The sequence below is a fragment of the Rhineura floridana genome, chromosome 13, assembly GCF_030035675.1.
Source record: "Rhineura floridana isolate rRhiFlo1 chromosome 13, rRhiFlo1.hap2, whole genome shotgun sequence".
In the NCBI taxonomy this organism is placed as follows: domain Eukaryota; kingdom Metazoa; phylum Chordata; class Lepidosauria; order Squamata; family Rhineuridae; genus Rhineura; species Rhineura floridana.
This window is the reverse complement of record NC_084492.1, coordinates 22,700,894-22,816,354: the sequence shown is the minus strand read 5'-3', so window position 1 is coordinate 22,816,354 and position 115,461 is coordinate 22,700,894. Positions and strand designations below refer to the sequence as shown.

Genomic DNA, 115,461 nt, shown 5'->3' with positions numbered 1-115,461 from the left:
CCACCCGCCAAAAACCCTGGCATCAAGAATTGTGGAATAAATCTAAGCAGCAACATGCATAATGAAGAACACATGCAATACAGATTACAACACCTGTAGTCACAATCCATGCAAGAAACGACATTTTGGGTTCCTATATGTCATAATTCAAGGTGATGACTGGGGCACAATCTTCAAAGAAAGCTTGGTGGACTCTTGGCAAATAAGGACAAGTTTTTGGAGGGAGCCAAACCCTAGGAAGCTGAACTCATAATTTTGCAGGCATTTGCACTTTTTCTCAGCATGAAGAAGTAACCTTGCACAGCAAACTGCTGGAGCTGGGTGGCCAACCTTTACTGGCCCAAGGTTCACATTTACCAACCCTTGGCTAACCCTTTGGGGGCTGCATGCCAGAGGTGAGTGTGGCCAAAACCAGGTGTGTCCACCCTACACAGTCATATGCACAAATAGGCACATAGCCCACCCACCTCAGTTGATCCATAAAGATCAGCAGAGGAGGAGGAGCTACTCAGCAAATGACCTAACGACAGGGAAATGGATGATTTGTATCTCCAACAGCGTGCTGGGCTCTGCCTACCGTGGTGCTGTGTCTAATTTTTTTTCCTTTTGCTGCCATGTGCTGCCATCAAAATTGGAGAAGGGGGTGGATTTGTTTGGAGGGGCCAGATCAAGCCCTGTTAGCCACCCTTGTGCATACAGCATAGGAGAGAACTGTAGGAAGGAGGCAGTGCTGTAGAATTCATAAACTGCCAAAGATTGTAGTCTAGCTGCAAGTTATTCCAGCGATACAACTATTTCCCATTCTAGGAATAAAGACTGGGGTGTTTCTATCTACTTCAGATCAGTTTTTCTTTAGTATTGCACTCCCCTATTTCAGGCGTTCACAGCTTGTGACTTACCCAGCCAGATGCAGCCCACCAGACAGGCACAGTGGTCCACAAGATGATCAACAAACCTCCTGTTGCTTTGCTTGTCTTTGTCTGCAAAATTGGGAGGGAGGAGGGGCAATAGTACATGGCTGGTGGCTTGCATTTGGCCTGGTTGCTCACAGGTTGTGTGGACCTGCCTTTATAGCAGGTGGAATAGGAAACCTGTGGCCCTCCATATGTTGTCAAAATCAACTCTCATCAGCCCCGGCCAGGATGACCAGTATTTGGGGATGATGATGTAAGCTTTGGTACAACATCTGGAGGGCCACAGGTTCCCCATCCATTTTTCATTGTGCCATCTGCTACATTCCACTATCAAATGATTACCAAAAAGTTGTTTCATTTACTATTAAACCTGATCCTCTTCCCACTTGTAAGAAAAGTTATTGCATAAATGTGCAAGCTAGCTGCAGTGTAATCCTAACCGTGTTTACACAGAAGTAGGTCCAATGGATACTGAGTGAATCTACTTCCAAGTGCACAAACAAGTACTGCAGCCTTACTCTCCTACTTTGTCCCTTCGTGCAGAAGAGAGTTTTCTCATACATTTATGCAGAAGAGAAGTTTGCTGTACATTTATGGTCAAAAAGAAATTGTCAGTCAGTGGAGCTAAACTGTCACAAGACATTAGGAACTGCACGTCTTCAGGGCTGACAAGTTCTTTGCTCTTTCTAGTTTCAGTACTTTTGCTGGTTAACACTTCACCATACAGGCATTTTGTAAGACACTGTAACAAGACGCATGATTGTCTTCGAAATAAAGTTTGTTCTGAAAATCATATTTGTCACTGTTTTGTCCTTTTAAGGCAGCCATTAAAAAAATCCTGTCTCTCGTTGCTCATGTCCTCTGTCAAACGCAGCTCATTCTTCTGCCAAAAGAAGCTTTTGGACTTTGTCTTAAGCACCTTAACGTGCTGAAAAGGAGTTAATATTTATTTAAACCATCTTTAAGCTTTGACAACTTGAAAAAGTTTTTATTGAATTTTCAGGTTCAGTGATTTAGCAGTAGCAGGCTTTTTTCCTGCTGATGCTACCTTGTGCACTTAGCTTTAGTAAGGTCAGCAGCTTGTCTGATGAAGTTATTTGGATAGCGTTAAATAGAAGTTGCTTTCTGATCCACAGGAATCAGCTGCTGCTTTCTCATTTCCTCCTAATGGTGAATTTCTCAATAGTTTTAAAAATTTGTATGATAGAACGGAGCATGTTTCTGTCAGGAAAGTCCAGCCAAAAGTAATTGCATGTGGCATTTGCCTTGTTTGAATTCTGAAAGATTGGTCTAGGACAAGGGTTTAAAGATACAGCTGAGATCTCATGGATAAGCATGAACAGTCTTCAGTCAAATCCACTTGATTAAAACGTTCAGGTGTAAAACAAATGTAAACTAGGAGCCCAAACTCGTGTGTAATGATGATTATGAGGTATAATTGCTTCAGGAAACCTATTCTAGACTGAGCAGCTGTATATCAGCACATTGCTCCTAGAATAGTAGACCATTTGCTAGCATCGCAGAGCAGTATCACTCTAAAGCATTTTTGCTATGCTGCCTGGGAAGCTGGCAATGTTCTAAAGCCTACATTAGCCTCTAGTAGGAGATTCCAGAGGGAGAGGGGAGGGGAGAGTTGCCTGGAAGGTAAAGGGAACACACTGGCTCTGGGTCAATGAGGTGGCAATTAGCTGTTGCAATAGCCATGGGCTGCTGTAGCTACAACTGCTGCCATAGGATCAGGTGGTGTGTCTGGTTACCAATATCCTCATATTAAATAACATGCAGATCCATGCAGCTTAGCTAGCTGACATAGGCAGAACAAATTCCATTTCATCCTCCATGTCCTGGAGGTGATAGACAGCCACTGCCTTCGGGATGTGTAGCATAGAGCAACTGTTGACATGCACTGGGAACAGATCTTTGGTAGTATCTGTTAAGAGGCTGCGCAGTGGCTAGTCTTTCCTCTGCTAGAAATGTGGGAACATAGGAAACTGGCTAATAGCAAGTCAGATCATTGGTCCATCTGACTCAGTATTGTCCATACAAATTGGTAATGGCTCTCTAGAGTTTCAGACAGGGTCTTTCCCAGACCTACCTGTAGTTGAACCCAGGATCTTTCGAAAGCAAAGATGTGCTCTACTTTTGAGCTACAGCCCGTCACAAGTGGTAGAGAGAAACCATGTGTCTTCATCCTTGTATTTTCTGGAATCCTGACCTATTAGTTGCACTCCACCAGCAGAGCTCTTTTCCTAGTGCTTGTATTTGTTTTAAATACTAGCAGAAGTTACTTCAAACTCCTCCTAGATGTTCAGGAAGATACTGGCTTTTGGGAAAGCGGGTGATTCCATCACTGAGGCCACCAGGCTCAGAAGTCGCAACTTATTTTTAGTTGGTGCAGTATCTCCTCTTAAGACATGTTCAAGAGTACATCCGCTTCCTGGGATGATACTCTGAGGGTTGCCTCAGTGTCACATAACTGGACTGTTGGTTTTGTAAAAAGAGTGGGGTGGGTGGGAAATGTATGAAAATCAATAGAGCTGACAGGGTGACAGATTAAATACTTATATTACAAGATTATTTAAATTGCAGACCTATACACAATTTGTATAGGAAACAGAATTGTTATTATATGTTAGCCCAGCCTTTCCCAACCAGTGTGCCTTGGACCACAACTCCCATCAGCCTCAGCCAGTATTGCCAATGGTCAGGAAAGATAGGAGTTGTGGTCCAACAACATCTGGAGGCACACTGGTTGGGAAAGGCTGTAGCCTGTAAAGAGCTTGGCAGGAGCTTAGTTAGGTACCAGATTACTGAAAATCCAACTATCATTCTAGGGACATAGTAATTTCTTTCCTCTTCCCTCTCCCACCAGCAGCAGGACTTCTAATAATGAAGCCTCCTGGCTTCATTCTTGGCAATGCATTAACTCTCTTGCACAGGCTTTTTAGCAAAGGAATAGGCATGTCTTAAAATGGGAAAAGGGACTGACCCATAAAGCAAGTATTTTTGACTAATGTATGGAACAAGCAACATAGCAGTAAAATGTACTGCCTTTAAGTCGATTCCGACTTATGGCGACCCTGTGAATAGGGTTTTCATGAGGCTGAGAGGCAGTGACTGGCCCAAGGTCACCCAGTGAGCTTCATGGCTATGTGCGGAACCCTGGTCTCCCAGGTCCTAGTCCAACACCTTAACCACTACACCACACTGGCTCTGATACGATAAACACATGGGAGGAATGAGCATCTCCATTAATAGGAAGATGAAAACCCTTCCATTGTCCAGACGTTGTTTTGACATGTGGAATAGCCAGGAATGTTTTTCACATCTTCATTTAGTTAAATAAATTTAAAAAAAAGGTTATTCATCCAGTGCTCCAAACGGGGTGGGATGCCATCCCATTTCTTTTCAGATGGATGTATAACTATACCACTTCTGTTCAGGAACACATAACTGAATCTGGCCTAAACCTTCCACTTCCTTTCCCTCCCACTTTGAGCACTGTATCCATTACACTTGGACCACACATAGGAAGCTGCCTTGTATCAGGTAAGATTGGTTGTCTATCTAGCCCAATATTGCCTCCTCTGGCTGGCAGTGGCTCTCTGGGGTCTCTGGCAGAGGTCTTTCCAATCTCTTGTGACCTGATACTTCTTTTAACTGGAGAGGCCAAGAACTGAACCTAGGGTCTTCTGCATGTGGAGCATGAGCCCTGTCACTAGGCTGTGATACTCCTAACAACCATGTGTGCTTTGGTAACCTCAAGGCTACATTGTTATACTACAATCAATACAGACCTCTTCAATATGAGGTTTGCGTCTCTGTGAAGACAGGATAGCACAGGGATGGGAGGCCTGTAACCCTCCCAATAGTCTACACTGGCCATCATCCCTGACCATTGGCCATACTGGCTGACATTGATGGGAGCTGGGAGTCAAAATGTGTGGAGAGCCACAAGCACCTGATCTCTAGCGTAGAACACGTCAGCTCTTCTGCAGAGCAGTGTGAGCCTCTGGGAGGACTTTATGTCTGTTTCTTCTGGTCTGAACCAGTATCATCCAGGGTACATCCCACAGGTTCTCTTCTTCCCTTCGTCCTAATCTGCAAATAGACACTTGAGTCAATGAGAAAATCTGCCTCCCCAAAGACTTAATCAAACTTTCAGCTTCAGACACCAGAATCTGGCCTGAAATAAACAAGAATTTATGACTGGGAGGAGTGAAATACTTTTGAGCCAGGCTGTATGTTGAGAAGAGCATTTTTATTCTGAACAGCACACCAAGGGAGTAAATAGCATGTTACAGGCAAAGGAAATAGTCTAAATTGACCTGAAAAATGCCAGTGAGTGGATGGGATTTAGATGAATGGATAAGAAGCAATAATTAACACTGAGCAACATCTTGATGCATTTAGAACAGCAGGAGATTTTAGGGATGTTTGTTACTGCCTTTACCTATGGCCTATTTGCCACACTCACAAAGCTCAGCAGTACAATGACATTCTCCCAGCCCATGGCACAATATAAACTTTGGGGGGAAAACCTTTTGGCTTTCTGGAAGTGTATTATTATGTTTAGACAAGCTTTGTTGCCTGTGTGAATGAAAAATATTCACAACATCTATGAGCTGTGGTAGATAAAATCACATGCATTTGTAAGTGGGTGGTCCATCATTTAGGGATGGCCACAAGCCTTTCCTCATACGGTAAGTTCCAAGATTGACACATGATGCTCAGGAAAGTAGTTGTGCTCCAGCAAGGACTATCCCACTTCAGGCATGCACATATGAATTGGCACGAAACATTGCAAGAATATTTCCAGTTAACCAACTGTTCCAGACCTGTTATCAAAATTTACTCTTAAAAAAAAACTTCCACATTTTAAAAGCTGTGGTAAGAGCTAAGAATGTGTATTTGCCCTAAACCTTTATTAATTTCAGGCTTGCTTTGCAAGGTCCATGAAAACAAGTATTCTGAAGTGGCTATTTCCTCATACTCTCTCTGACACAGATTGTCATTTTTTAAACTTTTTAAAAAATGATTTATCATTCTGTGAGATAAGGTCCACATCAACAAACAGGATAGAAAAAGGAATCTCCAAACACTAAAAATGCATTTCAAGATGATAAATTGTCGCCCTTTAATTATATGAATAGTAAATACATCTGCTACTGTCATGTGAACAGCTACCACTCTCCAGTCTGTAGAAGACCACTTTCAGAATTGTGGAGGTAAGAATAATTTTGCAGGAATCACTGACAGATGGCTAAACAATTTCTAGTATCCTCTCTCACAATCAAAGAAAGAAAGTGGGAGAAAGCCCTTGACCTTTTCATCATTAACTATGGAAAATACCTGGTTTAATGTAAAGAGCACCTTAAACTCTGTCCTTGTGTTTCTTTTGAAGCTAATATTGAAAAAACATGGGATCTAGCTTCTAGGGCTGGCTGGTCTGTCCATTTTGGTCTCTCAGTTTCTCATTTTTCCAATCTTATGTTCAGTTCTCCACATTTCCACACCAGTTTATGATATTTATTTTAGAAGTTCTCATGAAAATTCAACATTTTAATGCTAATTTCTCCAGACACACATTTTTGTGTGTAATTTTGCCCAATGTACACAGTTTTGCAAAGCAATTTTCCTAATATAATGAATTTCTGCATGGTTTTTTCACCAATACACACATTTATATGCAGAATTTATCCTAGTATGTCCATTACTATATACATGACTTGGCTGAAGAACTGCATTGCCAAATTTGGGTAAGTGATTTTTCAGATGATGGCTGTCTTGGTTCACGTATTGTTTCAGATCGTGTCAATTAGGTAAGTTCGCCTTTAAATATGAACTGTAACTTCTCCTCCATCGCTACTGCTCTCTGAAGAAAATGTTGGTCTCTTTGTTGTAGCTTAATACGTGCTTGAAAAACCAGAACTTGCGAACTTTTCAAAATGTTACTTGGTGTGCTGCCATGGACTTTTCAGTCTGCATTAACCATCTCTAAGTTCACTTGTGCATAGACGATTTTCCATTTCCTGATCCCCCCATTGCCCTGACTTTCTCATAATGTTGTATCTCATTCTTCTATGCTTCATTTGCTGGCAGGGAAGGAAAATACATGAATAATCCAAGGAGCACGTGGAGACCTCCTTTTTGCAAACCAGGATAAGTTATTCTGGACTGCAAATGTTGACAGAATGATATATAACTTTAGATTTTGAAGTCCACAGTCCCTTCTCACCCACTGCATAGCATTTACTTGGAGTGGTTAAGCAGAAATGCAGACCCAAGATAAGATTGAAATGTATTGCAGAGGCAGCCGCCTTTGCTTCAGATATCAGTGGTTGGGGGGGGGGGGAACACGAGCAAGTCAAAAGAAAAAAAATTTTTAAAGGAGTGATCAACATACAGCAAATCATGCCACAACACTATCACTCCTAATAGAAAGGTTTGTCCCACATGGCTTTCAAAGGCATTTATCTCCCAACAGACAATTCAGATTTTCGCAAAAGCCATGCCAAACGCTGAGGTGTTCTTCTCTGTGATTTCTTGTCAGGCAGCAGAATCTGGGATCTGTTATCCTGCTACTCAATTTAGCTTATCTTTGAAATAACTTGTTGACAAATTTGTGGCTACTACATGATTTCAAGCCTTACAAGCAGCTTATTTTTGGAATACAAATTTAGGCAACTGGGAAAGGGTTTTTCAAAAAAAAGCAATTGAAAGCTATTGCAAAGATGGAGGTAGGGTGGTGTTCTGAATAGTTGTAAGCGAAGAGCTGACCCAAACATGCAGTGTAATAGTGTAATGAGCTGGCAGAATGGATAGTCCAACTACAAACAGCAAGAAGGGGATATCATTTCTGAATGTTCCTCATGTAAAATCTCCAAGCAGTGTGGAAGAGTTGTAGCTCAGTGGTAGGGCATCTGTTTTGCATTCAGGATGTCCCACATTCAACCCCAGCATTTCCAGATAGGGCTGAGAATACATCCTTTCTGAAACCCTGGACAGCTTCTGCCAGTCACTGTGGATCAGCCTTTCCTAACCTTGGGTCCCCAGATGTTGCTGGACCACAAATCCCATCATTCCTGCCCGTTGGCCATACTGGTTTTACAGTCAGTCCTTCCCAGGGAACTTTGGGAATTGTAGCTCTGTGATGGAAATTGGGCTCTCCTAACTCTCAGCACCTTAAACTACAGTACCCAGGATTCTTTGGGGGAACTCATGACTATTTAATGTGGTATCATTCCACTTTAGATGTATAGTGCAGATGGGGCCTAAGCAAGATGGACGAATGATTTGACTTGGTATAAGGCAGGTTGCTATGTTCCTGTTGAAGAAAACTAGCATAGCAGAAAGGAAGGTTCTAGCCAACTATTTATGCTGCACATTTTTACCCTGTATGGTGTTGGGGAAGGAGGTTACACAGGAGCAAATCCAAATATATCTTCCATCTGAAGTGGTATAGACCATTTTACCACCTCACTATGTGGCACAAGTAGGACCTGCAACAAAATGTTGCAGCATACCCTCTCCACTGTTCAGAATTCCAGCCTGTCATTCCCTCCAAGCAGGACATTCCATTTTCCCTGCCCTTTTTCTGTTTAACCCCCAAGCAGCCAACATTCTGCAGCCACCAAGCATGTCCCTTCCTCATGGTGCTGATTTACAGTGTGTGTTTTAACTCCTTATATATTTTTCCTTCCCTCAAAAATGTGGTGGTGGTGGTTCTACAAACCTGGGGGTGTTTATGAAGCTGGAAGAAAATGTCCCATTGCAAGGGAATAGATAATGGGCCAGGCAACTAGCACAAGCCCACAACTGGTTTGGGGGTTCTTCAGTCTTGGATCTGTCAAATATGCCATTTCCTGCCCAAAAATGGATCCATGCATATCCTTGATTGCGAATGGCTGTCCTTACTTGGAAGTCTTTGGAATGGTACATGGAATGACAAATCTGGGGAATAAATTCTAGTCTGGAGTGTTTCAATGGCAAAAGCAATGTCGTATTAAGGTAAATACTGCAAGAAGCTGATTTCAACAAGTTGTGCCCAGATGCAAGTTGGTGCTCCTAATCTGGGGAAGGGCACACAGAAATTTAACCAAGCAATAGCCATGTGTTTCTAGGAGTATTAAAAACACATGTACACACCCCACAAGTCAAAGTGCTGATATCAAATTCATAGTGTGGGCCTTCTAGTAAGTTCAAGAGGAAGCTTTGCTCCAATTCACTGAGTGATAAAAATCCTAAAATACAGGTTTTTCACCTTATTGCAGGAGCAGCACAGGAGGTACATAGGTCAGAGTTATGGCCCCTGCAAAGTGTCAAGATGATAGTCTCCTTCTGCTTCCAACTGTGAAGACAGAAAAAAAAACATGAACAAGGCATCCATTCTTACAACTGATACAAATGTTGGTTCTTTACATTTTTCCCTTCTTGCAAGTTATTAGGTTGCCTTCGACTCTAGTTTACTTCTGCCCATTCTTTCATAGATTTCAAAAGACAATGCACATGTCTACATCCTTTCCTTGTAGGTCCAGAGAAGCAGCCAATCCTTTATTGGCTACCTGGTCTCCATCACTGCCTTTAAAATATCTCAGTAGGCGATAAAGTTGACTTTATCAAAATTACCTTCAGAAAACAAAAAAATAAGGGACCTTCTAGCATTATGTGAAGACAAGTCCAGTAACCTAAACATCATTGGCCTCTGCATGCAAATAGAGTTCACTGAGTTTCTCAAACTTTGGGCCCCACTCTTTCATATCCCCATACGTTGTATCTTCGTCCCATCCACTGGACCCAAGGGAACTTAGGCTGCTGGCTTCTGAACATTCCCCTTCGGTGTAAAAGACTTGCAAGGAATCGCAGGGTAGAGCATGGTGCTGTTGGTCCATGTGTCTCACCACCCCTGAAAGGTAACATTCAAAATCAATGCTTGAGAAGGAGGAGCCCAGTCCTGCCGAAAGGGCTTCCAGACGCTCCTTTGGACTGAACTCGCAGCTCAAAGGATTATGCAGCTCTACCCGTTTCCCTTTCTTCTGATAGAGGGAGTAGGCTGGGCTGGTTTGAAGGGACATCTGGAGCTCGGCCATGTTGTATGCATCCTGGAGGAGGAAGAAAGCATTGTTGCAGATTAATTTGGATCCCAGCCACAAAATAGGGTTTCATTTTCTGTTCTGCTAAGTGGCTTCATGCATCAAGCAGAGTTGACTGCTCATCTGGGGATGAGCTGCTGGACCCAACTCCGTCATCTCTTGCCCCTAGGCAGTGAAAAGACCTGCACTCCCATGGGGAAGGGGGTAAGAAGCAAACAGCCAAGCCACAGAATGTCCAACTGCCACAACTCGGGAAGTTGGACTAGATGGCTTTTTTGAGTTTCCTTGCAACTCCATCATTCCTCCAAGGAAAGACCTGCCATTTGGGGTTCTGTTAGATTGTACAGTGCCACATGCATGAATGGTGTGCTCTGTCTCTCCCTCTCCCTCATGAACTAATGTAATTGAGTTCCCTGCACTTGTAGAAGTTTTGTCATGGGCAGCAACACACTATGGATGTGTAGATCCTTTGGTTTCAGTGCTATCCTGTGCCACGGGAGACAACCTAATATTTGAGCTCATTTTGCTGCTTTCTAGGGCACGATACCAAGTGCCTGACACGTCAGATAAACAATGCATATTTTCTCAAGACATATCCCCTGCCTGAGTAAACCTGTTTTTTCCTCTTGCAATTAAGTCATTCTTATTAAACACTGATAGGATTTGTGTACTTGGCTCTCTGTGTGCCACCTTGAAGATAAATATCCATTTAAGTGTGTAAAATAGGTTCATGGAAATTCATCAGAACCTTCAGTTTTTTTACAAGAGGGAGGAAATTTGCAGATAGCTTGTAAGAAACACTAAGTGCAAAATTCAAACTAAACGCATCCAGTTTCATAGAGCAAAATCCCACTCTGGGTGCACTGTTCGTTACAGAATTTACACAGAAGTAGAGAGCCAATGTGGTGTAGTGGTTAAGGTGTTGGACTACAACCTGGGAGACCAGGGTTCGAATCCCCACACAGCCATGAAGCTCACTGGGTGACCTTGGGCCAGTCACTGCCTCTCAGCCTCAGAGGAAGGCAATGGTAAACTACCTCTGAATACCGCTTACCATGAAAACCCTATTCATTGGGTCGCCCATAAGTCGGAATCGACGTGAAGGCAGTCCATTTCATTTCAGCCTAGGATGCAGTCCTAGGCAGCAGTGGGAAACCCTTTTCAGCCCAAGGGCCACATTTTCTTCTGGGCAACCTTTTGAGGGCCATATGCCAGTGGGGAATGGGGCTGGAGGTAAGAGTGGGTGGGGCAATAAACGTAATTTTTTTTCTGTGCATAGCAGGCTAGTTTCTACACACACTCCTCTCTATGGATCCAGACAAGCAAGAAGCATTATCAGAGTTCAAGGATGTACTCCAGCCAAGCAAAAATATTTGGGAATGAAGGCAGGTCAGTAAGGGGAGTGGCCTGGGGCGCGGAGGTGTGGTGTGCAGAGAGTTCCAAGGTCAGACAGAGGCTGCATCAGGTCAAAGGCTTGGCACCACGATACCTGATGGAACCCCCCTCCCGACACGAACCCAGCTGTACACTACGCTCAACATCCAAGGCCCTCCTCCGGGTGCCTACTCCGAGGGAAGCTCGGAGGATGACAACAAGGGAGAGGGCCTTCTCAGTGGTGGCCCCCAAATTATTGAATGATCATTTAGATGAGATGCGCCTGGCGCCAACACTGTTATCTTTTCAGTGCCACGTCAAGACTTCCCTCTTCTCCCAGGCATTTTAGCATGTGTTTTTAAATTGTTTTTTTAATTGTTTTTAAATTTGTATATTTGTTTTTAATGTTTTTAATTGTTGTAAAACACCCAGAGAGCTTTGTCTATGGGGCAGTATACAAATGTAATAAATAAATAAAGGGCCATCTAGTCCAGCATCCTGTTCTCACTGTGGCCAACCAGATGCCTTTAAGAAGCCTGCAAGCCGAAACGGCAAGCTTTATCCTTTTTACACCCACTACAGTTCCAAAGGAAATTGGGGGGGGGTGTCCCTACTATGAGCACCATTGGCAGGGGTTTAGAGCCGTCACCTCTACATCATTGTCCCAATCTGACTCCCCCACTAGCAACTGATTTAAAGAAAACTGAACTGCATAGAACCAAACTACGTAAGTGGCAAATCTCAGTTAGTTTGGTCCTGAGGAGGCCAAATTTCCTTCCTGTGTGAGAGAGGTGTGGAGTTATGTCTTCTAAGATGGTGTTTACCATCAGCAGTTTTTATAAGTCCATGTATTAAAAAAAAATTATTTGGCTTCCAAAGACTACCCCATGATTCACTTGGGCAACTTTCTGTCAAGTGATTCAAGGTTGATAAAATTTGCATGTGTATGTTTGGGCAAACATGAATTTTTATAGCCTACTAACTTTTTATATTGCATTTTCTCCGAAACGGTTTGAATGAACTGTCTTTGGTTTAAGTGATTTGCAGACCACTGCTTTAATCCATTTGCAGTGCAGTTCTATATGTGCCTGCTCAAAAGTAAGTCTTGTAATGTAATGTAATGTAATGTATTTTAAGATCTGTTTTTATGATGTTTTAAAGTGTTTTAGTGCTTTGTTTGCCGCCCTGGGCTCCTGCTGGGAGGAAGGGCGGGATACAAATTGAATAAATAAATAAATAAGTCTCCTTGAATTCTATGGGGCTTACTCCAAGGCGAATGGGTATAGGATTGTTGTCTTAACTGAGGCAATACTAAAATTGCCACATGTAGTTTTCATTTCCACTAAACATTGCAATTGCTGGTGAACAGGATATAATAAACGTCAAGTCTAATAGATCCTTTTAAACAATTTGGGGCATAATCCCAAGGTCCCTGGGAGGGCAGCCGGGGGCCATAGCACAGGAGTGGATTTCTCCTTCTGCCTGCAGAGAGGGAGATCTCCCTTTCAAGGCTTCCTCATTATGGCTACTATTACTTCCCCAGCCACCCCACTGAGCCATCAGTGCTCTGATGGTGCAAGGGAGAGGATAGGGGCACGTGGAGAACAGATTGAGGAAAACCTTTTGTTCACAGGATCCAAAGCCCCCTCATTTCTCTGGCACACCCCCAGAACAGCAAGAGAAATTCACTAGTCTAGAGCTGGCATAGTGAGTTCCCTTCCCATAGGAAACAATGGGAGGGAAATCGAGTAAGAAAAAAAACATGAAAGAGCACCAAAATCCCCCCCCCTCATTTCTGCCCTGGCCAGTATGAACCTGGTATATGGTGGCTCCCCTGCCATGGACTCTCCTCTCTCTGCTCTGTCAGAGATGCTGTAACATTCCAGATCCTGCTTTAAAAAGGGTTGGACTACATGACCATGAAGGTCCTTTCAAAGTCTGCAATTTTTTTAAAAAAATACGGTAGTAAGATCAAAAAGATAGCAATGGATGTTTATCTGATCTAAGAGTCCTCACACCCTTCAGATCAGCAAATGGGGAGAGCCTTACTTGATCCTGCTCCCCTCCCCCTTCCTCGTTATAGTTGAGAATGTTCTCTCGGATGTCCTCCAAGTCATCATGACAGGTAGTGGCGTGGTAGATTCCTCCGTTCACACTTTTGTGACTCTTCCACCGAGTCCACAGGAGAACACCACTGAGCAGAACTGAGTGAAGAAGCAGAGAGTGATATTTAGAAACCAAGGCCAAACACCACAATTCCAAAGCAACAGAACCTCAAGAATTGCCACATCTGAAACATCCTTGTCGTCCCTGTGCCATGTCACCTTTGAAAAACATGAGCACATGAGGGGTGCAACATTTGAATTGGCCGTTTCAATAATTTTCTGAAGGTACTTTTTCACACACTAATATGCCCCATCTCTGCTCTCAAACCAGCCCTACCTTAGTAATTCTACTAAAGCTAATGGGATTCTGCTGATTTACGTGTGCACAGAGTCTGACCTTTAAGTAGACGATCCAGCAAGTGCTGCCGGTTTTAGCAGGAACTTAACCTCTTTGCTGTTACTTTTGATTTATTGCTATTAATAGCAGTAAATCAGTTAGACGGTGAGTTAACAGCCAGAGAAGGGATGCAGCAGTTAAGCACTCATATTTGGCCTGCAATCTAAGAATGCTAATTTGGAAGAAAATCCCTTGAAGTCGGTGCCCTTAAAACTAAATATATGCAGGGCTGTATTATTTAAGGCCAGCATGAAATCAAGAGTAATTGGGTTTAAAAATTAGCCAGCTGCATATAGACTTTACTAGACATGTCTGGGCACATTAACTCACACTTCTCAATCCCTCCTGGGTAGAATGGGAATAATCATGGCCTACCTTGTAGGTTTGTCACAGAGGATGCATGACATGAAGATGGCAAAGCACTTTACTGTCTAAAAGTGCTACAGATGACACACAATGCAAATGGGGGGGGAACTGATAGCAACTTCATGAAAGCCATCTCATGTCAAGACATGATGGCAATAGCTGTAGCCCATCTGATATTATATTGTTCTTGTGGCAGAGTCTTGCTCCAAACAACAAGAATGCATCAGAGAGGAGAGAGTAAAGAATGGATATCAATTAAGTGAATAAGAGAGTAAATCCTAGCAATACTGTCTGCCCTCCACCTTCGCCTCCAAGGTTGTGTGAGCCTCCAGAACAATGCCTATTCATGCAGAAGACCCGTTCAATGTGATTTTTCTCCCTCATAGGAGAAATCAAAAGAATGAGACCTCTGTGTGATTTGGTGTCTTTGTGGAGTGCCCAGCCAATTTGTTATTTGAGGTGTATTGGAAAGACCCTATGAACCTGGAACAAAGGTTGCTTCATACCTCATGAGACCGTAGATCCACCTAGCTCAGTATTATCTACAATGGCCTAGTTTGCACATAATATTAAACCGTGGTTTGTTACACTATGGTTTATTAAACCATGTGTGAGCCCTGCCCAGCAGCTTAACTATGGTTTTACTGTCAGCAAACCACAATATGAAACCATGGTTTGTTGGCTAACAAACCTTGGTTTGTTCTAACTATGGCTTGGAGTTGCGTGTGATCCCAACATCTTTTCTTAACCCTCCCAGACACTCATCACACTACACAGGCATGAGGCAAGAGCAGCTGGAAAGCAAAGCAAACTGTATAACTTTGTTTGATAATCTGTGGGACAACTCAAGGATAACCCATAGTTTGTTTAACCATGACTTAAAACAGACCATAGCCTAGCGTTATGTGCAAACCAGGCCACAAACTTTCAGGCAAAAGTCGTTTTCCAGGCCTGCCTGGAGATGCCAGGGCCTGAACCTGGAACCTTTTGTATGCAAAACATATGCTTGACCACTTAGCTACACCACTTCCTCTGGACAGAGATGGACAAAGAACAGTGGGAAGGAGAAAACAAGATAGACAGTATGCCTCAGAGACAAGAGTGTTGAGATTCTCCCAAAGAAAGATGGAGATGGTTGTGTGCACCAAAATCTACCAGCTAAAACCTTTGCTGCATACTTTGGAAGGCCTGTATTTTGTATCACTCTTTTAGGAACCAATCTCATCTTGCTCCAGGTATAAACACCTACCAAGAGCAGCCCTCCATTTGTCATATTTGCTGCTGCCACATAATTAACATCATAATTAACCATCAACTGCCAGCAGGAGAGGCTGAGGCCAGCTCATCTGTAGTCATCAGATGTCACCAAACCACCCACAGCAGATGCAGGAGCAACCTGCCCATTATCCCATGATGATGACTGTTGTCAAAATTAGGTCCTTTCATTATATTAATTTTGTGTTGATTTGATGTCATGGCTTTTCACAGCATTGATTTTAATAACTGTCTGGGGTGTGCCAATAGAAAGGCAGGATATAAAAGTAATCTAGATTTAAAACACATTTCTTTTACTTGAGTCTGAAAACCACTAAATGGTGAATCCTTTCACATATTCCAGTTTACTGTAGCATAGGGGGAACATTATATGGAACAAACTACTATGGAAAAGAAGATGAACATGACATTAAACAAAGGAGAAGAGGTGCACTACACATTTTATTAGAAAAATAATTCAGGCACAGGGTCTGTTTTTTCTTAACAGTGATTTCTGTCATATACTGCAACTGGAATTTACATAATAACAATCCAATGTACACTATAATAAATATGATTGAAGGTGCAAGCTTGTCACAGTGTGTTCCCTCGGGACCAAAAGAGATGAGATGTCGTTCACACAACTGGAAATTAAAAGTAGATAGCAGGTAAGGGTAGTCCAAATCCCAATTGAGCCCCTGGTGGAGGGTGTAGAAGGCTTTGACCTTTTGCCTCCCACTGCAGTCCTGATCTGGACTGAGGCCCCCACACCTGCCTTTTGCATTGAAAGAATAGCTACCATTCATGCCATTCTGCAAATGGCAGATAATGGGGCCCACAATCCAGCTCAGGACCACAGGAAGGGGCAAAAGTTTAAAGTCCCTACCCTGGCTGCCAGTGTCCCAAACTGCATTGGGTCCCATATTCTGTTTCTTGGAAATAGCCATTCACGCAATGGTCTCACCTTGTGTGGCATTCACTGGTTATTTTAAAAAAACAAAAACCACCCCTTAGTTAACAGTACATTATGGCAGTCTTATCATTATCAGATTGAGAGACTGAAATAACTGATTGAAAATATACAGTACCCAAAGCTGCAACACACTGCTATAACCATATGGATCTTTCCGATTCTGAGATACACACATTTGCAAAAGAAACAGCCTGAAAAACATGTTCTTTACTGATACAGTATAGCCAACAAGATATCATTTTTACCACCCATAGCAGAAATCAAGAATACTAAAACCAGTAGACACAGGTGGTCTGTAGGCAGGCTCACATAGCCACAAAAAGTGCTGGCACCGTTTGAAAGACATTTGAATGACCCAACCATGTCTCCAAAGGATACAGCTGGCTTCACGTTCAGTGTTTCTAGCACAAAAGGAGATCTTTTCAGATTATAAAGAAATAAATCTCTTCTGTGAAAAAAATATATATATCATGCAAGTTGTAGCTTTGCTTCTTCCAAGATGCTTTCATTCTTGCATTCTGCAGACATAATTCTCAGAGGAACTGCTCCTCTGATGCTACCTGTCAGAAAGCACCACTGGATGCAAGTGCTACATCTAGAAGTCAACTTCAATCTGCATCAAAGTCAACAGAAATGCACACTGATCCACCATAAACAAGCTGTCCCAGAGAAGAGCCTTTCAGCACTCAAATCCTTCAGCAGCTGTGAACAATATTTAATACTGTTCCAAGTACACCTTTTCTACCCCTTGCTGCAAAGCATACAGCTAGCTCTCCCTAAACCCAGCTATAACACCTAGAGCACAATATGGCCTCAAGAAAGCATCATGCTTAAAACTTAGAGCAGAAACAGTTTATAAACTGCTTACCAACTCTGTTTTCCTAAACAGCAGAGGTTCCCACAGTTCTGAAAAATAATTCTGACCTAGTTATCCCCGTTATCCCATGTTTGCACGGCAAACATATTTAATGCAAAGGAAACTCAAAAATGCTAAGATACCACTAAGAGTGACTGCATACCAAAAAAGGAGGAAGCAATTAATTTTCCAAGTCGCTGCAAGTTCACAACAATGACGGCTTTAAAAGAGCCCTGTGCAAAGCCAATCAGATTAGAGATGAGCTTTTGCTGCAAAAAGAGACCAATTTAACACATCCTTCTCAAGTCGAGATGTGGGACTCAGTGAGGGATTAACCAAAACTGTAGATGTGGAATAAAATCCTAAAAATGTGGGACTAGGCTAGCTGGGAGACTACCTCTCCCCTTACACCCCTGCCTGGCTATTATGTTCCATGGTGGAGGACTTTCTGGCAATACCAAAAGCTTCTACTATTTGCCTTGTGCCCACTAGTAGTAAGGCTTTCAGTGTGGTGGCCCCTTTAACAAGAAATTTATTGCCATCTTGAGATAAGGCATGCTCCAATATGCATGCTTAAGACTTTTTATTTACCCTTTTCTTATTGACATTTTTAATTATTGTCTGCTGATCATCTTTTGGTGACTGTTATTTTAACTCACTTCTCTGTGTATCATTTGGATTTATGTCTTTTGGGGGGGGATGTACCCTATCTGATCTTTTATAATGCAAGTGGTTCATAAATAAAATAAATAAATGTAAAATGCTGATTTCAACCCAAGAGTCTTTACTGGCGCTTTTAAGACAAAATTCTTCTAACGGGTTCATAATTTTATCGACAACAGGGCTGCCATACTCTTTTCCAGCAGTTGTCCTGGCTGGTGAAGTGAAGTGCAGCAATCCAATGGACAGAGAGCTAGTTTTGGAGCCAGAGATCCCAGATTTGATTATCACTTCTGCATAGCCTAACGTCCATCACTGAAAAATAGGAACAGCAGCAGTAAATCTTACAGGCTTCTTGTGAGGATAAAGAAGATGGTAAAGCACTTTGCAAAATAAAAAGTGCTATGTTGTAACAAATAATAATAAGGGACATTATAAATAATGAAATAATACCAATGCACTTGTACATTGACTGGGGAGGGTACATCTTTGTTTGAATTGTTGGGACTTTAGCTGGAAAATCTGTCTCATGTTGATGCCCTGCACCCTGGAAAACACATCTCTCTGAGCCACTTAGCTCAGATAGCTCTAAACTGGAATTAGACAAATCCACCAACGACTGATCTATAAGCAGGTATTAACTATAATAGCTAAATAGTATCTCCAGATACAGAGGTACTATGCCATTGATTACCAGTTGCTCAGAGGCATGGAAACATAGGGCTGCCTTATACTCTTGGTCCATCTAGCACAGTATTGTCTGCACTGACAAGCAGCAGCAGCCCTCCAGTGTTTCAGACAGAGGTCTCTCCCAGCTCTAACTGAAAGTGCTCCACCAGTGAACTATTACCCTTCTTCCTCTTTCCTTCAAGCCCTGCTTGTGAACGTTTGGAAGCATATCGTTAGCAACTCTGAGAACCAGGATGCTAGCCAAGGTGGATCTTTGGATGGATCCAGCTGGGCTTTTTCTCAGAGTAGCAACATCTAAGGCAGATGGGGGGAACCTTTGGCCCTCCAGATGTTTCTGAACTACATCTCTCATAGCTCCTATCCACCAGGGAGTGGACTTTTCCCATCGTCGTGCCCCCAGAGCCTTCACAAGGCTCCCTCTATCATCAGGAAGAGCCAGGGGCTGAAAAACTGTCCAGTTGCTCATGTGAGGAGATGCACCATTCTCCCAGGGGCTAAAACATCTGGTACTGCCTGGACTGGGTTGCTAAGTTTTGCACATTTGGGGGCAGCTATTCACCCCTATGCTCTCCATAGAACCTATGAAGTGCAGCAGTTGAAAAAGCCATATTAACAGCAGTGGCGCACCTAACACCAGAAGGAAGGGCATTTGCCTTCTTCGCTGCCACCACCATCCCAAATCTTCATAAGCCACCACCACTAACTTTTAAAAGAATCTTATTATTGTGTTATTATGTATCAGTTTTCACTTAATTGTCATCCACTTCGGAGGCCTATTCTAAGACAGAAAGGCACGATATAAAGAAAATAATGTTCATTTCTCCCTTTTTGCACTGCACTCATCTTGTCCCTTCTGAGCTAATTCTCAGCAATGGAATTTGACATGGCAGCAAAAAAGAGAAGCAAAGCATGAGGAGGATTTTTCCCAGGATGAATCAAATGCAAATACGAATCTCTTAGATAATAAAACAGTGAATGAAAGACAAAACAGCGAAGGCATCATCTGGCAGGAGTCTGCATGACAAACTGGCATGGTGAGTATCCAGGACAGGACAGAAGACAGTTTATGGCTTGTCACCAAAGATAGTATAATATGTAGTTGCCATAACTACCTAGAAGGGCCAAAAAGCAAATGCAGATGGCAAACATGGAGCTAAAACTCAGCCCAGCATCTTTGTGGAAGATCGCCAGCGTGATTTCACAGTTATGGCCAGAGTAGCCATCGGGGCAGTGGCATCGGAACTTGCTTGCAGACTGGGAGATGCATGTGCCAAAGTTACAGGGCCTTTGAGCACATGCAGTGTAAATGCAGTGCTGGCCGGTGACATTCTCCACCAACATGTGTCCTGAAGGGCAACTGGAAAGACACAAAGGCAAATCTAACAATTCAGCATTAACCTCACTCTCAGCCCAACCAAAGCTCCAGGGCACCACAAACCAAATTAATTTCACGCCCCCAGTTAGCTTCATCAGGAGACAGCTCCAAAGTAATGACATTTGCTCACAAATGATCCCCACAAGCTAAGGCTGGATTCCTGGAACAGATCCAGTTCACAGGATTGTGTTCCAGCAATGTTTAATGCAAAAAAAAAAATGCAATGAGTCTTGTGACAACCTAAAACTAAAACATTTATTGTGGCATGCACTTTCATAAGCAAGAGACTCCTTCATCAGATGTCTCAAGTGGAAAATGTATTACACGCACACACACTTCACGTCAGTGGGGACAACCCATTTTAAAAGTGAAATACAAATGAAGGCTTCCTAAAAGTATGAAAAATGTGAAGCTCATTCGCTAGGGCAAGCCTGCACAACTGTGAGCTACCAAGCCAAATGCAGTTCACCAGCCACATGCTTGAACACCTCCCCTCTTAGTTTTGCCATCACAGGCAGGTAGGGCAGGAGCAACAGGAGTTTGAGTGCCCCCCAATTCTCCCCTCAGATTGGGGGCTCCTCAGGAGCAGCACATCACAAGGTGTTGCCACTCAAAGAATATTTAGCCACTTTCGGCTCCTGCATCGGAGGGACGGGTTGATCCTGCCCTGTGATTTTATTGGGGGCAGGGGATTTGTTACCTGCATTCATGCATCATCCACAAATCGATACAAATGAATTGCTGGCTGCAGGGATTGCTCTTGCAAGCTTCAGAAAGGCAGCCTTTTTTCACTCCTTGGGTGCTCAATACAAGCTCCTTAGGATAAGAATCTAGAGGTAGCCTGTAGTTATTGAATCTGACATCCTTCATGCATCCTAAGGCAAAATACAAAACAGACGTGATGTGGAAGGCTCTTGATCAAGAACTATCTTTGAAAAAGAGGTCACAGCACTGTACGGCTGAATATGTGTTATGTTTCACAATGGACTGAAGCCAGAGAAACTGAGGCACAGGTTAGAACCCTCTCTCCGGCCCCAGAATTTGTGGGCAGAAGTGCTGAAACTCTAGAAAAAAAGTATTTCAAGCTAGTTTGAATCCTTGCAGTTAATAGGCAAAACATCCTCAAATTTAGTAAAGACAGACAATGGAACAAAGGAAGCTGTCTCATGCAAAGTCAGACCATTGGTCCATCTATATGGACTGGCAGCCGATCTGCATAGTTTCAGACACAGGTCTCTTCCATCCTTTTCTGGAAGAGATGCCAGGGATTGAACCTTGGACCTTTTGATTGTAATGCACATGTTCTACCACTGAGCTATGGGCCTTCCCTTGGGGTAAAGAAAGACGCATGAGTTTAAGAGCAATCGTAATGGGTTCTTCGCCCGTAATATGAATCCAGATTTGGAGCTTACAGACATGCATGTCAGCGAGTGAAGCATTGAATAATGCCTCAGTCTTGCCTCTCTTTGCATGCATTAGCTAAGCTGCCTTAGGGATGGATTCACCTGTTACAGTTTCTCATTTTTCCAATCTTAACATTTCTGCATCAGTTTGCAATATTTTTAAAAAGGCCCTCATGAAAAATTGTCAGCATTTTAGTGAACATTTCTCCTAATATACACATTACTGTATGAAATGTTGCCCAATATACACGTTTTTGCAAGCAGCTTCCCCTAATATTTCCCATTTGGGCCTGTAATTTTCACTAATACATGGACACATTCTTCTAATGTACACATTTTGGGGTTGCAGAACTGCATTACAAATTTGGAGAAGTGCAAATTTCGAGGGATAGCTGCATTTCAGTTTACATACTGGTTTGGGATGTGCAAATTAGGTAGATTCACATTGAACTGCAAATGTGTTGTAGTTTAATTTCTCCATCCATATACTTGGGGAAAGCTGTTGGGAATCTCACGGGGACTAACCAGCAGACAACCATTCTCATCAGGCTCTTCATTCTCCAAGCTGAACGATTCTGAAAACCTGCAGAACTGGTTTTCTAGCATTCCCTACCAATAGGGATGGGCAATAAATTCGATTCAGTTCACATTTCAAGCCAAATCTATCAGACTGGCACTTTCCGAAACAATATGAGAATGGAAACACAGCCATCCTTCAAACTTTGTACTTATCTGAATTTTGCAGTGCATTTCGCCACCACACAATGCTTACAAAAATGCATGTATTAGGGTAAAATATCCATGGAAATGAATACATGAGTGAAAATAACATAGAAAAGTACATTCTGTTAGAAGGAATTGCTTCCAAAAATGTGTACACGAGTCAAGACTACGTACAAAAATGTATTTACGAAGAGAAATCCACACCTAAAATGCTGGACAATTTTCATGAGGATTTTTTAAAAAATCTACAAATTGCCACAGAAATGTGGAGAACTGAATTTGAGATTGGAAAAATGAGAAACTGAGAAAACCACAATGAACAGATCTTTCCATCTCTACTCACCAACCCTCCCCCAGAAAAAATAGTTTTGTTCAGAGAGAGAAGTGCTATCAAACTTCCTCCACCACTCTTAATATGTTACATCTATCTTTGCCACCCTCACCCCCATTTACCCCATGTCATAACCAGCTAATATTTTAGAAATAAAAAGTTAAAATAATCAGAAGCAAAGAGGGAAACTGTCACTATATGTCTCCTCAGTGCTCTTTATTATTATGTCAAGCTCGAGTTGTGGAGGAATAACAAAGCAAGAGCAACAAATGCAAAATGCTAATACAAGAAAGCATTGTGAATGGTGCTCAGTTGATAACGCTTTTAATAGCTAAGTCTCTGTGATGGACAGTTATCCAAAATAAAAGGCAGAATTTTCTTTACCTTGGAAACTGTGGCTTTGATTGACAGGGTACGTGTTGCCAACCACCAAGCTGTTGGGATCAATGATGATCTCTTTATAGACGCCTGCTGCCCTCAGGATTTCTCTCTTCCCACCTCCTCCATCCAGGCGAAGAATGAACTCATTTTCATTTCTCTCCAGGAAAACGTGATGCCACTCTCCATTATCAACTTGGTAGGAGGGAAGGCTAACAGCAACTGCTCCATCTCCCAGGTTGTAAGACACTGCTAAAAACCCCTGGACCACCTTGCGGAAATCCAGGAATCGGTGTCAATCATTTTTGCATGCAATATGGTAAGGCTCTGGGTAATTCTGAAGAAGACAGCAAGGACAGGGGGACAACTCTGCAAATTGAACTACAAGCACCAAACTGCTTGTGTATGTGTGCATGTGCGCACACACAAACACACACATGCAAACATAGGATCAGGCTTCAGAGCTGTAGTTCCTGTCACATGAATAGTCTAATGTGATGATCTTCCCATGGGGGATGACATTGTATTATATTATCACATTATAATACAATGTAAGCTGACTGGGAAACATGCCCAAAACACTCATGGTTCTATTTCTCACAGGGATGGGGAACCCATGGTCCACCAGATGTTGCTGGACTGCAACTACTCTAATCTCTGTCCCTTGGCTATGCTGACTGGGACTGAAGAGAGATGGAATTCATCAACATCTGGAAGGCTACAGGTTCCCAATCTCTTGAGAAGGCTACAGGTTCCCAATTTATTGTTTGGATTTATGCCCTGTCACATGGACCAATAGCTTTCAACAAAAATAACACCAATAGCAACAATGACAGCAAGAACAACAGTTTTCCAGTCAGTTGAAAGCATGCTGATGGCATCAATGGAATTTTGCACACCACCCAGTCAACATGAATAGCTGCCAACAAATGTCTGAGAATGTGAACTACTCAGATATTTTGTGAACTGCTCTGTTAAAATATATATCCTTTTGAAAATTTCATTAGTTTCCTAGACAATATACAATGACTGGCATATGTCTACACATATTGCACATTGACCAACCACTACTTGATTAACAATTTCCAGAGAGGCAGCTGTGCTCATCTGTTGCAGCAAAAGCAACAAAGAGTCTTGTAGTATCTTAAACGCAAACAAAACTTAGTGCTGTAACAAATGGATTAGCCTTTAAGGTGCTACAAGACCCTTCCTTGGCTTTTTTACCTGATTGAAACTGTTCATTTGTGCACATTCTCCAACATCATTTGGAGACTATGTAATATGTAATTTGACTGTTCGTGCTATCCATTTGTACATATGCCCCATGTCTTCATAGGAATGGGTACATTCAACGGTGTTTATGCATACTCTCCACTGAATATATATTAATCACTGTGAAATTCTTGCATGCTCTGCGGATAACTACAGATAAAGTCTAGGGAAACACTTCAATGAAGTCCTTCTCCTGCTTGGGTTGATTTATATTTTTGTGTGCAAGTATGACAGTCGAAATAGCTACATAACGTTTTTCCCCCTTCAAAAGCCCTGCACCACTGGATTAAACAATCATTTACCTGCACAGCATGCTGAGGGGAGACCATCCAAATTATTCCATTAATGAGAAAGTCTCATAAACTACAACACTCATTACACAGGACTGCACTTGCCAATATCAACAGAGGAAGCACAGAGTGCATCAGAATAATCGGATAGTTCTGCCAACTGAGGACTAGTTCAAACTGTATTCAGTATGAACATCATTGTATGTATTCAGACATCATGATAAATTGTGCTATATCCTCATGAAAACAAGCCTAGGCAAGTCTTGGGTTTGTGCACCCCTTTTCCTCTCCTCAGGCTTGGCTGTGAGAAGTTCAGAAGTGTTTGTTACTGATTCTGATTAATCTGTTTAGCATCACATCTGAACCCTAAACTGTGGTTTATATTAACTATAGTTTGTTGAATCAAGCCAGTTTTATAATCCATGGTTTGAGGTTTACTTCTTTCAAACAAATCATAATTAAAATGAAACACAGCTTACTGTGTGGTTAATCATGACAAAATGCATTTAATAAAAAAATGGAAGCAGAAGCTTTCAAACTTCTTGGGACCACACTGGAGGAGAAGAGGTGAGCCATGAGTGTAAGACCCTGATGCTCAGCTCAGTTCATTCCTATGACAACAAACGATGGTTTATTATGACATCTGAACACAGCTGCTATCAATTTCCTCAACGTAATTGTGTGCATTAGTATAAGACTGCATAAAGAAAGGCTATCATGAACAAGACCATACATGTTTGGAGCTAGCAGCCCATCTCTCTGATCACAGTTGCTGAGGAAAAATAGCGCTCCAATTATGGAAACGACTAAGCTCACAGAAATACTCCCTAGTAAGTTTGCAACCAACTTGCAGGGTTTTCACAGTGTGAACTGACCCTAAGGGTTTGATAATGAAGACTCTATGGTACTATAGGAACCTTGACAATTTCTATAAATTCATGTTTTATAGAACAGTATAACTGTTCTGCATTTCTCTAGAAAGGAGTGGGAGGTGGAGAGAGAAAAATCAAGGGCACAGGTGAATTTTAAGCAATAAAGATGAATACACTGCATCAGGAGAGACCGCATTCGTCTATGCCTCAGTGGGTCAGAACACAACTCTGAACTGACACTGACCATCATTCCTCATTTACCTGCAGGGTGATGTGTTCATCCTTCTTCCAGGAAGACATGCTCATGATGATACCACTGGGCTCTCGCATCCTTATCGTGGCTTCTGCTAGTGTTCGACGGGCAGGTATGGAGACAGGAAGCTGATAGGATATGTGACTCCCAGGCCCAAAAGAGTATTCTTCAGCAACTGAAAAAAATGGAGAAATAATAGTGCTGTCTTACACACACACACATGCATATACATACATACCATCTACAAGAGAATTAGACAATAAAGTACAACTATCTATGTAACTATATTCACTAATAGGCAAAAAAACCTTGTGGTTTAGGAACATACCTATAGCCAACAGATGTTTCTATCAAACTTTAAAATGCAGGGAAATTGGGCCGCTACAGTGAATGCACCAGGGGAGCAGGAGACCTGACCTCCTCTCTAGAGATATTGTACTGCCTTACAAATTTGTCAAAATGCAAACACAATTTGGGTTGTCTTTCACAGTCCAATCCACTTCCTGTGTAGCTTGGAAGAATTTGGTAACATGTGCCTCTGAGCAGTACATATTATGTACAGGCTTGGAATCAGACAACAGCGTTGTTGCCTGCAGCAACTAAAAATAGCCTCCAGCCGAGCAGGTACCACATCATGACAATTGCATAAGAACTGTTTCAAAGGAGTGATACAGAGTGTACAAACACTAAATAAAATATGTTGCCTAACTAGGTTCCAAAATCTAGGTTCGGAACATCCTCAGTCTCATCTTAACCATGGATGGGTAATTGGTGGCCCTCCAGATGTTGCTGGACTCCCAACTCCCAACAGCTCCAGCCAGCAGGGTCAGGGAAAAAGGGAGTTGAAGTCAGGCAACATCTGGAGGGCCAAAGGTTCCCCATCTCCAATTTTAACCATGGTTAATGGTGGTCATTCATAACACCTAACCACGGTAAAGTGGCATCTGCTATAAGGAGCCCAGACTGCAAGCAGCCTTAGTGTGCTGATGCATTTCTCCTCAGGATGGGTGGTGCATTTGCAGTCTCTGTCTGACATTGAAAAGCAGATGAACGCTTCTCTGGGATATTCATTTTCAAGGCAGAATGTATGGCTCAGTAAAATATACACCACACTATCCCCAAAATGCATGATGATTACTTCACCTTTGTCACATGTGGAGCCATAGTAACCTGGCAAGCAGTGGCAGGTAAATGAGTCCCATTCGCCAAAGCATTGCCCATGAACACCACAGGGAAAGGAGCCCATCTTCTCGCAGCTGCCATCTGTAAAGGTGCAGCCAGGAGAGCTATTCAGAGACTCGGCTGGAGATTCAAGGTCATACACCTTTAAACAAAAAACAAAAAGGAAAGAGCATCAAGGCTGGCTGCAAAAGGGGGAGCTTTAGAATAGACATTACAGCTTTCCACGTTGCCAAAAAAGTACAACTGTTTTTCCTTTACAGCATGATGGCTATCAAACCCTGGTGTCGCAACTGCGTGTGTGTTTGGGAGTCCATGGGGGAGAGTTGGCAAAGCACGCAGGGGCAAAGTCCTAGTGACTAGGGATGGAAGGATCTGTCAATTTTGGTTCTCTCAGTGTATCACTTTTCACTTTTAAATTCAGTTCTCCACATTTCTGCATCAATTTGTCTTTAAAAAAAATCCTCATGAAAATTCTCGAGCATTTTAGTATGAATTTCTTCTAATAAACACATTTTATATGCAGTTTTGACTAACATACACACTTTGAAAGCAATTTTCCTTAATGCAATGCATTTTTGTATGTTATTTTCACAAATATATTCATTTTTATGCACATTTTCTCCTATTATGTGCATTTTTGTAAACAATGGATGGAGAGCTGCCATGCATAATTTGGATAAGTGCACATTTTGAAGGATGGCTGTGTTTCGGTTCTCATATTGTTTTGGAAAGTGCAAATTTGATAGATTTGCTTTCAATGCGAACTGAATCATATTTCTACCCCATCCCTATTACAGCTTCTAACACGGGGTGGTGTGATAAGCAGCTACTCCTCCAAGGGCCACATTCCAGCAGTGGGTGTGGCCAATGCATGTGCACACATGCTACACATACACCCTCCAGACATGCATAGCACACACAAAAACATACATCCAGCATGCACAACCAGATGTGCAGTCTCATATACATGCAATCAAACATACATACACTTATACCCCACACAAACAGAATTCCCATCCCTTTCAACCCCAGCACTGGGGAAGGATCTATACATTCTGACTGCAACATTTTTCTCCCATAGGCTGAATGGCAGAGCACATGCTTTGCATGCAGAAGGCTCCAGGTTCCATTCCTGGCATCTCCAGTTAAAAGGATCAGGTAGTAAGTGATGGGGAAAGGGACCGTGGAGAGCTGCTGCCAATCTAAGCACACCAGTGCTATGGGCCTCCAGCTGTTACTGGAATACAACTCCCATAATCCCTGACCATTGGCCATGCTGGCTGGGGCTGACTGGAGCTGAAGCTGGAATCCAACAGCATCCAGAGGGCCACAGGTTTAGACAACGCTGGGCTAAATAAATAGTCTGGCTTGAGGGAAGACAGCTTCCTAGCTTCCTCTAGAATTCAAGGCATTTTGGAAAGGCCTGAAGTGGTAGCCAGCAAAATAGTAGGAATAGCCAAGGTATGGAAGCAAGGAAACTGGCTCATGGAGAAGGACCGGGAGCTATACCAGGTATTGGCAGCTCATTCTTTTGTCTGCAACAATACCTTATCAGCCTTTAGTATCAACCTTGAAGAGTTGCCTGTGTGCATTTTCAACTGTTCTGCAAGGTGAGAACCAGAAACCATGGCTGGCGTATGAATATGCAGAGATAATGTTATTTGGTGGATGCAAAGCTTCAGGAGGCCCGTATAACTCACAGGAAAGAGACTGTCAGATCCTGGAGAGAATTCAAGTAAAATTTCCCATTTAAAAAAACCCCTATGGTTCTTCACATGATGCTGAATTCCAACTCCCATCAGCCTAAGCCAGCATGGCCAATGGTCAGGGATGGTGAGAGTTGTAGTCCAGAAACATCTAAGAGCCAGTTTCCTACCCCACGAACCTATTTAATATTATGACAACATGTCACTTACGTGAGTGTCCACCATGAGATTCCGAATACAACCGGTAAAATGTTTATGTCGCAACTGGGGATATGAATATGGAATAGATTCTTTTACTCCACCCAACTGGAGGACCTGGTTCATATTCAGATACCTTCAAAACACAGAGGCGCTAAATAAGAAATGAATGTTAGTATATCATGCTACTAAAATTACGCAGAGAATGGCACAGTGTGGATATGCAAATGGCAAAACTCCAGAAAATAATGGAACCTGGTATCCTATTGCAAGGATGGGCCAAATTCTTTGATGATATAACTCCCCTGAGCTAACAGGGTCTTTCAGTCAGAAGTTTAGCAATATTACTTGATACCAATTACAGGAAAGACATTTCAAATGTGTTCAGTACATGAGTTAATATGTTGCATCTCTATTTTTTATTTTTTTAAAAAAGCATAGCCTGATCCTATGCCTATTTATTCTAAACTATGGATGCATGAGCATCCTTTCATCTTGAAACAATCACCAGAATTCTCTGGGAAGAGGGGTTGATTGTTAAACCACTTTGGTCACTGGCATTCTGCCAGGGGAATAGGAGTCTCCTCTCAGCACCCTTCACAAATTAACTTCCCAGGATTCTTTGGGGGAAGTCATGACTGTTTAAAGTAGAATCAATGTCTGGTGTGGGTGTGGCCCCCTGATTAGCCAAGTCAAACAGGTGTTAGTCTGGCTTTTAGAACACTAACAGTTCTTACTGAACATGCCTGCGCTTATCATAGACTCCAACATTAATTTTCTTATATTAATTAAAAATCAGCCACTTTTAAACTGCCAAAGGTCAGAGTATAGTGCAAGGGCAGTTATAAGATTATACGTACTCTGTGAACATGGCTGATTTTTAATTAATTTCAACAAATTATGAGACCACTGACAGAAAAAGGTCCAATAGCGGTCTGCATTATTTTACTGTTGTTTTAGACTTTGAACTCTGGTTTCTCTGAGCGTTTTGTGTATCACCATGAAAACACAGAAGGTTGTTAAGCAAGCATTTTTGAGTTCAGGACTATAAGTTTTGTAAGATTGTGTTTTGAAATGAACTTATGGGAAGCAGCAGAATGGCATATGGGAGTATTTTCAATTGAACATGGCAGACTGTGAAAAATACAGGCTAGCTATAGTATACAGCCACTCTTATGGCTGTATAATGCACAAAATGGCTCTCAGTGTGCCTACGTTTGCACAGGATCAGGCTGTTGAAGGATTAAATCTACAGCAGAGCTCTTATAAATGATTTTAATAAACTGATTTTATGAAGCACTGTCTTCATCTTGACAAATATTAGTATATTTCCCAATTCTGGGAGGTAATGTAAAGGATACCTCCTTGTTTGTGGAACAAAGGCCACAACCTCACAGTTTGTTCGGTCTTCAGTAGACAGCCATTTTCCTACTCCCTCTATCTCTGACACAATCCCAGCTCCGCAGTGATCCAATGTAAATCGAACATCCTGTGCCAAAAAGAAAAGAAAAAGCCATTATGAATTGAACTTGCAGATCTGGTACAGCAAAATCTGGACAATGGCAATACTGGACAAAATCACACTACACCTTCGATTTATGAGAGGTGCTGCTAAACCAGAAACATTTATGTCAATATGGTGGAGATTTATAGACTTCACTTCACAACAAGATCTACACAAACAACTTTCCCCATCAGCAAAAGCTATTTGGTTTTCATGAGCAATTAATTAGTTCCTTATAATTTTATATCTCTTAATTATGATATGTTATACTAAATATTTAAGCTTCAAAATACTCACCTGTCTATTAATACTTACCTTTTTATTTCTACAGCTTTGCATATACACTAAATCAATATCATAAGTAATGGCTTGAGGGAGGGAGGAGGGGATTAGGGTTACTTTTATATTGTTATATTATTTATGTTAATTTTTTGTATAATAACAAAAGATCAATAAAAAGAATTTTTAAAAAAATACTGTGACACAAAGAATTCTTAGACTCTTCAAATGTGAAACTGGGAAACTAGGCATAGCTATAGGAAACGGAATTTTAAAAGACCATGGGCTGTATCAATTAAATACTTCATTGCTGTCCATATGAATTACACAATTCTTCCACCACTTCCTTTTCTTCCCTATATAAACCTGGAGTCACAAAACCAGTATGTGCAGAATGTGTAACTAACCTGCCTGCTGCTTCTCACTTCGAGCCGATGCCATCTTTTGTCTGTAATATTCACATAACTAGGCAAATGTAGTTCTACAGTGCCCAGGCCATGGTTTATTTTCAGCAGTGGAGTGCCACTGGAAAGTTCTAAGATTGATAAAAAAGGAAAGTGTAAAGTTAGATTTGGACCCACAATGGCACTGGGGCTGAAGTAGGGAGGCAACTTGCATTCACTCTAGTGCCCTACTCTGGACCAAGTTATACATGATGCTAAATATATAGCATGCAGTTGCATGAATATTTTTTTTTAAATAAAATGTACATCATCGACAGATGTTGTTGGAGGCCAACTCCCACTGGCCCCAGCCACCATGCCCAATGTCGGGGATGATGGGACCTGTAATCCAACAACATTTGGAGGGCCACAGATTTTCCCATTCTTGTTGGAAACAGAAGCTGCTGGAGGGACCAACCAAGATCAGGACCATGATGTGTGGGGATGTAGAGGTTCATCCTTTGCCTTCATGCCACAATCCTGATGGAAATCCCTCCCTCCAAGTTGCTATTTGATATGGAAGGGAAGCTCATGCATGTTCGTGAGGTTGCCTCCCTCTCTGCTACCAGATTTATAAACACAATCCAAAGCCATGTCTACCTAGAAGTGTTCTACTGAATTCAACGGGGCTTACTCCAGTTAAGTGCGGTTAGGAATGCAGGTTTATTCCTGCTTCTACCTCCTCTCATTTGGATGACCAACATTGCCACAGGTAAGACAGTCACTTTAGGAACAGAGAAGGGACTAACACAAAACATCCTGTCACTATATACTTTGACTGACAGCACTTCCAGATCATCACTATTTTCAACTGGGATTCAATCATATACCAGCAAATTCAGGTTGTACAAGTATTTAACATCGACATGAAATTGAGCCTCCGATGTCAACGGCCCAGTTCTCTGGAATGATCTGCCAACAGAGATTCAGCAGGCACCTTCTGTTTTAACTTTTAAGCCCCTGCTGAAAACATCCCTGTTCCACCAGGCTTATGCAGGCAATTAAGAAGATGCATTTTTTTCTCAAGGGTTGACCTTTGTTTTTATTGTATTTTTAATGTTTTTATTCTATGGCGGTGGTTTTTTTAATGTGTTGTAAACTGCTTTGATTTTTTTAATGAAAGAGCGGTATACAAATATTTTTATAAATAAATAAAGTTGATAAAGAGATCTTGTGCAACAAACCCACTTCCCCCAAAGACTGGGCTTTTTGCAACAAGGAAAGTAACAGGAAAATGCCAGATAACACTTGCTTTGACACAACATCATCTAACCTCTCCGCAAACAGATCAGAATGAATGCTCACTAAATAGCCATTGTTGTCTAATCTCCCTGCAAACAAATCAGGATGAATTCTCAATAAACAGGTAATCTTGAAGTGCCCCAGCAATAAAGGGGAAAAAATCTGCAGTAGTAACAGCAACTAATTATTGTCCAATCATTGCCCACCCTCAAAATAGAGACTACATTTCATCCAATAAACGAGAAGCTTTTTAAAAAAACCCCAGCATGGGTGGGTCGGACAGGGAAGCCTTAAGACAAGTTCTTCAGAAACAGATTTGCTATTCTCACCAAGCCCTATGAAAATAACATCCACAAGTAAGACTTCATTAATCATGTAATACCTGTCTCAAAAGGATGTGAAATACTTGAAGAAGTAGATGCTTCCCCATGAGAACTTTTTGAAAGAAAGTTTGCTTTGTTCTCCCTTTGATTGCTTCAACTCAGATATGAAGCAGTAGCCACAATTGCTAAAATCACCCACATCATCATTCAGTGCACACTCAGTGGCCCTGTTTGTATGTCACAGTAAACCAGTTACTGTGAACTCAGAGATTGCTTCCGCTTCACTTCTCTCCTAATGCAAGTATGAACAACAAACCACATTGATCAGAGTTACATCAGAACTGGAGATTGTGGTTTGTTTCACTCAAACAAACCATGACTGAGAAGCCAAAAACAAAGCTTGGCTTCATATCATAGTTCGTCTTCAGCAAAACACACCACAGTTCCCAGTTTGGATGCCAGGGTTCATGGTTTGTTGGTCTGGGGTTCATGGTCTGTTGCTCCCAGTTGTGCTAGGATAGGAGACTAGTGGAAGCCGTCTACACATTCACAGTAAACCATTAACTATTGTTTGCCATGATATGCAAATGCAATCACGATCTTTTTTAAAGCACTGACATACCATTGAGGACTGAGCAACCCTGCTAAAGAAGTGCATGTGCTAACCAAGTTCAAATTTGTCACACACACCCAAAAAATCAAAATATTTTATCAAAGGAACTGTGGCCTGATTCATATCTAGCATTAAACCAGGTGTAAGGAACTCTCAATGTGTTGCTGAACTACAACTCAAATCATCCCTAGTTATTGGCGATGCTTGCTAGGGCTGATGGAAGTTGTAGTTCAGTAACATTTGGAGGGCCCAAGGTTCCCTACTACTGACTTAAACCATACTTAAACTATGGTTTAGTGTGAATGAGGAGCATACTGGTGCACATTGCTGAAACTGTCTTGGCTTCCACTTAGGGTTTGTTTGGAGAAAAACAAACCATGAGCCTGGGTTCTAATGACATAACAAGCCAAACCATGTCTTGTTTTCTAGCAGCACAACAGCAGTAGCAAGGAGAAGTGAAGCACCTGCATTTTCAGCAGCATCTACCATCATGCTGTTCTTTCCCATTAAACCATAGTTTACTTCAACTAAAGTATAATGTGGCATGTGAGTCAGGTCAATGTTATTAACTTGTAAAGATTCTCAACTATTTTGTTTGGTCCATGTTTTCAAGCCAATCAACCTGATTTGCACTTCCTGGACTAATATGTGAAGCAGAACACTGATTCTTTGGGTTTCATGCTTCTCTGAATTTTACAATATAGTCCTACGTTAAAAAAATGTACCAAAATGCATATAAAATCTGTTTTAGGTTAAAATGCATATTTCAGGGTAAAATGCCTACTAAAAAGCTGGGTTTTTTTCCTGCAGTTTGAAAAGAAAATCACAGAAAGATGTGGAAAGTGGACAGAATGAACCAAGAACATATGCAAATCTAACAGGTACCAGAAATAGACTGTTCCATCCATCTCTATTTCTATGACACATTATGCAACATCCCTGACTAACAAGCATACATTTGTATACCATTCTGTCCACTTGCATTTTAAAGGTAGTTTAACTCCTTAAAAACTACCCAAGAGATGGTACAGCAATGAAAAATGGAAATGGACTGCCTTCAAATCGATCCCGACTTATGGCAACCCTATGAATAGGGTTTTCATGGTAAACAGTATTCAGAGGGGAGTTACCATTGCCTCCCTCTGAGGCTAGTCCTCCCCAGCTGGCTAGGGCCTGCTCAGCTTGCCACAGCTGCACAAGCCCCTTCCTTGTCCACAACTGCCAGCTGGGGGGCAACTGGACTCCTTGGGATTATGCAACTTGCCCACGGCTACACAGGTGGCAGGCATGTAACTCCTGAGCCACTCCCTGTGAGGGTGATCTTTAGCTGGCCCTCGACTCCCAGGAGACACGAGCGGGGATTTGAACTCACAGACCCTGGACTCCCAGCCAGGCTCTCCTCCCCACTGTGCTATACCAGCAATAGTTTATCATTATCAAAGAAAACAACCACACTGAAATATTTCATCACCCTCCCAGGGGCCATAGGATTTCACGCTGCATTCGTATTGGTTTGTTACTGGCTTATATTTTGCAGGAAGGGGTTTTGCAAGACAAGCTGCAAAATCCACGTATGTGTATGTTTTGGCAATGAAGCAGACACAGTTTTGCACCGGGGCAGGATACATACAAAACTGTGCAAAGGTAGGAATGTTGCATTCATTTGCTCACATTTCCATGTTTTATTCTGAATTTGGTATGTAACTTTTTTGTAAGCAGATACGATTTTTGGCCAGGAGCAGGGCTGAGGCAAGAGGTATGAGTAAAGGAAGGAGGATGAGAATATAAAACAGAGGCACATGCACTGAGGTGGAATGTATCACAAGTGGAGTAGACACATAACATAGAGATCAGGGTCCCCTCTTGGGAACTATATTATTGGGCAGACTATATAAATATAGTTAATAATTAAAAACATCTTGATTGCTTAACATCATGAAAGTGTACAACAGTAAGCAGATGAGCAACATGACTTGGACTGTCACTATGATCTCCCCACAGCCTCTGTTGTTCTGTGTTTCGACAGCTAACATACGGCTCAATATATCAAACACAAATACCTATTGCAATGAAGCTTTCTGAGTTCTGAAGTGATCCTGAATCTGACAAAGGACCGCTGTATAGCAAAAGCCCATCTGGAACATCAGTAATGAACTCAAGGGAGAGGGAACTCTCAAAACAAGATCTGATGGGACGGAACCACGCATAGCCATTTCCATGGAAACTGTGCTTTGTTTGCTGGCAATCTGGTCCATGAAATGAAGCAGAACACTGACATCTGAAACAAACAAACAAAGAAAACGGTGTTAATTTTTTTAAAAGCATTCATTATTATTTTATATATAGCACCATCTACGTACATTGCACTTTACAAAGAATGAGAAGGCATGTCCCTGCCCGCGAGGGACTTACAATCTAAAAACAGACTAAAGAAAGATGGAGAAAGGAGGGAGAAATGGAGGCATGGATAGACAGGACTGAAGACATTGGGCGCAAAAAAGAATTAGGACCTCTTGGAAGACCGATGTCTCATTTTATAACGTGACATTTTATAGCGTTAGAGGGGGGAAATGAGAGGGGGAAAGACATGTGAAACATAGTCTTTCTCACCTGTAACCATTCAGCATGTCAATGCAAGTCCCTCCATTGAAACATGGGTTGTGAGAGTACGAACTACATGGCCGATGAACTCTCTCTCTAGATGCACAGGTGCAGACAGCGCTGACGCTGGTTGTTATGGAGACAAGTGACACACTTCCTGTGTCCATCACTGTGGGGATGTCACTCACCGTGAAGTAGTTCACACACCCGCTGCTACCGCTACAGTCTGTCCTGTGGCATTCACCTACATCAATCTGAGAAAGGTTCGCGCCGAAAGCCAACTGGATTTAAAGGGACAAATACCCGGTATGTTTCTTACCAAAGGAGCTGTCCAATTCTCCCAATCAGTTTTCTATATCTGCAGCATCAATGCTTGTGGTCACTGAATGCACTATTCATAATTATGATATGCAACACTTTTGTTCCCCCACAATGGGGGAAGAACCACAGTTGCTGTAGAGCTGCAAGTTCACCACCCCTACATGGACAAATAGTCTGAGCTGGAACAAGGCGGCTTCTTATGTTCTAAAACGACAGGCCATCAACAAGCCTTTTGCCCTGTAACAATCCACTGACTTCCTATGTTTTCTCCTGAGTTGGTGGATTGTGTCTTACACTGTAAAAGGATTTACACACAGCCCATATCAGATTAGCCCAGTATGTCAGCAAGGTTGTGGCCTCACCTTGTACTTAAAGGCAGCCATCTGCCCTAGCAGTTTTTCTGGCCTATAATAGGAAGAGCCATTTTGAACTGCAAATCTCACATCTGTCTGTGTCTCATGGATACTTGTCAGGCTGAAAACAAGGATGTCCTCGGGACGGACCAAGAAGATCCCTGATAGCAGGTCCTTAAACTTGTCGTGTCTGCTTTCTTCAGGTTCATCTTTCCTTATAAACTCATCTGCAGTCATGTCTGATACAGAGGCATGATTTAAAAACAAAACCAGGTTATCAATTCAAGCTTCTCAGAACATGTACTTAACTAATTCATATGTTTAAATCAATTTGTTATTCCCTTTTTCCAAAAAACTCAAGGCAACATACATGGTAGCCCCAACCATCATTTTATCCTCACAACTGTGGTGAAGGTTGGGCTGAGAAACAGTTACTGTCTCACAGCCAACCAGCTGGTCATAGTCCAACACTCTAGCCACACTCTAACCGCTATACCACAATGGCTGTCACACTGGCTTCCACAGCAACCTGGCTGATGTCTGTTTCACACTTTGCACAGCAGCAAACTCAATTTTGTTATCCATTACACGCTAAGTTGTAGCTCTCTGTCACATGTGCCTGTATAATACAGATGCTTGCAAGCAACTATAAGTCAAATTCACATGGCACTTTTTGTGTGTGAGTATACACTGTTTTGTACCTTCTAATGAGGAAGGCAAAATACTCCTACAACCATTATGGGGCATGAGGTATGTGGCTTGCACTTTTTGTTTCTTATTTATTTATTTATTCCATTTATTTATTTATTTATTCCATTTATATACTGCCCCATAGCCAGGGCAGTATATAAATGTAATAGATATACACTTGATAATATAGTATCCAACAATACTTCCATAAGGGATGGGGAAGAAATTCAATTCAGTTTGCATTTAAAGTAAAATCCAGGGCTTTTGTATCTGTGTGACTGTACGCACTGATAAGGAGCACCAGCACCTCTTTTTTCGCTGCCCATGGCAGCCATTTTGTGCTACCACCCATGGCATTTTTCAAGATATGAGTACCAGGACCTCATTTTATTTTTTTTAACCAAAGAAGCACTCGTCAAATCTATCAAATTTGCACTTTGCACATATCAAAACAATATGAGAACTGAAACACAACCATCCTTCAAAATTTGCACTTATCTGAATTTTGGAATGCACTTTGCCAACCAAAGTTTACAAAAATGCATATGTTAGGGGAAAGCGCACATAAAAATGAATACAAACGTGAAAAAACATACATACATTATATGATGAGCAATTACTTGCAAAAATCTGTACATTAGTTAAAGCTGCATACAAAAAAAATTATGTTTATTAGGCAAAATTCTACAATGTAAGAGTTTTTCATGTACAACAGTAATCAACTCAACCGACAAATGAAACTCACCTGCCAGGCGCACACTTGCTGAATTCCGAATGGCTTCATTTTCTATTTCTTTGACATGTACCTCTACAGTTGCTATAACGTCAGGCCAAATTCCGTCTGACACTCTGATTTTAAACTCATATGTTCCCTGAGAAGCATTATCCGCCATTATCAGAGAGCCAGTCCTTTGATTCAGTCTGAAAGATCTTGAATCATAAACACACACACATACCCCACATCAGTAAAAAGACTCATGAACAACAAGTGTCACCTCAAAGAATACTATTTTTACACATGCTAAATTTGTTTTTGTAAACATTCTGGGACATTTATCCGTTGCAATGTCCAGCTCTTATTAACACAAAGAGGAAGAGTAAAACTGAAAGTGATCCTCTTTGCACCCTATTTTGTTTCTATATTCTCTCTATGACCAAGCAATTCTGATGTAACTGTCTTCTTGACAAGAATCATGCAAAGATAAATGTACAAAACTTTCCTTCCTAAAATTACATCCCCATAAATGTTACATTAACATATCATGTACACATCCACTACACATCACATCCACATATCCATGCAACACAGTATTACATCCACACAATATAGCATCTGATTCACTCATCCACATAACACCACATCCATACACATATCACATATATATATATCACAGGACATCCATCTATCATCATATCACATCTACATGTCCACATAACACAACATCCACGCAGCCGTAAAACATGACATTCATACATCCAGATAACATTCATTATTTCAACCATTTTTATACTTCTTAATTACTGTCTTCTTTATGTGGTGTAGAATAAGGATAAAAATAAGTTAAAACTATAAAATCAGAATTCAGTTAAAATGCATTAAAAAAATCTTCAGCAGATGTGAAAGTTCAAGAGGGAGGGACCCTGTCTGACCTCAACTGGAAAAGAGTTGCATAAAACAGGGCCCACAATACTGAACACAGTTCCTGATGGATATGAGCCATGCAACTGAGCCATGCAGGACCACTTAGTGCCCCAAAGACCTCAGCGATCAGGCACTGATACAATAAATCAGATGGGTATCACATCCACATTTTCACATAACATAATATCACATCCAGGCCTGCCTGGCACTCATAGGTGGCCAGGTCGGGCATGAGCCAAGGGCATCTGTGGCTCAGAAGGGCCCCTCCTAAATCTATAGGTTAGGGCATTGCACTGTGGGTAAATTAAAACAGCGGGAGGCCAAGGACATCGTTGTCTGCTCACTGCTAAAGCACAGCCCAGTGAGGAGGATGGTAAGCAGTGTTGGAAGCCCCCACCGAAGCAGCAGTGGCAGAAGAAAAAAAGTATGGCCGGGAGTCTGGAGCTCTTGCTCCGCAAACCACACCAGTATCTGGTTGCAGGGTGTGATTTGTGGCCTGGGGTTATTTCTTTATTTTACTTATTTATTATTTGCGTTATATCCCACCCTTCCAATAGGAGCCCAGAGTTGACATCCCCACCGCCATTTTGGGTGATGGCAGGCATGCACACACAACACACTAGTTCACTGATGTGCCAGTGCAGGAGGCGGAGTGGCCAGGCCTATTTAGGCCCATGCCAGCTGCATCAGGGGGTGCTGAGGGGGCATCAACAACCCTGTACCAAGGGCTCCCAGACGTTTGGTGCTGGCTTTGATGACTTCTACATAACATCATATATATATATACACACACACATCCATAGAACATCTGTACATCCACAAAACATCACATTACACATACACATTTTATGTCAATATGTGGATGCGATGTTAAGCAATGTTATGCTATATGGATGCAAGGATGTTAACAATATGTTATATTATGCTGATGTGTGGACAGGATGTTATGTAATGCCATATTATGTTGTGTAATATTGTATTATGTTGTGTTAATAGAGATGTGAAGGACTGGAAAATTGGGAGGGGCTTTGTTCTGTTTTTTTCTGAATTTTTCCATTTTTTTCTGGGGGGGGGGAAATGGGAGGAAAGGAAAAATTGAGGGGAAGGGTTTTCTCCTATTTTTCCCAGTTTTGTAACATCCACATAACAGCCACTCATTACATCAATTCTACACAACCACATGTCCATATAACATAATGTAATATAACATCATCCACATAACATCCACATAACATCACACAGCATAATATAAGCATCCACATAACATCTTATCATATCCACACATCACATCTACACATCATCTTAAAATAATGTAACAAAACGTAACATCCACAGATCTACATAACAATATATTACATAACAACCACATAACGTAACATATCACCACATTAACAATCCACAACATAATGTCGTTCCTAATTAGGGGCGTATTTGCCTCCACCATAATTACAGGGAAGACTTGGGAACATTCTCGAATCAAGTGCTAGGAGCCACATGAGATCAATCATCCTATCAGGGAAGGCGCTGAGCAGCAGATATAAGGCTGCTCCGTTCTTCCCACTCTTGCCTTTTTCGCCTCGCGGCACCCACCCTCCCTCCCTTGTCAGTATGGGCTTTGCTGGTCGCCTGAATGGGGCCGAGTAGGAATTTTGGGGGGGGGATCCTGATTTCAGAATCCCTTTGGTTTTGCCTACTCCATACTGCTTGGGTTTAATTCAATTGGCTTCTCGGTTGGGTGGGATGCGTCTGCTTTGGCTGGCATAGAATTCGGGCAGGTGAGGTATATGGGGGTTAAAATTAGGTGGTTAAGGCATCATGAAAAAGGGGCACTTCCTAGGGAACCATCAGGGCTTTGTGTCCGGTGGGGATCTGTGTTGTCTCCTTGTGGGACCTGCTTGCGCATCATGGTGAACGCCTGTACGGCGGGGCCATGGTGTGGGGGTTGGAACCACACAGCTGGCTCTAAGAGCAAGGAGGGAGGAATTCACCCACGTCCTTGACTATGGAGTCACCTGATGATGAGAAGTGATACCTTAAGAAGGTGAGGGTGTAATCCCTCGTTGTTAGGTTTAGCCTCACCTGCCCGAAAATATATAGATTTGAATAATTGGCTGTATTGCATTGGATTTAGGATGTTATATTTTAATAAATATAACATTATACCAGTTTGGTGTCACGGGTCTTCTTTTTGTGGGAGCAATATAATGTAACATCATCCACACATGCACATAACATTACACAGAATAACATCATCCACATAACAAAACATAATGTAACACCACATCAACATATCAAATCCACACATCTACATAACATCCATACCACATTATATCTGCACATAACACTACACCAAACATCCATGTAAGATAACATAACACATCTGCATAACAAAACATAATAGAATAGCCACATCACAGTCACACATCTACATAACAAAATATATGATAATGTAAAATATTATAATTCACACATCCACGTAACATAGCATAGCATAGCATAACATCATTTTGGATCCACACATAGAATCACAGAGCTGGAAGGAGCCTATAAGGCCATCGAGTCCAACCCCCTGCTCAACACAGGAATCCAAATTAAAGCATACCCGACAGGTGCCTGTCCAGTTGCCTCTGGAATGCCTCCAGTGTTGGAGAGCCCACCACCTCCCTACATTACACAACATCACATCCACACATCACTTAACATCTCATCACACCCACAAAATATAATACCACATCCACAGATTATATTCACACATCCATTAAACTTCCACACAAAATTATATAACATCCATACATCCACAGACCCACATAATATTGCAACCACACATTCACACATCACATTACATCCACACAACATTGTAACATCACATCCATATGACACTGTAAAATAACATAATGTAATGTAGCATAATGTAACATCACGTAAATGACACGTGAGTGTTGTATAATGTTACGTGGATGTGTAGATGTCGATGTTATCTGACTATGATCTTATGTCAGGGGCAGAGCTTGGAAAAGTTACTTTTTTGAACTACAACTCCCATCAGCCCCAGCCAGCATGGCCACTGGATTGGGCTGATGGGAGTTGTAGTTCAAAAAAGTAACTTTTCCAAGCTCTGGTCAGGGGTTGCCAACCTCTTTGGGCCTGTTGGCACATTTGAAAACAGGAGACACTGTCATGGGCACCACACACACCACGACTAAGCACACCACAGTCTATTTCATTGGTTATAATAGAAGGCTTCTTGCAGTGGGTGAGGGGACTGTGGGCATCAGGGAAGGTGACCCTAGGTGCAAGTGTGTCCACAGACACCATGTTTGCAATATGTTTGTCAGGAATTATTTATGAATATCTGATACCCTGCTTGCTCACTGTTCCTAGATAATCCACACTAATTATCTCTTCTGAATCCTCCACCCATAACCATCTTTGAGAGTTCAACCGTGATTTACAGAGGTAACTTTAATCGCCTTACAGCCCCTGCCGCACTTCAGATGGTCATGTGTATTACTTCACTTACTTCCAATGGCCTTCTGGGGATCCCCGCCCCCTTTAAATTGCAATGTGTATAACTTCAAAAATCTGTTCAGTCATCCCTGCTGTCTTTGGGAACCCTCCTGTTCCTTATGCTGAGTAGGCCCTTGGTCTTCTGACTCAAAAGTCCTGCCTGATGGCATTCATTGTAGAAGCATTACCCATTAACAGCTGGATATTCTTATCTGTGTTAAAAAATAGTGGCTCTACACTTTTAGTTATTTATTTATATTTACAAAAATATTTATAAACCTATAAAATAACAAGATTCACTATGGCAAAATATGCAAGTACAATAAAACATAAAATACCATTAAAATACAAAATAAATGTTTTACACTGTGACACCACTGAGAGCCAGCATTTAATGTGGCAGATGCTAGCGGAGAATGCCAGCTCTTGGGCAAGATGCCTTCAGGGGGTCCGCCTCTCTGAGCAGCCCCACCTCATTTTCATTGCTGCTGCAGTTGCCCATTCGCTTGCCCTGTCCCTTTGGGTGCAGTCCGCATCACTGCCCATTGCAGGGGTGAGGAACCTCAAGGACCAAAGGTTTCCAGGCTTCTCTGTCTGGCTATTGGGATTCTCCCAGGCCCACATCCCCTGTCCAGCCACACCCCTCACTAGTCCTACTTTGCACATTCCTTGACTGCTTTTGCCTGCCTGGAATTGGTCTTTGAGCTCTGGTGCTTCTTGCTTCCGAGAATGGGGTGGGGGGTGAAAGCATGTAAAGAAGCTAGCCTACTGTGCAAAGGTAAAATGTATATTTGTTGCTCTGCCCACTTTTGCCTCTGGTCCTGACCACTGGACAAGTGACCCCCAGAAGGTTGCCCAGAAGGAAATGCATCCCTCAGGCCAGTGGACACTGGTGGCTCTGATGTGAGTGGAGCAGTGAATCTGCTTTGGGTTTTAGTTCAAGCCTGTCAAGAAGCTGTCCAAGGCACTGAAACATATTCCCAAAACAGGTTCAGCAACTTGGACAGATCTCACAAAGTTTGGAGTCAAGCCCAAAGCAGATCCACTGCCCCACTCACATCAGAGCCATCGGACTCCACTGTCTCAGGTTGAGAAAAGTTCCTCACTCCTGGCCCAGAGGGATTGGGTAAGGTGAGCAGAGGTTGCTGTCACTGGGAGCTCATTCAGAAAGGGCAGGGGAGCGCAGGGGAGCAAGAGGAAGGAGAAGAACAGGAGCAAGGGCTCTGGGGGTTGGCAATGGGCCCTTTGCTGGGAGGTGGCTGTTCTGGCAGAGACAGAGGTTTGCATGGATTCAGGCAAGGCAAGGAGCACACCTGGTTTGTTCCTCCATAACAGATTTTATTTAAAGGCAGGATGAAAAAGAAGCAATACAAAAGATAGACGGCTTACATCTCTTTAGTCACTGGGAACCTCTCCATGGGCCAGGATTGCAATACGTGCCGTGGGTTGCCCTTGGAGGCTGTCCATTGCTGTCAGGGTTTCCCAGTGATTGAAAGGACATAAGCTCTGTATCTTATAGTTTCTTTTCATCCTGCCTTTAAATAACATCTGTTATAGAGGAGCCAGTGTGGTGTAGTGGTTAAGGTGTTGGACTACGACCTGGGAAACCAGGGTTCGAATCCCCACATAGCCATGAAGCCCACTGAGTGACCTTGGGCCAGTCACTGCCTCTCAGCCTCATGAAAACCTTATTCATAGGGTCGCCATAAGTCAGAATCGACTTGGAGGCAGTACACACACACACATAGAGGAGCCAACCTGGCGTGCTCCTTGCCTAGTCTGCATCCATGCAAACCTCTGCCTCTGATAGAATAGCAGGCTTCAGTAGATGCCCCATGATGTTGACCCTGCCTACTAGCTGATGACCAAGGTGCATCCTCAAACCCTCAAGTACACGAGCTGGGATCACTGATGGAGATGCTTCTCCACAACACATGCATTCAGATGTTTAAGGATGCACATTTGTCATTCACAGTTTTGCCTGTCTTGATGTTAAATACAGCTATCCTAAATTAATCCTGTTTCACACCTTTGGTAAAGGAGGATTCAGTATTTAGCATCAATTGTGAAAATGGAGCCTCACCAGTGAAACAACTGATGGTTCCAATTGTAACCTACAATAAATGACAAATTAAAGTTATTTGCCATATTTAATTGCCATCTCTGTACCAAACAATAATCCAGGCTTTATACATATAGCATACACAACAAAGCATAAGAAAATAATTACAGAAGCATAAATATTAAATATTACTCTGCTTGACACAAATACAATCCTCACTTGTGCATTTTTCCTTCAGAGACAAATGTTTTATTGTCCCAGTCATCCAAATCGGGTGCAAACACTTCCCCAAGCACTGTTGTTGACCATTTTCCTGTTGAGATAAATTATAATAAATCTGCATTAATTTTTTCCTTTTTCCAAAGAGCTGTATATTCCATAGCATTTATTGCTGTATTTATCATGTTTATTGCTGCTAAGCTTTCACAAAGGTTATGATCCAAGACGTTTCAAGAAATGCAATAGCAAATACTCTGATCTTTCATGTTAAGTGCAGCTGGAAAGGTAGTCCACAAATATTACATGCAGGATTGTGCATGCTCTGGCCATAAAGTAAAATAAAAATAAGATTTCTCAGCCAAGCTAACTCAAAACTCTTATCCATATTAAGCTGACTGCTTGAACACATTCCTGAAGATAAGAACTGCATTTGTTTTTTTAGTTTTGCACAATTGATTCTCTCCCTGAACACAACTAGCAGAAGTAAAAAACCATGTAAAACATAGTTCAATAGTAATGGCTGTGCATGCTATTCCAGACTGGATTCCTGGCATCTCCAATTAAAAAGGCTCTCTAGTAGCAGGTGTTGGGAAAGGCCTGCCTGAATACTTGGAGAAAAGCTGCTAGATGGATTAGATAGTAACTGCAACTTAGAACAATGGTCCAACTCAGTATAAGGCAGATTCATATGCTTACATGTGTCCTAATCTCCTCATCTCTGAGATTTCATCAGGCACTGTCCACAAACTTTTCAATTAATCTGCATAACTGCAAACACTATAAACTTGTATCTGTTTTAAAGTGAAAGTGGAAACTCTCTAGACATTAATTTATGTGACCAATAGCTTGCTCTGCACATGTGCTCCGGTCACAAAATTGTGGAACATGTACAGCTTTAGTTATATATATGAGAGAAAAGGGAATGGTCGATTTAACCGTGATAGTTCCATTTCTACTCAGGGTATTGAAAGCATCCCTGAGCTGGTTACTCCTCCCACTTGCTCTGTAGGCTATGCAAACTGACCAGGCCCAGTACATCCCTGTAAAAAGAGGCCCCTCCCAATTTCAGGACACTGTGCTGTTGAGGGAAAACAGCATCACAAATCCAAAACTTATTATCTAGAAAAATAATGGGCTCCTGCTTCGAGGAAGGGCGGGATATAAATGAAATAATAAATAAATAAAAATGAGAGCTCCTCCTCTTGCAAAAACAGAGATTTGTAAGGGAGGGGGGAAACAGCTAGAGATTGAAGTTGGAGAAGATAGGACCGAAGGCCTCCCCAACACTTCTCTATCCTGAACTAGATCCGTGGAACTCAAGACTGCCCACTACCTGGTGAAACCTCAAAGGTGGGAGGGAGGAGGGAAATGGGGTGTGTGAGAATTTGCATGGCTTTGCCAACAGAGAAATGGGAGGCATCTAGTTGCACACCTTTCTATTGGAGGGGAAATACTTAACATGTGAAGAAAACAAAACTAACCCTTCAAAGGCTTGATAAAGCATCATGTCAAATAGATTTTTGCCAGCCTGGTGCCCTCCAGAACTTTTGGACTACAGCTCCCATCATCCTCAGCCAGGTGAGTTCTTCCTTTCTCTCTGAAGCTTCGAGCAACTGGATGGGTCACACAACATAGTGCCCTGCAGATGCTGTTGGACTGCAGTAGGGCTGATGGTAGTTGTAGTCCATCAGCCTTTAGAGGGCACCACAATGAGTATCCTTGAGCTAGGAGGGTGCTTCTGGGTCGTATATGTGTGGATGTTGAAAACACCTTGCCCCACATGAAGTAACATTTCACTTTTCCCTAGGCATCAGACACCCATGGCATATCAAGAAAAAAAACCTGGTATCAGTCTTACACCTGTTTACATGGTTTCCCTGGTATTCATAGTTTGATATAAATTCTTACACAAAGTTGTCATTTCTTTGTCTTCTAAACTAAAATTCCTAGCATTGCTTGGGGGAAAAACATGACAATTAAGCTGGCATAAACTAGGGCTCGGTAGAAACAGCGTTTCTCCCTAAAATTCATGAAACAGAGGTTCTAATTCGAGCAGAAACATTTGTGTGAATTTACCAAACCTAATTCCACATTGTTAGAAAATCCATTGCTGTTTCGGTTTCTAATAAGAAAGAAAGAAAGAAAGCTGAGGAGTCTTTGCCTGAAGGCATTGGCTAATAAGGACACGAGTAACGCAAAAGCTAGCAGCTTGGTTTGTCTGATTACCTAGGCAACACAGCAGCCAGGAGCTCCCTGTGCTTGTCTGCAGACTGCACAAAGTGTCGGTTAAGTGACTTTGTAATGTCAAGCCAGGCAGGCTGACAAACATAAGCAACTTCCGTGATACTGAATCAGCCTATTTGCTTGGGAGTAAACCCAAATGGATTCAATGGTATTCATTTCTGAATAAATAAAGTCCATGTTGTGGATCTTTGCCATCAACACCATGTTCACTTTTTAAAAATGAAAAAAGTGGTCAAAGTGTTACTCAACCACTTTGTCCGTTTAACTGATCACACATGGGGGGGGTGATGTGCTTTCTTGCATATTGCTACAAAGGGACACTTTAATAAATAAATTTATATATATATAATGTTTGTCTTTTCACAATGCTTCCCATCTCTTCAACTTGGGGTTTATATGCTTCGGGAGGAGCATCGCAGCTGCAACTGACAGAATCTTTCCTTAGATGTTGAAAGACCTTAAATCCCATTCCACATCAGAAACATTTATAGAAAGCTAGCAAGGGTTGTTTTTTTTAATGGTACTTAGTGTGGTGGAGAAAAGCAGCTTGCTTGTTGAAACCCTGATCTGCACCACTGGAACATTTTCAAGTTTCCCTTCCATCTTCACATGAGAAGCCTGTTTCAGTCAGTTGCTGATCTTTCCTGTTCTTCCCACCCATGCACCCATTCACAAGGTCTTAGCAAGGATGACCCACATGTTGAAATTTTCATTTGGGTACAGTCAGTCAACTAGTTTTGACCAATCAGTCCATTGGCTAACAGTCCAGAATGGCCAGCTAATATTTCATCCATTAGCACAGAAGGAATCGGGATCCCTACCCTCCTCCTCTCTGCCTAGTGCCTGCCAAGCTTTAAATTGCATGGGATTAAACTGCTGTCCACTATAATGGCAGCCCAAGTGAGCGGCAGCCACTTTGATTTCCCCACAACACTCATTAAATATGGTGACTACTTATACTGTCAGAGCTCTGATTCTCCACTCTCCTGAAATAAGTTTTCCCCTCCTAAAAGAAAAAGAATTCAAACTGTACATTTTGATGATAAATTTTGAGGGGGAAATGTCTCCGAATTCCACTTTGTCATTTCTGTCCAGCCACAGTATAAACTGGTTCTCTGTTAGAGATCCCAAGCTCTATATAGATATACCCACTGTTTATGTAATACCTACCTCTGTGTACATAAACATAGACTACTTTATGACCAGCTTTATGGCTGTTATCATTTTCATCACCAATAGTTATAGTCAAGATGTTCGTAGAACTCATAGGTGGGCTCCCACTGTCAGTTATAATAATGGGTAGATGGAACACCTTTTGTTTCTCTCTGTCAAAGGACCTCAGAGCAGTAATTGTTGCAGTATTATTTCCATTGTCAGTAAGAGAGAAATCCAAAGAATCCTTATAATCTGGTGGCAAGAAAAACATAAAAGGTGGCCCATTCTCATCACTGTCTGGATCAAAAGCCCAAAGGAGATTGGATGTGGGGCTCATGTAAACCAGCTGAGGTCCGGGAGTATTTTCCCATACTACAGGCATGTATGGTGCCTCAAACCTTGGCCCATTGTCATTGACATCCAGCAAGTCAATCAATATTGTAACACTTCCTGTTTGGGAAGGAAGGCCTTGATCAGAAGCCTGTATGATTAAACTATACTCCTGGGTGACCTCCCGATCCAGTGCTTTAGCCACAGTCACATGGCCATCTTGGTCTATGGCGAATTGCCTAGCTGGATCAGAATCCAACTGGATGGAATATTCAATATTCCCATTCAAACCAGAATCCTCATCCATGGCTGCTACTGTGATTATGGTGGTACCCACAGGTATGCTTTCAAAGAAAGGGCTCAGCTGGACAAACTGAGAACTGAAAACAGGGCTGTGGTCATTACGGTCTTCTACTTCAATCAAGCAAAAGGCAGTGCTAGAAAAAGCTAAGTCTTCCACTTTGATTGTAAGGTTAAACCACCTTTCATGGATTTGCTCATAATCCAAAGTCTTTTTCAGCCTGATAGTAGCATGGTGGCCTTCTTTATGGCTTTCAATGTAAAACATCTGTTCTGGATCTCCCCCAATAATGGTGAAGGTTAAGTGAGCATTTCCCCCCCTGTCTTCATCCGTCGCCGACACTTCCAGAATCTCCGAGTTGACAGCACTGGTTTCGGGGATTGCAGCGTGCCACACTTCCTGCATGAATTTAGGGATATGATCATTTACATCTGCAATCCAGATGGTGGCAGTGCCTGTTCCTGTCAGTCCTCCCCCATCTTTTGCTTCAACTGTAAGGAAATACTTTTCCGCCTTCTCTCTATCCAGTGTCCCTCCTGCTACGCAGATGTTTCCAGTACTGGGACTGATTTTGAACAAGTCTATATCAAAGTCATTTCTCACACTCTCAATTATACAGTAAGTCAAAATTGCATTGAGACCTACATTTGAGTCATCCAAGTCTACGGCTGTCATCTCCATGATGAACGTGCCTTCAGGAGAATTTTCAAAGACACTCCCATTACAGTCGCTGGGCATACAGGTGAACACTGGGGCATTATCATTTATATCCCAGATGTTTATAATCACATCTGCAAATCCAGTAAGCCCTTCTCCTCCTTCATCAGTTGCCAGCACAACAAATCTCCAGAGGGCTCGCTCTTCCCGGTCTAACATCTTCTGGGAATAAATGCTGCCTGAGTTCTCATCTATTGTGAAGACATCATCTGCACCATATCCATGCAAAGAGTATCTTAGATCGCCTCCATCCATGATACTATCAGGGTCATTTGCTATAACCTACAGAGATTGAAGTTAAAGATGTATAGATCTTCTTGTAACTATAGATCATAAAACCAGCATCGCATATCAACATGGAACAACAAAAATAAACAATGTAGTATGTATAGGCAGAAAATAAATAGTACCCTTATCAAAAGGTGGCAGCAGCATCTTTCCAATGAAGCTACCATCCCAAATACAGCCTATTTACACATGGAGCACAAGCATATCTAAGAGGGCAAGCACCAGAGCCACATTACCTTCATAAAAGAGTGTGATTCAGATTTTAGGTTTAGAAAATTGGAAAACTGAAATCTGTTGATAAACAGAACCATGTTCTTAAAGTGTAACCCATGTAAATGTCCGGATCATCAGTGGGAGAAAAAAAACCTAGCCATAATCCTAACCTTTTGCATTGGAAGCACGAACCCAGGCATTCAGCTGAGAACACCTGTCAAGTTGCCGTTAACAAAGTGCTTCTAGCAACCAGCACAGCCACAAATTACTTTTTAGGTTGCAATTTCTAGAACGACTACAAACTGGCCAATCACCTTCTGTCAGAGATGGAAACCTGTGGCCCTCCAGATGTTGGTGGATTACAACTCCCATCATACCTGACCACTGGCCATGCTGCCTGGGGTTAATGGCAGCTGAAGGTCCACATCTGGAGGGTCATAGGATTCCCATTCCTATTCTGCGTTTTCTCACAATTGATTATTTTTCTGTCTAGTAGTCCCTGGCCATGTTGGAATTATTACTGGGGTTGGTGGGTTATTTGCTTGCGGGTGACTTTTGATTTATTTATCTTTGTGGTTTTTATTATTGGTATAACTTAGGAATTGCTTTATATTTGAAATATTGTTTTGGTACTTTGACTTGATAGCCACTTTGAGTACCTTGGAAAGTAAGCAAGATAGAAGTTTATTTTAAAAACTTTTATCCCATTTCTTTTCCATGGAACTCAAGGAGTTTGTCAGGTTAAAATACCAAAACAATATTTCAAATACAAATATAAACCCCTTCATGGCCCACATGAGGTTGGTTGAGCCCAATCTGAGGATTGCTGCACCACAACTATGGAGATCATGTACTCCAGGGAGGAGTAACAGGGGGCAGAGTGGAAGCCAGGCTGCCATATGCACAGACTTTAGATTATTGCACCTAGAACACAAGCAACTATATGAGGCTGTGCCAAAGTAAATCTTACTTAGGGATGGACAAATCTGTCTTTTGGTTCTCTGTTTCTCATTTTTCTGATCTTAAATTCAGTTCTCCATATTTCAGCTGCAATTTGTGAATTTTAGTTAAAGTAATCCTCATGAAAACTCATTAGCATTTTGGTGCGAATTTCGAAGGATGGCTGTGGTTTAGTTCGCATATTGTTTCAGAAAGTGTGAATTGAGTAAATTGACCTTTAAATGTGAACTGAATCTAATTTCTCCTACGTTCTATTCCTACTCTTACTGTGCTGGACCATGCTCACTCTTATTTGGGCGAGCATACCCAAATATACCTGAAGAACGAAGACTGGAAGACCATCCAGTTCCTCAGTCACACTTCCATAATATTCATGAAGAGTGAATACAGGTGCTTCATCATTTTTATTCATAACACTGATGATTACAATGGCATAATCCTCCCATTTTCCATCAGAAGCCAACAGATGAAGCTCGTACAGCTGAGCTTCTTCATAATCCAGTGGCTGTGCAATAAAGATGACTCCTGTTTCTGGTTCGACATCAAATACTCCTCCACTGTTTCCAGCTGTTATCTGGTACCTTAACTTGGCGTTAGTTCCTAAAAATGGGGAAAGCAAATATACATTTTATGTAAGACCAGCATGTTGATGACGATGATGATGATTAGACACTCCTCTCTGCCTGGCATTTTGTAACGCAGAGGGAGCCAGCATGGTGCCCTGCAGATGTTGCTGGGCCGCAACGCCCATCATCTCTGACCACTGGCCATGCGGGCAGGGTTTGATGGGAGTTGGAGTCCAACAACATCTGGAGAGCATGATGTTGGCTACCCCTGCTGTAGGGTCATTCAGAAGCAAATCGCTTACTACGGAAAAGGAAATCTAAGCATTATTAATCACCATCACTGCAATTAGAAGTGATTACCATAATTATCTGCATTAATCCTGCCAATGCATTTCTTTCCTCACTAAATACCGGCTCACTGTCAAAGGTTTTGGTGATACAGCTAGGTAATAATACATGTTGTTAACACTGGGTTCATCTTTCAGACTAGTGGCCTTTAATTAGTGGGTCACTGCCAAACCTAAAATGGGTTATAGGAATATCATCAACACTTTTTTAACTCTGTCTTCTCACACCATTTCCCCACTGAAAATCCACACAGGCATCTAACTTTCTGATTGCCACATCAAGGAATATTTACAGGCTTAAGCTCTTAAACTCATAATTTGCCCCCTCCTTGTCTAACAGCAGCAATGGGGGTGGGTGAATGAGAGTGAGCCTGAATTAAGGCCATGACGGGGAAAGGATTAGAGTCTTCTGCACCTGCAGCCCTAATTCAGATTCAGAGGTCCTGGGGCTGCATTTAGTCACGTAAAAAGTTGTCTCAGAGTTCCAGTCATGGAATTCTAAAGTTACAGCTAGTTTGGCCCAAGCATCTACTCCAGATAATAAATGAATACATAAGCTCAAACCACACAATACACATGATCTTAATACTGTTATAGGATTGGAGGGTTGGTATGGACATCCTCCAAGCCTGAAATTCTGTGTCTGTAAGAGATGGAGTTTATAGGAATCTGCTGAACTGGTCAAGCCAGCTCCTTTGTTAGGGTAATAGGTTCTGGCCAAGTCTGTCAAGTACCCTATTTGCATGTCTAAAGACTGGTCAAGAGCAATGTGTTGCCATAGGAACAACTGAGGTGATGCTCTTTTGGGGGGATAGACCCTCTCTCCTCACCTGACTAGGATCGGAAGACTTGCTTTGTGTGCTGAATCCCAAGCTATGACTTGGGAGCGCTTCCCTAGAAACCTAATAGGGAAGCAAGATCTTTTGGAATGTTGATGCAGTGAGCTCCTTCCATCTTGTGCACAGGCTGTATACAGGGCCGGCGTTTGCAAACGCAGGGCCTGATTGGGAGAGCATGGTTGTGGATGGCGTCCCAGAGATCAATGCCGTTGATAGAGAGGATAGCGTCACCCAAGTGGAGGGCGCCACAGCGCTCAGCCGCCAGCCCCAGGAAGATGCGTGAGATGAGTACGGGCATGCAGTTCTCGCAGCTGCCCTTGATGCTGATGCCCAGCCTGCCCGCCTCCACCTTCACCACCCGCATGCAGTGCACCCTGTTTGGAGGGGAGCCCGGGGCCGCATCATGAGGAGAACGACCCACCCCCGCCGCCAGGCATCACCGGCGGAAGGGAGAAGGGCCGCCCGGGAGAAGGCGGATGGCCGGCCGCCGCCAAGGGGGCACCTCCGGGCTGCCAGTCCCGCCTGCCGCATTTTGGCTGCTCAGGCTGCCCACAGGGCTCCGTGCTCTGGAAGCAGCAGCGGCAGGGCTTCCCCACTCAGTGCCATTGGGCAGCTCGTTGACGGGCTCCACATCAGCAGGGCCAGCTCCAGGCATGCCAGGGCCCTTGGGCATCAACTTGCCCTGGGCCCCAGCATGGGCACATGTGCATGGCCCCCACACACACCCCACCTACCTGTCTCCTGTCTTTTACCATTGCCATTAACCAATGTTGTATCTGATAAGATAGTATTTGCAGGAGACCCTCGCCTACAGAGCGTAGTGATTGACTGGGTATATAAGGAGTAAAACAATCTGTATATGGCTTTGTACACCAAAACCAGAAACTTGAACGTAGCCCGGTACACTACATCAAAGTTTGAGAACTCTGCCTGATTGACTGATCACGAGAAAGATAACCACAAAACCCATTTTTGCTCTCTTTTCCATATCATAAATATGTGCTGTATGACAAACCTGGTGTCAACCCTAACTTTGCTCAATGTACTGTCTGCCAAAAATAAATAATTATTTGCCCTAAGCCCTTGCAGGCCCTTTATAAAGGAGGTGCTGACAACCTGACAAGCTCGAGACAGAGAGAAGCCTTTAAACTAACAATGAGATAAAAGAGCAGTTTTCCCTTCCTAGCGCTGCTGCTAAAATATGGTCTCAACGTTCCTCGAATATTAACTCATTAATATTTCAGGTGCCGCTACCGGGAATACCGACAATTTACCTTCGTCTTCATCATTAGCGCTGACGGCAATGACAGTTGATCCCACATCTTGGTCTTCATCCACATTAACTTCATAGACTCTCTTCGTGAAGACGGGCTTGTTGTCGTTGACGTCACTGATAAAAATGCGCACGTAGGCAGTGTCTAGAGAGAGACGGGGAACAAGAGATTAAAATACTCCACTGTGCCATGTCTGTCAGCTACAATCCCTTAAACTGTCTAGCTGCACGTTAAATGAAGACGAATAACACAGACAATACAGAAACGAACCCTTAGGGTTGTGGACAATTTATAATACCGACATTACTCCAAAAGGCACTTGGATATCAAATGAATGTCACATCCAATTTGTTTAAGCAGATAACATGTGAATAACGGATGCTTCATATGGCAATTGTAGTTTTGTCGTTCAGTTTCCTATCCTGAAGTCAATAGTGCCCTATTTTAACTTTTTACTTTAAAACACAAGTTCAGCCCCCTGACAACCAGGGTATCCTTTTCTTTTTAAAGTAGGGGGTGGCAAATGCAGCCCTCCAGGCCTATATAACCCTCAGGACTCCCCCCTCCGACACACCCCTCACCTGCCCTTCTCTGCACCCTTTTCAAGTGTGGCAGGTGGAAGGCCACACTCCCAGTTAGCAATGTGGAGAGCGAGTTTTAAAGACTACACCAACACTTTGGTTAAATGGTGTTCATTATTAATAGGGGAAAGGATACTTTTTCCCAGCATAGAAACCTTTTACGAAGCCGCGTGTTGTATTCAACTAAGTCCTACTCAGAGTAGACCCATTGTAATTAATGCATTTAATTAATGAATTAACATTAGTCCATTAGAGTTAACGGGTCTACTTTTCAATAGGTCTAGCCTTGAATACCACCTCATACTCATTTCTGGAGAGATGAACCAGCACCGCAGTCTTCTTTTCCTTGTGAAGTCGCTTTCGGTGCTGGGGCATTTGTCCTTCTGAGGTGATGTCCCCATGCAATTCTTTGCAGGCTGCCGGATCTCCCTGCACCCAACAGCCACATCACTGTTTTGTTCAGTCTCTCCACCACAGCCATGATCTTGAGCAGTTTCCCATTATTAGATGTCCTCCACAAACTCCCAACCAGAGTTACTTTCCCCTCAGTTGTCCAACCTCACACCACTTCTTCTCTCCCACTGGCTTCACTGTCCCTCAGCTGTCACTCTCCCAACGTTCCGATCCCCAGCAACAGTTGCCAAGACTACCCTGAGCTCTCACTCCTCAACTCATTACAGTTTTACATATTCCACGTTTTCCCCAGGCAACTGGCCATATGGAACACATTAAAAATAACAGCAGAGACCTGAAACAACATGACAAAACCACAAGAACAGATACATCATCTGCCAGACAAGTGCTTTCTTCATAGCTTGAACTGTAATAACACCTCCTCCCTGCCTAGATGCAGGATAGAGAGAAGGGGCGAGGGGATGTAGAAGCCTGTGACTTTTACATGACTGGATCGTCGTCTCCTGTACTGTAAAGACCCCATCTGCACTATACAGTTAAAGAAGCATCAAATTACTTTAAACAGTCATGGCTTCCTCCAAAGAGTCCTGGGAAGGGTAGTTTCTGAAGGGTGCTGACAGCTTTTGGGATACCCTTATTCTCCTCACAGAGCTACAATTTCCACAATAGTTTAACAATCAACCCCTCTTCCCAGAGAACTCTGGAGCACTGACTTGTCTCCACAAGTGCATTTGCACAATCAGAGCTTGGAAAAATTACTTTTTTGAACTATAAGCCCCATCAGCCCAATCCAGTGGCCATGCTGGCTGGGGCTGATGGGAGTTGTAGTTCAAAAAAGTAACTTTTCCAAGCTCTGTGCACAATGGCATCCTCCCTGCCGCCCTCCCCCTCCCCTCAAACAACATCACCCCACCTGCTGGGAAGCTATCGCAGCTGTCCCGCCCCACCCAGTAAATGACTTCTGGCATAACCATATAAGAGTTCTTACCTGCACTTTATCATAAGGATAATCACACAATTATAAGTAAACCATTTCCAAAGACGAAACACTGTAGATTAAACCTCTATCACATTCTCCCTTACTTGCCACTAACTCAAGAGAGTGGGCCTGGGTTTCAACATAAGGACTATTAAGTTAGCTGATACTGAGTCCCCTGGAAGCCTCCAAGCTGCTTAAAGGACCAGGCCTGCTTATCTTCTGCAGTCCAACAACATCACGTGCCTTCAAGCCATTCCCCAGGCCATTTGCAGTGTGAATTCTCTCTATTTCCTGCTAGCAGTTGTCTTACCTGGCTGAATAAAAAGCTCTCTTTTCAGAGAAACAAATGACAAATTTAAGCATTAATGCCGTGGCCATTTCCAACACCACCCTTTACCAGTATTTGGCTGCCCATGTTTTCCTGGGCGAGCTGATTCTGAGCCATCTGTGGACTTGACTTCCAACAGGTAGGATGCTTTCCTTTCTCGATCAAACACGGAGGTGGTATAGATTGAACCTGTTTTTGAATCCAAGTGGAAAAACATATAATCACCACTATGATCGGGTAGCAGAGAATAAGTGATCTGAGAGAGAGAAAGAGAGAGAAGGGCTACAATGAAAATCAAACATTATATTTGTCTTTATATTGGACATATCTTGGATAAGCAAAACACACATACATAAGCATCCCAGATCAAGAGTTTCCATGCACGCAATCTCCAATCAAAAAGTAAGGGAAAATAGGAATGCCACCTTATGCTCTTAGGAGGAATAATAACAAGAAATTTACCCTCAGCACATCTCGAACCAAGGCTCCTCTCAGCTGCTCCCACACCCCAATCATAACCTGTCCAGCTACTGTCCGTTAGCAGATTTAGTCTCTCAAGACAGGCTCCGGATGATGCTCAATGAGGATGACTCAAAGCTTTTATACACAATATATTTTTAGGTGTACACCTAAGATGTTTTAAGTGCACACAGTGTAAAGACAAAGTGTGAATACAACACACATGTATCATACAGGTATGGACAAAAGAGAATTTCATTCGGTCTGCATTTGTAAGCACATGGGACTAATTAGCACCTCATACGCTACTACACGGATCAGAATGTAATTTGGAATGTAATTATCCTTCAAATATTGCACTTTGTCTGAATTCTGTGATACATTTCTCAGCTCATAAAATGTACCAATTTTTTTTTTAAATTGTATTTTAGGATAAAATATGTTTAGAAATGGATACACTGAGATTTGTATAAAATATTTAAATATAAATCTTGGTTCCATTTAAAAATATATATCACAGATTAATGTAAAATGAGACAGAACATGCTTATGAATGAAAATATGCAAAAATGACACAAACTGGGAATAAACTGATCCACCTATCCCGATGTACAGGTAAACCTCTCAAGGAGCTGTTATTCCCCACTGAGTCTATGATCTGGGAGAAAACCTACGCAAAATGGCTCCTTCTACAGAGTCTCCACTGTTGTCAAATGCGGAATCAATGTTATTCAAGTTTGGACTTACCTCACCATGTCGGCCAAGGTCTAGGTCGGTGGCAGAAACTTGGAAAACCAAAGTTCCAACCTCTGTTCCTTCCGTTACAGAAGCTTCATAAATTGATGAGGTGAAAAAAGGGACATTGTCGTTGACATCTAAAAATGTGTTTAAAGTTCAAACAGTCAGCAGGTGTATGGAAACATTAGCATACTTAGGGAGTTTAAAAAATCACACTGCCTCAGCTAGAGGCCTCAAAAACAGCTTATAACTTTAAAAAAATGTAAACATGAATGCCTCAAGACACAGGGTCTTATGCTTAATGGTTTAGAGACCTGGGAATATGCCATAGGCTAGTGGTTGCCAAACTTTTTCCCAATGGACCACATAAAAATTGCTGATATTCTTGACAGACCATGATTTTCTGCCTGTTGCAGCAATTGTAATGCACTGTGCTAGGTCCTGTATCATTTTTAATTTTCTTTTTATTGTTTCTTTTATTCCTTATATTGTATTTTATTGTATTACAATTTGCATTCCATAGAATTCAGATGATAATCCAATAAATCGTAAGAAATAAAAGAAGCAATACAAATACAATTAAAAATCAATATATGTAGCATAGACATGACGCAGACCGCCCAAATGAAGTTTGCAGACCCACTGGGGGTCCACAGACTACAGTGTGGAAACCACTGCCATATACTAATGCAATTCTTCCCTCCCCACAACCTCCAACCCTTCCTGTTTCTTGGCAAACCCTCATTTTCTGTTACATCTGAACCAGGCAAAGTATGGTTTGGGCAGACCATGTTTTGCCTGCAAAGATTATGGTTTGATCGTGGTTTCCTATTTTGCTTTGCACTAACAACAGCTTGCCTGTTCAGATGTAACTGCAAACTAGGGTTTGCCACAGAAGCATGGAGGGGCATGGGGAGTGGATTAAGGGGGAGTGCAAGATCCTGAGGTTTATTTACAAGACACCTGGCTATGGCATCTTGAGAGTTGCCAAAGCTAGGCCTCAAAATGGTTACAAAATGTGGCTGATCATTAAGACTACATAGCATTGTTCGTTGAAAGCCAACCCCAAGAAAAAGTATTACACAACACTTTCAAAAAATGATCAAAATCTTCTGAAGGGAGTTCCATAGCTATGGAATGCCCACCATGATCTTTACATGTCGGCAACACACATACTAGCACACCCAACATAGCGGAAGGGGACTGTTCCTGGAAACCCAAACATCACCGACAAAATGTTTTCACTTTGTTTTAGAATATTTTTAACTGTGTTTTAGAATGTTTTAAATTGTAATTGCATTTTTGATATGTTTTTTAACTCTTTTTTGTATGCTTTTTTTTTTCTTGTTGAATTTTATGTTTGCTGCCCTGGGAGGAAGGGCAAGATATAAATTCAGTAAATAAGAAAAAATATTGTTGTTGTTGTTCTTGGACAGTATAATCAGACACAGAGATGAAAGCATGCTATAGGTTGTTAAGGCATTTTGCCACATTACCAGAACGTTTCCCACCTGTCACATTAACATAGACAGTGGCAAATGCAGCTAGCGGCACTGCAGCAACATTCTGTGCTTGGATTCTCAACAAAAAGGCCTTGGTGGTTTCATAATCCAAAGGCTCGGCTATGAGGATAGATACAGAACCGTCATCTCTGTTTGGAGTCAAGTAGAATCGGATTGGCATGTTGGTCTCTGGAACCAATTCCTCTTCTAGATTATATGTTATGCGCGGGTCGCCAAGGGGGGATGTTGCTTTAATTGTCTGTGCAATGCAAAATGTTTACAGAATCAGAAGTAGTTCTTTGCATACACACCCACAAAAAAAACTATTTAAAACAATAACCCTGTACAAAGAATACTTAACAGAGCACACTGTGGATTTTAACCACATCTAATATGATTTGACATGTCTTTGCATGTTAAATTAGATCAGCGTAAAAAATATTCTACCAGGGATGAGGAACTTGTGGTCCTCTGGATGCTGGTGGACTACAGCTCCCATCATCCCAGGTCATGAGGATAGGATAGATGGAGTCCAACGTCAGGAGGGCTACAAGTTCCCCATCCCTGGGGTATACAGTGCCCCTTTCTGCTGTTACACAAATGATACTTCTAATTAATCAATGTCAGCTCTGAAAGACAGCAGATCTTTAAACCATCAGCCTGTCTAACTCAGCTTCTCCATTCCCTTAGATCCAGTTGATTGGGTGAAAACCTGAGGCTTCATACATTCACAGACTATACGGTATTGCTAAGCTAAGGTCTCACTGGGCAGTCACTGGAGGTGTTGGCATTTGTGGGTGTAGCCACAAGGCTCTCGGAAAGGAGCAGAGGAACAAGCCCTTCATCCTTTCTCATGAAGGACAGTAAATAAACAACAGGTTTACACCACAGGGTGATAGATTCAAGTTAAACCTGAGGAATAGCTTCCTTTTTAAAAGTGGTGATGGGCCAAACACCCCCAGTGGCTCAGAACTGCACTTGAATAACTGAATTATTTTCCTGCAAACTCAGAAAAGAGATCATGTTCATCTCAAGCCAAACTTAGTCCTATCACATCTCAGTTATGTCACTGGGTGCACACTGGTGGTCCAATCCTTCCCCCACTTCCCCACGGAGCCTTCCTCCCACTCACATATCGGTTCACCATTTCTCTCCTGGTGTGCTTTTATGGCTACAAGGCAGGTACACTAGGAAATGCCTTTTTGTTACTGCTGCTAATATCTGCTAGTAGCCTAGGGAAAACTACATTTCCCAGTGCTCCTGGAGCTTGGCCCATTGCCATAGCAGCATGGGTGGAGTGGAAAGAGAGAGACCTTCCTCTGTTTCCCCTTCCAAAAAACCCCAGCATGCTGATGTGACAACATGGAAGGCAGGGGCCGGGCCTATTTAAGCCCATGCCAACTGCATTGGGGGGGGTGTTGGAGCCTGAGGGCCCACTCATGCCTAGCACCTGCCCTGACAACAATAATAATATCTTCACAACAACCATGTGAGGTAGGTTAGGCTAAGAGTTGGTGAGTGGCCCAAGATTACCCAGTGAGCTTCGTGGCCACAATACTACACTGCTTCTTTACGGCGTACTAATTACAATACTAATTATAGGATAATACACTTCCCCCTTTTTTTTTTGTTTAGAAAACCGCAACTCACCACAATGGCAGTATCCCTTGTTGTATTCTCTGGAATGATGACTTCATAGCTGTCCCTTTCCCACTGAGGGGGCTGATTTTTTGCACTGGTGACGGTAACTCTAAGTTCAGCCTTACTGCTCCTGTTTCCTCCATCCATTGCTATGACTTCTTGAGTTATAAAGGATTTCTGGTAAAGGATTGTTTCAACAGGAAGTGATTGTTTTTCAGCTTTGTTGGCATCAGGACTATCGCGCTTTATTTCCCCTCCAAACCGTTCTAGAGACAGATCCAAAGGACTGTCAGGTTTTTCTTAATTCCAGTGAAAAAGCAGCCAATACTTTTTGCCCCAAGCAGTTCAAATCCTATACAGTTCTACGGGACTTACTTCCAGGCAAGTATTTATAGCACGGTTGGGAAACCACAAATCTGGGGTCCAAATGTGGCCCTCCAGGCTTCTCTATCCGGCCCAAGGGACTCTCCCCAGGCCAAACCCCTTACTGGCCCTGCTTTGCACCTCGCCGGTGTGTTTCTGGCTGACTAGAGTGTGCTACTTGGTTGCCTGGATGGGAGAGAGCGAGTGGGAGGCAGAGAGTCTGTAGAAACTAGCTTATTATACAAAGGTAATATTCATATTCATTGCTCCACCCACTTTTGCCTCTGGACCTGTCCACCACTGGCACATGACCCTTAGTTGCCCAAAAGGGCATCCAGCCCTCCGCTTATATGATTGCCGCCCAAGTCTCCATGATGCTTCTTCTATCCCATCTTTCAAATGTGTGGATTTTGACTTTTTTGCCATGCCAAGGAACATCCCCCTCCACCACCTTTTGTGTTGTTTGTTTGTTGCTTAACATTCAGCCTGGAAAAAGACTTCTGCAGATCTTACAACCTTGCTTAGGATTTGGTCCGAATATGTTTTAAATTATTAGTGCCATTTTACTTACATAGTGGGTACAAATCTTTATTGTGATGGTTTCTTTGACTTAGCTTGTTTTGACTCTTGAAATCACACTTTCAGTGGTAAATTTTGGGGAATGTTTTCAGATGAGAATGAGCAGGTATTCAACAGCTCTCTGCATTACAGGGAAAGGGCTTCCCCCAACCTCTTGCTATAAAACCAGAATAAGCAGGAATGCTTTGTAGACAACTATATCAGCAGTAGGGATGGAAAGATCTGTCAATTTCAGTTCTGTCAGTTTTTCATTTTTCCAATCTGAAATTTCAGTTCTCCACATTTCTACAGCAATTTGCAATCTTTTAAAAAATCCTCATAAAAATTCTCCAGCATTTTAGTTCAAATTATTCTTAATAAACATATTTTGTAGGCAGTTTTGACTAATTTACACAGTCTTGTAAGCAATTTCTCATCATATAATGAAATTTTGTATGTTATTTTCATGCATGTATTCATTTTTATGCACACTTTCTCCTAACATATGCATTTTTGTAAACATTGTTTGGTGAACTGCATTGCAAAATTGGAAAAAGTGCGAATTTCAAAGGATAACCATGTTTCAGTTCTCATATTGTTTTGGAAAGTGTGAATACGACAGAGTTGGCTTGAAATGTGAACTGAATTGAATTTCTCACCCATGCCTAATCAGCAGCAGCCCACACAGCAGATCACTCTGCTCTTCCTTGCCATGGTCTCCCAAAATCCAAAAAGCAGAGAAGAATCAATCCCGCTAAGAACATTCATAGCTACACTTACCTTATCATCTAGCAATGTATGAACGCAGGCTATACTCAATGTCTACACATCACTTCATTTCTGTAGGTGTATGCCTAGGATGTTTTACATGTACACCAAAAAACGGTAAAGCCATCCAGAAAATTTGGGTATTGGGTGGCATATATATATTGTAAATAATGTGTGAAGGCAACAAACTAGTGTCAGATTGCCATGACTGGCTGGAATGCCTTGTTGAGAGTACTGCTACATAGGAAAATGCAAATTTGCTTCTGCAATTAAGTGTGAAATGACCTTTAAGTTGCATTACTGTTAGGGATGGGGTTCGCTCTGTGGTTCCAGTTCCTGTTTTGGTTTTTGCAGCTGGCTTGTGGTGCCAATCTGCAACATACCCCCCCCCCAATTTTTTTCTTTTTTTGCTATTTCCAATCCGCTTGTAATAGCTACCGAAATTTTTAATGCTGTTGGTGTACTGATGATCTCTTGGGTTTTCTATTTAAATTTAAATTAGGCAGATCATCGCCTGTCAGTTTTGCATCTTGCCTCAGGTTACTGTGGTGCTGACCAAAGATGTTAAATGCAATTGTTATCACCTCATTGAGACAGAACTTCAAAGGAATACACATTGCAGCACTTCAGAGCAAAGCTGTTGATGTTAATAATGATGTCAAATTAGCCACGGATTTGTTTTTTAAAAAAACTGGTGTCACTGACAGTTGCAAGCATTAGTCAAACCCAATCCGCAGACATACAGGATTAACGGATTCTGACAGAACTCAGTAACAAATCTGAAAATGCCAAAATTCACCCCCATTTCTAATTACTGTTGGCTAAAAGAAAATGCCAGTGACAAAATACTTATATGGTTAAAACAAGAACGCAATGCAGCATTGACTCCATCCCTTGCCATTTTGATATGATGGATGCAGATGTGTATCAACAGGAGATAAGCAACTTCTGTTACATCACCCCTTAAAAACCATAGCCTTCATTTATAGAAAAAGTGAAAGTGTCACACTCCTATGATAGCGGAGAAAAGACTGAAAACACACCACCATTGTCTGTTTAGAGCTCACAAACACCCTGGAGCTTCTTGCAGTTAGGATCTTGTCCTTCCAAAACTTTTCCGGCAACCATCAAACATATATTGCCCACTAATTCCTCCCACAAAAGAATAAACATTTTGCGTGCATGCACACACACACACACAAAAAAAAACCCATTCAAGTTCTGCAAGTCTTAAAAATGTATGTCAATGTGGTGACAATCTGTGCAATTTTATTCTGTTCACAAAATTTCCTGAGATGTCTAGTTGCAGAATGTCAGAAAGTTTTACACTAAGGAAAACTTTCAAAATGACTCCATCCCTGTCTCCTGGATGTGACCTGTCAAAATTAGTTCTTGTTTCTTTTTCCACCAAACAAAGAACAAGCGTTATTAGTCTGACATGACAGCTGTGAATGACTTTATGCTTACAGTAATAATTCATTCAAGAGGAAAATGCCCTCAACAGATGTACAACAATCAGAGTGACACTAATTTATACACAGAGAGAAACAGGGCTTTAAAGCCGCATGCTTCTCTGCTTGGCATTTTGCTGTATCTACCAGCTACATCCACCATCAGTTGATTGACATCTGGCCTACAAACCAAAGGCAGCTTGCACCATACCTGTAGTAAGGGTTGGTTGACGTAGACCCAGCCTGTTGTGGGATTGACCTGGAAGTATTTCATTTTTCCACTGGCTGCAGAATACGTAATTGAAGCATTTGAACCATAGTCCTCATCGTGAGCGACGACACGAAGAAAGCTTGTCCCAACATTCGTGTCTTCTCTCAGGAAATCTAGGAACATGGATTTGTCGCAAGTTATTAACTCAATGGAGCAGCGTAACCCAACAGATACCATCTTAACATGAGATCCATTCCGCACAACATTGGAAAGGGACCTTTAGTATAGCGGCACCTACCCATTGGAATTCCCTCCCCTTAAATATTAGACAGGCATCATCTCTGTTATCTTTTCGGCACCAACTGAAGACCTTCCTCTTTCAACAAGCCTTTTAAGTAGAGACCTTATCCCAGTCTGCATCTGTGCTGGAATTGCTTTTTAATATGTTTTTAAACCTTTTCTTTTTTTTTAAAAAAAGAGATGTTTTTAAAGCTTTCTAAAAATGTTTTTAAATATGTTTTATTTTAATGTATTTTAAAGCCTGTTTTTACGATGTTTTAAAGTGTTTTTAGTGCTTTTGTTTGCTGCCCTGGGCTCCTACTGGGAGGAAGGGCAGGTTATCAATCAAATAATGAATGAATGATCCAGTATGTAACACAATGTAACACAACAAAAAGTTCTCAGAACTCTCACAGCTTACAGGCAACACTCTGCACGTTCTGTTCTCCATCCGAGGCTGGTGCAATGATGATGCCACAATCTCTTGGGTAAGAGATTGGGAAAGGGGTCAGGGAATCATACTCCCTCTAAAGAGCCCCACCATTCTCATGTATGAATTCTCCACCTCTTTTCGCCTGGCAGCCTTGTACACTCACTTCACTGGCTTCAAATCCTGGTTAAGACGGACGCCTTGGCTAGTGTTAAGTACAGTTACAGCAGGAGCGGGGAACCATCTGCCTGGGGGCCAGAATTTGGCCTGGGAGGCCAAATTGGGCAAACCACACCCACCCTCCCTGCACCTGACATTGGTAAGGGAGGAGCTGAAAGGGGCTTTGCAAGCAGGTAACAACAGGGCAGGGCAGAAAGGGGCTTTGATCCAGGAAGGGACTTGCATTGAAAGAGCTGCCAAAATGAAAAGCTTTTTCCTTCATTTTAGCAATGCCATGCTGCCTGCAAGGTGCCTTGAAGTCCCAACTTTGGGACTTCAAAGCATCAAATCACCTAACATCACCATGACATCCGGTGACTGAAAGGTGGGCAGGGCCAATCCTAATAAAGAGCTGGCCTGTGGAGCCAAAAAAGTCTCCCACCCTCCGAGTTACAGCCTGCACAGCTTTAATCCCTTAGCTATGGTTAACAGATGGGGAGAGGGAAGTCATGGCAAGGAGGGGAGAGAATGGGTGAAGGAGATTTCACCATTATCTGGCCCACTCCTGATATCTTAGCTGTGGATCAGTACTGGTTCAGTACAAGGCAGCTTTCTATATCTCCTATATGTGCTTATCCTAATTTAAGTCTAAAGATCTCAATAATAAAATAATAATAATAATAAAAATCAAACAAAAGGGAAGATTCAGCAATAAGAAGAAAAAAATAAGGAAAATCAAACCAGAAACACACAAAAAAAACTTAGACCTCAGATAAGCTCATGCTCAGGGAACAGAAACGCTATCCAGTGATTCGCAATTACATTCATAATGGGTGTTTTCAAATCTGGGGCTGTTATCGTTTACATCCAAGACCACCACGTTGATCTGACAGATCCCTATGAGTGGCTCCGTAGCCTGGTCCGTTGCTGTCACAGTAACAGGATGCTCTCTCTGCTTTTCTCGGTCCAATATCTGGAGTGTTGTCAAAATCCCTGGAAATAAGCCCACAAGCAGAAATAATTTAATACAGAGTGTGTCACCAGGATGTGGGAAGGAGGGTTCATTGTATGCTATTTTCTCTTGCAGTTGCAGATACTGAGCGCTGGAGGATGTATGAGAACAGAACCAAAACTAACCCACAACCATCCATTTCAGTTTCTCCATTTCTCCTTTTTCCCAGTCATTATTATGATGATGATTTATTAGATTTATATCCTGTCCTTCCTCCCAGTAGGAGCCCAAGGCCTATTTTTTACCAAAAACTCTTCAAAATTTGTCAGCATTTTAGTACAGGCATACCCCTCTTAATGTCGCTTCACTTAACGTCGCCTCGCTATAACGTACACGCTCCATATGCCTGTATTTCTCCAGAAACGCAGCGCAGCAGCAGAGGCTTTAACGCGTGGGGGTGGAAATAGATGCGATCGCGCCACCGCAAATCAGCTGGGAGGCGCAATCGCGATCAGCCGGGAGGCACGGCAGCGCAGCAGCAGAGGCTTTAGCATGGGGCTTTGAGGCTCCGCATGAAGGAGAGGTAAAAAAAGTTTTAAAAGGTAGTGCTTCACTTTAAGGACATTTTCGGTTTACGTACTCGCTCTGGTCCCATTGAGTACGTTAATGTGAGGTATTACTGTATGTATTTCTCCTAACATACACATTTTTGTTTGCAATTCTGCCAAATATACACATTTTTTCCAATCAGTTTTCCCCAATATAATACTTTTTTTTTTGCTATTTCACTAATGTATGCATTTTTACGTACATTTTTCCTGAATATTATTTGGTTAGAGAACTGCATCACAAAATTCAGAGAAGTGCAAATTTTGAAGGACAGATGCGTAGCTGCATTTCGGTTCGCCTATTGTTTCAGGAAGGGTGAATTCAGTAGGTTTGCATTAAAATGTGAACTAAACTAAATTTCCCCCCCATCCTTATCTACAACCCGTCAGTAAAACACTGAGCTACAGTCTCAGTAAGACACTCACCTGAAACTTAGCAGTAATTATTATTTGCAGGGAAATAGGAAATTACTGCATGGCAAATATGACTGTCAGTCAATAAGTGACAGTCCTTAACAAAAATTCCAAAATCCACAATTGGGTAACGCCTTTCTTATGACCAACCACCCTCAATTTAAAGATAGTGAGTAAATATAAACTACAACATCAAACTGTATTCTCTCTCTCTCTCTCCCAACCATCCTCTGCTTTGCTTAACATCTATCCTGATGAAGAGTTCTGGAGAACTCAAAAACTTGCTCATTGTTTTGTAACATTTTGGTTGGTCCTAATAAAGGTATTACCTGAGGATTTTGAGCTTGAATTCATTATCATTGAGGGTCCATGCACCTGGCACTCCTCCATCGACACTAGCTCCAATAAAGCCATAACAGAATAAATTTACCTTTGTCAGGGTGAATATTAAAAGCAGGGAGAGTCCCATCTCTCTGCAACAAGCCATATTTCACTCTGCCATTGGCCCCTTCATCTGCATCTGTTGCCTCTACTTGTAAAACAAAAGTTCCCGCTGGCTGGTTCTCTAGCACAGAGGCATGTTCACGATAATGCTGACACTAGCAAAAAAATTATAATACAGAACATGCTTAAATACAATTTGACAAATAATGCAACTCACCAAAATACAGGACATTACCAATCACTCAACTAATGATGGTCAAACTACACATGATCTTAAGTGAACAGTTCAGTCCTTGAGTGCAGAGTCATTGTTTGTTTCCACGAACTGCCAGTGCAGCGTGCCCTGATCTGGATTAGGATCCAAGCATGGGAGAACTTTAGCCCTTTGAAATGCATGGGACCTTTCTTTTGCAATGCAAATAGCAGGCACGGGGGGGAGGCCGATCCACATTGGGACCACCACAGAGAGTTAAAAAAAACCTCTGCCTGTGTCCCCCCATAGCAAGTTCATAAAGTCTAAAGGAACTCTCAGCTCATCTCCCTTGCCTGCCCCTCAATGTACACTATTACGCTGAAAGAGCAATTTACAGTTGCACTCCAAGTATTGGACATGATACAAGGCAGCCTATTTACCTTCTGAAATACAGGTTTGTTATTATTGACATCATCGACATGCACAGAAACCAGAGCAGTGCTTGCAAGGGAGCGAGGCCCACCAGAGGCATTGTCATCTGTAGCTGTGACATTAAGTATATACTCTGGACCCTGCAGTTTAGGAAGTGGGCTTGAACGAAGACGAATTAATCCTGTAAAAGATTTTAAAGAGAGGATGTTTTGGAATTATGAGATTTTAGAGATGGAAGGTTCTTTAGAGGTCTAACCCCCGATCCATGATGGAATCTTGCAACTACAGAATCCTTGACAGATGGGCATCCTGAAAACCTCCAGCAAAAAAGAGCCAACCACTTCCTGAGATGGCCTGTTCAACAGCTCTTACCATAAAGAAGTGTCTCCTAATGTTTAGCCATAATCTGCTTCCTTGCCATTTTCAGCTATTCATTCTAATCCTACCCTCTAGAGCAACAGAGATAGTAACCAGCTAACTTGTTCCACCAGCACAATGATGTCTTCTTGTGCAACAAAACTTTGCCCCTGTTCTTCTCCCCACATGCCCCCAAAATTTGTTCCGGGGTTCCCTCAACCTTCCAGAGCAGATTTGGGCAGGTGCAGAGTGTGCACAGGGGGAGGAAAGGGGGAAGTTGCACTGAGCAAGCAGGAATATTGCGTTGTGCAAGCAGAAATCCTAGCACTGGTGGGACAAGTTAGTTAGTTCCTGCCCAGGCTATTTCAAAATATGTGGAATGCCTTCTGCTGTTACAACTACCAATGAAGTCAGAGAGTACTGGACTTGCAACAAGCAGACTAGGGTACAAATCTGCCACGAAGCTCCATGAGAGACTTTGGGTCAGTCAATCTATCTCACAGAGTGGTTGTGGGAAACCACGTACTGAGCTCCTTGGTTGAAGGATAAAAATATAATACAAAATCACTTCCAGACCCTTTTTTTAAACCAGTTTGCCAAATGTCTGAATTAAAAAAAACACAGCAACTTCATGCTACACCTAAATTCCAGATGATACCTATATCAGAGAATCCAGCAGATTTATGTAACATACCTCTAACAACACCAAACTGGAGGGAGGGGAATCACATGCTTGAATGCACTCCTAAATCAAAGTACCTCCTTGCACACATTCTAGCTGGACCCTCTTCTTGAAATGCTAGCTTTCTATGTGCAGGGAGGTTTAATTTATATTATAGATTTATTTATTGACAGATCAACAGATGTTGCTGTAAGAATAAGAAAAAAACCAAAAGATCTGCTGCCACCACATTTATCCCCTTCCACCAAACAAGGCAAACTCCTTCCAAACTATCCCATTTCAGGTAGAGAGGCACCATCTGGATGAGACTGTGGTTCAGAGATGGTTTATCCCAGACCTGCAGCAATTTTTTAGTATACTGTATTTACAGTGCATCCTGACATTCTGACATTCTTCAAGCAGCAAAGCTGATAAGCTCTCTGAGGAGCCTCTGTTCCATGGGGGCCCGGGCCACTGCAACATTATGGGTCAAATTTGTGCTAGCAAATATATTAAAAGGTTGATTTGAAAAGCAAACCAGACTTCAGCTATTTGAAAAGCTACAGTGGGCAGATGTCTTGCACTAACACCAACCCATCATGTCTACTATTTATCTAATGTAATAAAAGTATCATTTGCAAATGGACCGTTGTTGAGATGACAAGCGCCACTCACTTCGCTTGCAAGTGCCAGGCCTTTGATTTTGCTGCTTGTATTTTGACATGTATCTCAGCTTCACCTTGGCATTTCAGGATATCAAACACATTTTCATTGACAGTGCTATATCAAAATAAAACTGCCCAAGGAGACAGCATAAATGGAGGAGGGGGTCAACCAAGAAGGGAGATACCAAGTCAAATCAATGCAGAATACCTCTCACTGGAAAAGGAGAAAAATGCTGCTATCATCTCCGTAAAAGTTAGAAAACTAAAGATGACAACCAAGAAAACTGTCCAGTAGAGGAAATGTTACTCTCTTGCAAACAGAATTGCTGCATTGTCATGTCATTTTAAGGACAAACAGATTTATTGTGGCTTAAGCTTTCATAGGTTAAAACCCATTCCCACTTCATGCAATTTTTCACCAGTTCAGGTTATCTGTAATAAGGGATGGAAGGATCTCTGTTTCGGTTCTCTCAGTTTCTCATTTTTCCAGGTCTTCACATTTTCTGTAGCAATTTGTTTGTTTTTTAAAAAAAATCCTTATGGAAATTCTGTAGCATTTTAGTGTGAATTTCCCATAATAAACATATTTTTGTATGCAGTGTTGACTAAAGTTTTTGCAAACTATTTTTCCTAACATAATGCAATTTTGTTTGTTACTTTTCACTCATATATTCATTTTTATGCACACTTTCCCCTAACACATGCATTTTTGCTGTGTTGCAAAATTTGGATAATTGTGAATTTTGAAGGATGGCATGTTTCAGTTCTCATGTTTCAGAAAGTTCAATTCAACTTTAAATGCAAACAGCATCGAATTTCTCCCCATCCATATTTGTGATACACATTTATAGACTTATTTTACAGACCAATAATGAGCTGAGGATTAATTCAGCATCAGCCCATTTGTGAGGAAACATCGGCAGGACATTTAAAAAATGTCCTGGATTGGGTTTGGAACAAATCAGTCTTCAAGGCAGTACCACACTGAGGCCCCACCCAAAGCAGGACACAGTTGGAGGAACTTATAAGAATTGCTCTGTTGAGGTTTGGGGCATGAGTTACTGCTGCAGCATTCACAGAAGTATACATGGGTGGGAATGCAAGAAGGGATCCATTTCTGTTCTGCCCCATATTCATCACATGCAGCGCTGCTTCCATTCTGCTGCAAACCAGCTTCTGACAAAAATGATGTTATTTGTCTTGCTGCCTGCATGGCAAAATTTTATGTAATTAGTGATGTTATCCTTACGTTACTCCACACCATTTATGTCAATGTAAAGGAAATAAAATGCAACGGGGGTGATGTAATCAATTACGTATTGTTTGCAGACTGAAGCCAACAACTATAAATATTTATTGTATTCAGTGGATTGATTTCCATTCTGGACACGTGAAGGTCGGCAATTTCCATTCCCATTTCCATTTTTATTGGAGTTCTCTGACATCTCTAATACAAGGACATGGGGGCCACTGAAAAGTCAGTTCCCAGTATCCTTGAATGCGCTGTGGATGGGCACTGTAATATCAAAGGAACGTTGGAAATCATGGTAATGACATTTCCCATGGTTGCCGGTGTTGCAGGATCAGACCCAGCTTCTGAAAGGGTCAGGATCTAGTTTGAGATGGATTCGGGGGGGATGTTCACTGACTCAAAAGCTAGTGTATGAATTTCACATCCCCAATTCCGGGTTTTGCCCCATCGTCAATTCTATTGCCCAGAACAGCCTTTCCCAACCGGTGTGCCTCCAGATGTTGTTGGACCACAACTCCCATCAGCCTCAGCCATTGGCAATGCTGGCTGAGGCTGATGGGAGTTGTGGTCCAACAACATCTGGAGGCACACCGGTTGGGAAAGGCTGGCCTAGAACAACAACTACAACTCCCATTAGTCCCAGCCACCATGGTGAGCATGTGGAGGGCACCAGACTGGGGAAGGCTGTCCTAGAAAACTATGATGTTGAGATGCCAAATCTGTCAGCACAGAAGCAATATACAAGTTTCTCAGTGGTAGAACTGGAGTGGTTAAATGACTTAAACATCAGTGGAATAGTTTGCATCGCTGGCAATGTAGCCTTAACACTGGTGGTATTATGAGGCCACTAAGTATTAGTGACATAAAGCAAGCCATAAAGGGGTGTAGAAAGTTGCAATCTATACAGGATGGGAGTCAATTCCTTGTATCATCATTTGATGGCATCTGTTTCCAGCTTCTGAAATATATTCAGATCTGGAGCATTAATATTGCAAAAGCACTAGTTGCAAGGAAATTAATTTTTCATGATAAGCAAACCCCTAAGACATATTACAAGAGAAGGACATATCTATGGCATCTTATTTACTTGTTATTAGCTTCCTGACTCAGGAGAGCACATAAAGCCAGAGCAAAGAGTTTGATTGGAGTTATATTAGGCAAAGTCATCACAATTAGTTGAAGTTAAAACTACCGCTTACTTATTTCTGGTTCAAAATACTGTTTTGTTTTTATTAGCCCAGAAGGGCTGAAGTCAAAGCAATTCCAAATATTTAAAATTTGTATGTCAGATATTAGGAGTTGTGTTCAATGTTCAGTCTTATTCAGAATGGAACCACTGAAATTGATGGACATGACTAACTTAGGTACGTTAATTTCAGGATATTCTCTGAGAAGGGATGGGGGAGAAATTCGATTCAGTTCACATTTAAAGTCAGATTTATCAAATTTGCACTTTCTAAAACAATATGAGAACTGAAACACAGCCATCCTTCAAAATACGCACTTATCAGAATTTTGAGATAGAGTTCTCCAACCAATGTTTACAAAAATGCATATATTAGGGGAAAGTGTGCACAAAATGAGTATATTGGTGAAAATAACATATAAAATTTACTATATTAGGAGAAATTGCTTTGCTTTGCTATGGACAAACTTTCAATCCTGTGCCTTTGCTTTAAGGTGAAACTGACCGGCTTGTGCCTTTGCTTTGCTAGGCTAAAATTGACAAGCCTGTGTGCTTGCTTTCCATTACACAGATCTCTTGCTTTCTCCCAGGGCTGGGGAGGGAAGGATCCAATATGATTCAGAGGAGGAGAAGGAGGAGGAGAGGGGTGCCAGGTTAGGCACCCTTTCAAGCCCCTGTTGAAGCAGCCCCCACCATCTATGAGTGGATGTAGGAACCTATCCCTATACTTTCCATGTCATTCCTACCTCTGGTACCAAAGTTTCTGTTAAAGAAGTAATGTCCAGGAACTCATCTACTTTGTTAACTGAGGTATTACTGTAATTACCAGCCCCCTCCATTTATAGATTTATAAGTATACAGTAGATTGTGACTGACTAATTTACACTGTTCTATCTAGATTATATTTTCTCAGAAGTAGTTTCAACGGTGCTTACTTGGCAAGTCCATGTCCTTCGGACTGAAGCCTCAGGTTGAAGGTGGAGAATGTGTTTGGTCTGGGTTTTCAAATGAACAGACCTAATTCATTGGTCCTGCAATTACATTGGACTGGAACACAGCTACAAATTGGATTATGTACTTCTTCAAATTTTCTGATGCAGCTTTGATTTAAAAGAATGTGCACAAATGTGTGTATTTCAGGGGGAAATGCACTGAAGAGCATACGGAAAATGTGTATTTGAAGGTAAGAATGTGAATAAATTGTGCTAAAGGCATACAATTTAAATGCAAATTTTTCATGCAAAAACAGAATGGGACACACTTATGACTGAGCCCATGTGAAACTGACAAAGAATAGAAGAAATGGGCTGAGAAGGCTGCTGAGAAAGCACAGTATCCCATTGAAATTGTATGTAATTTGTTCCCACCCACCCCTGAGCATTGCTATTGTCTTTAAGAACAGGCACAATATGCTGCATCCTTAAGCACTCTGACTTGGAATTAACTTGCCAGTGAAATCAGCAACATTTTCAAGTAAAGGCAATAGCTAGGAGTGTGCAAAATTACCATATCTTTTACAGCCTGGGAGGTTTTCACTAAGCATTTTCTCAAGAGCAGAGGAAAAGATACAACAGAATAGCTTGATTGCTTAATATGCAATGGTGTTTGCCTCCCTGTTGAAATGGGCAATATAACTCAAAAGTGTTCCCACAGGAGAGTTTCTGAAGACAAAAACTGCTGAAGAGAAGGATGTAGGTATGGAATACTGTCAAGAGAAGCGTGTCCATCTAGGATACTAACTGTCATGGTCTGCTGAGACGTAAACAGCATAGTGAGACCATGGCAAATACTGTTGGGAAGCTGGGAAATACTGTTACGGGCTCACCCCACCTCTGAGGGGTGAAAAGCTCTAAGAGGTTACTGGAGGCTTATTGGTGTCTTGTAATAATGGCATTTATTTACAAATATACAGGTTAAGTGTAGGTGAGGGCGCAGACTAAACACTCCAACAAAGTTCACTGCTTGCACATCAGCTCTCTACAGCAGCAGTCAGCACCCCAAAGTATGGTCAGTTTACAAATTCCAAACTCAGCTCTCTGTGTCACTGGATCATTAGTTTCCATCTGACTCAAACAACAGTCTCCACTGTTCTTTTCAAACATAGGCAGCTTTCTTCCCCCTCATTCCTCCACCAACTAGAGGGTGGGAAACCAGATCAAGAATTGGCAGACTTCAGGCTCCTCAGGTCTACTTTATTTTTTTCTGAGAACCCCAAGATCTACCCACCAGAACCAGGTGTAAATGACATAGAGATAGAATTAAAAGAACAGAGTGCTTGCAGAGCTGTGAAATTGGCTTTCTGTACCAGAACTGAACTGAGTTCACAGTTGTTTGACACAAAAGTCTACCCTATATGAGCTGTCTTCATTCCAGCAGCCCGAGGTGGGGAAAATCACTTGGTTGTTGCACTTGTTAAATAACTGGGGTTCAGCAAATTAGCCAGAGATCTGCCAGTAGATCCCAATCTACCTGCTGCCCATCCCTGAGCCTGATGAGCCATGTCCTTTGATCATCACCTAGCCTTCTTAGCTCCCATAGAAACACTTCACTGAAAAAACACAGCTACCAATACTCTCTTTTGTCCAGTCAAGGCTCTAACCAGATATTGCCTTCTAGAGCAATGGTGGGGAGTGTGCTCCTGATTCTTTCCTTTGAAGTTCTATCACCTGATGTTACAGCGACACCAGGTGACTGACAGGCCAAAGTGGACCACAAGGGTGGGGAAGTTTGGAGCCTGGATCACTGGCCAACAGAATCCAAGAAAGGAGCAGGCAAACAGACAGGAATGGGTAAGATCCAGGGTCAGTAGGACTAGCCTCAAAGAAAGAAGTAACAGAAGAGACACGGTGAGCAGAGAAAATGAGAAACAAGGAAACAAAAGATATGGATCTCAGGGCTTAGCATAACTAGGAGCCACACATCTAACTAGGAGCCACAGATCTAAGATGCAGAAATTACACAATTACCTGTCTGAGGGTCGATAATAAAGTTCCCCTTTTGATTCCCTCCAGTAATACTGTAAGAGACGCCATCTCCATCAGGGTCTATAGCATGAACTGTGGCTATCAGCGTGTTGGGACCTGCATCCTCAGAAACGAAACTCCTATAGCTGACAAACACATAATGTTAAGTGTGGTTACCGGAAATAGGATAAAGGGAATCCAAACTTGAGAGTTAAATGAAGTAGAAAGATATTACCAAAAGACAGCACAACTGCCTCCCTGTTCAACAGTAAGAAAACAAGGGTAGGGAATCTGTGGCCCTTCAGATTAGGGATCAGAGAGAAATTTGATTCAGTTTGCATTTAAAGCCAAATTTATCAAATTTGCATTTTCTGAAACAATATGAGAACCAAAACAGCCATCCTTCGAAATTCGCACTTACCTGAATCTTGCAATGCAGTTGGCCAACCAAGCAATGTTTACAAAAATGCTTATGTTAGGGGAAAGTGTGCCTAAAAATGAATATATACACAAACATGAAAATAACATGTAAAAATGCATTACATTAGTAGAAACTGCAAAAATATGTACATTAGTCAAAACTGCATATAAAATGTGTTTATTGGGAGACATTTGCATTAAAATGCTGGTGAATTTTTATGAGGACTTTTTTTAAAAAAAATTACAAATTGCTACAGAAATGTGGAGAACTGATTTAAGACTGGAAAAATGAGAAACTGGGGAAAGCAAAACTGAAAGATCCTTCCATCCCTACTCTAGATGTTGCTGAATGCTAGCTTCTCTCATCCCCAGCCAGCATGGCCAATGGTCAGGGATGATAAAAGCTGGAGTCCAGCAATATCTGGAGGGCCACATCCCTGACATCAAACTGCTATAACATGACATCCTGCTAGTATGGATCCTATGCTTATATTTAATAACTCCCTTGGTAGTCACAGGTGACCAAGAATTCCAGGAAAGCAAGTAAGGGGGCTAGCAGAGGCCAGAAACACAGGCTGCTGGCCTCTTAGTAGGGCTAGTAAGACAACCAAAGTTATTTACAAGACTGATGTATTGGGGGGGAGGTTAAAAAAATCCTCATGAAAATTCTCCAGAATTTTAGTGCTAATTTCTCCAACCCAAACATATTTTCATAGGCAGTTTTGACTCATGTACACATATTTGGAAGCAATCCCTCCTAATGGAATACACCTTTAAATGTTATTTTCACTTATATCTTCACTTCTATGCACACTTTCCCCTAACATACACATTTTTTTAAACATTGGTTGGTGATCTGCATTGCAAAATGTGCGCATTTCAAAGGATGGCTGGTTCTCATATTGTTTTGGAAAGTGCAAATTTGATGGATTTCACTTGAAATGTGAACCGAATCCAATTTCTTGCCCATCCCTACATAGTGGTACCAAAAATAAATCAAACAATATTGGAAACCTTAATGAAATCCAACAACATGTATTTACATTGTTTGTGAAAACCTGGGAACTTCATCATTGACGTTTGAGAGACGGATCCTGATGGTTGCCATCCCAGTTCTCGGTGGTTCTCCTTTATCTACAGCCATAATGGCAAACTCATACAGATGGTTAGGCCTCTCGTAATCCAACTCTGTTGCTGGGAAGATGGTGCCATGAGCAGAAGTGCTGAACTCTGAGCTCAAAGTGTAATACAGTATTTCTGCATTTTCTTCAGAATCACAATCACTGGCTGACACTGTTGGGACAGAGGGGGTGGGAAAGACCAATCAGGATTTTTAGCTTCCTGCAAAGTTCTATTCAATTATTTTTAAAAACCTGCCGGTTCAAGAGCAAAATTTAGGCTTTCTCGTGTTGGCTCAAGCTCTGCAAATTCTGGAAACTGGAAGCTAAGGCTGATGTCTTTAACCAGATGTGCCCCATGGTCAGCAGTGTAACAGACTGAGCTTGCTTACAACGTAACCTCCATGTAACCGTGCTTTTCCTTGGTCTTCCAGGCCCAAATCCAGATGGGAAAAATGGAATGCCTGGGACCAGCAAAGATGCCCATCTTTGCCCTGGTCATGTATTGCCTTATTAAACATCTGAGCCAACGTTAGGGATGGGATCTGTTGGCTGGTGCTGGCTTGAAAGCATTCTGTCAACCTAACAGGCTGGTATTGATTTGAGTTCGTTCTTTGCTGCTAGCTGATGCTTGCACCAATCCATTTTTTTTCTTCACAAAAATGTTGATACAGTAGGGCCCCACTCATACAGCGGGTTATGTTCTGGAACCCCGCTGTAAAGCGAAAACCGCTGTAAAGCGGAACTCATTTAATAGAATGGCGTATGATGCCTGAAAACCGCCATAAAAGTGGAACAAGCGCCGTATGAGTGGGGCTTTAGTCTAATTGCGTCAAATTGAGACCGCTGTATTAGCGAATCGCTGTAAAGCAAAGAGCTGTAAAGCGGGGCCCTACTGTATTAATAGATATTTTGAAAGAAAATACCGATAAATGAAAAGAAATATCGATAAAGTTATCGTTCTTAATATCAATATTTTAGAGGTTGGGTGTTGTTGTTTTTTTAAAAAAATTAAAATAGCGACAGAAAACTGCTACATAAAAATCCAATCCACAACGATAGAGAATAAACGGATTAATGGAAAATTCAGTACCAAATCTCAATTGGGTGGAATTCTAGCACATCCCTAGCCAACATATGCTGTTTTTATAAGCTACAAAATTCTGAGGCTTATAATAGCAGAACCTTGTTTTTGCTACTCGCATTAACAACAGGAGCACTCCTGTGTTCTTATAAGAGAGTAAGCAAATTGCATGAGATGATAAAAGCAGCCATCAAAAGATGCGAGAAAACGCTTTCCTCCCAAAAGAAAGGAGGCTTCATTCAGACACTTGCCACATCCACAGCAGTATTTTTCTCCCTATGAAAGTGTGAGATGATGCCATCTTCAACCTTCAAGAACAACATGTCAAAGGTGTTAAATCCAATAACAAACACAGAAGGTTGCGTGCAAAAATACAGGAGCCAACCAAATATACAAAGATAGAGGAACCTGTAAGAAGAAACTTTGTACAGAGTCAATCAATTAATTCATCTACAGAGGTAGTAGTTAGACTAGAGCAGCCTTTCCCAACTAGTGGGCCACCAGGTGTTGTTGGACCACAACTCCCATCAGCCTCAGCCAGCATTGCCAATGGTCAGGAAAGATAGGAATTGTGGTCCAACAACATCTGGTGGCCCACTAGTTGGGAAAGGCTGGACTAGAGGGAGGGAGTAGTGCACTCCAGACTTTGTTAAGACTCCAACTCCTATCAGTCCCATAAGAACGTAAGCAGAGCCTGATGGAACTGGCCAATGCCTCATTTAGTCCAGCACTCTGTTTACACAGTGGCCAGCGAGATGCCCATGGGAAGCCTGCAAGCAGGACCTGAATGCAAGAGCACTCTCCTATCCTGCCGTTTCCAGCAATTGGTATTCAGAAGCATAATGCCTCTGACTATGGAGGCAGAGCATAGCCATAATGACTAGTAGCCATTGATGGCCATTAATAGACCCAGCCAGCATGGCCAGTCGTGAGGGATGATGGCAGCTGTAGGCCAATATCATCTGGAGGGCACCATACTGGCTACCCCTAATCTATAGTAACTGATAGCAATGGTGGCTCCCCAAGGGTTCAGACAGGAGTCTTTTACAACCTTACCTAGAAAAATACAGCGGTTAAATGTGGAATAAAACATGTGCTCCTCCACTGAGCTACAGCCGCACAGCCTGAAAGTTTGGTTTTAAAAGATTGGTACATAGCCTATATTGAACATATAGCAAAACTATAAGTCAGTATGGTTTAATCTGGATTCCTGCATTAAGCAGGGGGTTGGACTCAATGGCCTTATAGGCCCCTTCCAACTCTGCCATTCTATGATTCTACGATTCCATTTCTTAGCATCTTTATGTTGAAAAGCCCATATTCTTTGCGCTTGGAAGGGGAGGAAAACAGTATTAACCCAAAAATGTGACAGTAAGAACCTGCAATAGCGTGTGACTCTAGAACGTTTCTGACCCTATGACTTCACATTGAACAAGCCACCGGACACACCTCCTGCCATAAAATCACCCATGGCAGGTGTGGCTCCACGGTCAGAGCAAGTGGGGATTTCAGCTTCCTGCTCTTCCCTACCATCCCCCAGCCTTTCTTGGCCTTGGCTAGTTTTGCTTCGCCCCTCACACCCTGAAACAATACTCAAAGGAACCCCTTTTTGGGATGAAAGGGCTAGTCTGCCAGCCAAATGTGAAAGGCTTTTAACCTTGTAGAAGTGCAGTTGTTACAGTCACAGTTTCAGGAACATTGTCTTTGGTGTAGATTGACTGCTGGAATTCCGGAGCACACTCGTTCACATCGGTGATTACAACCCAAACCTAAAAAGAACAAAACAAGAGAGGGTTTAGCAGCACCAAACTGGTTTGGCTCCTTGGGCGTGTCTGTGCAGCTCTGACCGCACGGCTGCCCTGTCCTGTCCCCACCCCAGTAAGCTGCAGCAACATCAGAGCCAGAAGGGAGGCTTCACGGCTTTGTCCCCATCTGCACTGTAGACAAAGAGAGGGAAGCCCTCAAAGGGCCGAGCCAGCAACCAGCCGAAAATAAACGTGGCAATTGTTTATTGCAGCCCGACGCATTTCAGCTGGTTTTCGGCTGGTTGCTGGTCAGCAATTCGAGGGCTTCCCTCTCTTTGTCTGCGGTGCATTTGGGGTGCCTCCCTCTCCGCTCTCCCGCCCATCTGCACTATGTATGTCAAGCAGTATCATGCCACTTTAAACAATCATGCCTTCCCACCAAGAATGCTGGGTCCTGACATTTTTTGAGGGCGCTGAGAGTTGTACGGAGACCCCTATTCCCCTCAGATAGCTACACCTCCCAGAGTTCCCTGGGAAGAGGGACTGATGATTAAACTACTTTTAGACTTTTTTTCAAGATTTTTTTACTTTTACAAACCTCAGGGGTCCCTGAGCCCTGCTGATACCTCCCTGTTGCGCACGGGTGGCACCACTCTGGCCTCATAAGCGACGACACTCACCGCCTGATCATCAGAAATAGAGAGAATGCCAGAAATGGAGAATCCGTTGTGCGCTGCTAATCAGGATTGTTGCTCACCTCAGCTGCGCTACTGAGTAGTCCCTGGTTTTCTCTGGCTTGGACCAGAAGGAGGTACTGGTGTGGATCACTCTCGTAATCCACATTTCGACTGAAGTGGATATCACCTGTTGCCTGGTGAATGCCAAACAGGCCGTTTGGATTGCTTATGAGGCTGTAACTAAGGGACTTGTTTTGATGTGACAGAGCGGACACTGTCAAAAACCTGGATAAAATTAAGGAAATTAAAAATTAATATATACATAGCCTGTTTCTGACATTTCCATGGTACACCACTTTGGAAACATGTGTTGGGAGGCAGTTGATAAACTCTGAAATACACATGATACATCACAACTAGTGTAACCAGGAAACATTAGCCTGGGACAGAGCTGTGTAAGAAAGGAGCTGATCTATCCACCTCTCTTGTTTCTGGATTTTCCCCAGGGATGCGGGGGCGGGTGTCCCATGCTTTTTACTTCCCACTCAGTTCAGACTTGTGTCAAGGGGGGAAGAATGGGGGGGGGAGCTGAAACTGTTGGGAGAAATGGAGAGGGCAAGCCCACTGCAAGCAATCCATTCATAGTTGTGTCAAGGTGGGGATACCTGCAGGCAGACAAAGGGGGGCATGGGGTAGCAAAGAGAGAGAGAAATGAGGTGAGATTGAGAGAGAACGAGGGAATCCTGCCGTGTTGCAAACACTACCCACTGTGGGCGCTGTCTCCACCTACCATTGGTCCTGGCTCAGTCCACCATCAGCTCCGGCCCCCAATTGACGTTTATCACAGGTCAGCAGCCTATCACAGAAGAAGGGTTCCTTACCCCTGATTTAAACTTTAGGGCTTTTTAGTACACCCCTGGAGCAACCCAACAAGGTCTAGTCTCATGCTAGTGTGACATGTATGTTTTTTAAGTTAAAAAAGAGTATCTTTAACTGTAATTGTGTTTTAGAATGCTTTTAACTGTTTTTAGAATGCTTTTCTTTTTGTTGTTGTTAACACATTTTGTTGAAGTGTGCCACTTTGGGCTCCTCCGGGAAGAAGGGCGGGATATAAGTTCAATTAATGTGTGCATGTTCCAAGGCCACAAGTCCAGATGATTTCCAGACCAGAGAGATACTTATTTATTTCTTATTGCATTTATATCCCACCTTTTCTCCAAGGAGTTCAAGGTGGTGTACATAGAATCATAGAATAGTAGAGTTGGAAGGGGCCTATAAGGCCATCAAGTCCAACCCCCTGCTCAACGCAGGAATCCAAATCAAAGCATTCCCAACAGATGGCTGTCCAGCTGCCTCTTGAATGCCTCCAGTGTTGGACAGCCCACTACCTCTCTAGATAATTGGTTCCATTGTCATGTGGCTCTAACAGTTAGGACATTTTTCCTGATGTCCATGCTTCTCCCCCTCCTCATTTAATCCCCACAACAACCCTGTGAGGTAGGTTAGGCTACGAGTGACTGGCCCAAGGCCACCCAGTGGCCAAATGGAGATTTGAACCCTGGTTTCCATGGTCATAGCCCAACACTCTAACCACTTCGCCACACTGAATTACATTTATTTATTTATTTGTTTCATTTTTAAACCGCCCATAGCGAGTAGCTCTCTGGGCGGTGTACAAAAAATTAAAATACAGAAATACAAAATATCACAATAAATAAACAGCAAACAAAAAGATTTAAAATTGTAACATTAAACACATTAAAATGCCTGGGAGCATAGCCAGGTCTTAACCTGGCGCCGAAAAGATAGAAGCGTCGGCGCCAGGCATACTTCTTCGGGGAGGCTGTTCCACAGTTCGGGGGCCACTACAGAAAAGGCCCTAGATCGAGTAACCGTCCTCCGGGCTTCCTGATGGGCTGGTACCCGGAGGAGGGCCTTAGATGCTGAGCGAAGTGACTGGGTCGGTTCATAGCGGGAGAGGCGTTCCACAAGATACTGCGGTCCCACGCCGTGTAAGGCTTTATAGGTCAAAACCAGCACCTTGAATCTGGCTCGGAAGAAAATGGGTAGCCACTGCAAACGGGCCAGAACAGGTGTTATATGCGCTGACCAGCTGGTCCTCGTCAGCAGTCTGGCTGCTACGTTTTGCACTAGCTCAAGCTTCCGAACTGTCTTCAAGGGCAGCCCTACGTAGAGCGCATTACAGTAATCCAACCTAGAAGTTACCAGAGCATGAACAACTGAGGCGAGGTCATCCCTGTCCAGATACTTCTTTTACTCAACACTATGTGGTCACTTGTAATGAATAGGAACAATTGAAGAGCCGACCGCATGGTGGCCAATTTTTGGTTATGCTTCAAAGCAGCAGCTATAAAAACAACTGTTTTTAGAATGCGGGGACAGTAAATCAGATAGCAAACCATCTCAGTTTAATCCAATAACACATGCACTAAATTATGACAAATTGTCAGATCAGCTCCAAAGTCCAGCAAAGTACATCAACGTCTCATAGACTTTAATGGGCCAAGCCCTACAGCTGGAAAGATTATAACAGCACTTATTCGGAAAAGAGGATCAGTTGCTATATAGTATATCACCTCAGATAAGCAGCAAGGATCATCTGGCTCAATGGAAAGGGCTCCAAAAACCATCCAACCAATTTGCACTGACAAGGTGACCTCAGAAAGCCAGTGGCATCTGTGCAATACTTACATGGGTTCTTTTGTTTTATTTATTTTATTTCAACAATTTATATTCTGTAATCTCTAAGCAGTGTACAGTAATGTTAAAGAGATGCAATAAAGATAAAATCTGTTCAAACTATCCATAAAATCAGAAAACCTACTTAAAATGCCTGCTAAAATGAAAACGGCTTCACTAGGCGCTAGAAAATCAACAAGGAAAGGGCCCATCTGCCCTCTACTGGGAGTTCCTTAAAAGTGGACCCACAATACTGAACACACATCTCCTGATGGATACGAGCCCCAAATCCTAGCCATGGGTGACCACGAACAGTGACTCCCCCAAGACCTCAGTGATTGACCAGAGACATAGTTTAGCAAAAGTGACTCATTAATTGAGACCATGGGAGGAGGATTTAGAGTGAGTGAGGTATACATTTCCTTCCATTCTGGCTTCTTTTTCCCTCTCCAAAATGAACCTGCAGCATCTGTAGTTTTGAACGCTCTCTGGTGGGCACCCTCATGTCGGTAGGTCCTATCTTCTTGCTAGACAGTGGTGGCCCCATTTCAATTATTGCCAGGAAGCTGGGAACTTCCATTTTATTTCCCACAATGCCCCTGACAAGCATCATTGTGGGAAACTAAAATGGCAGCTCATAGACTCAGCCGACGAGCACGAGGGATCAAGGGTGGGCATCAGCGTGAGTGGTACCTGTCATGGCTCTAGGACCCAGCAGCTGCCTCAGGGTGCCAACACCAGGCCGTTGTGTATGTTCTTCCTCCTGTTATGAATGTCTTAATCTGTTCCTTAACCATAGCTCGGTTCCTGCTATAATAGCCCAAATTCTGCCAGTATCTGAAATTGGAACTGTATTAGATTATTTTCAGCCCCTTGGGGCTTCTGGTTTAGTATTTAACTTTTCAATTAAACAATTTGACCTCCTGCTTGTGTTATCTTGTATAAGAGGTTCCCAAATTCAATATAGTAATTTAGAACATGTATTTTATTAATAAAGAGCACATATATTTGTACAGCTGAACTTAACCTTTTTCTCTAACTGAAAAAGCTAACCAAACAGATCTGCTCTTCAGTTTCCATTCATCTTAAAGGTACACATTAGTTTTCAACATGCCTTCTACTCAGAGTAGACCCACCGAAGTTAATAGACATGACTAAGTTAGGTTCATTAATTTCAGTGGGTCTGCTCTGAGCAGAATTAACATTGGGTGGGATTCAACTAAGTTGTACTCAGAATAGATCCAATGAAATTACCAAACCTAAACTAGTCATGCCCATTCATTTCAATGGGTCTACTCTGAGTAGAATTAACACTGGCTAGAACCCACAATAACACATACCATCACACTGTTGGTACTCACGATTCTCCCAGTGGCGTATTTTCAGAAATGTAAACAGCATATGATGTGTTGGCAAATTGTGGTGCTCGATGCCCAGCAACCACAGAAACACAGGCAGGGGATCCTTGGCGACCAGGTTTGTCAGCTGCAAGCACAGTCAGTGAATACTCCCACTTCTTTACCAGGGGCAACCCTGTTGTTTTAATCCAACCAGTGTCTTTTTCAACTTCAAATCTATCGTCTCCACCTACAAAGAAGCAAACACAAACACAGGGCTTCTGGTCAACAGAACCATTTTTGAACTCCCTAACTAGATCTTATTTAGCGTAAGCCCTATTTGTGTTTTCAAACTCAGGGTGGTATTCAGTGAGATGCTTTCAACCAGAGGTGCCATGGGTTTAACCTATGGCCTTTTGCATGCATGGCATATCTTCTACCCCAGCCTATGGTCCTCCTCATGATGGAAAGATGTCCATTTCAATTCTCTCATTTTCTCATTTTTCCAGTCTTAAATTCAGTGTTTTTTAAAAAAAATCCTCATGAAAACTCTCCAGCATTTTAGTGTGTGAACTTCTAATTAAGAGATTTTTGTAGTCAGTTTTGACTAATGTACACATTTTTGCAAGCAATTTATCATCATATAATGAATTTGTGTATATTATTTTCACTCATGTATTCATTCTTGGGCACACTTTCCCCTTACATATGTATTTTTGAAAGCACCGTTCAGTTAGCAAACTGCATCGCAAAATTCAGATAAGTGCAAATTTCAAAGGATGGCTGTGTTTTGGTTCTCTTACTGTTTCGGAAAGTGCAATTCAATAGATTTAGTTTGAAAGGCAAACTGAATCAAATTTCTTGCTCATCCCTACCACTGAGTAATAGTTAATGTGGCTGAATTTTGTTCAGAATGATGTGTTAAAAATAAATACAAAAACCCCAACCAAGTACCAAGTAAGACAGGAGGGGGGAAACAAACAAACATGCGTAGAAAGAAATATATATACATTCCTGTGCTTTTAAGAGCTGTATTTACCTTCTACAAGGAAATACTCAATGGCTCCATTTTCTTCTTCATCTTGATCCTTGGCCAAGAGCTTGTACACGTTAGTACCTGCTGTGGCTTCAGGAGAAACAGTGGCTAAGTAGGGGAAAGGCTCCATGATCCATTCAGGGGCATTGTCGTTTACATCTGTCACTGTAAGTTCTAAATGCACCAGATACCAATTCTTTCCTGTTGGTTAAGAGGAAAAAGAGATGGAACTCTTAGAAGGAATAGTCTATTCAAGGCCACAAGAGCAGCTTGGCTATTGTTTTTTTTTTAAAAAAAATCAGAGGTTATTATTTCACTGTAGGCATACTGAGATATTAATCACCTCTATATATAACAAACGAGGATCTGGAGAGAATTTCAGCCACCAACTCTTACTATTTTGGTTTACACATATACAGTAACTGTGTCTTGGTTCTCCTTCAGTTGATAAAGCTGTGCTTGACTTGCACCACTTCATATAGGGCCAACTCCAGGACTGGGAGGGCTCTCACCAAATTGCCTTTGGCAGGTCCTCTCAGACGTGGGTGGGGGAGCAGCTGTGCTTTTCTGGGCAGCATCCTCCCAGCATCTGCCATTTTGTTTTCCCCACAAGATCCTAGAATATGTTGCATTGGCCCAGGTCATTATGGGAAAAACCAAATGGTGACCTCCACTAAAACATGGCAGTCAGTCCTCACTGCTGACTGCCATTTATGCATCACTCAGTGCGTTCCAGCCTGATGCCATATCCAGGGCATTGTGGCCACAGCAAAATGCTGGCCAACAGCTGAACTATGGTCAGTGTAGTTCACTTATCCTGGGATGGGTGAGAGCAGTCAGACATCAGTGTGGTGGATCCTGAATCAGTGCAATAGACATGCTGCCATTCAGCCTGACTTCATACTGCAGCTGAAGATACATGTGATGGAATACTTCCATTAATTTTTTTTAAAAGATCCCTGCACACAGAAATCTAGCATGTCAAGGGGACTAGACTAGTACTCCTCCCCCACCCCAATATGCTACTTTTGGGGGGGGGGTTGCATGGCAGAGAATTCAATCACACAAACACCCACCTTTAACCTGAAGTGATCTAGCCCAGAAATAGTTTTACCATCTCAGAGAGAACTAGGCCCAAGTGTGAGCCAGTGTAGTGTAGTGTTAGAGTGTCACACTATGACCAAGACAACGCAGATTCAAATCCCCCCTTAGCCATGAAGCTCCCTGGGGGACCTTGGGCCAGCCACTTTCTCACAGCCGAACCTACCTCACAGGTGTGTTGTGAGAATAAACACTGGAGGAAGAGCCCACATACAATTCCTTGAGCTCCTCAAAGGAAAGACGATATATAAATCAAATATATATAATATCTATGAAAACATGAGAAACACTAATCTGAAAGTTTTCTTTTAGCTGGCATCAGAAGTCAGTCAAGAGTCTTTAAGAATGCCAGGAGTGGTGATGCTTTTCCAGCTCACTTTAACCTCTGTGGCACCTCTATGCTAGTGCGACAGCCACAAAGGGGTGGGTGGACGCACATAATAAAGGAGCTTTGAACGATTATGGCTGATGTGTGGCTTGCTGCCATGTAGAAGGGTCATTCACTGCCCTCTACAAGGGAGCTGTAACGTTTAAAGCAACCCTCCAGTTTAACACAGGATTGCTAAAACGGCCTCTGCATCTGCTGCCATCTTGAATTATTTCTCAGAACATTTAACGTCTGTCATTGCAGAAAATGTTCAAAATCTGGGGTACAATTGTTGCTGCCTTCTAGACTAATGGCATGTGATTACAAACATGCCTCACAGAAATAGCACTCTCAGTGCACTTAAAAGAACACCCCATTAACTGAACAACCAAGTAGATGGAGCACAATAAATATATCTTTGTCACATACACTTTATCTCGTAAACCATGTAATCTTCTTGTGGTGCTATGATATCCCTGAAGCACCTTTAGGTTTTCCCAGTTCTAGTTTAATCTTCTAACCACCACCATTGTACAAGCTAGTACTTTAAATTTCCCTTAAACGCAGACTTGCCATGTAACAACAAGGAAGGGAGCAAATTTTTTTTAAGAAGGCCAAGCTGGATGGGTGTAGGATATGAAAACACTTCATACGTTTGCAGATGTGGGACATTTTTCCATGAAAGAGATGGTGTTACATATGCACACTGTATTGCTTAAAAATTCTCTTTGATGCATCAGCTGCAACGGGAAAAGCAGGGCGTAAAATATGTACATAAATATGTAAAATACAGCAGGCTCATCATTTGGCTGGCCCCCAGCACTGCAGTATATGACAGCCATTTGTTAATTTAGCCCTGCTCCCCATGAACTGTTGCAGCAATGTTTTTGGCTTGTTCTGGTTATGAACTGCAGCAGGGAGATTAGACAGGGCTGGACATTTTTGCGCCAAGGCCTACAAATATGACCAGACAAGTGTGGAAACAAATCTCACAGTGTCTGGTGAAGTAAAAACCGACAAGGGCTTGCCAGAGGACTGAGAAAGCAATGAAGAGACTGACATGGACAATAATGTATAATGCATGTGTGGGAGGGCAAGACAGTATGCTAAGGAATTTCCAAGTTTTCCAAGGAATTTCCTTCTTGCCCCTATAACACTAACCCAGCCCCGCCCTCCAGATGCGAGCCTGGACTTGCCGCCGTGGCCACCAGTCACCTATACCGAGATAAGGGATTTAATTTCAACTCTCCACCTAAATAAAGCCCCTGGGGAAGACATGTTACCGCCTGAGATTTTTCTAACGGAATCCTCTTGGTGGATCCCTCTGTTAGCAAATTTATTTACATACATTAATAATACAGGAAACTTCCCCCGGGGCTGGTGCACTAGTATTATAGTACCCATTTATAAAAAGGGGGATCCATCAGACCCCCGAAACTATAGGCCCATTAGCCTCCTTGACGTTACAGCTAAATTATATGGACGTCTCCTTCTGAATAAACTGGTAGAGTGGGACACCAAGTTCTCGATCATCCACCAGGAGCAGGCGGGATTCAGAAAAGATAGGTCCGCAATAGATCAAGTCTATATTCTACAGCACCTAATATCTAAAGCCCTCAAAGGGAAATATTCATCCCTTTATATAGCGTTCATAGATTTCGCCGCGGCATTCGACTCAGTGGATAGAGAGTTGCTGTGGCATAAATTGGGGCAATCGAATATAGACAAACGATTGGTTTGGTTAATTAGGTCCCTTCATCACTCTAATTATTTAAGAGTATGTTTGGGTAGAAACGGAGCTCTATCACGTGAAATTCCATCCTTGAGAGGAGTGAAACAAGGATGCATTTTGGCACCTTTTCTTTTCAATTATTTCATCAATGATATAATTCCAACGCTATCTTCATTGAAGTTCTTCCCTCCATCAATTGGCAATAAAAAAATATCTGCGTTGCTATACGCAGACGATCTGGCTCTATTCTCCCTAAATAAGATCGGTTTAAATAGAATGCTAGCTTGCCTAGAGGAATACTGCCGGAATAACAGCCTACAGATAAACACCCCAAAATCTAAAATTATGATTTGCGGGAAGAACAGGAAGTCCAAAAACAAATGGTCCTTCAATGGCATCCCTATAGAGCAGGTCCAATCTTTCAAATACCTTGGCATAATACTTAATAATAACCTTTCATGGAAACCCCAGGCAGAGGTTATCAAATTAGCTAGTGCCAGAATAACAGGCCAATTAAAAAAGTTTTTCTTCACCCGAGGTGGACAGTTAATCCCCCCGATGATAAAAATCTTTATCGCTAAAGCCCTTCCTAAATTGTTATACGGGGCAGAAATTTGGGGTTATGCTCTTAAGCCAACTTTAGAACCCATCCAAAATTTATTTTTAAAACAGATTCTGGGCCTTCCCCGAGGAACGCCTTCTGCTCATGTAAGAGCCGAGACGGGACTCTCCACATTGGCAGCGAAAATAGATTGCGCGATATTAAGGTTTTGGAGGAAAATTATCCATCTTGATGAATTTTCAATTGTAAAATCTTGCTGGCAAGAACAAATACAATCTGGAGGCTGGGCCCATACCACACTAACGCTAATTAATTTTTATAACCTCTCCCCCAGTAATCTTCTAACCCTTTCTCCAAAGGACTTGAGAAACTGGATCTTTAATTTCCATGAGGTCCAGGATAGGCTCTATATAGTGACATCTCCTTTCTCGAGATGGTTTCCATCTTTTAAATCAAATCACGTTAATTGCCTCTTATTTTACTATACTCACTAACCCGAAGATACGGAAAGTTTACACTGAAATCAGATTCCAGACTATGAAAACAGCTTTTTTGGAGGGTAGATATAATGGGATTCCAAGAACTGAACGTTACTGTATTTGTGGTAATAAGGAGACCGAGGATCTAGCCCACTATATCTTAAAATGTCCTCTATATAATGCTCCCAGACACAAGTTTTTATCTCCCTTTATTAACTCTAGAGCTGGGCTTTCCTCTGATGTTTTAATAGCTGACTTGTTGTCAGATAACTATGGAGTAATCACTATGGCTGTAGCCAATTTTGCTCTTGCTGCAAAGCATATTAGAATTCAATATTGCAAAACCTAATTGCATTGAATTTTAAATCGTTTTATCTCATAGGGAAGCCAACAAAATTGTGTACTACATTGTATGGTTTATCTCTATTTTATCTATTTTATGGAAACATGTATGCTATGGCCCATGGCTAAAAGCGAATAAAGTGTTGTTGTTGAATTTCCAAGTCACACTTAATAGGAATAGGCCTTTTTACATTCAGAAGTCCCAGCAGCTGTTTCAAATGGTGTTTATCCGTGTTGGTTAATTTAATATGGGCTCAAATAATCAACCCTGCAAGATAATTCTGCTGGACATCTTCTCTGTCCGCAACTCCGGCCAGCCCAACAGTTATAGGGGTTCAGAATGGCATGCTGACTTGGAACAAACGGGCAAATCAATTTCCAAAACAAACCAATTTACTTATTGTAAGAATTATCTTCCTTTCCTCAGAGAGGTGTCCAAAGATGAAAGGAAGAAAACATGCCCCAGCTGCAGTCCCAAAGCAAGCACCAGGCACGGGTCTTGCTCAATTCCCACAAGACTTGGGATAAACTTTGGTAAAAATCCAGAAGCAAAAGTGGTAACATCCTTCTCCCCTGCTTGTATCATCACTATTGCTGTGACCTCTGGCCTTCCTCCAGAGCTGCATCTCTTTTCTTGGGGGTGGGGGTGGGGGTGGAGGAAGGGAGTGGCAGGAATCTTGAGGACCTTCTTTCTGCACACATGTTGCATATGCAGAAACCATGATGATCTTCAAAAAGGGCACTTATGGGAGTAGCGAAGAAGAGAGTTGCAACCATAAGACTGACCCGTACTAGGGTTCCATGCAGAGCTTAGAAAAGTTACTTGTTGGAACTACAACTCCCATCATCCCAATCCAGTGGCCATGCTGGCTGGGGCTGATGGGAGTTGTAGTTTAAAAAAGTAACTTTTCCAAGCTCTGGTTCCCTGCAATAAGTATCAAATAGATGGTGTGTGAAAGTGTACCAAAAATAGACTATAATGTAGTGGGGAAGGGGAACCTACACTGACTGGCTCTTCTCGTCTCCTCTGTACAGTGCTGGTGCTCCAATAATAACAATATTATTATTGCTGTTGTTGATGATTATGATGATGGTGATGCTGATGTTAGATTTGTTTTTTGCCTCATACCCAGTGGTGTCTAGGCAATTTACAACACATTTTTAAAACATACAATATACAAAATTTGAAACCCAAACAAAAAGGACTGAGACACTATACCAAAAGCCTGAGTGAAAAGGAAGGCATTTGCCTGGTGCCTAAAGATGGATAGAGAAGGCGCCAGGTGTGCCTCCCTGGGGAGAGCATTTCATAGCCCAGGGACCACCACTTACAAGGCCCATTCTCATGTTGCCACCCTCTGAGCCTCCAATGGAGAGGACAGACAAAGAAAGAGTAGTAATGAGTGACATCAAAAATGGAGATCACACCGTTGGCTCCACAATCCCCTTCCATTTCCAAGGCAGACCAGTCAAGCAGCAGAGAGGAGTAAAGGAGATTCAGCAGTGTCATGGACTGCTGGGACCAGTGACTTACTGGGGACACATACCTACACCCTGCTTCATGTGTGCAAGCCATGAAGGCATTCTTGTGGTCTCTCCTGTTTTTCAGAGATGACGTTTGCTACATGTTAATAATCACACAATTGCATATTTAGATTCATCCACGCATATCAATATTGTTGCGCGCCTCCCCCAATCTCCGAGCGGTGAGATTTCAGGGGGTCCCTGAGCCCATCCAGGGTTTGGTTTCCTTTGGGAAGAAGGTCGGCGGAGACTGTGGTGTCTTTATGAAATATGGTTTATTTATTTACACACATTCCAACCTGAGCTTAGGATGGAGTGGTTCAAGGCATCAGCAGTCTAATATCCAGTTTTTCCATCTAGGTGCAGGGGCATCCTATCGCCACGATGCAGGGAGCCAGCCTCTCCGCATGCCTGCCGCCCTAGTTCTGTGCCGAACACACACTACTAACTACAAACACACTTCTGTCCGCCCAGGAGTGGGGGGGAGAGACTCTCCTCCAGTAGAGTTTAAAATGACAAAAGGATCTTCCTAGCCCTTTCACCAGTTGCCAGGGCAATTAAACAGGCCCATTAACTACCTGGCCACTCTATTTGATTAACAAACGAGATTCATCTGGCTAGCAGAGCCAGCCTCCCAGGCATAGGATTCCAAATCAGAGGCTGGAAAGGTGACCCACAGAAATCATCCATTCCAGCCCCCCCCCCCATGCTCATAACACTATAGTCCATTTATCTGTGGGTTCAAAGTGTTTCAAGAAGTTAATATCAAATTTTATCCAGTTGATGTTTTTAAATGCTAAACTCTCGATTTTATTCAGAGAGAGAGAGAGAGAGAGAGAGAGAGAGAGAGAGCTCCCTCTTGGCTACCCAGCTGGGGAAGATCAGAAGTCAAAATAAATTGGAATTTATTTATTGTTTTCAGGTAGCTTTTAAAGATGTCATCACTGGAGCAAAATGATCATCCCTTCACACTGAGGGAGGAACTTTATCAAACAGATGAGACTAAATTTGAACCTTGAACTACAATACACATCCTTCAGTATTATGATAGCAAAGTATTATATCAAGAAGAGGGTGGTTTTAGCCTTGAGTCTAAGGTATCATTTTTTATTCCTAGTCTGAAAGATCTTCAGGACCATGGTTAAGTTTTCTTGACAGAAAACTTGAGAGAAAGAGTGAAACTGACATATTTAAAAACAGGAGTTTGACCTTTAATTTCCGTTGCCAAAGGACAGAGATTTATCATCTTTCCCCCCACTTTTTCTTTGCAACAAACAGCATGCTTGTTATAAATCTGAGAGACTAGCACAAAGAATGCATGTTTTGATTTATTACTCTGGCTTGAAGGTCTATAATTATTGATGACAGCTGATATTTCATGCCCAAGCTAATTTGCTGCAGTGCTGGATATTCATATAGCTACACAGTCCAGGTTGTGCAAGAGACTCTCATGCACCTAGAAAATTCACTAATAGCTAAAAAATAGTTTCATCTATCCTAAGCATGACTGCATGGGAGTAAACCCACTGAACTCAATAAGCATGCAAATGATTGATCCATTCTCAGCATACTTGCACAGGATCCCATTTCTTACCTCCCGGATTAAAAAGCAGAGGAATTCACTAATAGGCCAAAAAAACCCTTCCAGTTTAAGAATGTACCTATAGCCAACAGATATTTCTATCAAACTTTAAAAAGCAGGAAGATTGGACAGCTATAGTGAATGCACCATGGGAGCAGGAGACCTGATATTATACTGTAAATATGCAAACATGATTTAGGCTGGTCTTTCACAGTCTAATCCAAGGGCACTCAAGAGGACTGGATGCAAATGTGAAATCCAAACACTGCATTGTGGATAGAATGAACTGGCACAATCCTGACTCGCCCTGGGCATACAGACTTAACATCTGCACAGAGCTCAGGGAAAAGCATCAAGAACAGAAAGCATCAGCAGTGGAGGTGGAGACCCTCTCCCTCTAGCAGGAATACTCCCCCTGCTGCTGAAGTTCATTATGCCAATCCTTTCTCTATTTAGCACAGTATCTTGGGATCAGCCAAGAAAAAAGGGAGGAAAATAAGCTGCAGAGGTTTGTTCGTTACCAAGGGGTTAGGCTGTTTTGCATCCAAGACAAAGGGAACTTATTCAAAACTTGCCAAATCAACGATTTTTTAACAAAAACAAAAACTCAGATTAGCAATAAGTATTCCAAGCATATCACTGATTAAACCCATCCTAGAAGGGGGGAATCTTTAATGGGTTAGTTGCTGTTTCAACAGGCCCATAGTTTAGAATTTGCCTCTAGACATGCCATTGCACTGTCAAATTATTAAAGATGTAGTCTGTCTTCAAAATCCAACATATTTTCAGACTCCCAATTTCATTAGTCTTGTACCAGCTTAACCTCGTTCTCCTGGGGAAAAAAAAGCTATGAATGCTTCATAAAAAGATTTTCTTTTATAAATCTGGAATACTCACGTCATGACAAATACAAGCTTCTGTGCATCAATATAAATTAGGAGGATATGACAGTCTCACTGATTTTATTGGGGAGGGAATTGACAATACAGAATATTGTACTTGAGTGAGTATGTCTTCAGAGTAATAAACTACCAGCAGCCTTGAACCCAGTATTACTCAGGAATTCTAAGAAGCCAAAAAATCAGTGCAGTTTTGAAATCAGTGGTTAAAATCAGGGCAATTTTGAAAGATTCAGTCCACCATCCTGATTCAATGGCACCCAACTGCATCCAAACAGACAAAACCCTAAGATGATTTACAGATGTTTTTAGTGTTTTGTCACTTGTTTGCTACCCTTCTTTCCTTTTGGGAGGAAGGGCTGGATACAAATTTAAGAAATAAATAAACAAACAAACAATACTTCTTGATCTCAGGAATTATCATGCAAAATTTGGTTAAATTCAGCGCAGCTTTGAAAGGTTCAGACTGTCATCTTGATTCAAAATGGCACCAACTGCATCCAAACACACAAGAGATGAACTGCCTCCTTGATCTCAAAAACCATCACCCAAGATTTTGTTACAATATCTTAAGAGGTATCTAAATGCATAGCGAACAGACAAAACAATTTTCCCAAACATACAGTAGATGCTGTCAGTCTACAAAATCCAACATGTTTTCAGACTTCTGATTTCATTAGTCGTGTACCAGTTAAGCCTTCTTCTCTTAATAAATATTCCTTTTATAAATCAGGAATACTCAAGTCATTATAAACATAAGCTTCTGTGCATCATTATAAATGAGGGGAAATGACAATCTCACTGATTTCAGTGGGGGAAAAAACTGACAATACAGAACATTTTACTAGAGTGAACATGTCTTCACAAGCAGCAATATATATATTCCAAGCTCCAACAGGGTCAAGCCACACTGACCCATGGTCAGCTTGCCAGGGACCACATGTCAAAGAGGCATGACCAAAGTGTAAAAGTGCATATTGCCAATTATTTTTAAAAAATTAAAAGGACAAATTGGAGAGGAGTTACAAAACTTTTAGAATCACAGGAGACCCACAAGAGTTGTCTTTTTTTTTTTAAGTGTACAAATTTGGAGGAGGCACAAAAAAAAAAACCTTTTGGCATCACAGTAGGAGCCCTATGAAAACACAAAAATTGGGGAAATGTGGAAAGCCTTGGGGCCCACAAAAAAAACTCTTGGGGGCCAGATACCCTTGCTAGTAATGCTATTCCTATAACTTTTCCACAGCTCTGAAAAGGGGAGAGAGAGAGAAAAAAGTATAGCAGAACAAGTGAGGCCATAATTTTTTTTACTAGGTTCTGAAGGCCAGAGCAAAATAATATGAGAAAAGTGCTTACATGTCCAGGCAAATGATAAGTGACTAAAAAAAGTGTGATACATGGGATTGAGTGAGGGTGGGGTAGGGACGGGTGAGTATCTACAGGAAATCTTTGCTTGCCTAAGAAAGAGACCAATCCACTAGGAAGTTTTCCCGCACAGCATTAATGTAATGAATGGGAAAGCTGACAGAGCATTACCAGTGATTGCTCCAAAACCTTAAAAGTAAAACAATGTATACTTGTCAATCCTAAAAATCCAGGCTGACAGCGATTGCATTTTGCTCTCAAGTACTATACTGCGCTCATTCATAAAACATAAAGCCTTCTAAAGAAATAAAGGCAGCTGTGCTCTTTTCCCAGACAGCTTCCCTTACTTGTCGTAGGTAAAACAATCTCACTTTGTCATGCCCATGCCCTTTACTCTCTCATCTTGCTTTTAAAATCTGAAGTGCTTAAAAATAAACTAAGAAGTTAAAAGCAAATGGAAAAATACTGCTAGACAGTAAAACCTTGAATCCCAAACGTCTCACAATTTAGGGGCAACTTGCAGTGCCAGAAGTTTTCAAGCTTCAGGGAGCATTCAGTGAATCAGATGAGAAGCTCAGCTTATCTTCTTGAGGAGGCTCCGTTCAGAGAAGCAACTCAGGTCACATCTGCACCTTACATTTAAAGCAGTATCACACCACTTTAAACAATCATGGCGCTCACACTCACACACACACACGTGTCAAAACTGCAGTTCTCAGTATTCTTTGGGGAAAACCATGACTGTTTAAAGTGCTGTGATATGCATAGTGCAGATGATCCTCACTGAAAAACACAGAAAGGTGCCTTAGATCACACTATTTGCCCATTTATTCCAAAATTGTTTACTCCAACTGGAAGCACTTTTCCAGCGTCTCAGGCCCAAGACCTCCTACCTGATCCCTTGAAATGGAGATACTGGGGCTTGAACCTGAAACCTTCCGGGTGCAAAGCATGCGCTCTACCACTGTGCTCTGCCCTCTCCCCCAGAGTGTCCTGTTGTAAAATTGCAGTTAAGTATTGTCTGATTTCCCACAATGAGAAATGGTAAACTAGACTGCATAGACAATCTGATCTGATCAAACAGGACTCTTCTTTGCCTCTGCTCCCTGACTCCAATTGAAATGGTAGTGATAATTTAGCAACAACCAGCCCACCTCTGCACATGCAACAGCACATTTATTCCTGAATGCATACAGAAGACCTCAGATGGTTTTTAGAACAACCCTTCAGTTCACATAAGACAGTGATGAGGTTCAACCAACTTGGCCATAAACCTACATGAACTAGAGGTGCATCCTAGAACACACCCCAGGATCTTCTGTAAAGTTCGATGGGAGGGGGTTCCATGACAGTTAAGCAGCGGTTCCTTGATAGATGAGTTCCTGATAATTCAATGAGCTTTAATTAATGTAAACTGAAGAGAACAAGCTAAACCACAATGGCTTTCTTTGCTTCCAGTAGCTGCAATGGTGGAAAAAGAAGTGAAGGGTTAGGCATGGTGCCTTCTCCCATCTGCTCAGCTGCGGAAGGCTAGCTTGTCTTTGCAAAGAAGGGAGGGGATTCCCCCCGCAGCCGCCATTATTCTATTCCATTAGAGGTTCTTAAGCAGACGTTGATCAGTCATCTATCAAGGATCAGCATGGCTTGGACTAGATGGCCTGTGATGGTTAACTCTATGGTTAAGCTTTCCAGGGGTACTAAGATGTGTCTATATTAGAAATTGAATGATCTGTCTATTTTGGTTCTCCCAGTTTCTAATTATTCTAATCTTAAATTTGGTTCTTCACAATTTTGCAGCAATTTGTGATTCTGCAGCCATTTTTTAAAAATCCTAATGAAAATTCTTCAACATTTTAGTGCAAATTTTGACTAATAAAGATATTTTTGTATGCAGATTTGACTGATGTCACATTTTTGCAAGCAGTTGTCCTAATACAATGCATTTTTGTAGGTTATTTTCACCAATATATTCATTTCCCCCCTAATACATGCAGCTTTGTAAACATTGCTTTGTTGCAGAGCTTCAGTGCAAAATTCAGGTAAGTGCAAATTTCTAAGGATGGCTGTGTTTCGGGTCTCACATTGCTTTCGAAAGTATGAATTTGATAGATTTGGCTTGAAATGTGAACTGAATCGAATTTCTCCCCCATCCCTGCTCTATATAGAGGATATAAGGAAGGGAAGAAAATACAGCAATCAGTGGTAGCGGGGAATGATAATGGGCATAGCAATGGCAAGGGAAAGTAGTAGGTGGGCAGGCAAGGACAGCAAGCAAACAAAACAGGATGTGGACTTGCAGAACCTTAAAATCTGACAAATTTACTGTGGTATAAACTTTTGTGGACTAGAGTCAATGTCATAGATCTGAAAGCTTAAGGCTCATTTTTGCTGCAACAGACTAACACGGTTACATATCTGGAACAGCTTCCAAAAGTTTCAAAGTTGTTTCAAGGATTGCCAAAACCCAAATGTTTGCCAAACATCTTCAAGGGAGGATGCAAATATGAATGTTGCATGAGATACCCCAGTTTGGAAAGCTCTGGTATGTCTGTGCCATCCAATATCCTGCAGAGTGCCACCAGCTGGTAAGCTGGACAAATCCATTTGCACAACAAAAGCCCTCACCTCAAATGAGTCTACTCACACAATTTCAATTGCTCCCCAAATTTAAGATAGGGAATTAGCCCAAGGACTGCAACAGCCAAATCATTAAAATGTTTGGGCAGTGGTCCTGTGCCTTTCCCATCTGTCCTGTGCCTTCAAAAAAAAATCTTTACCCCTTTCAAAGCAAGTTGGGAAAGAAGAAATCTGAAGAGCTTGACAATTTGGTTTGCTTTTGCTACAGAATCTACAGATCCTCAGAACAAATCCATTCCATTAAGTTGCCTCGGCGAGCGAGATGCAAAGCAAGGCTCATTCCATCAGCTCTGCAAAAGAAAAGCTCCATCAGGCACCTCCTACCCCATAACTATTTCCATGTCAACTGGTCATTATAAGAAAATTGGTGCCTGAGTTTGCTTTCCCTCCCCCTTCCCTCCCTGTCCCTTTTCCCTTGTGTGTCATGCTGGTTTTTTAGATAGTAAGCCTGCAGGCAGGGGCTGTCTTGCTTTCATGGATTGCATGTAAGGCACCCAGAATGGCTTTTTGGCACAAGACTACAGTACAAATACTCTAAATCAGTGTTTCCCAAACTTTTTTTATTTTTTTGTTGCTGGACTACAGTTCCCATAATTCCTGACCATTGGCCATGCTGGCTGGGGCTGATAGGAGTTGTAGTCCAGCAACAAAAAAATAAAAAAAGTTTGGGAAACACTGCTCTAAATAAATAGAGAATAAACACACTTTAAAGTAGGGATGGGCGAGAATTTTGATTCATTTAGCATTTAAGCAGAGTCTGCACTTTCCAAACCAATAGGAGAACAGCAACACAGCCAACCTTTGAAACTGGCACATATTTGAATGTTGCGGTGCAGTTTGCCAACCAGTGTTTACAAAAATGCATATGTTAGAGGAAAGTGTGCATAAAAATGACTATATAAGTGAAAATAACACTCAAAAATGCATTATATGGTGAGAAATGGCTTGCAAAAACTGTGTACATTAATCTAAACTGCCAACAAAAATTCGTTTATTAAGAGAATTTCACACTAAAATGCTGAAGAATTTTCACAAAGATTTTTTTTTTTAAATCACAAATTCCTGCGAAAATGTGGAGAACTGAATTTCAGGTTGAAAAAATGAGAAACTGAGAGAGCCAAACCTGACAGATCTTTCCACCTGTACTTTAAAGAGACCCTGAAGAAGCGACAAACCACTAAACAAGCATTATAGGGTGAGAGTGTTGGACTATGACCTGGGAGACCAGGGTTCGAATCCCCACACAGCCATGGAGCTCACTGGGTGACCTTGGGCCGTCACTGCCTCTCAGCCTCAGAGGAAGACAATGGTAAACACCCTCTGAATACCCCTTACCATGAACACCCTATTCATGGGTCACCCATAAGTCAGGATCGACTTGAAGGCAGTCCATTTCCATTTTATAGGGAAGATCTGAGGTCGAGGATAGTTAATGGAATAAGAGAAACCAGGATAAACTGCATTTTGACTATTTATTAGTCATTTCAAGTGAGGCCAATATTATATCGGTGTCACAATTTGCTTGTCCTCTAATTTGAAATGTTACAAACAAGCTTTAGGAGTGAGGCAGTCTTTACCCATAGGTTCTACTATTTACATCTGTCACCAGATTAACAGATTTGTGCTGAAATGCAGTTAGATCTGGGGGAAAGGGGAGGAAAAGCTGACGACTTCTGCAGAAATTAAATGTTTGTAAGGAGGAGGGAAAAACAGCCAGCAGGTCTAAACAGCTTTGGTGCTCAAATGCAAGTAGTTTATCAAAGATGTTTATAATCTGACTGCCTGCAGTAAGAGATGCCCTATCTAAATCTCCTGTATGCATGAAACCCTAAGACAGCAGACAGACAGCCTTGTTTTCCCAACTTTTCTCATGTATATTCACTTGCACTGGAAGTGAGCAACATGCCAGAATTATAAACGGGGAAAAAGAAGAAATGTGATTACAAGTTTATATAAAGCATTTTTACTCCGCTCTTCAGTTGGAAAGGCTCCCGGAAGAGCTTACGGGTCAATAAAACCCAAGAACAGCCCCTTCCCTCAGTGTGTAAGGTCGTGTACACACACCATACATTCAAAGCACATTAAAGCACATGACTTACACAAACAAAAAGTTCTGGGAATTGTAGCTCTCTAAGAGGTAAACTACAGTTTCTGTGTTTCTCTGGGGGAAACCATGTGCATTTAAACATGCCTTAATTGTGAAGTGTGGACACAGCCTAAGACACATTATAAAAGGGAGGTTCGACCAACTGACAGATGAACAATCCAGAAGCAGGATCACAGATAAGACTCAATGTGGTGGGCGGAAGGTTTTAGAACTGGAAAGAGCCACATCATGGGAACGGAGGCTGGTTGTAAGGGCTTGCTGCATCCAGAATTGCTCAGCTGCAAATGAGGGACCATAACTCAGTGGCCAAGAACAGGCTTTGCCAGCAGAAACATGCTTTGCATGCAGAAATTCCTGGAATCCCCAGTTAAAAGCATCAGGTAGCAGATGATGGGGAAAAGATCTTTGACAGTCTCTGGAGCAAGCTTTCCTAACTTGGTGCCGTCGAGATGTTTTGGACTACAACTCCCAAACAATACGGAAATTATGAACATGACCGTGGGGAACGCAGGACCAAACTGCTGGGCTACAGCTTTAGATTTTGGGGTGCAGAAAAAAATACTGGCAGGGCTGTGCCCCACTGTGCCCTAGAGACAAGTCTCCCATGGACAATCAATATAGCTAGCAAGTGACTCTGGCTTCAGATTAAACTCATAATCCTTTGCGTTCAATTAAAGCAAAGGCTTGATCTGACAAAATATTCAAATACCAGAGCTGGATTTCTCCACAACATACCCAGGGCTTAAGTCACACCAATATCTGCTTAAATAAAATATAACAAGATCGGTGTTACCTATTTGGAGAACATGCCAAATGTCACCCAAAGTAAATCCCCTGATAAGAGAAGGAAAAGGGGAGGAAGTGAATGACAGGGGATTACAAAGCTAATACCAAGGGACAGAGGGAGGTCAGAGAAGCCTGAGATGACAACGGATTAAAGGAGAAAGGATCTTCTGAGCATTCCACCCCGACATGAATGGAAATCAGGCTCCTTCTTAAAATGAAAATGTCAGGGCAAAACATAAATGCTCATTCTACAGCTAAACCCCCTTCCAGCTTCCTTCTGTGGGCAGACTGCATGGTGCTAATCAAGTATTATCAAGAAGTAACACAGATACATGCAAGTTTACAGTGCCCACTTTTCATACCAGATGTGTGGTGCAAAGGTCCATCCAATATAATAAAAAGGTATACCTGATACTCACTTATATTCACCTGGTCCAGAAGCCCCAGCTGATGCAAAATGCTGAGACTAGACTGTTGATGGGGACAGACTACTGCCAGCACATAACCCCGGTGCTTAAAAGCTTCCACTGGTTGCCCATAGGTACACGGTTCTTGTATTAATTTGTAAGGCCCTTAACAACCTGGGTTCAGGATCTCTCAAGGACTGCCTGATCCCTTAAATCCCAGCCCAATCACTGAAATCTTGACAGGAGGGGAGTCTCTGGTGGTGGTCCTGGTCCCCCCAAGCTCAGATGCATAGCACATAATGACTAGAAGCTGTGCTTTCACTGTAGTGGAACCAAGTCTGTAGAACTCCCTCCCAACTGAGATTAGCCAGGCACCCTTCTTGTTGACCTCCAGAACCATGACAAAAACTTCCTTGTTCCAAGCAGGCATTTTAAGGTATTGTTTGGTTTTATGATTGTATTGTTTTATTATTTTATCTGAGACTTGTTTTTATGTACACTGCTTAGAAATGCAATTTTTAGGGCTGGGAAACCTTTGGTCCTCCAGATGCTGTTGGATTTCAACACCCATCATCCCTGACCATTGCAGAGCTTGGAAAAGTTACTTTTTTGAACTACAACTCCCATCAGCCCCAGCCAGCATGGCCACTGGATTGGGCTGATGGGCGTTGTAGTTCAAAAAAGTAACTTTTCCAAGCTCTGAATTGGCTAGGCACGGAGGGACTGATGGGAGCTCAAGTCCAACAACATCAGAAGGGCCACAGGTTTCCCATCTCTTTCTTCTAAGAACAGTGGCCAAAAATGCAACCCTTAGCAGCAAGCCCCCAGTTCAAATCCCACCAGAGCTGCTGACAAAAGAGGCAGCCTCAAGCCGCTGTTAACTCAGACCCAGACCTGCATTTGCACTTGCAAGAATTACTGCAGTGGTGAATACACAACCTATGAAATCCCGATATATTGTTGTTGTTATTTAGTTGCTGCTTTTCAAAATGAAACTCAAAGCAACTGACAACACTGAAAAAAGAGATAAAATCAAGGCTAAAAACATCCTAAAATATTCACAAGAGACACCTAACCATCTGCTGATTTTGTAACTGCTGCCTATAAAACTTAAGAAGAGCCCTGCTGGCCAACAGCAAAGCCACAGGGGCCGGCTAAATGCTTCCAAACCCTTACACACAAGACATGAGGAAGTTTCCAAGCAGCTGACATTTCAGAGGCCTATGGTCCCTCTGCATCTGGGGGTTACAGATTGCTTGTTGTTGTTATATGCCTTCAAGTCGATTACCACTTATAGTGACTCTATGAATTTTTTATATATATATATTCATAGGGTTTTCATGGTCAGATCATTGGTCCATCTAGCTCAGTATTATCACTGTCTACATGGTAGGCAATACCATGATGATGCTTACCTGACATCATTGTGACATCAGGCGATGATGCGCTTTGAAGCCCCAACTGCCCGGACTTTAAAGTGGAGTGAGGGGCTGGTTGAAAGCCTTGTCTGCAAACAGCCACGCACTGTTCTTTAAACCTCTGGCTTAAAGGGGGTGGGAGGGGAGAGAAAGACTCAGAAATGAACTGAGCTGCAGCTCACTGTGCAAATGCAGTCAAAACAATATAGTGTTCCAATGCACTTTGGAACAAAATAATTTGGAACTCCAGATTCCAGAAGGGGAAAATCTGGAAGTATCCCTACCTTAAATTATGTGATGTTGACAATACAGTATGGAATAACTAAGTCTGTTTTCAAGATAGCAGGTGAAAAGCCAGTAGGAGCTCAAAGTGATGGACGTGGTCCTTCAAATCTTATCTTCACAACAACATGCTCGCCTTTAAGGCAGCAGGGCCCACTCTCGGATGCAACAAAGCATTAACTACCTCCAGGACACACAGAGGAAATCCACCACCACCCCACAACTATATCTTATCAGCTAAGATGAGCAAGGGTCAAGACTACAAGCTGTTGGCCAGTCAGCCTCATCCACATCCTCACACCATCCAAATTTCCGGCCACCCTGTGCCTACCCAGTTGCAAAGACCAAATCCAGAGCCTGACCTACAACATGAATTGGATACGTGTTGTACTGAGACAGGTCCATGCTTGTCAAAACGGTCAGGAAACCCCAGACAAGCCCACTCAAGGTAGTCCTAGCACAGATATTGAAATCCTTCTGAACAATCATCCTAGGGTCTTCCAACACTAGTCCAGAGACCACTTCTGCCGATTCAGGCAGGGAGGCTGCTGGGCAACAAGGATAGGCATTATACCGGCAGCAACCCTCTTCTGTCCCTTGGAATGCAAGCCCATGAATCCAGCCTCTGAGCAGATGGGATTCACTTTTGGTGCACACTATGGAATCTTTGTGGATGACAGCAATACTTTCCCCCCAGCGTTCAATCCTATGAGGGGTTTTCTATCGAGTACCCAGGTGGACAAAGCTGGGTCACATCTGAACCACAGAGTTCATCAGCACGGGTCTTGGTAATATACCCCAGGTTGGCCGCTTTCATCTATGTTAAAATTGTGGATCAATGATAGGGATGTGCTAGAATTCCGCCCAATTCGGATTTGGTACTGAAATTTCCATTAACCCACTTATTCTCTATAGTTAAGTGTTGCTGATTTTGGCTTCATTGGGATCACTGAGAAGGGTAGGTTAAAGTCTCCACCTCCCAGAAATATATTGGTACAGCTATGTTTACTGCTCCTATGCTGCCAATAGTGAGGTGAGGACAAAAACTATTTGAGCATCAGGACTGAGGAGGAGTGGAGGCTTTAACCTCCCCCCAGATTGGGGGGGGGAATTCAATTCTGTTTGCATTTATAGGCAAAATTAAGGAATTTCCCCTTTCCAGGAAAAGATGCGAAGCAAAACACAGCCGTCCTTCAAAATTTGCACTTCTCCAAATTTTGCAATGCAGCTCTCCTACCAAGTAATATGTGCAAAAATGCTTATACTCGGGTAATGTGTGCATATAAATGTATAAATGTATTAGTGAAAACAACACAACAACATGCATTATATAAGGGGAAACTGCTTTGCAAAAACGTTATTTTAGGCAAAATTGCATACAAAAACGTGTATATTAAGAGAAATTTGCACTGAAATGTTGATGAATTTTCATGAGGCTTTTCCCAAAAAAAATCACAAACTGGTGCAGAAGTGTGGAGAACCAAACATAAGATTGGAAACGTATTTGCCCTACCCTAATCCCCAGTTATTGGAAGGCAGCATGCGAGAGAGACAGTGTTGGTGTGTCTGCATGTCGATGTTAATGGCCCTGCCTAGCACCAACACCAGCCATGCCCACTGGCATGCAACCTCCAAGCACCCGCCGATCCCTGCACATGACCACGGGAACCAAAAAAGTTGCCGATTCCAGAATTACTGCACAATCCAAGCCCAAGATCCAAAGGATAATGAAGTTTGGAACAGGCAGTTTTGGGTCTCCCTGGGCTGAGATGGGGCTCGGTGAGGGCTACACTGGAGTAACTCCCTCAACCTGGCTAAGCCAGGGCTATGCTGGCTCAGCCGGTGGAACTTAAAACAGGGGAGCAAGTCCCCCAAAAGGGGTGTGGGAGGACAGGATGGAGCAAGGAGACACTGATACCTATTCCAGACCTCTTTCAGCTCAGTCACATGACCTGGCAACCTGGTGGAACCTACACCAGCAAAAAGCATAACGTAAGCCAAACTCTATTTTAAAGGTTTGTTTCTCCTCTGCAAGGCTTCGGGGGGGGGTCAGCAGCAGTAGCCCCACTCCTGAACAGAGTTTAGGATAGGGGTGACACCAGCTTAACTCAAGCTAGCATTGACTCCTACTGGGAGGAAGTAAATCTAATAAATAAATAAGTAAATAAATAAATTTACGTTTAGTTGGCTTCTTATACTTAGGACTGCTCTGCCCGTGGGTTATGGGCCACATCCAGTCCCTGAAGCAATTCTATCTGGCTCCTGGCAGTCCTCCTAAATTTTAATCAAAATGCAGCTCTCTCCAGACTATTTCACTTGCAAGAAAAAGAAAATGGTTTTCAAAAGTTGTATGCGAGAAAGGCATTTACGTCACACCGGGATTTGTATGTAACATACAGCTAATTCAACCAGGCTTTTTATCATTATTGTTGTTGTTGTTGTTGTTGTTATTTTGATGTGACAATTTATTTTGCTGGCAACCAAACAACTGGCTCATGGCCATGGGATAAACCCGTAAGTTTGAAAGCAGTTATTTCTCAAATTGACCATTCCCCCTACACTGCTCTTCTCCCACTGCCCTGGGTAACTGGCATTCATTCTCTGTTGGAGCTACTCCAGATGACATGGAACTGGAAGAAAAAGTAAAGTAAAACTGATTTGCTCCGGAGAAAAACAAGCCTGTGGATTAGAGGCACTTCAAGAAGCTTGAACCGCACCTTGAATAAGACTGTAGGGAAATACAGATGGCAACGATAGAAGACACCACTGGAAAGAAATCTTCCTGACAACATTAAAATCATCGTGCAGAACTCTTTGGGGCCCTAAGAACTGGAGACAAAACATCAAGATATGCGGCTTTGAGTTTTTATTAAATAAAAGTCAGAGCACATTCCAGGAAGGCAGAGTCCCAGCTGAATAGATTGTCTCGGTCTAAGAAAAGTCCCCAAGATTTTGAAAACATCTATCTTAAAAAGATTTCTGCACAATCAAAGAGTTATTTCCCTTTGAATTATATTTTATTCTATACTGCAACAAATTAAGGAGATATATATTAGCTAATGGCCCCCAACAATTGATGCATGTTGCATTTTGGGGAAAGAGCCGTTGTGCTAGTGGGACGGTTACTAGGAACATAGGAAGCTTCCTTATACAAAATCAGACCGTTGGACCATCTACCTAAGTATTGCCCACACTGATTGACAGCAGTGGCTCTGCAGGATTTCAGGGCAGAGGTCTCTCTCATCGCTAGCCGGAAATGCCAAGAGATTGAACCTGGGATCTTCTTCACGCAAGGCAGATGCTCTACCACTGAGCCACAGTCAAATCTGTAGGGCAGTACAATATCTCAGAGAGAGGTCAGGTCTCCTGCTTCCCTAGTGCATTCACTATAGCTGTCCAATTTCCCTGCTTTTCAAAGTTTGATAGAAATATCTGTGGGCTATAGGTACGTTCTTAAACCGCAAGGTATTTTACCGATTAGTGAATTTCTCTGCTTTTTAATCCAGGAGGTAAGAAATGGGATCTTGTGCAAGTTTGCTGAGAATGGATTGATCATTTGCATGCTTATTGAGTTCAGTGGGATTTACTCCCCTGCAGTCATGCTTAGGATAGCTGAAACTGACCACAGGTGATGGGGAGGGGAGCAGAGGAGGAGGAGGAGGGAGGGGAGGAAGGGCAGAGGGGAGGAAGTGGAGGGAGCAGGCAGGAGGGGGAGCAGAAGGCAGGTTTGATCATTTGCATGTTTATTGAGTTCAGTGGGATTTACTCCCATGCAATCATGCTTTGGATAGGTAAAACTGACCGGGGGAGGGAGGGAGGGTTGGAGTGGGCAGGGGAAGAGGAAGAAGGAAGAGGGGAGGGGAGGAGAGGAGGAAGGGAGAGGAGAGGAGAGGGGAAGGAGGGGAGAGTCGGGTCTGATCATTTGCATGCTTATTGAGTTCAATGGGATTTACTTCCATGCAGTTGTGGTTAGGATAGGTAAAACTGACCATGAGGGAAGGAGAAAGTGAGGGGAGAGGGGAGCGGAAGGAGAGGGAGAGGAAAGAAAGGGATTGGAGGTGGAGGAGCAAAGGAAGGGGAGGGGAGGTCAGGTTTGTGTTGATGTGTGCGGTTGTTGCGTGACAGCACACGTTACTTTTGGAAGTAAAATGGTCAAGAAACATCACAGAGGCAATAGATCTTGTTAAGAGTCCTTTTTACTTGGACATTAAGTCTTGTAGCAGTTACAAGAAGCTTCCCCCCCCTCTAGACAGAACATCTCTCTCCGAAAGCAAAACTTAGACAGACACAAACAGAAGGCTGTTGGAACTTTTCCCAGCCGATATCTCCCTGGTTGCCATGACTACATTACTGGCCTTGGCTGTCCGTTCCCAGGCCAGACACAGGCTTTGCAACTGATAACACTCCTTCTTCCCCAGACTTCTTGAAACTTTCAGACTTGATGAAAAACAACCTGTGGTAGTAAAGCCTAATGGGTCAACAGTTTGATCATTTGCATGCTTGTTGAGTTCAATGGCATTTACTCCCGTGCAATCTTGCAGTAAGATGGGTAAAACTGACCAAGGGGAGGGAGAGGAGGGGGAGGGGAAAGGAGGGGGTTGGAAGGGGATGGGGAGGGGAAGGAGGGGCAAAGGAATGGGGAGGGAAGAGGCAAGAGGGAGGGGATGGGAGGAAGGGTGGGTTTGATCATTTGCATACTTTTTAGTTCAATGGGATGTATTTCTGTGCAATCATGTTTAGGATAGGTGAAACTGACCTGGGGGAGGGGCGGAGGGAGAGGGCAGGGAGGGGGAGGGGAGGAGGTTGGGTGAGTGGGCACTGGGCAGAGGGGAAGCCTCTTTCCTTTCCAAAAGGAAAACATTGTGAACAATATCATTGCTTTTCAGCATTTCCCCCACCTTTTTATTCTACAGAATTTTATTCTAATTTAAACCAAAGCTGTCCCTGGCTGCATCCACACCAGACCTTTATTTCACTTTAGACAGTCACAGCTTCTCCCAAAGAATCCTGGGAAGTATAGTTAATGAAGGGTGCTGAGAGTTGCTAGGAGTCATCCTGTTCCCCTCACACAGCTTCATTCAGAGCAGCTGACTGTTAAACCGCTCTAGCAACTGGAGCTCTGTCAAGGGAATGGGAGTCTCCTGTCATCACTCTTCACAGACTAAACTTCCCAGGATTCTTTGGGGAAAGCCATGACTGTCTCAAGTGAAATAAAGGTCTGGTGTGGTTCTGGCCCCGATTAGGCAAGTCAAGCAGCTGTGAGTCTGGCTTTTAGAACACTGACAGTTGGTTCTTACTGAGCATGCCTGACATTATCATTGAATTCAATGATAAATTTCTTAAATTAATTAAAAATCAGCCAGGCATTTTTTTAACTTTTAAACTGCAGAAGATGAAGGTCAGAGTATGGGGCAAGGTCAATAACAGGATTACACGTACTCAGTGAACACGGCTGATTTTTAATTAATTTCAACAAATTATGAGAACTCTGACAGAAAAAAGTCCAAAAGGGGTCTGGGTTTTCTCTCTCTTTTTTTTTACACGTTGAACTCTCGATTCTCTCTGACTGTTTTGTGTATCTCCATGAAATTTTACAGGGTTGTTACGCAAGCGTTTCTGAGTTCAGGACTATATGATTTGTAAGGTTTTGTTTTGAAATGAGCTTATGGGAAGAGTCAGAATAGCATGGGGGTATTTTCAATTTAACATTGTGGAATGCAAAAAAATCCACGCTGGCTATAGTATACAGCCATTATCATGGCTGTATAATTAATAGTACTGGTAATGTATTTATTTATTTATCTCGTTAGTCACTTAATACAAAAGAAAAATTCTCTAAGCAGCTTATAAAAAAAATTAAGAGCCAAAGGCATAGCATAACAACAGACACCAATACATTACAATAAAACCATTACAAGACCCATAAAACAGACCCAGCAAACAGCAGCAAACATTTCATAAATAAATAGCAGAACAGTTAACAGAATCCATCAAATGCCTTTTATTAGCAGACTAGTAAAAAAAACATTGCAGCTAGTAACCTTTCTGGGCTTATTGACAAGTCTGCCTGTTTATCTATGAGGTGGTCAGATATAGGAGTCAGTGTCCTCCAAGAAGACAGAGTTTGGCCATCCCTGCCTTAAGGAATTCCATACAGAAGCATCTCACACTGACTGCTTGAGTGCAGATCAAGAGCTAAACGGCTGGAAGCTGAGCCTGCAAGTAAGGAGGTTGCACATTACACAAACTTCATAGCAACGTTCTACCCGTCCATGCTGATACTGCAATTCCACCTTTGAACTAGTGGGGCTCAACAGAAGGAGCAATACAATTGCTCTGTAATAATAAAGAATTGGATGCGCTGCTGATTCGGCACATCTGTGCTCTGACAAAAAAAGTGTGCAGACAAAAGAGCTTTAGAAGTCACCTAGTTTCCTCAGTGCAGCAGTAACAGCGAGGATAGGAAATTTCTTTCAACCAAAGAACCACATTTCCTTGGTCACTGGAGGGCGACGTTTGAGTGGGTGGAACCAGAGGCAAAAGTGGGCAGGGCTACAGATGTGACCTCTGTACACTCTGTACACAGGCTACATTTCAGCGACACAAATGCCAGAGGGCTCTACACACACAACTCCATCCAGGCAAGCAAGAAGCATTATCACAGTTTAAGTGTAGTGGTTATGGTGTTGGAGTACAACCTGGGAGACCAGGGTTCGAATCCCCACACAGCCATGAAGCTCACTGGGTGACCTTGGGCCAGTCACTGCCTCTCAGCCTCATGAAAACCCTATTCATGGGGTCGCCATAAGTCGGAATCGACTTGAAGGCAGTATATTTACATTTAGCCATGCAAAAGCATGTGAGGAGGGTGCTGAGCATGGCCAGTGATGGGCATGGCCAAGGAAGAGGGTGAATGGCCTGGGAAGAAACCTGAGAGCCAGATAAGGAGGCTTGGAGCGTTGCATTTGGCCATCCCTGGGTTCTCCACCGCAGCATTACAGCTATTAAGAAGACAGGGCTAAGGCTGCATTCAGACAGCAGCTTATTCTGTTTCCTCAATGTTTCCTTACCTGATCATTTCCGCACTTTGTTTGATCTTTCACACAATGTAAACGCTCCTTCTGGAAATCTAGTGGAATATAGTGGAAGTTGAGCACTCATTTCTGGGTTAATTGCTTCCAGGGGGAAAAAAAAGTTTGCAACCCCATTAACCCAGAAAATCGCAAGAGTAAAATGATGAAATTTGGGGCGCTATACCGGCATAGAGTTCTTTCCTGTCGTTTTCATGGAGGAATCATAGGAGACAGAGTTGTGTGTGTTTGGGAAGGGCAGGGGAGTAACCACATGTCCAATAGCGTTCATGGTTGTGTCACACCATGCCCACTGGTGTGAATGACATGGCGGTCTATCGATCAAAAAGCCCCAGTTCCATAATGCAACAGGTACTGCAGTGTGAAAGGAAAGCTAGAAATCGGAACAGAAGTGCTGTCATAATCAGTCAAACTAATGCAATAAACCCCATGTCTGAATGCAGCCTAGTTGTCTGCTGCGTCCAAATGGCTGCTTCCCACATCATCATAGTAATATACGGACCAGGAAACCACGTGGGAAGGCTGCATAATGGGACCCTCCCCGCTCATGACGTTCTAAACCAAGTAGTATGTGAAATGGACCCATCAAAGAAGCAATGACGCAATAAGGTAGTGTGCGAACCAGCCCCAGGAACTCCCCCTTAACCGTATCACTCACTGGATGAACTCAGAATGGCAAGGGCACAAGGGGAGAGCTTCTCAGGGCACATCTGCACTCCAGATTTAATAGTCACACCCTACTTGTGGCTTAGTGGTTGGCTACAGGATTAGGACTCTGGAGACCCAGGTTCAAAGCCCTATTCAAGTCATGAAGCTCAGTGGGTGACCCTAAGCCATTCATTATCTCCCAACCTAACCTACCTCACATGGCTGTTATGAGGGTATGATGGGAGAGGGAAAATCATAGCTGTCTCTCTTCGCTCCTTAGGAAAAAAAGGTGGGGTATGAATGTAATAAATAATGTTACGGCGAATCTTGGAAATGGTAGTTCTGCAACAGTTCTGCAACTGAGGAACTTGAGAATTCTCTATTAAACTAAAATCCCAAGGTTCTTATTGGGGGAGAGGGGCATTGCTATGAACAGTTAAAAGGATCTAAGCTCATAAGTAGTACAGATATGCTTTTCTTAGGGCGGGAGAAGGGGGCTGTGGTCCTCCAGATGTTGCTGGATTCCATCTCTCACCAGTCCCAGCCAGTATGGCCAACGGTCAGGAATGATGGGAGCTGTAGTCCAATATCACCTGGAGGGCCACAGATTCTCCACCACTGTCTTAGTGGCTTAGAGCAGCCTTCCCAGCCTTGGGTCCCCTGACATTGTTGGATGGGAGTCACAGCCCCAGCCAGCATGGCCAACGGTCAAGAACTATGGAAATTGTAGTGCAACGACATCTGGGGACCTAAGGTTGGGAAAGTCTGGTCTAGACCATTCCCATCATCCCTGACCATCCCATCATTAGCCATGCTGGGTGGGGATGGTGGAAGTTGGAGTCCAGCAACATCTGGACGGGCACAGCTTCCCCACCCCAGTCAAAGACCTGAAGGATCAGGATCCAACTCCCCGCTTCGCCATGAAACTCACTGGGTGACCTTAGGCCAGTCACTGTCTCTCAGCCTAATCTACCTTACAGGGTTGTTGTGAGGATAAAAATTGGAAGGATCACGTACACCACCTTGAGCTCCTTGGAGGAAAGGCAGGACATAAATGTAATAAATCATCTCCTCCACCACTACATGGTCAGGCCAGAAAATCAGAGGAACAGAACGGCTGTTTCTGGAGGGTGGCACATTTGCTATCGGCCACCCCAGCCCTCCGCAGGCCCCTCCACCTCTTTTTTCCAGCAGTGGTCCCCAAGCTTCCCACCCCCATGGACCGCCTGAAAATGGCTGATGGTCTTGGCAGACGGCTTAAGGGTTTTCTTTCTGCCTGCTGTAGCAACTGTCCTGCGCTGTGCTAGATGCTGCATGATTTTTAGTTTTATTTTTTATTGCTTCTTTTATTTCTTACGATGTACTCCATTGTATCTCACTTTACATTCCATAGAAATCGGATTGTAATTCAAAGACATACAAAATAAATAGATAAATAAAAGGAGCAATAAAAATTACAATTCAAAATGAGTATGAATATTGAATGTGGGCATTCCGCAGACCATCTGAACAAAGCTCCAGGACCACTGATCGGGAACCCCTGCTCTAGAAGAGGGAATAGCCTCGATCCGAGTGTGTCCTTATAAACCAGCAGAGAAGGCTGGCACAGTCAGGGATCCCTAAGATTTTCCACTGGTGATGGGCCTTAATTGTCCTAAGCCGATCTGGACATCAAACTTGGCTGAAAAGATAGCAGCAAATATATAAAGCCAATGAAGGAATAAAGCTGCACCCCTTGAACTGGCTGCCTGGCAGCGGGTGGCTGCTTTTCCAGCTGCTGTGCTGTTCTGTACAGTTTGTGATTCTAATATGCTTATCCCCCTTGACGATCGTGGCAAGGGAGGACGCAAACAAACTTTCTCCCTAGCCTGCAAGAGGTCCTGTCCTGTCAGGTTATTTGGCTACTGAGGCCAGAGAGCACACTTCCTCCCCTACCTGCTCTCTCCTGGACTCGGCAGACGATCTCCCACCTGGCCGCTGCCTCCCTGTCCAGGCTCCTGGCCAAGGTGATCTCGCCGGTGTCCCTGTCCACCCGCACGGGGGCCTCGTTGGATGGCGGCGAGACCAGCTCGAAGCGCGCCGCGGCGAAACGGGCAACGGGTCCCAACGCGGCTAGGAGGGTGCCGGGCCGGGCGTCCTCGGCCAGGGCGAGGGCCAGCGGAGTCTGCGGCGGGAGCAAGGCGCGGCGGCGGCTGCGTCCCCGCCGGCTGGCGACGCGGGGCAGCTCGACAGGCTGCGGCAGGACCTCGAGGTCGAGCGGGGCGCTGAGGAGGGAGGGCTGGCCGCGGTCGCGGGCGAAGAGGCGCAGAGGGATGGGCGCGCGGCGGTGGAGGAGCGAGCGCACCAGCACCACGCGCCCGCTGCGGGGCACCACGAAGAAGTGCGCGCTGGCCGGACGCGCGAAGTAGCGCAGCTCCGCGTTGGCACCGGCGTCTGAGTCCTCGGCCACCGCTCGCCAGACTTGCGCCCGGAGGGCCAGCGTCTCTGCCAGGCGGAGGCGCGTCACCACTTGACTGGGCCCAGAGGCGAAGCGTGGCGCGTTGTCGTTGGCGTCCAGCACAGCGATGGTGACCGCGGCCAGCTCAGACGGCGCGCTCCGACCCGCGGCGCGCGAGGAGGAGGGAGGAGACGAGGAGGGCGAGCAGCGGTTGCAGCACAAAGCCAGGCGCAGGGCGTAGAGGGCGCGGGCCTCGCGGTCTAGGGGCCGCGTGGTGCGCACCCAAACTTGGCCAGAGCGCGCGTGCAGTGCCGCCTGGAAGTGCGCCTGCTCCTCGCCCAGCAACTGCAGGTGCCAGCGCCGCCCTCGCACCTTGGCGCACCACGGCTCCGGCCCCAGGCGGCTCAGCGGGATGCTCAAGCCGCTCACCCGAGTGCCCGCCGGCCGGTTCTCGGAGACGTGGCCCTGGAAGGAAGGCCTGCGCCGCGGAGTCGCCGCGGAGCCCACCAGAACCCAGCCTAGGAGGAGCCACAGGTGGAAGAGCGGCGTGTTCATGGCGAGAAGGAACCCTCGTCCGCGTCGCCCCAGACGGCTGCCTCCAGCGCCGGCGCTACTGCCGCGGCATTCTCCTTGGCGGCTGCGGAGCGCCAGGGAGGCGGAGCCGAGGCGCGCGGATAGAGACCGGGTTGGGTGGAGAGATGAAAGAGCCCGGGAGCCTGGGGATTTGGTTGGCCAATCGCTGCGTCGCCGGCGCCGAAGCTCCTGCTCCGGCTTCCCTCCCGACTGGCTTTAACAGACCGACACGCGTCCAAGCGGCGCTTCCTTCTCGCCGCTTGCGCTTTAGGATCGCCCGAGTTCGCCGGAATGGGTGGGGCGGCCCCAGGCTACACAGGGTGGACTGAGTCATCTGAGAAGCTTGCGGCAGCCCAAAGTCTGGCACCTGTGGCCGATGAGAGCTGCGGCACCTTCATGTGCTCACAGGACGGGAGGGGGGAGCCCCCACCTAGACAAGTCGGTCACCCCCGTTCCCGTTGCTGTGGAAAGGCACGCGTTATAACCGATTCGCAAAGACACCTAAAAGGAGGCTGTAACCCTAAGTGCTCTCACTGGGAAGTTTGACGCTGTCGACACCAATAAGATTTACATAAGAGAAAATATATGTAAGATCGGGGCGTACGTTCCTGTGAAATATGCCGTTATTTCTCTTTAACGTGGCGCAAAGCTTGCTCCGAGGTGCTTTGTCCCACCGTTGCCGGCCTCTCCCCTAACCAGTAGCGTAGTGGCAAATTCAGAAGTGCAGGGTCCCTTCATTATTGTCACACCACGCCCCCTCACAGCCACGCCGCCTTCTAAGTTAACACATTAAAATGAGCGTTCAGTCTCACTTTGTTTGGAGTACTTTCCCTTAGAGATGCACTGCAGTGATCAGGGCAGATTTCCATGTGTTGCCTTACAGCCAGATCTACTATTTTCTGTGCAAGTACATGGGCAAATGTACTAACTAAGGTAAGGAAGGATCTTCCTCTGCTGAGTTTTGCATCTTGGTTGCCATACTAAGACTAAAGGGGAGAGTGTTAGCTACTGAGAAGAGTCTTCTCAATGGCTGACTTGATTGGCTCCAATCAACAGGAAAGGACACTGAAGACATAGGGACCATGATCCAAAAAAAGTAAGAGATCTAAGACCCTCTGGGACCTTAGACAACTACACCCCTGCCCACAACACAATATTTTTTTCCTGGTAGCGGTACTGCCAACTGCTCCTATTTACCAAAAGTGGTGCAGTTAGTTAAGCCCGACCTGGTTTGGGCCTCCTGCTCAAATAGTGAGTGGGGGTCCTGGATTCCTGACCCAGTGGTTCCACTATTTACCTGTTTTGTGGTATTTATGGCCCTGTGAAATCACTGTAATTTTAGGGGCATAGAAAGCTGCCTTATACTGAGCCAGCCCATTGTTCTGTCTAGCTCAGTATTGTTTCCACTGACTGGGAGCAGCTCTTCAGGCAAGGGACATCCCCAGCCCTACCAGAAGGACTGACACAGCAGATGCTCTGCTACTGAGCTATCCATTCCCCTTCCCCTCAATTTTGCATCTTGGGAATGTCTTATTCTTGGGGATGCCTCTTATAAGCCACCCTGAGGATGATGTTGAAATACCTGATCTTAAAATGCCTATAATGAACAAATTAAATCCAGTTCCCACATTTGCACATGCTTCAGGGTCTCAGCCCAGCAAGTCACTCCCTCCACCCCACCCCCCTCGGGTCTATAGGTGCACAAAAATGTCTACTCAGACATAAATCCAATGGAGTTGAATGGAATTTACTCCCTAGGAAGTGATGCACGCACGCACGCACACACACAATTTAATCTTGTCACATAATGATAAACTTGCACACGCATGAAACTGTAGATATGCATTTATTCAGTAGCCTTTCCCACCAGCCGTTTCACCAGACATGAGCAAGAACAGGGGAGAGGAATGGCCATTGTTGTCTACACTCACTGACAAGACTTGGAAGGATTTCGGACAGGGCTCTTTTCCCAGCCCTACAGGGGCCTTTGGCATGCAAAGTATATGCTCTGCCACTGAATTATGCTCCTTCCTTACATGCACTCCAGGTTTTAGGGAGCCCCTGGGGCCGTTGCCCTTAGCAGGCTCTCCCTCCCTGCATGGGTCCACCTCCTTGCCATGGCCCTCCTCCCTCTCTGCCCAACTCATGGCACTGCCCACAAGGAGAGAGCAAAGCAGCTAGAGGCTGCTGCTCTTTTGCCTTGCTCTTGTCCTTGCTCACATGGTTGGAGAGGCCAGATGAACAGGCAGCAAAGAGGGAGCAGTGCCAGGGTGCTCTGGGGACCCTCAGCAGGTGCTCAATGAGGTCAACCCCTGGCGAC

At 43.0% G+C, this 115,461-nt stretch overlaps 1 protein-coding gene across 1 annotated transcript; it reads right to left on the bottom strand.

Moving 5' to 3' along the window:
- Positions 1–9,601: 9,601 nt before the first annotated feature.
- Positions 9,602–113,123, bottom strand: LOC133369393 (neural-cadherin-like). The gene is made up of 33 exons (XM_061594667.1): positions 112,067–113,123; positions 84,806–85,003; positions 83,791–84,016; positions 79,810–80,014; positions 78,965–79,076; positions 76,149–76,398; positions 74,689–74,831; positions 67,610–67,782; positions 66,963–67,131; positions 65,381–65,551; positions 63,691–63,863; positions 60,349–60,516; positions 58,708–58,957; positions 57,206–57,333; positions 56,069–56,255; positions 53,698–53,841; positions 50,988–51,271; positions 47,878–49,492; positions 44,464–44,557; positions 37,779–37,963; positions 36,353–36,582; positions 35,679–35,950; positions 35,129–35,346; positions 30,855–30,982; positions 30,026–30,153; positions 28,677–28,800; positions 26,722–26,902; positions 25,587–25,753; positions 22,898–23,162; positions 20,757–20,931; positions 19,794–20,038; positions 13,430–13,584; positions 9,602–10,015 (listed from the first exon to the last, which is right to left on the bottom strand). The coding sequence occupies exons 1-33, from the start codon at positions 113,121–113,123 to the stop codon at positions 9,602–9,604; spliced, it is 8,634 nt and encodes a 2,877-aa protein (XP_061450651.1).
- Positions 113,124–115,461: the final 2,338 nt, after the last annotated feature.

Excerpts from the sequence above, each read along its gene's own strand:
- LOC133369393 (XM_061594667.1), bottom strand. The coding sequence starts at position 113,123 with ATGAACACGCCGCTCTTCCACCTGTGGCTCCTCCTAGGCTGGGTTCTG. Across the intron at positions 44,558-47,877 it reads CTATGTTTATGTACACAGAG|GAAAATGGTCAACAACAGTG; the intron begins GTAGGTATTACA and ends TTATCTCAACAG. Across the intron at positions 13,585-19,793 it reads TTGCTTTTTGGCCCTTCTAG|TTCTGCTCAGTGGTGTTCTC; the intron begins GTAGTTATGGCA and ends TTCTTCACTCAG.